The following is a 144,179-nucleotide window of genomic DNA, read 5'->3' as shown; positions in this document are numbered from 1 at the left end:
TTAAATTAATGTGCTACAAGCCAACATTAATAAGAGATTTGAGTTAGAGATATTGGTTTTCCCAAAGCACAAACAACTCTAGATGTAGGAAATAATTTGAGTAATTTGAAATACACAGTCAAATGCTTTAAATACCCCTCCTGTTAGTATTCCGAAGCATTCTAAATATTCCAAAATAAGAACGCGTACGTGAAATGAAAACTGTACTCATGACAATTTAAATCAACAATCTGAGGACGAGACCTTCATCACTGTTGTAGCACACAACACATATTACATGCATATTTTAGGCCTTGGTGGAGCATTAATTATTTCCCCAGGGAGCCACACTCCAGGTTATGCGTTTCATGTTTTGTCCATGGATACAGTAAGTAGTTCCTAAACAGCAGCTCTGTCAATGTCTGTAAAATGTTCTATATTTTGTCTCACCAGGAGCCTCACTAATTATAATTAGAAATTAATTAATGTTTCTGAGCCAGGTGTTTTGAAGAAGCTTGGTAGATGTGCATAATTTTTGTCTTGTTGAAGTGTTGTGTATAATAATACTTAATAATAACATTACTTTGGTTTGTTTATAACATCTGATGTATGCTGGTGGAAATCTTGCTTTCACTTGTAATCCGTTCACGTTTTATTACACATTTAAAAAATATATTTATTTTTACTTTATATCTATATTAATCACAGCAATAAAAACTTTCACTGCTAACATATAGGCTGTTCACCTCTCTGTATTGTTAAAGCTACGTGTACAGCCTATGTTTTAAATTTATCCCTTTGGTTTGCCAGGTAGAGTGTTTGGTTGGTAATTCCCTGAAGTCAGTCTTGACAACTTGTCACATACACATTATGTTCTTGTGATGTAATATAGTGAAATGGTATTTTTACTCATCTCACAGTGCAAAAATGAACAATCAATTAAAAAAATAGAGTATAATAAAATATGGCAAAATACAACATAGTAAAACATGATAGATATATAATAATATAACAAATATATAGTAAAATATAGCAGTCTATGTAGAATTTAATGAGTATGAATATAATGTAACGGAATATAGTTTACACCTAACTATGCAGTGTGCTAAATTTCTCCTATAGTGCAGTTTTGTGATTTTTTTTGTCTGTGTGTGTGGTATGAACATGCAGACTATCTCAGGTGTCTCCTGCATATGGGCTGGACTTAAATGGGGGAAAAAAGTGAATCATCTTAGCAAATTTTACACTTCAGAAGAAGAGTGTGCTTCTACATCCCGGGTGTGCCTCGCACCCAGTGTTCCTGGGATAAGCTCTAGATTCTCTGCAACACTGATCAGGATAAAACAGTGTACATCAAAGAATTTCTGAGGATGAATGAATTAACATATTGATAGTGAATTTGTAGTGTATATTACACAAATTTATGGACTGTTCTTTGTATTTAGGATTGAAATCTTTGACAGCGCAATGCAATAAATCAGCTAGTGCTACATGTTGTGGGACGTTATGCACACACCAGAGAGTAATGAGTCATTTCTCTTCAGTGCTTTATGTGCTCGCTCTGCCCTATGTGAATTGAAGCCCCATTTTCTTCCTACGCCTTCCTTCAATTTGTACTTTCTCACTCTGTTTTTCCACTGCACCACAATTAATTCTCTTGAGATGTTATTCTTTAGGGTGGAACAGTGGTGTAGCGGGTAGTGTTGCCTCCTCACAGCTCCTTAGTCCTGGAATCAATTGTGAGTTTGCATTGCTGTCTGGGTGGAGGTTCTCATGTTCTCCCCTTGTTTGTGTGGGATTCTTCTGGATTCTTCCCACTGTCCAAAACATGCTGGTAGGTGGACTTGTGACTCTAAATTAGTCTGAGTGAGTGTGTATGTGTGGATCTGACTGGTGTTCCTGGTATATGCTCTGGAAACACTGCTATCTTGACCAGTGTAAAGCTGTTAGTGGAGATAAAGTGATAAAGGAATGTTTTCCTTACACAAGCAAGCAGCTTGACATTCACAATTTTATTTAAAGAAAATACTATTATTTAAAAGTATGAAATATGTTTTTATAAGACCAAAGATAAATTGGTTCCTTGTCTTAGTGGAACATTCTTTTGTGTGTAATGTTTTTTTTATTTGCACATTTTTATAAATGTTGCCAAGAATAATTAAGGGCAGCATATGCATACAACCTTTCACAAATAACTTCTTATGTGTTTGACAGTTTTTCTAAAGCTTAATTGTGCAGTGAAATTTAGCCCGAACCACAGTATTTCTTCACATTTTGATTGTCCCCTTGAAACTAAAGCACACATAGGCTTTCATTGGCTGTATTAATGTCAGTACTTTCATTTGACAGTGCCACAAAATTAAACCTGTAGTGAAATGAAAAATAATGTGTATATGAATGTGAGACATTAAAAATATCTGAAATTAATTACTTACAGCGAAGAGAAAAATGTATACAAAAATATGTTTGTACATAAAAAGAATTAAAAAAAAAACAAGAACAACCTAAGGAAAATATATATGACAGGATTTGTGAGGAAATATAAGGGAATTGTAATTAATATGTATTTATTCTGTATGATGTATTTAAATTCATTGTAATTCCCCACTGACCATTTAGCAAATGTAGCTGTATTGAAATTAGGAATCAACAGAGAATGGTTATTGGTTAGTATTTCAGGACTATAGAGACATCATGCACAAGGAATTTATTGATTTCTGTCTGAAAGTAAAATATAAAACAATAAACAAAAAAATAAATGAATGAGTATTTGATAATTTTTTAAACAATAATTTGCAGTATGTTTGAAACATGTAGTGCCATAGTGTTCTGTGTGAATTGCTGATTAATTCAGGATTTGATATATACTTTGTTTCATCCGTGTTTGTTGTTGTGAGGTCAAAGTATGTTAGGTCTGATACTCCAGATGTAGATTATTTGCCCTAACTCGAGGTTTCAGCAGAAGCCATGTTAAGTCATATTTGTTATTTCTGGTCCTAATTTATGTGATTACATACACACATGACATAAGATATCTCATTATGCTCTCTTTTTATCCACTTTCAGTCCCAGGATGAGACACTAAAATGTCTTTTTTTTTTTTAAGTCTATCTTGAAAAATGCATTTATTTTCTCTGAAATGTATCAGGCTCCCATTAAATTGCTATATCAGGTTAGGTTGAAGAGGTCACTGCAAACACCAAATATTGACATTGGGTTCTGTTCTAACTCTAGGAGGCTTAGTTAAGTAAGATCACTGGATTTGCCAAGCCAACTTATTAGCTCTTGTGAGATTTTTATTATTGAGTAAGAAATATTAAGGCCATAGATGTGAGAGGACAAAAAAAAAAACTAAGAAAGATGTCATCAAAATGGCTATCCAAGGTTAGGGAATGGTTTGCATAGTTTTGGTTCTTCCAGGGAAGGTGTCAAAAGAGCTTTTTTCCCAATGGACATGTGGATGTGGGACTGATTTAAATCTTGTACATGAATGAGATATTTTGTAATGGTCATACTTGGGTCTATTTGGCAAATATAAGAAAAAATATAATTAAACCACAGCAATCCTAACCAGGATATAGCAGTTGCTGAAGAAAGATGAATGAATAAACAAGATAAATGCAGTAGGCAGTGTCTTTTCTTTGTCCCACTACCTTCATACCGTACTGCCCACTCCAATCACCTAATCATCTACTTTTTGATCGGTTGTTTGGACTTTATTTTACTGCACATACAGCATTGTATTGCACTCTTATACCCATTTAACTGTATTTGAAGTATATAAGTACCACATATGAATCAGGATTTATCTATGTTTCCTGTCTGACCCATTTATAAACATATTTTTCTTACTGTACACAGAAGTGTTTTATCTGGAAGCTATTCCATAAGAATGAAATAAGGATTTCTAAATTGCTGTATTTGAAACAGTGCGTCTAGTAAGCTACAAGTTATCTTTTTGTAGCTTACTTGCTTTGTGTTTGGATCTGTTATGTAATCTTTTCCACATAATCGCTGTAATGTGAATTTAAAATTTAGTATTTAACTCTAGAAAATAAAGTGGATATTCTCCATTAAGCATTTTACCTAAATTCATCCTGCTGATTTCAACAAGCTAATATCGATCCATTAAATCCCATTAAGGAATTTGGTCCAGTTTGGTGTATGTCTTTTTTAATACAGTGCTATGGTTCTCAGTAAAAATCAATGGTGTATGTTTCTGCCTTACTGAAATTGATGCAACCACTTTGTATCTGAGGCTGTAATTTCGGAAGGTCAGGCTGCCCTGGGCTGATCAATAGCTGAAAAGTCTCACAGTCTCCCCTTTTATCACCTCATATTCTCCATTGCCATTGTCCTCTCATCTCAAATAAATCAAAGATCCTGGGTGAAAGACCCTTTAGAAGACAACACAAGCCAAGGCCTCAATATAACATTGGTCCATATGGATTTTGTAGGCGTGTGTGAATGAGTAAACACTTCATTTGGTTGCCAGCCCGCTAGTTAACAACTGAAAATTGGAATCACCACTCATTAGGGCTGACCTTCACCAAGCTTATCAAATATCTATTGATAACATAGAGTCTATTTATAAAACATAACATTGTACATCAAAATATTCACAGAAATATCCTACAAGCTCATGTCATATAAATGAAGATGAGAGTCCATGAACTGTGCTGAACTACATGTGGGAGCTAAACTGATGTCACAGTTCATTCAGTAACATTTTGTATATCTTGGATTAGGTTCTGGAATTTTTACAAAACAACTGCTTAAAAGACCCTTTTTTTACTTATGTGCTTGGGGTTAAGGTTGAGGTTTGTGTTTGGGGTATTGTGGTCAATAGAACTGCAGTGAAAATAGCTGTAGTTTATCCTGTCATGTATAGCCATTGTGAGCATGCAAGGATCTTAAGAAAAAAACAAAAACAAATAAGCATATCATATTGCTTGTGCAGTGGACCACAGAGATGGAAGTTCAGCTTAACAAAACTTCATCTTTCAATAAAGGATTCATATCCAAATTTTAACCTTTCATTTTTTCAATAAAGGATTTGTGCCAAAGCACATCTTCATCTATAGTTTGTGCATTTTGCAACTTGCACTTTTTGTCTTTGTGTAAAAGGCACACACAATTCCAACAAGTGCTGTACTGTGTACATTTTTGTATTAGATGCTAATGAGATTGCACTGATTTCGTTGAGAATTGGGGAATCTTGAGGAATTTTTCCCCACTGCATGTATGTCTAGACTTGTTTGTGTGTGAAACCTTTGCCTACTTGTCTAGTCTACAACAAAAAGTGAGAAGCTCTTTCTTTTAAACTTTACATACATTATCTATTGTCTTGTGCCACTACTAATCTGGTCCAAACATGACATTCTATAATTCTGAAAACCCTCCATTAAGGAACACATTATGATCAGTTTAATTTATCCTTTTCCATGAGCAATTGTTGCAAAGGTTACACATGAATAATCAGTATACTATAGCTGATGGTTAAATGTAATAAATCAGTGGGAGAAAATAGAAGTGGATCTGGAAGTTGAATTAAGTGACACCTGCCAGGGGGTTGAAGAAAGTATGTGTCTGTGTGTGTTGAAGGAGAAAATAAGTGTGAGTGTGGGTGAATTAGTGTGTGAACATTTTACAGAGACAGCTGCCCTGTCTTAAAAAGAATTTGTGAGAGAGACCAGGCCTGTGGAAGGACACTAAGCCATACAAGTCTTTCTGTAAGACCTTTAATTAATAGGCTCATTACCTTTCAATCTAACCTTGTTCCCTCTCTCCAGGATCTGAAAGAGGCTTGTCTGTGTGAAGAATACAGCCGTTGGGACTGTTAGCAATGGTTCACTGATGCTGTGCAATGGATGTCACTGTAAGCAGGAGCCAAACAATGAGGAGAGAAAGAAAAGTTGCATATTAAATTCCTTTTTCTTTTGTAGCCAATCACAGAAAGCCACAGAAAGGCCATTATCTCTCCATCTTCATCATCCAAGCTGTGTCAGGCCCAATGATGAGATGCAGTTCCATCTACATTCTGGGTGCACAGGAAATTACAACACCCTGATGATTCTTATGGACAGGGAGCTGGTGATGGGCCTGGAGGTGTATTTTGGGAATTCCTCTCACAAATGTTATTGATGGGATTATTTTTTTCAACCCTAATGATCACCTAGGAGAAGTCTCATTACAGCACAGATTGTATTGAGTTATTTATGACATTATTTTCAGCTGTTTATCAGTGACGACCAAGAATGACCTTGGTTTCAAAGAGATAAAGCAGTTTTGCATATATTAGATTGAATCCAGCAATAAAAATGGGCAAGATGATGGCAGAAACAACATCAACAATGTAATCCCTGTCAGGTATTTAATTGTTTTACCTCATCACACATTTATTGCTGTTCAGTATTTGTCTTTGAAAATGAAAGGGGAAATGACTGCTGGTTTTATATCCTCATTGTGGAAAGCATTCATGAAGGTTAAACCATAGTGATTTTCTTATGAACAGATGTTAATGATTAGTGTCCTTTATCTTTTTTGGTGCAATTTTCACAAGTGCCAGTCTTAATTCATGCAATTTCTCTTGAGAAATCTGAGCATCAGCCCTGTTTGGGCCACCCACATATTAACTGGGCTGTGAGAAGATCCAGGATGACCAATGGTCTATAGACAGACGGATTGCTGAGCTTCTTCAGCAGGCAGTTTTACTGGTGCGCCTTTTGACGCAGTGAACCCACCCCTCGGTGCTAAGACTGCTGGGTATTTGTCCTCATTCAGCCTGCATTATGCTTGTTCGTGCGTAAACACATCCAACATGACTCACTTTGAAAAGTCAACAAAAGATGTGATCTTCCACATTAATTATGTCTGACCTCTGTTTGCATACATTCTGTGGTTTTGCAAGGAGCTTCTGACCAGTGACATTAAGATAATCGTTTACAAATGTAAATTCTTAGGGCCTAACAGAGCGACCATATGTCCTTCCGTCAGTAAATGCTTAATATATTTAAAAGTATAGAACACCATAGTTTTCAGCAAGCATTTTCTTCATACTGGTATTACAAGGATATCCTACAAAATAATTGTTCAAACTTCATATTAGACATTGGATATGTATAATAATTCACATTTCACATTTTTTCTTTAATTGAAAGATCATTTCTGGAATCTATGAAATCCATAAAGCAACAAAAGCACTGTAAAAAATGAAAATGAAATTCACAACATATGTTATTTATGCTTCCTGTTACCAAATCCAGAACTGACCCTCAGGCAGTCACGATGCTTGCAGGTTTAAGGTACTTAAGCTGGAAATTGAAAGATATAACAATACCCTACTCAGAAATCCCTTAAAGCATATTGGTTACTGGGACAAAACAGCTTGTGGCCACACATTTAGGTTGATGTTGTAGGTTATGTATGTTAAAATGATCCGTGTTCTATGAATCTACAATATATAAAATGAAGTAGTTAAGTACATTTGCTTTTCTTACATTGTCAAATGGATTTTTTTGTATGCTTGTGATTATCTGTGAGTCTCAGACTGAATGGCCATCAGTATAATCATTTTGAATCTAATTTGAACTAACTGTAAATGAGAGAGGGCTCTCTGAGGGACAGACCCACTGAATAACTGAATGACTGAGTGAATGAGATAATTAGCCTTTGCATAATAGAGGTTAATATTTTTGTATCTGATATTTTGGTTATGCAGACCTAATGAATAGCAAAAATAGCTTGAGAAATACAGGATCTCAATGCATTGTTATCACTTTCAACAGCATCTGTACATGAACATTCTGTTAATCTATTTCTGTGTGAGAATATATTTTAGTTCTCTTTTCTTGTTCTGTGTGGTAAAATGAATCCTTTTTAAAGTTGATTTGCACATATAAAAAAGTTTCTAAGAAGATTGTGTGGAAATAGTCATCAAAATAAAATATTTAATAAAAAAACTGAATGTAGTGTACGTGATATAGTTCATTAATTTCTAAATGTTCATTTTTTACATGATTACATTGAGGTCTTTTGTTTGCATGTTTACTTCAAAGACACATTCACATGACAATCATGTGAAAAACATATAATAATATGAGAAATGTATGTTTTTTTCAAAAGGACAGCACAAATCATCCCTGGCACATAATTTGCTATAAAGGAGATTCAATGTCAGCAACGTCAGGAAATTGTTCATCAAGTAGGATGAGCTGTATATTTTTTATCCATCAGGAAAAACCCCACAGAACTTAACCCCATTCCACCTGGCTATAATACTCAGATGCTATTGAAAGCCTTGATTAACTGGATCAGGTATATTAGATTTGAGCTTCAACTAAACTCGGGTATTTATGTGTGCAGATGTATATCAGGAAAGCCATGGTTTGCATTATCAGTGAGGTTTAGCATTTTCACTTTAGCATTTTCAAAACTAGTACTAGAAAGACCCTCTAATTTTTATTATGCTTCATTTTATTTTTAACAAGTTTTTTTTTTTAAACTGGGGTTTCACTTTCTGCTTGATGAGTACATGCAAATTACTAAAAACAACAAAGTGAAAATAAATCCACAGAAATTTCCCATGATCCTTTTGTTAAATGTGAAATGAGTGGTTTATACATTACATTGCATACATGGTTTGTACATTATGCTACATCTGGTTGTCTTGACTTGACTACTACTCATTAAATAACTACTACTCATTAAATAACGTACTTAGATACCACAAAACCTTCCTGTGCAGATAGTCAGCAGCCCCAGTGTTTTTAAATGCTTCCTTAAAAAAAAAAGTACAAAATAACCTACTGTAAACTGCAGTTAAGTTTACATGCCGTATAATATAGGCATGCTCCAACACATTCCATTCATCATTTCTGACACACAGTGTTCACGTTGACTCACCTGCAGTCAGTCATTTCAACTCTTATCTAACAATGAAGAAAATCCTGCAGTGTAAGAACTTCAGCAAGGCAACCAAAGCTCCAGAGTCTGAATCTGAGCTGTGAGGTGAGACTGTAAATAAAAGAAATTCCTGGTGGAGTGATCGTCTTCCCATAAAGCCTAATAGAAAGGCTGGCGTGCATTTACGCTAGGGTTTAGGGTACGTAGTAAAACACGCAGCAGCAGGCTGTAAATGTGGAGTAATGAGATGGATGAATAATGGCTTCCTCTCTAGCAGTATCTGCAGCTGAGGAGCTGTAGCACACTGTATGGGTGTGCACACAAAACTCACTACCTCTGCTCTTTACACCTGCCTTGACAGTGAGTGGCAAATTCAGCAACTCAATTATGGCCTGGAGCCTTCGTTTGGACAGCCTGGCTTGTGCTTAGCTCGAGGCCAGGGTTTTAAAGGCCATTGTCCTCCTGCACCTGCTCTATGAGGTCTTGCAGGGATCGCTTGCCCCAATTTTTTGTCGTCTTTCATTACTCAAATCCATTATATCCCACTCCTCACCAACAGCGGGGGACTGGCGGGCCTGATTGCTGAGATGATTTGTTTTCACTGGCAGCCCCGAGTGGGGGCTGCAGTAAGTTCTCCTCAGAGCCTGAGATAAAGAATTTAGATGAATATCAGTATTGCATGTATCTGTCAGTGATGTGAAGGAATAGTACACAAATGGCACTCTAGCTGTTTTCTGTCAGTTTGAAGCTTTAATCCTTAATAAATAAGTCTTTGCTTTCCATAATATTAATATTGATGTTCAGTTTTTGCAGTTGACTACATAGAGACTAAGCTAAAGCATTATGTGATTCAATTTTAAAAATAATCTGGATTTTGTACAAATTATTACTGTCTATATAAGAATAAACATTTTAAAAAGAGATGTTAATGTCGTTATTTTTTTATTTTTTAAAAAGGATTGATGTATATTGCACACAAGCCTGCTTCAGGCCACTGAATCCCCTCCAGAGTCATCACACTGATTGTGCCCACAGAGTTTTCCCCAAGCCAGGACGTGTAAATGAATAACATGCCACGGTAGTGAGTCTATGAGAGGGAAGATGTGAGGAGATTTTAGTTCTGTCCCAACAGTTTCACTCGCTCTGGCAGGTTTCTGCAAGCCAAGAGTTCAAGGGGGCTTCCCACTATTGGAAAGTGAGATGAGCTTTTGTGTGTATATATGTGTGTGTGTTTTATACAAGGGTGGTGCTCTGCCTGGGTAGGTACAGCATTAAAGTCCTCCTAAAGAGGCTTCTCAAATCCCTTTAATCCAGGTTAAAGCTCTCTTCCAGCAAATTTAGTGCAGTCCTTAACTTGCAATGCCTGATTCTTTGTGAACAGTGTAGTTATGGAGTGTTGATTAAGGATTGTGGGTGGTGAGTCTCTAACAGTGTCTGCAGACTAGTAGAGAGAGAGTGAGAAAGTGTGTATGTGTGTCTCTAGGAGTGTGCAGTCTAAAGAGAGAAAGACACAGAGAGATAAAAGTGATGAAGATGAAGCAGTTGGCAATGGGCTAGGTGGGGAGTCTGTGGCTCAGGGGCTTCAGGATTCCATAGACAAATACAATGCAAATAGGATTTTACACCATGTTGTCAGGAGGAGCTTGGCACTCCAATCTGGCAGGCCCTCAGTGGGAACTGGAGGCTAACAATAGCAAAGAGGGTTTTTTTGCATAAAGAGCCACATATATTAGCCAAAACGGCAGGGTTGTGGGTTCATTGGAACTCAGCTGAACTACTCTGATGAGTTTCACCTAAAGTACCCCACTTTTCAGTGCATTATACAAATATTTGTACAAAACATTAAACATTTGGGAAAGTGAAGTGCAGCAGACAATAGAGTGATAATAGCTTTAATAGTGTGTGAGCCCCTGAAAAGAGGGAAATACTTGGATCAAATGGCATGTCTGAATTTTCTTATTTACAACAGAACCCCCAAAAGCAATTTAGTGTTTTTTCCGAATGTATTGAAAAAACTGAATGTAAAGAACCTCAATGTTTATGCGCCTTCTCAGGAAATTAATTGAGGGCTGAAACTGTCAATCAAATTCCCGTAGTGGGCTGTGTCGCTGAACAAATATTATGCTTGGATTACATTGTTGGAGAAGAGAAAACACTGTAGGATGGCTTCATTTTAAGATGGGCTTTTTCTAAGATAAGTACATAAATGACCTCAAACCACTGGGAATCACCACTTCAGCATCCAGGAATTTAATCATTTGTTCTTAACTGATATTGGAAAACAGCCATTGTATATGAAATCAGCTATTTTAAATCACTTATAGTTTATGTACTGACTAATTATATGCCATAGACCAGGTATTTCTGAGTACATAAGGTTACCAGGCTGTAGATAGCTCAGTTTGAATAAGTTGCAAAATCTCTTTGTGGAACCGTTTTTGAGGCAAACTGTGATCATAAATTCTCTTGAGACCCACAAGTTATTAAGAGAAATGAACAGCAACTCTGGTTCTCCAGGTCTGTGGGAAACCCTATGAGGGCAATCAGCAGGATTAATTCCCCAAGTTGAGCACCACAGCACCACGATAAACAAACTTACCAAAAAATGAGCATGATATCACAAACCTCCTGAATTCCCTTAATAAAACAATAAATAAATTAGAATCAATATTAGCGGTATAAACTCTATTTTTATTGCATTGTTAATTAACTGTAATATAATTAACCCTTTATAATGAGAATTTTTTGGTCAGAATACCAAGCTGATCTGCAGTGTACAGAAATCATTTAAGTGGTTATGGTTCATACTGGACATGCTGTGGAAAATCTGCTTCATCTCTTTTCTCAACTGCACCTGTGTAATGCCCAGGGGTGAAAAGGTGGGCGTTTAGACTCAGTGCTACGTCTTCACTATGGGATTACAGTATCATATGATGTACTGTATTGCAGGTTTATGTTGAAATCAGTTACTTAGCACCATCACAAACCACATGAATTATTGAAATAAAGTGCAATACGATCAGACCACAGCATATAGTAAAAGAATTACATTTCACAGTAGTCCTCTTAATCAACCATTTTATTACTATACATAAAAACCAAGGCACTTATGCATAAAGCTTAGAGAGCAATTAAATCCATAGATATTGCTTAGTTAATCACAGGTTTAATTGTCTATTTCATTATTACAGTTAATTTGAAACAGAATGAGATGATGTTTACAAGGTAATTAAGAGCATTGTCAATTAGAAATAGATTTATTTTAAGGTTGTTCAGTTATTATACAGCAGTCTGGATACTGAAAAAGCAGCATCTAGAAAGCTATGTTTTGTGTTATACTTCAGCAGGATAGCCTAAATAACATCCAACAGATTCGCCTAAAATATTTTACATAACCTGTAATCTGTACACACGACAGTCAATTTGTCCACAAGACATCTAGGAGAGAGACCCTGAGCACATCTCTATGTGACTAAGCACAATGGCTAGTCCAGCCCAACCCAGCCACTCTCTTGGGATACATCCTGTTTTGAATTTAATGAAAGAGAGGAAAACACCAAGCTGCATAGAGCACAAATGGGGCCCCAGGGAATCTCAAACCAATCAGTGTTTTCAGTGATGGAGAGGAAAGCAGAGGTAAAATAGATGAGAATGATATAAGAGTCATATAAAGGAGGATGCTAAAAAGTGTGACATACTAATTCATTAAGTGGTTTAGGACAGAAAATTCAGAGTGACAGTTCACTAGCCTGTTCAAACACAGTCATTAAGGAGTCATAGCCGCCATGGCTAGCCTATACACAAACAGCAGGAAAACTGTCTTTTTATGCTCCAAGGAAACAAGCTATATGGTTGAATTACATGGATCTAAATGCTATTGTAGAATTTACAAAGCACAGATTAGCATTTGGGACACGTTGTTATGCCATTTAATTGACTAGGTTCATGTTTGTGTCATGAAATATTTAGCTAACGGTTCTTAAGAAAACTGTGATTGCAAAAATGTGTGCATTATCTGTTATTAAAGAATACATTTCGTATTGTTAATTGAATCTTTTAAAATGGTTCCTTCCCTTTTCAAATGAGCTCATTGGAAAGCCTCACTTTGATGTTTTCAGATGCAGAGCAGACTGAGTTAACAGGCTTTGAGAGCTCTTTTATTGAGGTGCATTGGTGGTGACCTGTTTAGACTGCAGAACTGCAGGCCTCTGGCCAGTTCATAGTCTCTGAGGTGAACCATGCAGCTGAATAAAGACATGTCCAACCACAACTACCTTAGCCTATGACTACTGAGCCTATTGAACTACTCACCCCTTTAGAAGACCTCCTCTCCTTTCATTATGGAAATAATAGCCCGCCTTGACACCATTTTGTAGGTCAGCCAGCAGTGTCTTTGTATGCATGCTAAATAACCACGAGGACCACCTCCAATTCAGCGCATTAGTGAATGACAAAATGCCTGCCTTCTTGAAAATAGAACAGTGGCAGCAGCCACTATATTAAGGTGTTCCTGTTTTCCTGGATTCTGTTGACAAGCAAAATTTATTTTCAAATTCCACAGTTTGGCAGATAGAACTATGTTGTGTGGGTTTCAGACTTCTTGTCATCTCTGATATACACTACAATGTCATAAACAAAGTTGCTCATAAGATTCTATAGCCTGATGCTAGCAGAGAAGAAAATAAATGAAGGAGTCAGAACAAAAGCAGCAGTTTAAGCAGTCTGCTGCAATGTGCTAAGACACATAAAGGAACCTATGAGTTCCCTTGAAACAATCTTTACTTAGAGCTTGGATTTGCATCTGTAATAGAGTTCAGCCTCCTGTTTGTGAAGGGCTTTATTTGGGTCTGACCCTGTGGCACAGCCCCACATTGACACTTTGCATCCTGCTTTGGCCCCATCTTACCACAGCCCAAAGTGCTATCATGGGAAACTACACCAGGTTAAAAGGGCTTTTGGGAGCAGGGTACTGGCTATGAAAAGCTCAAGGTGGCAGCACTTGTGTTTAGTAGGGGGAAATTACTTGAAACTACAATGGAACATACTGGTGTTAATTACTGATAACAAGGCTCTTAAAAAACTGGCTGGTGAGAGAAAATAACTGGAAATGAGCTAGCTTCCAGAGCCCTCTCAAGCCCCTGTGTCCCCAACATAACTTGCTGTGTTACCTTCTAAAAACACTCAACAGGACTGGGTGGTATTATGGGTGAAATACTATCCAATTAGTTCTGCAATTTTGTTATGATTGATTGTAAGTTAAGAATAAGTTATGCATTTCCCATATCGTGGGTTTCATAGTATGGAAATTGGTTACATATGCGCATGTTGAATGGTCCTGACCTTCTGTATGGCTCTCACAATTATGTTCCATTTCTCTCTCATGAGGGCATCTTTCAACCCTGTGTTGATTCTGTTGGAAATATTTAAAAAAAAATATTTTAATATGGTGGTTATTATTTATTACGGTCTGGATAATAGAAAGGAAAAAAGGATCATATACATTAATAACTTAACATTAAACTATATATATATATATATATATATATATATATATATATATATATATATACATATATATATATATATATATATATATATATATGTAAGCTGCAGTAATTACAAGTGCACCATAGAACAGCTGACTGCACCAAACATAGGCATTGAAGTCTGGACATTTGCCAGGGAACATTCAATTACTGAGAGTGAACTGAACTGTGCTGTGTGTGCAAGATAAATAACAGAGAGCTCAGGCAGTAAATGAAACAATTAAACTAATCTATAGATTTAATTAAAGAAACACATCTGGGAATGTTGGCCATGTAGACAATGATTGTTAGTAATAGACAAGTGCCTTACAAATCGAAGTATCTAACACAATAACTTTTAAAAGCTTCCTCATAAAAAATTCCCTTAGACAAGTGGGACACTCCCTAAGCCTGATTCAGCCTACTTCCTAGGGAAAGAGCACTCCTATTTAGGGTTGCTAACTTCTGTCATTAAGCATCAGGCTCTAGTTCGTGATTGTGATTTATTAATATGAATGCAAGAGTGCAAAAGTAATCCTTCAGTAAAAGTTTCCTGGGAAGTGACTCAAAGTTGGAGTAATCCATGGGAAAACTTCTCAAGTAGAAGTATCAAAGAACATAAAAATCAAACATAGTATTTTAGAACATAATCCTTTTTTGCACATCAAATAGCTTATGTAATCCTAGATCAGGAGTGCCAGAGTTTAGCATGGCTTGATGATTTCTCTGCTCTAACACACCTACTGAAAGGCTTTTATATGCTTTATCAAGTGCTTCTGTGCTTTTTCATCATTTTTTAAAACAGTAGTGGTGACTATTAAGATATATGGCAAAGTATTAACATGTGAGTTAAATGGCAAAAGTCACACCTTATATAAAATACAAATAATAATAATCAAGAGAAGCTGTCCAAATACACAAAAAAATTTGACAATTCCTGATAGACATAAGAAGCAGTTGTATAAATATAAACTGTATAAATATGTATGTGTACTGTGTATGATTGTGTATGCGACAAATAAAATTTGAATTTATATTAAATTTAACCGTGCTCCTGGAAAAAAAAAAATTTATTGTCTGTACCGCTTATCCGATCTATCCTCGGGTCACAGGGAGCCTGTGCCTATCTCAGGCGTCATCGGGCTTCAAGGCGGGATACACCCTGGACGGAGTGCCAACCCATCGCAGGGCACACACACTCATTCACTCACGCAATCACACACTACGGGCAATTTAGAGACTCCAATCAGCCTAGAAGCATGTCTTTGGACTGTGGGAGGAAACCGGAGCACCCAGAGGAAACCCGCTCCTGGAAAATATAGATTTAAAATTCTACAGCCCAACACCACATCTCAAATAAGCTGTACACTTTTTTCCTTTCTCATGCATTACCACTAGCCAGGTGTGTGTCACAGATGAATGTTTCTGTTTCTGTTGACATGTCTGAACAATCACCCTGATTTGAACAGATTCACTTCAAGTGTATGTGTTGAAAACTGTTTTATTGTTCTATTACACTTCTGTCACTCCACTGCAGTCTTCAGTGGTAGCCTTTATTATTGAGCTAGCTGACAATTTTAATATACAAAATGTGGGCAGAATTATAATTAGAGTACAGTAAAAATAACTTATGAATTGATTTCGGAACAGCATCCAGTGATAATGATGTGCAGTTTCCAGCAGTGCTTCCGACATCATTTTCTCATCTACAGCTGAATGACAGTTATCTCAGAAATGGGGAGAAAGATTGACAGACTAAACTGATTCACACAACATCTCACTAAGCTGTTGGATTTGAATAACATAAATTCATGACAGCCTTCTGAATTAAAATATGAGTGAATCATTGTAATAATCATTTTAACAACTTCATTTAGGTTGTCCACTTGGTGTAAAAAAGGTGCAACTAGAGAAGTGACAAATGCCTTTAAATCCTATTTTGTTATCAGAAATTAGATTATTAGATTGCAATATAGATTGTTAGGGTTAGTACTGCCTAACAATTTGAGTTAATTGTTAGGTATGGGTTAATACTGTACTGAGTTGTTTTTTAATAATACATTCAACTTCGATAAATGTATTTTAATTAAATTTAATTTAAATATCTCAGTTTTAAGACGCAATTAAAACAGAGCAGCTTTCTAATGAACATCTACACCTCAAACACTAAATTCTTAGGCTAAATGCCAGCAGTATCTGGGACTGTGAAGCAGATCAGGAATCTTCAGTTTTTCTTCAAAAATGCAAATTATGTGAGCCAAAAGCTGTTAAGATTTCATCTGTTTAACAGCCAACCTGTGACAACATGTGCATGTAACCCATTCACTAGCTGAGTGAACTAGACTAGCTAGCCAAAACAGTATAAGATACAGTATAATGTGTAAGAGGCAACATTGCTACATAGCTAGAAACATGTATGAATTAACATGAGTTAGCTAGCAAACTAAAGGATATAGCAAGCGTTTGAACCCCAACAGCATTTAGCTAGCCACCCAACATTACATTTCCTTAATCACTTGATTTCACTTGGTTGAATAACATAACTTATTAAGAAGTTAGTTAGGATTAATTGTGTCAGTTTTAGTCATAATAAACATCACAGATGACAGATGACTAAGAACAATTACTATTAATTTTTTTTAACAGTCTAACTTAAGTCATTTTCTTGGTCATTACTTTTACTCAAGGTATTTCTGCAGTACTGGTACTCCAATCAATGTTGTACTCTGGAAAACATGTATTAAGGTAAAGGTAGCCATTTGCAGTTTTAAAACGTAGTAAAGCAAAAGATACGAAAAAACTTTATAGGTACAAAGTAAAAAAATTCTGAGACTCCTTCTAAAGTACCATTTCTATATTGTTACTATACATCACTGTCCTCAGAGTTACATTTCACTTAACCACCACACTAATGGCTCCAGCAGGCATACAAGGAGTGCATTTGTGCGGGATATAGGGGACTACTTTGACACCTGTACTATGTAGCGCTGAGCCCCTCTGGGTCAGGTGAGCCACTTACAGTATAGTGTGTAAATGATTCCACAGCCCCTCTAGTGTGTCTGAGTGAGCACCGGGGCTCGACGTAAGCATGTTCCTTACCATTAAGTGTCTGAGGGCAATTGAGGCCCTCCAACTATTATTCTAAGGCATGACTCTGGCTGCATTTTCTCATGGACCCAATGTCCAACGAATGAAAGAACAATTTGTGCTGTCTGTACTGTTCTGGACATATGTTTCCTATTCACCAGGCCTGTTTAGCCAGTCTGGATTAACATAAAAGTATAGGCTGAACTCTTCTCACATTTAGCTTTGGGCCTGAGGGAAAGGAGTGTGAAGGAAAAAGGTGCTCCTGGATGACCTAATTTATTATTATTTAAATCGTGTTTACTTTTTTAAGTGTGGCTCAGAATGTGGGAGCAGCTTATGTCTCTCTGCTAATCACACTCTGTTTGTTCCTAAACTGCAGGCTGTGCTACAGCACTAGGCCTCTGTAGGTGATCTGCCAGCCTTCAGGCAAGCACACACACCCACATGTGCCAGACTGCAGAGTGTGGACTATAATGGTCCAGTCCACACACAGGTGGCACTGGACTGCTGCCACAGGATGTAATTGAAATGGTTCTAAATCTCAAATGCAGTAGCTGTGTGGCCTTTTCTCCCTTTGGAGCACCTAGTTAGACAAATGCTCTCTTATCCTTCTCCTCCATCAGGTCCTGTCTTAACTCTTTTCCACATGCTTTAGGCACTTCCCTGTTAAGTGGTGTCAGCTGCGAAAAACAACTTTGCTTTAGCCAATGCTTAAATTTTGAATTGATATTGCAGGGTTTATTAGTGATTATGATTTATAGCATTATGTAGAAATCTGTTATTGGAGAACTTAGAACAACAGTGAGACATTTTAAAATGAAAACACGGCAGACTGCTTGGAAAATCTGTTTTTTGAAGTATTTATACACATTCTCAGAGGCATATTATTTTCTCCACTCTTTGTTCCACAATGAATGTTTCAGGTCCACATCATCACAAAGCTTTTGATTTTTACATTTAGAGTTGTGTAGTTTACATGTTAATTGTATGGCAATCTGAGAACATACTGTAAGACAAGTCTCACATATGTTTTTTGAGAATTTTGTTTAAATTTCTGTTATTTTCATTAATAGTAGCGTCATGGTAGGGACTGGTTTGTGAGAAGAGAATAAAAGTCTTGGACTGCCAGTGAGAGCGGCTTCGCACTCAGTCAGTGCCCCCTCCTGGATGGCCCGTGGCTGATGGGCATCAAGCCACTGGGTCCAGACCTTTGCCAAGCCAAACAGAGACCCAGCTGCTTTAGTGTAAACATCACTAACTCGGACTGAAAGCAGCAAATGAAGTCATCCTGTCCTTTTATAAAAGAACCTTTTATTCTTTTGTTATAATCCCACCTCCTTATACATTGGTGCTTTTGTGCTGACACTAAATAAGCCTGAAATCAAATGACAAATTAGGACCTGAGAAGGTAAACAGAAAAAAATATACCAGTCCAAGTTTCCATTTGAATGTACCCAGCATTTTTAGGGGCCAATTATGTGACATTAATCTCTGTCACTGTTACAATGTGCCCTTCATTATCTTCATTAGCTTTTGGAAATGACTGCTAGTGTCTACTGATAGATAGATAGATAGATAGATAGATAGATAGATAGATAGATAGATAGATAGATAGATAGATAGATAGATAGATAGATAGATAGATAGATAGATAGATAGATCTATTGTTTGACTTCAAGTAGTTTATTGTTACCAAACTGCCACATACAGTATTGATTGTTTATTCAACTGTTTTTATTTTTGGTAATTTATTATTATCTTCTGAAATTCAGGGTTACCAGCTATTTCATGTACTTCAAGACTTTTAGGATAATTACTTAATAATGACACAGGTAAGTGTCATTAGTACTCAGGTGACTGAATGGACAAAGCAGGCTGTGGGCTGAGGATCCTGGGAGTTGTAGTCTACAATTTCAGGAGTTACAGAAACCGGTGTGACAGGAATTGGCTTGGGCCAAGAGAAATTATGACATTTAACACCACAGGCACAATCCTTCTCAGTGATGGTTGGGAAATATCTGCTATATTGCCAATTTCTCTCTAAAATGTGCCTGTAGCCAAAAACAATATGTTGAAAGCACTTGGGCTTGCACAGGTATTGCATCTGTATGCCTTGTTTTCCTCTCTAACTTGGCCCCAATTGTGACTTAGACCTGAAAGTGAAAATGTATTATTTAGATTTCAAGAGTGAGAGTAAGCAATAATGTGTTTGTATTTAACTGAAATGACATTTAACTGAAAATCTTTAATGGTTTTCATAATAATTATTATTAGTTTCGATCCATGATTGAACATACACATAGAGTTGAGTCAGCACATTAAACTAGCAGCTGGGTGCCTTGTGTACACCTGTGTGTAAATGTACACTCAAATGTAACCAAACATTTTGCACCGGAAAGTTCTTACACCCAATTTTGGCACATATCCGTGATTGATAAATGAGGGCTCTGGAGTTTCACCTTCCTAGGTGCTCTGTGGATGTTCAGGAGCTGTCACATGGGGAGCACTTACACCACATGCCTGCCAGCCAACAATGAATGAATGAGCCCTTTGTCAGAGAGTAATGAATATAATTTTTGTTCAGTTTGATTAAATCATAATGCGTTTCCTAATGAATCTTACACTCACTTTCATTATTCAATATGTGTTATTAATGCTAAATATAGCTGTGTAATGGATTTTGTCTTTTCCTGCTTCATTCTGCTGAGCTCTTTTGTGTCAGGTATATATTTAACTGCACTGAAATTCATCCATTAGAAACTAAAGCAGTACCTTACATACTGATTCATTCTAGAACTATTTAATAAATGCTAATAGTGTTACGATAAAAAACAGTTATAATAGTTCATCTCTTAATCATAATAATAAAATTAGGCATTGAGTTGGATGGCTGAATCTTTTGTGTCACTAAAATATTGCTTCTGATTTTTAAAAGGATTTCTGTTTGTGTGTAAAAACACTGAATGCTAGAAGAAATGTAGATTTAAGGCCTACACTTCCTGCTCATTTAGACTTATCATTTATTATGTATGTAACTAAATTAGAAACCCTGTCAACATCTGTTTTATTCAAATATTCACAGGGGAGAGAGGATTAACCTTAGATAAGAAACTCATCAGTGAATTTGTCTTGAAAAACAAATTTGATCTTCTGTCTGAGAATGTTGTGTGTGTGTGTGTGTGTGTTTATTTTGAATCTCAGTAAAGGACCAGCTGAGCAATCACAATTTCAGTGCCATTGCCAATATGGATTCAGGACTTGCACTAAAACCTAAGCCATGCTGGTGATATATCTCTAGGATACTCCAACCATCCTTAATAATACTGCTGAAAAGTGAATGCTTTATGTAAATGATGTATCAGTGATGGACTCAATTAATTGGGAAACAAGATTAAACTGGAGAATAAAACATACTTGTAGAAATGAGATACTGGAAATGAGAAAAGGGAAGCCCTTTAAAAAACATCTGACCCATCAGTTAATCAGTGTGCACTCATTAAGTAATTACAGTAAGAAATTATTGTAAAATGTTTAAAACCTGATATTAGGAACAAAATATGTCTAATAAGCCTTACAAAAATTAGATTGAAGATTGTAGACTGTAATAGCTTTTCAAATAAACTCTTCATACCTGTAGCCACAGCTTCACAATTTTGAGAAATTCACTTATAAATATTGCTGCAACTGTGATACAAAAACTCTATTTAAATAATCTGAAAATAATCTGTGTGCATAGTTCGTATGACCATTCAATTCAGATTGGGACATCTCACAGTAAGTACACATTACATGCTTCTCTTCACCAAGAGTTATGTTTGTAACACAAGTCTTTCAAAGTAACATAAGTCTTTATTTCTGCCCATGCTATTTATTTGTTGCTTTACTCATTTTTTCATATATCTTAAGTAAGCACTTTATCCTGGTCAGGGTTGTGGTGGATTCGAAGCTTATTCTGGGAATACTGTGCAATAGATGGAAATACCCCCTGGATGGGATGACAGACCATCACAGGTCACTATGCACACACTCATTCAGAAAAGAATTTGAGTCACTAATCACCCTAGAAGCATGTTGTTGGGGAGGTGGGAGGATCTGGCCAAAATTTTACCCTAGCTAGCATTCACCAGGAGCCGTTTGAATGACCTTTCATGACCTTTTATGGCATGTTTTGTATCAGCAACTCTGCCACTGCCACATCATTAACATATTGCTTTTTGTTTTGAAATGCAGGCTGAGTAATGTCTGTCCTCTGAGTTTGTCGGTCCTAGCCTGATGTCTCCACCACTGATACTGTCAGCATGTTTGTAGTTCACTCACGCGCCACACTTCCACATTTTTCCAGGCTCTCCGGGGACTCTGATCTCTGAACCCCCTTTCCTCCACCCCTTACCTCCCTCCTCTCCCCCTGGTCGCACCTGCTGTTTCCTTGGCAACTAAGCAGGTGCTCCCCCTGGAGTGGCTGGTTTGTCTCCCTTGACATTCTGCCCTGCTGTTCAATGCCAGTCTAAAAAAGCATAAGAGCTGCTGTACAGTCACTAAAGAAGCAGCTTCTGCCCGTTAGTACTACCATACATCATTAAAATACTGGGATAAAACTAAGATCCAAAGTCACCTTTCTTAAATGTGCACACTAATGCAGTAGCAGATGTTTTCTGATATGAAATTCTAAATAATGGTTCAGTTTAATTAGCAGCAGACACAGTACATCACATTTTATGTTACTCGTATTTTCCAGAAGAAAAACTCCTACCAGATTATTGTGTGATTGTTTGGACTGCCTGTTTTGTTGGGTTGCTATGACAGGTCCCAGTGACATGGCCAGTAATCAAGTGTTAATTCAGCAGGGCCTTTGGTGAGAGCCAGAGGGAGAAGAGAGTACAAAAACAACTTCAGTGCTATTTGTGGAAGTTTTACGGATGAGATATTTGATCCAAAGACACTAAAGGAAATTCCATGTTCAAACATACATGGTTGTTAAGGTCTTAAAATACAGATATTTGAAACCCCTTTTTACCAGTATATCTGCATTCCACTCCCAAGGGGGGAATGGAAATTGACTTTTAGGACATTTTCAGTCAAATGAATTATTTTATTGTAGCAAGCCTGATAATTAGTCAGGACACTTTGGCTTTCAGTGTGAGACATTTTTACCTCTGTTTAGATAACCTAGTGGTTGAAGATAACACCTTCAAATTTTAGATTCTTATGTACAAGCAAATGGGGCATCTCAAACAGCAGAAATGGACTTAATATCACCATTAACTTTGAAGATAGTAATATTTGTGTAAAGAAAACTAACAATTTATGTTTTTTGAAAAAAGAAAAAGAATATTCTAGTACTACTCTAGGTAAAAACAGAAATACTTATGAAAAAGTGATTACTTTCATATGAGCCATGGAGCACCAATGTAAACTCTGACCTGAGAAAGAAATTCAATGCAGGGCAAATTCCATTTCTTGGCATCTGGTAAAAGGAATTCAGTTGGTTCACATACACAGTTTATATTTTAATTATGCGTTATTTTGCATTAAAAAATATAATTAGTAGAACAAAAGGTAGATTTCAGTATTGGAATCTTATTCAACTTTATTCACATTTGTTCCTTCCAAGATAATTTAACCCTTATACTTTGCTTACAATGTTTTTGTCCATAAATCTAAGTGGTCTTTGAGCACACATTTTACATTCTCTGGGTCAGTAGGATCAGGAGCTGCAGAGATTGTGTGGGGCAGATGAGTGCCCTAACCCTAAGGTGCAGTGCATTGCAAGGTCATCTCGAGGTGATCGCCCTGGTATCAGGACAGAAACATGCTAGAATCATTCCAAGCACACAGACATGCTAAATGAGATTTAGGGCGTCTGAGGCCACCATCTGCCCCCAGTGTCGTGATAGGCAGCATGTTTGTTTCTTCAGGAATATGTAGGCATTTCCCGGGGGATCTCCTATCTGAACATGACTTGGGCCAGGGTCAGGCACTCTGATAAGGCCAGTGCTTTTCCCCTGCAGGGTCAGAGGTAGCCTGTGAATTCAGATTATTTCATGAACAGGTGCTGAAGAGATGACATGGTCAGTCCAGTCCATCACTTTCTATTTGCCTTTGCCATCAGCAAAAGTAATCTGGTTGAGATAAGTGTGCTGCTGTTTATCTTTTGGCAGCAGACAAATAGACTTAATATAATGAAGCTATAAGATTTACAAATAATCATGGCTATATTGAGCAAGCAGAAAAAAATAAGTTGTCAATGTTTAATTTTTGGTCATCCTTATTCATTTTCACTCTCAAGTGTCATCTTTCTGATTTCATGATAAGTACATTTAAGTAACACATCTGTATATTCCTTACCTCAACCTAAATAATTAAATGGTCCCATTTGGATTTTCATGATGTTGATGTTTGTGTGTCTGTGGGTTTTTCACAATATTGTATGGTGTGGTTGCCTTTTTGTGTAAATGCAGACAAATGGTCTCTCTCTCTCTTTCTTGTGAATTAAAACAATTAAAAGACAAATCAAACAATTCAATGCAAATTAAAAGTGAAAAAGGTTAAGGACTGTGTTAAGAGGTCTGTTATTATAATTTGATTTGTATTAAATCTGAATATGAATACGGTTCATGTGTGTGTGTGTGTGTGTGTGTGTGCCTATATATTACATTTTTTCCTTGAGTGACAGGCACTTCATTATATTTACAGAATATCTGCCATGTAAAAACACCTCTACACAGTCACTACACCAGAATTAACGAATTAATCCTATTAAAATTCTCATGCTATATTTGTACATCTGCAATCTCTTCACACATGGTGAAACGCAGTTGCTTGGTGTTTTGAGAGGTTTGCTCTCCTAAAGCAATCGCTAACTAAACCACATCCCACTTCCTTCTAGAGATGTGACACATGTTACTTTAATTCCTGTATAACTACTCTGACAGAAAAGCAGAATGAGGCTTGGTATAACTACCATAAGTAGGAAATGGCGGACAGGAAAAGCCCACCCTTCTCCTCTGCCCCACCCTAATCACCCCCTCCCCCCAACAGAGACACACACACACACACACCGGGACTTAATTAAGGCTGGGAGGAAGAATGCTGCCAGACAGGAGAGATGGTGAAAAATATTCAGCGTGATGGAGGCGGGAGAGTGTGAAAGTGAGGTGAGAGGTGTGAGAGAGATGAAGAGAAGGTGAGAGGAAGAGTGAAAGGTAGGCAATGATGCTGAGTTGGATGGGGCTGAAGCATACACCTGTGTTTAGCTCCAGAGAGCTCTTCTGCTTTCTAAAACCCAACTGAGAGCACTCTCCATGTTTGGATTACACACATATCTCCCCATTTTATCTCCTCTGTTTTGCTTGCTCTCTGTCTGTGTTTTTTCCTTTCTAAAAGCTTGTGTTACTGTTCCATTTTCCGTCGGTCATTAGTAGATCACTTATGGAAAGGTCACAGTAAAGAGTTAAATAATTCACTCAGTAGAATGAACTCTGAACTTTAAATAAAATGATCAATTTAAATTGGGAACAAGTGTGACGTTAAACAAAGCAGGGATTATAATTCTTTGTGACATGTGCTCTGACCCCAGCTAACATAAATTCAATGGCTGTCTTCTCTCATCCATCCATCCTGTGTTTTCCATGTTCATATCTTTTTCACTATCTTTTCCTCATCATTTGAAATTCTCTTTAATCTTCTTTATGCTTAGTCAGCACTGTTTTTTCTAGTTGAAAACTTTGCTACTTCAATGTCAACTTCACATTTAAAGATTTTTTTTTAAATTGAGACAATAGCGAGCAAAATTCTTACCAGTCTATATTCGTAAAAAATACCAAGCTGACATGCAGGATTCACCACAGTGTAAATGCAGCACAATGCGTTAAAATAGCGTAGATGACCTCCAAAGGATCGCCACAAAATCTTATAAGTTCATGTACAGTTCAGTTCACAAAATGCTGCAACTCAAATCATGACCTCTAAAAACAATAGTCAAGTCTATTCAGTGCTATTATGTGGTTCAGTGGATTATGCATTTTCAAACTGGAATCCTTTAAATGCATGAAAATGGATAGCATAATAGTTTTGTGTGTTTAAAATATAATGAGAAGCAAATGTTCATCTACTCTTTGTAGTAAAGTCTATTCTAGCGCAGGACAACGTGTCCGGGCCACCAGCATGCTGTCTGGGGTGTGAAGTATGTTCTCTTAGGAAATGTTAAAGTTAATAATCTTCAGTCATGCTCCATTTATAATAGAGGCCTGGAGCTAAAACAGAAGAACCTGATACCATTTTTTATTGCTATTTAAGGTTATGAACATATTATGCTGTATATCAAATTAACTAAATCTAATTATAACACAATATATCTGCCCTATATATTTTTCCCCTTTACTTTTTCAACCATCTATTGACAGTATGGTATAAATACCCTGAATTCTTAATATGCATTTTGTGCTAAATGTTTATTGTATGTTTTCTGCATTTGTGTCAGTAGAAATGGGCAGGGTTTTTTTTTTTCCATTCATTTTGCTTTTCATTTCATTTTGCAAGTGCTACAAAAGAAGAAGAAGAACAAGAAGAAGAAGAAGAAGAAGAAGAAGAAGAAGAAGAAAAGGAAGAACTGTGATAGGTTCACAATATCACAACAGTGTCCCAAAGAGAACTAAAGAGAGTTTTAGAGGCAAATAAGGTTACAACAACTACTTATTTTACTTTTTTTTTACTCATTACTTATTTGTGTTTTTTTTTTTTACTATTCACTGTTCTTCAGAAATACATTTTTGTTATTTGACTATGATATTTGCATATGCCTTTTGCACAGTACTGTAGGTCATACAGATCCTGTCAAACATGCTGTTTCTGTTTATCCCAAAGTGGGCTTGATGGTAGAAGTAAGGTAGTTAAGTAGTTTAGAGAAAACCATGTGTAGCTGTTGCCACTTCATGGTATCAGTGTGTCCCACAGTTGCCTTAAAGGCATCGCATTTGGTGCACATATTGGACTAATTGCAATATTAGTAGCTCCAGTCATTTGAGTGTTTCTTAGAACAGTGGTAATTGCTTAAACTAGGAGAATGAACTAATTATCTGCTCACTGTTTTCCCAGCAACAGTGAGTAATTTGGAAGCAATTGACCTCCTGCAGTTCACTGACAAATGAAAATATGTAGGCCAGTTCACTAATGACCCAGACTAACAACCTGGCTAAAGCCCTTACTTCTTCTACACTGACTCTGCCTTTATCTCTAATTTACCACTTATACAGTTCAGTATGAAGTGTTACTCAGCCACATTTCTCTTTGTGGTATTACCAAAGCTGTCGAGTGTTGTTTCTTAGAAAATGTGAAAATATTTAATTGAATTAATAAAAGGAAAATTTAAATCTGTCCATTTTGTATCATTTTTAGAGCAATAGGCATTTTCACAAAGTGGTTTTAGATAAATGACAGAAAGAGAGATTGATTCATATCTCTAATGAACAAGCCAGAGGAGACGATGAAAAGCAAAAAGATAACATGAGAAGGAAACTTTGAGAGGAACCAGATTCTAAAGGCAACTTACCTTCCTCTGTACGATGTCTAACAATGCAATTATAATCATTATACAGTTCTAGAAGAGTAAAGGTGAGTTTGTTGAGGACGTTTAGTGTGAACAATGACCTGGGATTTACACAGACAAATCTTTAAGGTTACAGGAGCAGTATTTAGGTACAAGTCTACCGTATACGTCTGAGATTTACATTTACATTTACATTTATGGGATTTGGCAGACACCCTTAACCAGACCGATGTAAAAAAAAAAGTGCTTTGAATTCTCTGTCTGTGAATACATCAATAGACCATTGAAGCAAGGGTCATAAACTGTTGTTAGAAGTTTAGACTTTAATGTATCCATGCTAATATATAAATGTGTACATGATCAAAAATGTGTAATATTCTGATGATATTTATGGTAGATGATATAGTCCATGCTGCTCTGTTAAATTCACATACTTGTTAACTGTAGTGTTATTTGTAGTATGCAGGTCTATTCTGTCTATTCTTATATATCTGAAATACAATAAAAAGGTTTCTTTTTCCACTTCCAACTTTTCTTTTTTTTTTTCAAGCCAAGTGTGTTTGTACTACAGTATACAGACAGCTGGTGATATTGTGGTGCTTTATCAAGCATGTGCTGCTATCACTGATGACACATGAGTAGAAATTGAAAGAAGATTTGTGGATATCATGCACACACACACACACACACACAACCACTCACACACACACACCCATATGGGTAATTTCCAGAGAGTTCTGTAGTAAATGAGTCATGTTTTAGTGAGTAGACTTATAATGACTAACCAGGCCACAGAAAAGATAATGTTAGAGTCACACGAACGCCTGACCCAAATCCTGCATCTGTCACAGATATGTCTGGTTTGGTCTGGACCCCCATGGCCTGCTTTGAGTTATGTCAAAGATTTGTGCTGAGGGACATCAACGCTGTCAGCTGGGAGGTCTGTGATAAACAGCGCCTGACGCAGCTACTTGTTTCCTGCCTGGGCAGAGCCCTTTGAAAAAGAGGCTTTCCTCTAGCCTCTCCACAGCCTCAGCTCCTTTAAACAAGCAAATAAAGGGCATATTACACAGTGAAATGCATAACTCAGACCTCTCTTCTTGTTTACTGTGATGGCATATGTCAACCTGAAAGAAATATGAGGTGACAGAAGTGTTTGGAAAAAATGTATGAGCGAGCAGCGGTTCTGAACAGACACGCTCAAACATTCACTGTTCGTTCTCTTTGGTGTTGCGATATATAAAAAGACAGAAATATAAAACATACAAGCCAGTCAACCTCATCTCATATGCAATGTTTCACACTGTATTTATGGTGGTGTTTCATAGAATGAGCAGCATTTTTAAACAAGCTGGAAAATCTAGATCCATGTGTGACACAGAACGCGTTTAAACTCCATAACACGTTCCGTATGTGTGTGAGAACAGCCAATTGTGTTGCTGATTAATGTTAGAGGCTGTGTTTGTTTTGCAGGCATTACTCAAATCATACCTGTTCTGCATCTATTTTCATAGCAAGCATGAGGTTTGCCCCTTGCAGGCTGTGCATGCTGTTATGCAGTAAAAAATAAAAACAAAACTGTCGTGTAGACAGGTTAATATTAACTCTGGTGAGATCTCTGTGCTTGTAATAAACATGATAGAGTTTTATTTGCCAAGACTGGAGTATGGAGTGTATGTTATGTGCAGTGAGTGAAGAAAGTAACCTAGCACTGGCTCTGGGTGCTTTTCGGCGAAGGTGCTGAGGAGGCGTGGAGGACTGCTATCACAGATGAAAACTCGTGGAAATTCCATTGTGCTCCTGTTCTGGGATCAGCTTAGTCACAGTCTGCTATTGCAGTTTCAGATTTCAGGTGACAGATTTCATTCAGCTGACATATTTGAATGATGGCAATTTTCTTGGTGTCAAACTGCATGTCTTTTTTTTGATCAAGAGGATTTGATGAGGAGTGGTGTAGGTTTAATCTTGTGCTTGTACCAAATCCATGTCTGAAAGTATTGCATTCTTGGGATGGTACATTAATTAAGTTGGTTAACATTAATTAAGTTGATGATGTTGATCAGTACAGGCGAAGCCTGATATTTCCTTTAATGAATGACAGAAATGTTATACTATAGTAGCATTTCCATGTCAATTTGAATCTCTCTTAGAAATTCTGTTCACTAAAAATATTCCTTAAGAGTTAAAACTCACATTCTAATAGATTACAAAAATTAATTACAATTGTACTCACAGTTTTATCATCATCAGCACAATGTAACAGTTTAAAGCTTGAAGCTAACAGCTAAAAGCAAAAGCATTTCAAAATTATTGCTGACTTTGGTAGGTTTTGGTGATATGTCAGGTAATTGCAGGCTTGAATTGACAGTCTTATTTGTCTGAGCTTATTGACAGGAATGCTAATTCAAGCACTAAAATCAACTGCACTATCATCATATTTATTTGTGGCACCATCTTTTACGCTATGATACAAAGCAACACTAACTGACAACCAATTTGACAATGTTGTCAAATGCCGTCTTTGCTGTGCACTGTTAATATTGAAAGGTTTTTTTTAAAACTTGTTAATGGCTTTCTCATGCCTAAGATTGCATGCTGTATTTGTATCACACAACTCTTGTGTGAATATTCACAGAAAGGTTTTCCATCAAATGGTTGCGACTACCTTTATTTATTTATTTTTTATAGAACACTGCCATGTTTTATTCTTTTTAGTGCTCATTAACACAACAGACTAAATTCGGTTTCTTACTTGCTTCATTGGCAGGTGATGTGAGACTGAAAAATGTCTTCAAAGACATGGCAAACAAGCAGAAGAAGAGATACTGGTGTACATGGTACCACACACACATACTCTGATTTTGTCCATTTTAACTGACTACTATTTCACATGGTGTTGGCCTCATCCATATCATGAGCACAGGAACAAGGGAAGACCAGACACATAATTCCTCTAATAGCATCTTACCTTACATATGCAATTATTTGTTCATGAGCCTTCACATTGGATATTAGGTTCAAGAGAATTCTAGGTTCAAGATTATAAGAGTAAGACATTGGTTTCGCTAAAGGTTAAGATAGAAGAAAGGCTTGGGGTTATTTTATGTTGTTTTTTGTTTGTTTGTCTTAAGACTTAATTCAGAGAATGTTGTAAGTTCATATCCAACATCAAGAAGCTGCCATTCAGTTAGATTCAATTTTATTTGTACAACAAATGGTGGACAATTGTCACAAAGCATCTTTACAGGAATAAAATTTACAAAGTTTAAAATTTTTATTTTTATGAACAAGCCACAGGCAAGGGTAGCAAGGAAAATCTCCCTGAGACAATACGAGGAAGAAACCTTAAGAGGAACCTCAAGGGGGACTCAAAAGGGAACCCATCCTCATCTGGGTGACACCTGAGAGTGAGATTATAAATAATTTCCTCCATATAACTGTATATAGTCAAGTGGAATTGTGAAACCAGGAGTTTTTGTTCAACTTGAAAGCATGAGTATGATCATAAGACCCAATCAACTGTTGAGCCATTGAGCAAGACCTTCACCTTTTAATTTCATTTGGGTAAAAAACAAATTGTAAGTCAATCTGGATAAGGGTGTTTGTTAAATGTGATAAATGTAAACATAAATATCAAAACACTATAAAAACACTTTCACTCATTACAATTCATTTCATTTTTTGATGAAGACAACATCAGACTGAAAGAGCACATAGAGTAATAAACATAATTCTAACTTCCACTAAGAGTGTGCCTACTGCTCTCTGTAGTGCACATTATAGCCCCTTCTGCTGTCCAAGATACTTCCTATACAACTTATTCACTTTTTGCATGAAACTCAAGTAACCACACAGATTTGCTGGATTGCCCTTGCCAAGACTTTTTTTTTGATTATGCATGCACCACATCCCCACTCAAATTTATTTCACTCAATTCCACAGTAAAATTGCACTGCATCTGGTATCTTTGGTGAACTCAAGTTGACCGTAATGTTGACTACATAATAGGATTCATATCTCCAAAATCTCTAAATCCTCTCTACACTCAATTCCAGACGACTCTGTTACTCTGACCTGCCCCTCTAACTTTACTGATATCTGTCCTAGACTCTTTATTGTATTATGTATCGTCAATGCAAATTTAATAATTAAATACTCATTGTGAAAGGCGTTTTTTTTAGTAATCTAAGACAGTATGCCTGTGTACCTCTCATCTGTCTGTATTTTACATATCAGAAAGTATATAAGCCAAGGTGACACTCTATATCTTTGTTTTTTGTGTTGTATTTTGCAGGCTGTAAGGAGAAGGAACCCCCTAAGGGGTGATGACGAGGGAGACATAAGCTAATGTGGTAATGAAGATAAATAATAGTAATCTTCTCCCTGTCGAAAAGCATAGCCGTCGAGTGGTCAGAGACAGCCTCTAATATTTGTCCAACTGCCAAAGATTTCTCTGCAGGGAGTCAAATCTGCAATGCTTTGAAATCCAGATTCCCAAACATATGCACAAACACGATAAACTGTGTAATTATTAGTGATTGTAGTCTGAATTATTTTTGGCTGCTGCACTCTTGTGAGCCAAAAAGTAGAACCTAAGTAAAGTCAGCCAGCGGTACATTACATGCAATCTTTCTATTATCAAGTATTTGAGTATTTGAAGCCTGGCGCCCCAACATGTCTCAAATACACAGGAAATAAAGTATAACGTGTATATCATGATGTCAGTCAGTGCATCCTATTATACATACTGTAGTGTTGTAATAAAATGTAAACTCCCTAACAGTAATTAGAAAAACAAATTGTTTTTTCTGTGTTATACAACAATGAAATTTCCAGTAAACTGTATTTTTCCAGAATTTTTTTCTTGTTAGAGGTTTGACTTGTTAGTGGTGGGGGAGTTGTCCCTGGTCTGAAATGCCCATCATCCTTAAGGAACTCTTGCACGGCCCGGCCCAGCCCAGTCATGGGAATAACAAGACAGCTGTAATTACTTTGTATTCAGTTAATTACCCCTAAAATCCACAGTTTTAGCAAAGGTCCCCTTGAATATGCAGATGCTGCTCTGTTGTAATTAATTCTGCTTTGTAGGTTTTCAAGGGCTCCGCTTCCCTCGGCCTCTGATTGAGCCGAGTATGCCCAGCTATATTTAGAGAAAACTCTGCAGCTTCTCAGGAAGAGACAGGAAAAAAAGCAAACGTGCTGAGCTTTGCTGTCAGCGGTGCAAGTTTTGGGTGTCTCCTGAGCTCAAACAGTGCTTCAGAGCAGTACTGCACTCACCCATGAGTCAAGCGTAATAAATGCAAATGCTGTCAACCAGACAGCCTGTAATCATGGTCCTTGTCTGTCAGCGTCCTATTATTACTTGATAAGATTACTTTCAACTGAGCACAATGATTGCCTACTTGACAAATCGCTTTGGTCGATTAAGTGTGAGGGAAGGCTTTTTTATCAGTAATATCTGACACTATAGAAATAGGTGTGTGTCTGTGTGTGTGTGTGTGTGTGTGTGTGTGTGTTTGAAGGCCTATGTCTGCATGCACATTTCTACTGAATTTATAGTGCATCATTAGATGTAGGTCTCTGCAGTTTAAACTTTAAAGGTCTAGTAACCCCCAGTCAGGAACACCAATTAAGTCTCTTAAAGAGCTGTGTGCCAGGGATGTAAGTCTAATTAAAGGTGCAATTATTACATTCAGTTGTAAATTAAGAGTAGTCCCATCTAATTGCTTCAGAGGTCTCCTGTTTTCTCAAAAACTGACCTGTAAAGTGGCTTAGCACCTGGCTATTTAATGTGAAATATTCATTCATTCATTCATTCATTCATTGTCTATACCCGCTTATTCCTAGGATTCCTAGGGTCACGGGGGTCTGCTGGAGCCTATCCCACTGCACATAGGGCGAAAGGCAGGGGTACACCCTGGACAGGTCTAATGTGAAATAATAATACATATTCCTGAGTCAAAGTAAACAGACATTTTATTTAACTTTTCATCCTCAAAAATGTGCATTATTTGCACAGTGCGGTTAGAATATAGCTAAATAAATTCAATCATCAAAGGAGTAATCATAGTGATGCTGTAATGTGTAATGGAAGACTGGTTAGTATCTGGTTTTCCTCCCTTGGCATTCTTGGCCTGTTTCATTACATCGTATGCTGGTAATTCAGTCAGCTATAATTAAGGACTCTGATTAATGAATTGGTAAGGAATAATTCTCTGACTTTGACCAGAGGCCTTCCTGGCAAGTAACTTGCATGATGCGAGGCAGATTAATCACAGACACCCACAGAATCAGGGTTATATAAGATTGCTTTACGGTCAATACATATGTGAAGACAGAGGCTTAATATGGCACAATTTGGGAGCACAGTTTTGGTAACAGTGTTGTGTGTTGTATATGATGAATATTTGATCGTGACACATCAGACTGTTTTGTGATTCTTTCTGAAGACACTTTTTAATCTTTTAAAAATTCTTAAACAATAATGAACCTCAACGCTGCTATGTTATAAGATGCTAGCTTTATAAATCTTTCCTGGTAGCTAAAATATACTATTCTACTTGTATATATGGACACATTCATCTACTAGATAAATGAAGCCTGTAGACATTAAATATTATTGATAATGTGGTCCAGTCAGGTAAGCTTTTATTTTCAGTGTTTTTATTTAAAGCATTGAGTAATTATCTGCTTTTTACAGACAAAAATCTACTTTTTTTCCACAGTTCACATATTGGTATTTTTTCCACAGTACACATATAGGCAATGTGAACATCTAAATCCAGTCATGTGATGAGTAATGTGTGGCATCTATTTGTAGAAAGCCAGAAAAATACACTCCCCTGGGCAACCACAAGATATAACATTGTACTTATTGTGATTCCTAGCCTGCTGGAGTCATGTGGTCTATTATGTAAAGCTTAAAAAAAGGAAAATACATGAGTAACAATACACCTAAAAACACCACTCTCACACTAACCGTGATTGAATTATTTTAAAAAGAATCTAGATAATAATTAAATTGGTAATACTGTAATATAGTCAAAAGTATGCAATATATTAGAAATTAACAAATGATTTCACAATGCTAAAATAAATACAGGAAATAATGAGTCATTTACATTTAATGAAGATCATTTGCATTGTCTTTTTGTACACAGTGTAGGTTAATCAAGCGTTTAGTCTATTTAGAAAATTTGGGATGAAGTCACAATTTGCAACCTGAGGTTTATCCTGAGGTCACCACTAACAGACTGCATGATTTAAATCAAACCGCTTTGTTTATGTGATGTTATAAATATGGACATGGTTGAGGTTGATCCATTCAAACACATTCAAAGTAAGCAGTGAGGTATATGCAAAATTAATTAATTGTTTAAGCGTAACTTAGAGTGGTGTAAAGATGTGACGTTAGAGCACAGTGCAGTTTAGACTTGGGTGTGTGGGAAAAATTCTAAACTATCACAAACTTCATATTCATGTCATTTGCAATGATGTACAGCAAAATGATAATGATAATAATTAACAGAATGTGTTAACAAGATGGTAACACTTAACTATTACCATTATTAATGGCTGTTCACTTGCTGTTAATGTATACACCTCATTATTTCTAATGCACTAAGGATTAATGTATGTATCAATTCATCATTATGAAAGCATTAGAGAAATATTAATATATAATGATGTATCTTATTACAACTAAGTATATGTATGTATGTATGTATGTATGTATGTATGTATGTATGTATGTATGTATGTATGTATAACCTCTACAAGTATAATGTAAGCATTTCTTTTTAATGTAAGCGTTTCTTTTCATTATATGGAAATAATGATTCACCATATGGAATGATGGCTCAGCTGAATAATGAGAACCACGGTTAATGAAAAGATGGTTGTGGCCCATGTAATACTTTACACCAGAATAAGTGCAGTGCAACTGCTATGTTGGCTGGCGAGACAGAGGTGCCATTCCAAACTCTGATTGGCATACTGCAAGAGCAGATGGTGGAGGGATGGCATCCAAACAAGTCTGGCACTGCGAGCACAACGTAGCACTACAAATATGTGAATCCACAAAAGGACAAGATGGAAAAGAGGTTTTCCTTAAATGTCTACAGAACCATGTCCTAATGTCTCTATTTAAAAAAAAGTTTGGGGCCAAAAAAACTAAAAAAAAAAAAAGCCCTCTGCAACAAGGGAATGGATCATGTAAGAAATGAATTGCAATCATATGTAAACATATCTGAATTTTGCAGCACTTGTTAGAGTATTGAATATAATGTGATCAACATAAGTAATTCCATTTACTGTTCACACAATGTAATAAGAGCCGCACATGACAGTCTGGAGGAATTTATGCCTCCACACAAACCTCAATGCCATCAGAAGTAACCAAATGTTGTTTTCCTTCTTTTAACTGCCATTATTGATGGCTTGCCTCCTTGTTTAACTTTTCTTCACTAAATCATGCGCCAGTCATGTTTACTTGCTGAACAGATTGTTGTATTTGGGCTCATGCTCCATGACTCTAGTACTTTTGGATGAGGAATGTGATGTGAAATAACACTGCCTGATTTTGGGCTCGTTGTGTGGGAATGTCCCCTCTGGCTGCCTGGGCTCAAGCCCAGGTTTGTCGATAATATTCATGCTCCAAAACTCACTGCCCAACTCTTCATTCAGCCACTGGATTCCAACCAGATTTTCTTCCTGGCAGCTCTTAAAATTATTATTACAAATAATCCAGATCATCACTGTCCCATATGTAGTGACCAAAAGTACATTTTGAAAAGTACTTTCCCCCTTAAGACAATAAATTGATATATGTTTGGCAAAGAAAACAGAAAAACTAATTAGGTGAATAGAAAGAAAATGTAGCACTGTGCAGAGCGCACATGAAAACCACTAGATTTCTGGAATTACAACTAAAATATGTGTATTTCATAATCCTTCTCACTTGTAAATTATATATGTAAACTTTAAACTTTTTCCAATAAATCTTTACTCATTTTACAGTCAAAGATTTCATAGAAATTATCTTACAAATGAAACTCTGTATTAGATGAATTTCTGTATTAGATGTGGTACAGGAGATTTTAGTTAAAAATTTTACTAATAAATATTTTTATATTTATTCTAAAAAGAAATCCATTAAACTGATTTATATAGAAATGTAGAATAATTTATTGTTTACTTTTACTTTGGCAGCATATACTATACAATAACCAGAGCAACAGACAGTGTAGTCTCTTATTAAACGCATATCCTCATGTTAATTCACTAGGTCAGAACCTAAGAGTGCCACCAAGCTAAAACGCTGTTAGTATAGCAAGAGAAGAACTGATATAGAAAATAAGTGCTACTTGAAGTACATAGTCTTCTTTTGAAGATAATCAGTATATAAGCTGTTTGGACAGCCAGAGAAGTGTGTGAGAACAGAAACGCTTCTAGATAAATGGTGTTGCATTATTTCTTTTGTGTGAAACTGAATAGGCTTACATTATTATTTATTAGAACAAATACATAGATCCACAACCGTTCTGTAAAATCTCTCTATTAACTTTAAATATGAATGCAATTGAATGATCTAGTCAAAGTTATAACTATTTCAAGATCATTCAAGCAGGTATTAATGTGCATTATTTCTCACATTAAAGTAGAATATACGTTTCACCTAGCACCTTCTTATGATATGTAGAATAGAAATCCTTCAAAAGAGAGAGCTATTGCATATCCTCTCGTGTGCAGTGTGCGAGTTGGGTTTTTTCATATAAAAGCCAAAATATATACATGAACATGAGTGTATGCAGCGAAAACTAAACGCTAAATAGTTTACGTCACTCTTGTGTTTACCTGTGTAAAGGTGGTAGGTGTGAAAACAGCGTGGCGGTTGGTGTAGGACCCAGCGGAAGTGCGGAGGGTGAGGGAGCGCGCGCGCAGACTCCTCCTTGTCTCCGGTGTCAAACTTGACATCAGCGCTCGCGCCGAGAATGGTAACTGGCTCAGCGGCGGAGAGCTCACTCGCGTCGGTGGCAAGCTTCATGGAGTTATGTACCTTTCCTTGCCCGCTCAACTGCCGTCATGGGTTGCACGCGCTTCCTAACCCTCCTGCTCCTTCTCTTCATGCTCGTTTCCTGCGCCGAATTCATCGTTTATCCGTCCAATGAAGGTAAGCAGACGCGGAGAATGAGAGGCGCGAGCTGGAACAGGCGTGCTGACTCTCCGCTCGCGCCTCGCGGACTCTGCAGTGTTGTGTCCGCGACATGTCAAAGTTTTTAGGCTTAAGGTCGTCCAGACGCATTACATGTGACAGCCGCTTGAAACACGCACATATTTACGCACAAGTCATTCGACTCTTCAAATGATATGACTGTCCTTGACTGTGATAATAAGCGCGGTTTATCAGTGCAGCATTATTCTCTGCCAGTTTGTCACTTTTAATGTATTTGTTGAACTAGGGTCATTTCGTTTTCCATGTATTAACTTGAACAGCAACCTCATTCACATCCATGTCTTATTAAGACAATTTGAAAGCGCGTAGTTTGTATAACAGTGGAATAATCTTTCACGCTTTCATAACTGTATGTTATTTTTATTCTGCTTGTAAAACATTCAGTTAATATGAACAGACATTGTAGGCTACATTAGTGTGTAGTTATCATAGAGACCAAGCGACTGTCCCGCGAGCTGTTGTAAACCACCAGCCTGTTACTAGGCCTATATATGCGTACTGTTATATCATTAGGCTATATAGTATTCTTATTGTACTTCAAATGTCTTAAGTAACTTTTTAGACATGTTTATAAATGTTTGTGTTTTTCTTGAGTTTAGCAGGAAAAAACATGCAAGGTCTATGCTTATTTCACTTCACATAAGTTTCCGTTTAAAGAAAATTTGGGGTCAGGGCGTGACATGCCTTTCTTTCTTTCTTTCTTTTACAACTTTGATCCAAATTTTAATTAGTCTTAACGCATCAGCTTAAAAGGCGAGATTTGCTTACTTTTCACGACTAAAAGGAGATTAACGTAAAAACGGACAATCAATAAAGAGAGTGTAAAGTGAGTTGTGGTAACTATACAGAGTTAAAGGTCAAACCATTTTGTGAGATTTTGTGTGTCGGGGCCGCTTGCTGTCAAACTCACAACGGACTGCTTTACTGAAAAATATATATGCTTTAGAGTGTTGCTATTGAAAAGTTCACATAGACTAGAGTTTTTAATGAAATACAGATCTATGTATAATTTTTATCCTTCACCGATCTCAGATGATCATCTTCAAATGAAAAGAAGACTGCAAGCGGACTGAAACTATCATTAAAAACCCCCGACAACAATCAAAAGTAAAAATGCATCTACGTGTATCAAATAATGTTTTATTTACCTGTGGTTATAATATAAGTAAAAGTTGTTGAATAAGTAGTCTTTTATATGGTATAGCTGATATAAGATTTTATCTAACGCTCGTTCGGGTTCACGACTCAGAGTGTCACAGTGTCAGTGAATGTGAATGTACTCAGTTTTAATGTTTAAAAAAATGTTGTCCAAAAATTCCAAAGTTATTCATTTATTTATTTATTTACTAGTTTTCTTTAAGGATGCGAGTTGCCAAAATGTTAATAACCACAAGTAAAATAGAAAAAAAAACAGCAGAGTGAAAAAAACGTGCGGCGAGACAAATAGAAAACAATATAATTGAATATTATCTAGCATTATTTAATGAAGTTGAACTGAAGAAGCTCGGAGTCCAGTCTGACTATAAACGCTACAGATTATACTGAAGCAAAATATTAAAGCATAAAACTTTCTTTCTTTCTTTCTTTCTTTCTTTCTTTCTTTCTTTCTTTCTCTCTCTCTCTCTCTCTCTCTCTCTCTCTCTCTCTCTCTCTCTCTCTCTCTCTCTCTCTCTCTCTCTCTCTCTCTCCTTAATCACATAGCACTCAGGCAAATAATCACGCATTTTCTGCATTTGGTTATGAGATCAGGTTTAAGGTGTGATAGCGGGCTAAAGGCGCTCCAGACGCAGGTTTCTCACCAGTGAGTGTCAGTATAGAGCCACACGCTCCGCGCTACACCTTTATATCGTTTACAGGAAAAGTGGCCGTCTCGGCTTTTCACTCTCTTAATTGGGCATTAAGTTTGCGATCACAATGTAGAATTACTGCAGCGCATATAAAAAAAACAAGCTTTTATGTCAAACTGTAAAATCTCCCATAGACCCTTTGATTTTCCGCCTTTGTTCGTTACTTTTGTAGTTTAAGGCCCAGCTCAGGATGACCCACATTATCAAAATCACCATGTTGAAACGCAGCACAAATTTCTTAATCGTTGATTGTAGTAGCGAATTAGATGCTTAAAAGAATTCAAATTCTATTATTTATTGTATTTGGACGAGACTACTTTATTTCCAATATTTTTGCCATATTTTTCTTCTCATAAGTGAAATCTAGCAATTTAGAAGATAATAGCAATGTAAAACTGCATCAGTTGGGTTCTAACTGTAGTTAGAAGTGCGGTTGAAGCTTTCAACTCCTATCAGTGTGTGATTTATGAAGTGACACTGTTTTTTTAAAGGAACCGGCTATAAGGTGTTGATGGCTTTCTCAGCACGTTTGAGGTTGCTCTGTATGAGTGAGTAGTAGTGGGGATGATTGGTTCACTTTGTCTCTTGCTGTCCGACAAAGCAGCGAGTCGGAGCTGGAAATGATCAGAGAATCCAGAAAAGGCCCAGCAAGACAAAGTGTATCGAAAGCGATAAAGCTGTGTAAACCCCAGTCTACACAGACTCCAGTCTGCACAGACTATTCTAATTACAAGAAGGTTTTTATAATAGGCTAACAGATTCAAAATGGCATCAAGACATTGGCCGGGGTTAGACAGACGGTACAGGCCCAGCTAACAGCGCGTTACTGTGGTTCCTATCAAACAAGACAGCTGGGTTTCCAGGCCTGCTCTGCTCTGTAGACTGCTGAACACAAGCATACTACAGGCTACAACATGCACGGCTAATGCACCAGGTACAAGTTATTTAACTATAGCAGTAATAATAGTAATAATAATAATAATAGCAATAATAATAAAATGGGTACATTGTTGAGGTAATATCTGTTTAAAAGAATTCTCATTAACTTAAGGCATTAATTAACTTAACTGAAAGATTTCATATAAATTCTAATATGCATTACTAAATACAAATCATAATATTTTTAAACTATAGGAAATCTAAAATACTTTATTTTTAAGTACACAATTTAAATAAAAAAAAATCTGGAATCAGTAATCTCATATTAATAAACATATAAATTCTATACCATATATTTTTGCTTATTGAGAAATATAACATTCTTTTTCTAAATGCAACTTTTTCTGATTATTTTTTAGATATTTAACAGTATTTTTTTTACAAACAAATTTTCAAGCGTCTCTGGCTTTGAATGGTAAATAATAACATTTTATGTTTAGTCAAAAAAAATACATTCTTATAGCGTCTCTTGAATTTTTTATTTTTATTTTTGGCATTATTTATTTATTTATTTATGTGTAATTAGTTACAGGATAACAGTTAGATCTCATGGCATATTGCTCTTTTCCTACATAATAAACAGCTCACAAGAGAGCTAAATGTGTGGATATGTTTCTTTTCATTCTAATCTGGGCAGACTGCCTAGCGAAACATACTTTTGTTTAAAGAAGCGAATTAATTTCGCTGCCATTTAGCAGACCGTGTGAAGTTAGGTCTGGGCAACTCTGACAAACCTGCAGGACTTTTATTTCTTATGCTGCATAACTGAAGGTCTGAGAGTTCAGTATATGTTGGATAGCTTGTTTAAAAAAATATTCCCATTTAAAGACTGCGATTTGGAAAGACGCATTGCTTGTTAGTGTTTTCTGAAATTCTTGGAAGCTTTCATACTCTATAGTTTTGTGCTCTATTTGAAGTTTTTTTTATAACACATCACACGGATTACCCCAGTTTTAGTGTTTACAGGACTGACCTTCACCACCATGATGCCTTCTGTATTTTTTAGAGAGAGAGTCATTTTGGCGGGTTCAGGGCATGGAGGTACTTTTTGCTCTCACTGAAAGCAGTGTTTTGTGAGTGATGGTACCTTTCAGAGGTGCCGAAAATCTGCTTACACATGTGCTCATGGTAAAAATAGTGCATTCGGGGCCAGGGGTGTGTTCGGGCTGCTAGTGTTGTGCGGGCAGAGACTGCTCGGTGCTCACAGGGAGCTGACTGAGGGAAAAGCTGCACAGAGGCTGGAGCAGAAGACACATGCAGACAGAGCTGAATTATTCATATTCTGCAGTTTAATACTTCACTACACCACTGTAGGTTGTGCTGATTTATTGTCTTTATATTTTATATTTATTTTAATATCTTGGAAAGTTCTGTTTATAATAAAACTAATTTAATTACAATCTATTTATATTTAGACATCATATACTGCAATGTATTTTTAGTTGCAAGCTTTTTTTTAAATCTCAGATTTCTGAAGTTCTGCCCGAGGACCTGAGTAAAACATTTATATAGGGAACATAACACCGTACAGATATTCCCGGTTTTATAGCCACCGTAAATACGGTGACAACACACTTGTATTTATTCGTTTTTAAGTGGACATTGGTTTTCAAGTTTAAACAATGTTCACTAATCAGTAGAGGTTCTTGGGGACTTAAGCTAACTTAATCTGTCTTAATTCTTCTTTTGAAAAATATTCGAAATCAATCCTCAGTTTCTCCATGTGTTCTCTCACTCTCTCTCACACACACTCTCAGACACAGACATACAATCAGCTTTTAATAAAGCCAAGCCTCAGCATGCCTCATCCCTTTGGACTGCACTTCTGAGATGTTGCACCACCCGATTCCCGTCTTAATTCAATAACAGATTTAATTAGCTCATCAAGAAAGGTGAAGGTCAGCTGAATGATGAAAAAAGCTGTATGGTTGTCTCATCAACCTCCGTCTGATTATAAGCATTTTTTTTTGCTTTTTTACAGAGCAGTAATATGCAGCTGTGCTTACTGTACAGTAAAAGACTTGTCCTTGATACTGTAAATATTTGACAAATAGGATATTGTATGCAATTGTGGGCTGTCATATGATAGATAGAGAATGAAACAAGACATTGTGGTGGTGTTTTTTTTTTTTCAGTGCCGCTGATGTGTTCAATAAACGTGCAATGTGCTGATGAAAACAATAGTTACTGGTGCAGAGATGATTTATCAGGACGGTGGATGCTCACGGAGAGACTGTGGTTGTGATCCTAGATTACTGTCTCTGTCATGTATTGATTACATCTGTTTTGCCTGCTCTTGTTTATTCCTATGGACAAGCAGTAGATAATCTATTAATAAGCTGGCGTTGCAGTATTGAGCTGAGAGAGGATGCCCGATGTACCCCCGGTTCCTGGTGCTAGAAGGGTGGTGTCTTTGGCTGAGATTTCCTGCTCCTGCAGCTGAAGAATTTGCTTCACCAATATAGCCATCTAATTTTCTGGTCTCAAATTCCCCTGGTCGGCTCAATTTGAGACGTTGGCTCGGCTCATTGAGAAAGTTAAATTGGAACCAATGGAGCTGGATGTCAGCTGCCATTACCGGACACAAGCAGATATCTTCATTACAGTTAATAGGAAATTGTCTGCTGTATGAGAACAGCCAGCTGTTTTGGTAGGTGTGGTCCTATATACATAATGCAGTGCTGGATTTGAACAATCTAATGCCATTTTGTCTCCATTTAATACTTGATATACACAATCTGCCACAAAGAATTTGCACCAGTTACTCTCCTATTTTATGTTGACTCAGTATTTGTTGTACCTGAAACTATGCTAACTTTTACGACCCATTCATAATTTCTGTCAGATTTTCATGTCACGAAAATGATCTAATAAAACATATTTACCAGTCGAGCATCCTTAACATTTTCAGATATATGTATCATTTGTTTGGGATAAACATTTAATGGACAGTGCATCAGAGAGTCGCCCTGCTGATCGTCCCACGTGGCCGCTCCTATTATGCATTTATTTCACATTGAAGCAGTCTGTGTTCTTTTTGAACTTTGTTCAGTCAAGCTGAGAAAAGCACAAGAGTGAAATATAGTCAAAAATTGTCAGGAGTGAAGTATGACTTTGCATGTCTTTGTATATACTCACCTCTTGTGTCTAATAACGCACAATAGAACTATGTAGTGTTCATGCTTTATAGACAGCCATTTTGTCTTAGATTCACACTCCTCTTCTTTTCTCTCCTTTCATTTTGTTCGTGAAATAGGTTTCATACTCATTTAAACTGAGTTTCAAAAGTGCATTAAGATATAAGAAGAAACAAGAAAAAAAGAAACACCATTAATATTGGTGTCTAATGCCATGCCCTCTATTTGCTTGTTAAAAATTAATTAATACATTTCTTTTCTTCAGCTTGAATGTGCATGCAGTAGATCGAGGCTCATAATCTTTTTACAGCTTGTATTACATTCATTTTTGGATATTGGATTTCATTCAGACAATGCTTGTCAGCTGTGTTCTACTTAAAGATCAGTGAAAAAAACATCACCATACAAAGAAACAATGCAGTATATTTGGACATCAGCGGGGTAGGCACTGAAATCGAACTGTCTGACTGATGTGGGTATTTCCGTTTCATCCAGTTGCTTCACCCAACACAATCGTTTGGATGATAAGCTTGATCTACTAAGAGAAGAAGCTTGCACTATTTGTTTAATTTCATCATCTCATGAGAATAGTGCAGCTGAATAAATACTCTATTGGTCAGAATGTACATCTGTCCCAGGGGGCTGGTGGGAGGGTAATAGAGGCTAACGAGGAATACTTTTTTACTCTTTTTTCTCTTTCTTTCTCTTTTCCTGCAGTTAACCTGTTGGATTCCAAAGCAAGCCAAGGGGAGCTGGGATGGATATCATATCCACCACATGGGGTATGTATGTCCATGTTAACCATAAATCCTCATGCAGGAGAACAGACACGACACACAGTAGTGCTATTCGATATTTCAACTTTTTTTTTGTCTTGACGTACTTTGGTAAAATAAAAATATAATTTAGTAGAAGCTTGGGGAAATAGGAGATCCAAAGACAGTGTTCAGTGTGTTTAAAATAGATGATTTATTTCTGTTATCAAAACCAAAGTGCCCTGTAACAACCGTGTTTATTTATCTTACTGTGGATTGGCCCCATGGGCTACTTAATCCAACCATTATTAAACTTTATTAAGTGTTAAAATTACTTCTTGGCACTTGCTGAAGGTAATCCAGTAATTTTCTCCATATAGCTGCCAAATCTGGTTTCCACTTGCCTTTTTATAGTTGGCACTGTAAAATATACGCTAGACTGTCCTTTTACTGTAGATGCTTGGCTAAAAGGGGATAAAGTGACTTGAAGATGATTTGTCTTTTATGTAAACCCCTTGTTCGGTGATGAAAATAATACCACTAATTTATTAGTAAATTTACACAGGTGCAAGTTTGGATTTTATTAAAATTAATGGAAACAGACAAGTCAAAAGGAGCAAACAGTAATCCTAAAGCATTAACAAACAGATGCTGGCTTATCTGCAAACATGCAAATGCTATAGTTAAGATTTGATAAGGAATTAACTAAACAGGATAAGGTCAAACCAGAGAAACAGGCATACCGTGAGAAAGGCTCAGTAATGGAACAAAATCTGGAGTGAGACTATCTAAAAGATTTGAGTGTGCATGTTATCTCAAGATTGCAAACAGGTGTCCATCATTAGAAGTCTTGTGATGGGATAAGGGGATAGGTGAATGACTGTCAGCTGACATGGAGTTTGGCAGAGGATCTTGGGTGTTGTAGGTGGTTTTAATTGATAGCAGTTTTGAAAGCAGGTACAGACCCTGTCATGGCACAATTAATCTTTCTTAGAATCATAAAGGTGAAAGTGAACGTCGTAACATTTATTTAGCACATCTAATGTCATAACTGATGAAGGAGAATGGAGCAGATCAAGACCTTGAGATAAATGTTCTATAATTACTCATGACTTTTACCTAGTTTTGAGTGATAAGCATTTTACCCTAAGAGCCATGCCCTCAAAAATGATTGTACGTAATGTGCCAGCACAGCACTGACACTGATGGATGGGCTCCCCGCCTTCTGCCGGTGTAAGCACAAATCGGCCCGGTTAAAGCAAATTGGGAGCTAAACCCATCAGATGCTCCCCACGTGGCCGCCTGCCCCAACGAGGACAGTAAATATAAATCAGCTCAGCGTGGTTGACTTTTTAAACGCACAGCTCTGTTTATTATGACTCGTCCAAATTGCATCAGACCTCTGTCTGGGATTCATTACTCGCAGTAGGAGGATTACTTTGCCTTTGCTCCATGATTACCCAGAGTGCCTGGCTTGTAGCTCAGTGCCGACATGGAGATCATCTGTGCTCTGGATGGGAAGAGATGTATTGGCATGATTATGGACTGTAGATTAGGGATTTGATAATGCCTCAACACTTTACATTAGGCAACCTAATGCTGGATTACCTCTTGGTGGGAAAAAGGAAGAGTGGAGCACTTTTCCTCTAGCACTGCTCGACTCGTTCCACCATCCCTTAGGATACAAGGAAGGTTTGCATAAAAACTGTTCTCAGCTCTGTACACATAGGTGGTAGAATGAACTTCCCCTAGATATCTGAACAGCTGAGTCACTGACGGTCTTCAAACAACTTCTAAAGACCTTTATCTTCCTACTTAAACTAGCACTTAAAAATGTAAAAGTTTTAAAACAAACAAAAAAAAAAATTTTTGCACTTTTTTTTCCCCTCAAACAGAGTTTTACACTGATATTCCTGTTAGTCCATAACTTACTGAACCAGTATCAATGTATTCAAAGCTTCAAAAGCACTTCTGTAACTCGCTCATGATACCAAATGCAATAAACATAAACGAAATGTAAGTAGCTGTTTATTGCATCTGTTACACTTATCTATCGCTGTGTTTAAATCTTAACGTCATTTGGTTAAATAAAAGATGAACGTTTGGTTCACAAAATGGTGGATATTTTGAACTGAAAAACTCCTATAGCCCAAATAAATGTAGATGGATTGAGTATTTTAGGCCTTGTGGAAAATCAAAATGTCTGATTTTCCACAGGGCCAAAATATTAAATCTAGCCACAGTTATTGAAAAAAAACTGCATATTTTGAACTAATAGCCGCACATTAGATATTACTTTACTTCAAAACCAAATGTGTTCTCTCGGAACTTTTTATATATTATGATAACAGTATCCATACAATTTAATAAAAATGTAATCTGCTGGAAGCCAAAGCCAGATCATCCAGTCCAGTACAACCTAATCTACGAACTTGACAGAAAATCTGTAATTCTCTGTCTTATTCAGCCAATATCCCTGTTCATGATTCCAAAAAGACAATACTATCAGGATAAAGGCCAAACAATTTCGGAGCTTGTATGTATGTTTTGGACTCGGAAAAGAATACCAGAAATGCACCCAGCTGTATGAAGTGCGAAGAAAAGCTGCTGTATAAACTGGGATTAGCACATCATATGGCCTTGGTGGGGTAAATGGGCAGTGCACAATGTGTTATGGTTCCACAATCATAAAATAGCGATGAAAAGGCATTGACTGATAGGTTACAGTTGTCCTAGTGTAAGAAATTTTAGCTGGAGAAACATTTGCAGCCGCTTCTGCTGTTTCCAGCCTTGGTGTGGGAATGATGTAGACTAAATGAAATTTTTACATGAAGAGAAAATAGAAGGGCAAACAGTTCACTCTGAAAAAGTTAAGAAAAAAAACAAGTACCAGTTTTTAGGGCACTGCTATGAAATTAGATATGCCTCATACAGTATGTTTTATTTGGAGTAATTATTAGAATGATGGTGAGTATCAGAGTAAATCTGATGTGTCTGTTTTGTTCTGTATATGATAAATAATATCTCTTGGTAGATCTCTCTTTTTTTCCCCATATGTAATAACACTGTGCTATATGGTCTTTAGTGTCTTCAGTCTTCTGTCACCCCAGTACTCAGGTGTGTAACGTAGCTCTTTGAATAAAATCGTGCTCTAATTTGTTCATCAGAAGAATTTCAATGAGCACAGCAGGATTTGCTTGTCTCAATTTTGGCTTTTGCGTGAATAAGCAAATGCATATCTGATACCACCCGGGCTTACATATTAGTATTTTCTAACTAATGCAATTTCACTGTAATACAAGACAGAAGCTGTAATTTTATTATGTATTTCTGAAACTTTAGCTCTTTCAATTTGTCTCTTTCTATACTAGTGCCAGAGCATCTATTATTTAAGAGAATTTACCAATTGATCCGTCTGCACAGTTACAGAATACATAGAGAGGGAGATAGCCAAAATTCTGCCAAATGTACAAACTGCTGATTTTCATGTTTCCTTGTTGCTTTTCTTGCTGGAGGGGGATTATTGATGTAAAGTGATATTTGAAAAACCATTCAGTCAACTTCAGTCTCCCTGTTGAGTGTTAAATTGCAAAACAAAGATATAATGTCTCCTTTTGTAACTTGGAGGGATTCTACATGGCATAAAGTTGTAGCCTGACTCTCAGAAGTAATCATTCTTAAAAACTGTTACCTGTTAAAAGAAATGTCCAGACAGATGTATTTGCGTACAGTGGTCTACTGTTGCTCAGTGCAGCTTAGCGTGGTGGCTTAAAGAAGAGTTCTACAGAGGGTGGTTTGTGCCATGATGATGTCATGCATGACAGGAGACCATTTCTGTAATATGCTATTTTCAGTGTGATCTATGCATCATATATGATATTTCATTTACTTTGGCACCTATGGTCTAGACCCAGACCTTCACTGCAATTTGATAATATAGTGCAGCCCAGGCACCTGGATTCAATTTGTGGCATCTACTACACTAGTGATCTCAAGCTGGCAATTCAAAAAATAACTCATGGAATGAAAGTAACTTTGACAAATCACCACTTGAACTTTCCAGTGATGTATTTGACTTTGCAGCACTCCTACTATGTCTGCTTAGGAAATTCATAAACACATGACATCAAAAACAGTTCTCATTCATCTGGGGTCATAACAATTCTATAGGATCTCCAGTTCGTAGAAAACTGCCCATACCATACAGGCCATTGAGCCAGGATAGCTGTAGCTGCTGATTTAACTGAACACAGGCTGTAATACATTTAGTCCAGATTGATATAGTGTATTCAATAAATCTGTCCAGTGACAATTTTGTAAATAACAGTTATCCTTACTCAAGGTGTGTGTATAATTTGCAGGTGTAAATCATAACAAATACAAGCTTAAAAAATTTGAAACCTTGCCTTGAAGCTGAATAAACCAATAACTGACGTAGGTTTCATTCTTTAAAAAGTGTCTGAAAAGTAACAGATGGAACAGGTGTTCATTAAGAAGTGTGAACTTAGACCTACTATGTAATACAGTGTGAAACAAATTCAAGTTAGGACAGGACTGTAGAAAAAAAAAACATTATCTAGTAATGAAGCAATTCTCTAGAAATGAAGCAGTGCTTTAGAAATGAAGCAATTCTCTAGAAGGAAAAACTTTTGTTTTTAATCCTACTTATGCCATCTTAATAAGGTTTAATGAGCTTACATCATGGTATGAGCTACAGTTTCTTAAAATCCTGTATTTATTTAATTTCTAATACTAATTTTGATCAACATCTACTGTGGTCCAAATAACCAGTCATAATCAAGCAAATGTGAAAATAAAACTGTCTTAATGCACTTTCCTGGGTGTTTCATTAGCTACTGCCACAGGAGAAACATAAATAGGCAATTGAGTCTGAGGGTACACTTGTCCTGCCTGCTAATGAACAGTTCAAGACCATTAAAGATGACCCACTTGATTCTGCCAAAGGCTTTTTTTAAACTGCAGCTTGATGGGAAGCCAGACAGTATTCTGTTTTTGTAACAGAAAGCACATTTTCTCTGTACTTACTAGAGGTGTGCAATGAGGACTAGAGGTGTACATTCTGGGAGTGGGTGCTCTTTACTGTCATGTGGATGGCATTGGGTGGTCAGGTACGAAGCTTGTGGACCAAATAATACCACATTAAATAACATGGGAGGGTACTGGACACGGCAGATTGCTTGTGAGTCATTCATGTTCAGTAAATGCTTTATCCTGGTAGTTCCATTAGAAAAAAACTGGACCAGGACTGAGTGATAAAGAGAGTCTTTCTGAATTCCTCCAGGAGTGGACAGGAGTCCAGAGCAGACTTCTAATATGTACTGTAACTTATTGTGGTATGTGTATGTTACAATTGTAGGCCGTATGATTCTTGATACAGTGTTACCTTGAACACCATAAACTGTATGATAAGACCCTTGATGAAATGAGTCAGATTCACACTCCCATTACAGCAGAGACTGGTAAGGCCAATTCATTATGCTACATGTTAATTATCAACAAAAAGATAATTATTTATTTCAGTCTTTGCCATTCAGGTGATTCAGGTGATATTTGTATTGGAAGTGTGAATATCCATAGCTTAAAATAAGAGTCAACCTCAGTAGTTCTGTTCCACAATTATAACCATACCTGCCTTCTTTTGCTTTTCCCAGTGGGAAGAGATCAGTGGGGTGGATGAACACTACACACCGATTCGGACCTTCCAGGTGTGTAATGTGATGGAGTACAGCCAGAACAACTGGCTGAGAACCAACTGGATCCCTCGGAGCTCTGCCCAGAAGATCTACGTGGAGCTCAAATTCACTCTCAGAGACTGCAACAGTATCCCACTGGTGCTGGGAACCTGCAAAGAAACTTTCAACTTGCACTACCTGGAAACAGACGAGGACCAGGGCAGTAAGTTCCGTGAGCACCAGTTCTCGAAAATAGACACCATTGCAGCCGATGAGAGCTTCACTCAGATGGACCTGGGGGACCGCATTCTAAAACTCAACACAGAAGTGCGAGAAGTAGGTCCAGTGACTAAGAAAGGCTTTTACCTGGCCTTCCAGGATGTGGGGGCTTGCGTGGCCCTGGTGTCAGTGCGGGTGTACTTTAAGAAGTGCCCTTTTACAGTACGGAACCTGGCCATGTTTCCTGACACGGTTCCCATGGACACTCAGTCATTAGTGGAGGTGAAGGGCTCCTGCGTCAACAATTCCAAGGAAGAGGATCCTCCCAAAATGTACTGTAGCACTGAGGGAGAATGGCTGGTACCCATTGGGAAATGTTTGTGTAACATCGGGTTTGAGGACCGGGGAGTCACCTGCCAAGGTATAGTCTCTTCCTCTTTTATTTTCTATTTGCGGTGCCTTTCATTTCACGGCCCATTTTGTTTCTTTCATCAGGATAATGTACTAGCACCAATACTATATACAAACACTCTAAATGAGATGCAGAACCTATTGTTTCTTCAGAAGTTTCATTCATTTGATTGTTTAAACCATTTATTCTCTGTCTGCTGAGAACATAAGTGTTTTTAAATGTGTAAATGTGTGTACAACTTGGAGAGCAAAAATTGTTTCGTTTTTTTTCTCAAAGAAGTACACACATCTCAAAGAGGTACAGACACACCTCTGATCTGTAAGCCGTAGTGGGTGTGTGTTGGGACTAAAGAGTATGAGCACTCAGACCAGCAGGGGAGAGAATAGATCTGTGGTGTAGGCGTCCACAAAGAGCAGCTTGAAGCAGTTAAGATTGTGAAATACTCTTCGGTATCACCTCATCAGGAGACAGAATAGATGTGTGTTTGGCATCTGAGACTTTGTGGTGGAAGGTGTGTGTGTGTTTGTGTATCAAAGTGTTATAGGATCTTGTGAGCTACCCTCCCATGATGGTTTTATAAATGTAATATAGAGAATGTAAAAGAAAACGATTTATGTTCCTTCACTCCTTTTGGTTGAAAGCTTTATTATAGATGTATGGACATTTTTTTTCGGCACTTTTGTCAGATTCAGAATGGTAAAAGGGTAAGACCGTTAATGTTAGGATAGAAGTTCATTACAGGGAGAGCTGTCTTAGGGTAAAGATACTGAACCGTGTATTTCGGCTGGCGTGTATAATTGTGAGAGGAACTGTGGTTGAGAGGGTTGATAATAAATTGGCTGGCAGCTGGCTTGTAGAGAGAGATTCAGTCCTGTCTGTGGTATTATTTGAGTTAAGCCAGCTCCCAAGAGAAATCACTACAGCTCATAAAGTGCTCTGTATCCCTCTCCTCCTTTCCAACTGGGCCTCAAGATGTTTTTCAGTTCTGGAATTCTGTGTGATATGTTTCGATGTTCATGGATGCGTGAGAATTGATCGAGTGCCATTGAGGTTGAAGATGTGTGGGCCTGCCTTAGAAATAGATAGATGGAGATGCTGTGTGCTCAACGTGTATGCTGAGAAACTGCTGAATGTGCTGTGAGCATTTAGTGAAACTAAGGTATAGCTGATATTAAGTTCTTTATGTGAAAACATAAAAGGATTTTGCACATTGCCAATTTTTGAAAGGTAGTTAGATGGTTGCATTTGTGTTTCTGATTAGTGCACTATTTAAGTTTTACTGTTATTAGTCATTTAATTAGTGAAGAGCATTGGTCATAAAATGGCCATAAACTGAGATTTAGTGCCGTACTTACATTCAAGGGCAAAACATTGCATCCTTTAGAATAAAATGAAAAAAAAAACAATGAAACTTAATTTGTATCAGTTTTTTATGTTTCACAATGAACAAAATGTTGCATTTGCAGTTAAGAAAAAAATATATATATATAATTCTGATAAAATAAAATTTTTCATGGGCTTTTATACGTAATTCCAACCTGAGGACTTTTTGGATCCTCTCAGTTGTAATATTTAGCCCTTATTCCCCCATACACTGCCTTTTACAAAGCAGGATTAAAAACGTATGTTATGTTGTTGAATGTTTTGGTCTGTTGTTTTGTTGCAGAGTACAGCCAGATTGTAGTCTTAGTTTGCTTTATTTAAAGTATTTTTTTGTGTGTGTGTGTGTGTGTGTGTGGTTTGGTCAGTCAGTGTTTTTGAACTAGCACTCTTTTATTTAGGGCTGGGTTTAAAGAAATAGATATTTAATTGTGCTCCTTAGAAATCATAGCACTAAGTTTTTATAAAGCATAAATGTAGCGAATAACATAAATGATAATAATAATAGTAAAAATAACAATAATAATAATAATAATAATAATAATAATAATAATAATAATAATAATAATAATAATAATTTGTCCAAGACAAAAAACATTTTGAGAAGTGCCTTTGACATGTTAGGGGTTGTTTTCTTCCAATCTATTATTCATCAAATGCAAATCATAAAAAACATATGTGACCCCCCCCTTCTCATTTTACCCCATGAAAGGAATGAGCTGTAGAAACAGCCAAAAGGACTCTTTCACTGAAACTAAATACAAATTCTGATGTCTGAGGCCTAACCATACATTTGAAATAGTTGTGCATGGTCATGCATTTTTGCTCTCCGTTTTTCTAGACTGTGGTTTGGCATGAACTAGATGCATCTAAAGGTGACTGCTCCAAACAATTTATCAATCCCAACACCGATTTGTGGCGTGTAAAACCAGGCGCCTGACAAGTGGTTCTTTGTGTTACTTTCATCTAAGTGATGATGACAATACAACGAGAGCGACTGAGTGATGGAGTGAGTGAATTAATGAGTGAGTAAGCAAGTGAGTGAACGAGTGAGTGTGCTTGCTCCATTTGCTTTAAGATAAATTATCTTTTTTCTGTACTATTGTCTTAACTGGAGATTTGTGCATTATCCCCCTGATTACTCTGTAGCAAAACAATGATAATGCAGCAGCAATTCCCCTCAGGCCACCATCTATTTTTTCAATGTTCCACTATTTGTGTGGCACTTGTGTGAAAGTTTAGATGTATTTGACAATCTCTTATTAGTTTCGGGGCAGACTAATGGACACTAATAAGGGCTTGTATTACAGGAGTGTGACAGCTGCACCTTCATACTCATAAGCACATTTGTAGGGGAAGGGTGTTACTCAGAGCTCACTCTGCAGGCCTGCTGTGTTAATGGATTGATTACTGTGCGGAGTCCAAGTGTCGCTCTTACACAGATATTTTGAGGTATGCAGATGCAGATTTTCATCATCTTGAGGGGGATCTGACACATAGACAGGACATGGCATTGAAGGAGATCCTTTGTTGAATACTCTTGTGTTCAGGGAGCGAGTTGTATTTGAGAGTCAATGTATTTGTACTGACAGACAAGTTGAGGATTAAAATTTACGATGCTGCAAAATAACTACATTAATAAATATGTTATTGACATGCCACTGGATATATTTGAGACATTTGACACCAAAATAGAACTTAAAAATACAAACTAATAAAATTGTTAAATGCTTTATTGAGGGTCAAAGGCATAATACAGAACTGTCAAATTCTTATCACACCATGGTCTCCAAGTATTAAGCACACAATACTTAAAGTGGTCTAAGTATTCAAACTACTAAATAATCCATTTTAGTTAAATCTAAGTTGAATCAATTACCCTTTGTTAGAGTGAAAGTAAATTAACATGAGCGTGTTGAAGGTTGAAGCTTCCTTTGATTGTTCATGTCACTAGAGAATTAACCTGAACAAGATAACAAGTACATTTTTCTTGTTCAGTATCTGCCATAACAGCATTAGCAATACAAGAGTGTGAAATCTTTAAATTCACCTTATTGTAAACGTAAATGTCTTGGTATTTTGCTTTCAATCCAGCTTCATTGGCAGTGCACCAGAACATTCAGAGCTGACGTGAATGTACGGCCTGTTACGATAATGAAACAGAGCACTAAAATCTGTATTAAAGTCTTAACAATAATTTGATCTTAAAAAAGCAAATAAAAAGACTACGCGATCCGGATGTCTGTCTGCTTTCTGAGCTTCCCATGTTCGCAGCTGCCACAGGGCTCCTTTGAGAGCCACAGTGTTTTACATTCCTCCTGGCTTTACCAGGATATACAATTCCCGTGCTCACTATCCCTGATTAGTTATCAGATCTTATTAATGCTGCTCTAGAAAGTGCAATGGGTATTTTAACAAGCCCTAAAGCCTTGCTGAATGAAAGACACTGGGCCAGAGAACTGTGTTTAGTGCAAACTGAGCCTGTTCTTACATTTCAACAGCAGGGCAGTCCATGCACTTTAGGTCTGGGCCTTCAGTGAGGTCTGTGTCACTAAGAAAACAATTTTGGATAGAATAGATCACAGTGTGGACATCATATATTACAGAGCCTTAACCCCTTTCAGCCTTAAAATAGACAGAGAAAACTGGTCTTTATAAACCCCACCACATGTAGCCATTAACAAAAATGATTTGCAGACAATTAGGAGATCTGAATCCTATTTAAAACCAAAAACATCAGACAGATATCCACACAGTATTGTCATATTAAATTAAGAATTAATAACTAAGAAAACCCATAACACATAGTATATTTGCTTTAAACCAACAAATTTTGCATTTAGTAAGAAGGTACAATGTACTCAAAATCTAAAAATGTTGAGTAGACTTACCCTAATTTACATAAATAGATACATGGCGTTAAAAAGTAGATGCAATATAAATACGTATATTTATTTATTTATTTGTTTGTTTGTTTAAATGATTTCACATCAATATGAAAAAGGTTTAAAACTAATTAGTGACCTATTGATGGGTCAGTGCTAATGGCAGTGCTGATCTCTATTCCAAACAGTAATCGTGTTCCTCATTAAAATCTGTCCTCAAAATGACATCATCAGGGGATTTGTGATGAAATCCAGCTGTCCTCCTTCTGCCATTACAACAGGTTGATATACTTCATTTCGGCTTTAACGGACACACACTAATATGTGAAAGTTGTTGGCCTACTTTCTAAGTTCCACAGCTCACAATTACATTATATTTATATACATACATGCATACATACATTTATGTGTGCATAAATAGTGTGATTGGTAAAAAGAATAACACATCCGAGTGAAGCACCTACTGTATACAAATATGAATGGCTGGGAGAATATGACCACTTTCTGAAAGTTTTAAACAGAACGCAGACGGGAAAAATAATAAAGAAAAATTTCCAATTGGCTTAAAACTCCTGACAATATCTTCACACAGGAACAGAATGGAAAGACTGACAGATATACGGTACATATAAACACAAAAATATTATTATATTATATATTGTGTTTATTTTATTTTACTGTGGAAGGTTCAGGTCAGCAGAGAAGCCTCTACTAATGTATTTCAGGGACATGTGAGTGCTCATCATCTTGTTTGTGTGATGCTCTGTCTCAGGCTCCCATTTCTGCCCTAATTTATTCCCTCTGTTTCCCTGCATGTCTAAAATGAGTATTTCTTCTTCTCCCACTGATGGGACTAAAAATTTTTTGCACGTCATTATGTGTCCATTCAAGAGAAGCAGTTCTCCTTTAAATGGCCCTTTGTGTATATATAAAACAGATGCTTCATTTGAACATCTTAATGGATTTCCTCCTGAAGGTTTAGGATTGGTACAGTGTTATGTGGAGCCAAGAGGAATTTAGCCTCTTTGTAAAAGAGCTTCACTGATATTAATATATACCTAAATCAAATACAGCACCAAATCATACTCCTACTGTATTACAATAATGTCCATATCTCTTGAATCATGTTTTATTGCTGGCCACTGTTTGAAAGGGCAGAGGTGTTGTTATTGTAAGGTGTATTGTTTTATTGCAATGTAAAATAAAGGTGCTAAATATGTCCTGCGTTTTCTGTCCTGTATTTTATACACTGGATATTCCAAATAATCTGCTGCAGCCAGGCCAGTATAACCCTTTGTAGCCGTTTGACATTCTCATATAACATGTAACAGTAGCAATAGCCACAGTAAATAAGGCCAGGGGTCCTCTGAGGAGAGTCACTAGACAGAATGTTTGCTTGATTAATCCGTGCATTGCTGCTGATGCTCTGCGAGGTGGTCAGGGTGGTAATGTTTGGCCTTGGCTGCTGACGGTCCTAGCTGGAGGATCAAAGGACTCTTTTGCATGCCTAGGCGTCGGTCGCATGCCACATGTTTTCTATCACTCTCCACCCTTTCTCTAAATGCTTTCCCCTGTGTTTCCCCCTTCATACAAACTTGCAGGGCTCATGTACAATGTCAAGACTTTGCTTCATGTCACCCCACTGCTGATGGTCCAAATCATTGCTCCCAAACAATGGCAGAGCCACGGAATGGCTGAAGTGCTCCCACATGGAATGAAAAACTGAGTGTGAACTGTTCTGCTTTTTGGAGTTGTAGTGATTTCAAGTTTCATTCATATTAAAGACTCTGCTGGGGCCATTTACTATAATGAGAAGACCAAATGAGGTTTCTGACTAGGTCTGCTTTTGCTCAGACCTGAGAGAGACTTGAGAAACAAATATTCACCTAGCGTATTAGGAAATGCACTGCGTACTGTCACTTCCTTGTCAAGGGAAATAGCATACATATAAAATGGCTCGAAATAAGCTGCAATTTAAACTTCCTTTTGTGTTTTGGATTTACACATGTTTTGAATGATTGCACATAAAGCTGTGTTTGAGTGTGCATTTAACTGGAAACTGTAAGAACACATGCTTAACTGTCAAACACTGGAGTTTGATTTTAGCATTACGGGCTGGTTTGTTTTCTATTCATACTTCGTGGGTTTTTATGACACATACTTGCACACTTGCAGTAAATTATCTTAGGAAGTTAAGCCATGACTGAGCCATGACTCAGAAAATTGTGTGTGTGTGTGTGTGTGTGTGGATGTTTTATGTGGCATACCAGAATTGGAATAAATATAGATTGTTGGCCAAGTAATAAAGATGCCGTTTGTTTATGGTGTACATAATTTTGAACAACAGCTCTCAGTATTGAATCATTGATCTTCTGCCCTGTTGGAACAAGTGGTGAGCATTTTATAGAGTAGCTACAAACATTTACATTGACCTGCTGAATAGCATCGAAAAAAGGTTGTTTTAGAAATAAGTTTTCTTGTTTTGGGTTTGTTTGCTGAGCTAGCTTATTAGGAATTCTCTGACGGTTTATTAGCTGCCTCTGCCTGATGAACACAGAGTTGATCCAGTCTCTCATGGCCCTTGAGTTTGCTGGCAATTAGCCAGAGTTCGGGAGAAGAAGGTTTTGTGTGCTTTAGGGAGCGATGGAGTAGTTCTACTCGCCTCACAGTAAGTGCGTCTTTGCAGGCTCTTTCTGCCTCAGTAAACAGACACTGAATAATCAGACTTTGACTCATGGCCTTGGATGTAAGACAGTTTTTTCTGCCTTTCCTTCATATGGTAATAGTTTGACACCTTTGCAGGACAAACTACCTACTTGTACATCAGGCCAGATGCTTTGTTCTTCACAGTGCAGTCATTGCCAGGTTTGCTTTAGGCCTATTATGCTGGAATTATTCTTCATAAACCCAGGTCAGGTCCCAGATGGAAGCTATTATTGTACCTCTGACTCACTGCATTTGGTTTTTCTATCAATTTGAAGTTAGGGGACACTCACTCCCTGACTATTTTTCTAGCTGCTTTTCCACTGACCCTAAAGCATTTTCCACCATAAAGACTAATGTTTGACATTTTCCATGGGCAAATTGAAGTGAGATTGTTTCAGGATGGGCTTACACATGTAACAACTATGAGGGTTAGAAATCGAAAATGGTCAGCAAGAATAATTCTTTAATTCCTTTCGAAAAACCAATTTCCGCAACCCAGTGAAAAGAATATGAGAGAAATTATTTATTTAAGTCAAATCTGTTGACTGGTTATAACACCAAGTGTTGTGGTGCAAAATGTTAGTGTTATTATTTGATCTAGCACTGAGCTATATATAGGCTATGTGGGCTAACGTATTACACATTCTAGAAACTTCCCCCTAAACGCCCAATGAGATGTAGTTTGCTTTTGAAAATCTCATCATTGCACTGTATATAAGAAAAACTAATTAAATCGGAGAAACCCATAAGCAGTAATGCTGTTTATACGCTGAGATTAACTGTGGTGGAATCTAGTGGGGAAAGGAGCAGTCTAAATAACAGCATGAGTTCACAAACTACGCATTTTTTATTGAAGGCACCATTGACAAATCTTAACCAAAAGAATTAATTATAGAGAAGAGAATCCAGCAGTGGGTGAGACGAGCATAGTGTGTGTCTCTGCATGGGTCTTACTGTCCCAAGACTCCATAAGGCATAATCATTCTTCTATTCCCAGGAAAAATGCTGTTGTTGTTGTTGTTGTTCTTGTTTTAACAGTTCACCTTCTGCAGCTCCATAGTGGGTGGGTCACAATTAGTTGAGAAAAGGCTCTGTCTAAAGTGGTTAATTTTCACTTCAAAGATTGTAACCAAAGGCACTGGAATGTAAATCCCATGCTGCAGATGCAGGCGCTGGGTCAGGCTGTTTATTTGGGATGGGCCCTGTTGGTGGATGGGACATGGGTTAGAGGGGGGTGTGACTGTGATCGATGAGCGTGCTGCTAGTCTGACAGCAGGACAAGGCCATTCTGACAGCCAGTGTTTCAAGCATACTTCAGGCCGAGCCCCCCCCCTCCACCCCCACCTTCCTTCCCCAGCTCACTCTGCACGGGGGAAGTGGCCCATTCACCAAGATAAACACAATGGCGGTCTCTTTTGGCACAGTGCTTTTTTTTTAAAAAAAAAAATCACATTTCAGTTTTGACAGGAGTGTCATTAATCAACTATTCACTTAAGCTGCTATGGTGTTCCATTGCTCTTTGAGGAATGGCAAATGAACATCTGTAAATTACCCAGTGAAGCTGTTTCTGTGACCTTTCATTCAGTAAGGTTGTGAAATACACAACTGCAGATGAATTGCAAATCCAAACACCCCCATTCTCTGAATTCTTACACTATCGCCGACCCTGGGTTGACATCTCTCCTAGCGAGTGTAGCAATGCTAAAACAATACGAGTCCAAGCTGGTATTTGAATGTCAGATCATCTACTCATAGACCATCCACTGAGTTATTTGGACTGCTTGCATTCCCAAGGCCCTGTTTTAGGACACATGCTGCTTAAACTAGAGTCCTTGACCACTGTACTTTGAAGTCAGTGCCGAGCATTTCCTAGGGTTTTGTCTTAGTGCAGTAGGCAGCAGGATAGTAAGATTTCTGCTTTGAATTGGTTTCTGGAGCTTTTTATCTATTTTTATGTTTTGTTTTTTTCACACTGGATTATAAAACATAGTGGAGAGAATAATGTTAATGATGCTGTATTGTTTTACGATTTCTAATTCCTAATGAAAGCATTTGAAGGACTGCATCTACAATCACAAAATTTAATATGTGTATATGTGTATATATATATATATATATATATATATATATATATATATATAGCTGTATATGTTCCCTATAATGACACTATGACTTTATGATTTCTAATATTTTCTGTGTGTTATCAGTACTGTTTTTAAATTGAATATACACTATATTGCCAAAAGTATTCGCTCACCCATCCAAATAATCAGAATCAGGTGTATAAAATCAAGCACCTAGGCATGCAGACTGTTTTTACAAACATTTGTGAAAGAATGGGTCGCTCTCAGGAGCTCAGTGAATTCCAGCGTGGAACTGTGATAGGATGCCACCTGTGCAACAAATCCAGTCGTGAAATTTCCTCGCTCCTGAATATTCCACAGTCAACTGTCAGCTGTATTATAAGAACGTGGAAGTGTTTGGGAACGACAGCAACTCAGCCACGAAGTGGTAGGCCACGTAAACTGACGGAGCGGGGTCAGCGGATGCTGAGGCGCATAGTGCGAAGAGGTCGCCAACTTTCTGCAGAGTCAATCGCTACAGACCTCCAAACTTCATGTGGCCTTCAGATTAGCTCAAGAACAGTGCGCAGAGAGCTTCATGGAATGGGTTTCCATGGCCGAGCAGCTGCATCCAAGCCATACATCACCAAGTGCAATGCAAAGCGTCGGCTGCAGTGGTGTAAAGCACGCCGCCACTGGACTCTAGAGCAGTGGAGACGCGTTCTCTGGAGTGACGAATCACGCTTCTCCATCTGGCAATCTGATGGACGAGTCTGGGTTTGGCGGTTGCCAGGAGAACGGTACTTGTCTGACTGCATTGTGCCAAGTGTAAAGTTTGGTGGAGGGGGGGATTATGATGTGGGGTTGTTTTTCAGGAGCTGGGCTTGGCCCCTTAGTTCCAGTGAAAGGAACTCTGAATGCTTCAGCACACCAAGACATTTTGGACAATTCCATGCTCCCAACTTTGTGGGAACAGTTTGGAGCTGGCCCCTTCCTCTTCCAACATGACTGTGCACCAGTGCACAAAGCAAGGTCCATAAAGACTTGGATGACAGAGTCTGGTGTGGATGAACTCGACTGGCCTGCACAGAGTCATGACCTCAACCCGATAGAACACCTTTGGGATGAATTAGAGCGGAGACTGAGAGCCAGGCCTTCTCGTCCAACATCAGTGTGTGACCTCACATATGCGCTTCTGGAAGAATGGTCAAAAATTCTCATAAACACACTCCTAAACCTTGTGGACAGCCTTCCCAGAAGAGTTGAAGCTGTTATAGCTGCAAAGGGTGGACCGACGTCATATTGAACCCTATGGATTAGGAATGGGATGTCACTTAAGTTCATATGCGAGACAAGGCAGGTGAGCGAATACTTTTGGCAATATAGTGTATGTATTTTCTTATTTTATAAAAAGAATTTTGTTTAGTTTGGTTTTATTAGCCATTTTTCATTGTTACTATGCGACAGAGGGACCGATGTAAGGTTGTGTAAAGCACCGTAAATTGGATTTAATTTTTCAATTTAATATTTAAGGATGAGTGACAAAGTCAGAATCAACATAAGTCGAAACGATGTAAAACGGGGCACTACTGTATGTATATATATATATATATATATATATATATATATATATATATATATATATATATATATATATATAAGTATGAATACATCATACATATATACAACAACCATAAATGCTGGAATATAATCATAATTTCAGATTCAGAATTAGATTTAGAGATTTTCAAACAAACAATCTGTTCATAACATTGCATATGAACCCATACTCACACACCCCACACACAACTCATTTACACCTGGGGTAGCCAGTCTACCTGCTGGTATGTTTTTGGAAGTAACAGACTGTAACCTGAGAATCTAACCAGGGACTCTGGAGCTGTGAGGCAGCAATGCTACCTATACCGCCTTGCAGCAAGTAATTGAGTATATTTCCTTAAAAAAATCTGTGGTGTCCTCAAGCATCTCAGCTCTATCTAGTGTTGGTAGAACAAAAGATTGGAGAGTTATATTATTTAGATTTACAGTGTAATTGTATTATCTAAGGCTACTAAAATATCTCAGATTATTTAATTTAGGTCTCAGTCTAGCTTATTCAGAAGTTGTTTAGAGAAACATTTCTTATGGTCATTTTATACATCAATTAAAGATATAAGGGGATTTTTGGTGTGCTCTAAGCACCGGGGGCTGAATTTTGGCCATAGTTTCTCAGGATGTGTCCAGCTTCATTAGAATGTGGTATTGTTCCACTGAGCATGTTCAGGTAGTAGTTACTAAATATGAATAACTACATAAATAGTGTTTAAAGTGTTCAGAACAGAATCACAGAATGCTTTATCATGATGTATAACACCCCTGTGAACTAGGGAATATTACTGCCACAGGTAAATAAAAATGCAACTTGTGGGCCATGAGTTTGTGCTCTGTAAGGCGGACACTGTCATTTGTGTCTGTATTCTTTCAGAGGATATATTTTGAGCCTAAAGTATTTCTGCATTTGATTTCATTATTACCTTTTTATTATTAATGTGTATCATGTGGTAACAAAAGTGTGTTTTTAATCATATACTGTCTAAAACAATTAAAACCGATTTGGTGGGATTGATTAAATGCAATATAAAGTATGCAGCCATCATTTTTAAATTGTTCCCTGTTTATTCCAGTTCACAACATTTTTATGTTTTTTAGAGTCTCTTTTTATATAAAAGATTCATGAATGAATATTTGGGACACTGGTGTCCAAGCTGAGTTGAACAGATTAATAGCTTGGCTGCACTGACCTGCCAGTGTTTGTTTATTTATTTATTTGTATTTTCTTTTTTTGTAAATGAGTACACAGTGTCTCTTGTGTGGCTGTGTCCCATGGGTTCCCTCTGTGTACTTTTTCTGTATCTGCACCTTGCCAAGTCTCCTGGGATGGCTCCTAGTGTCCACATGATTAAGTGGTCTTAGCAGCAACTGTGAGAAGGGCCAGTCCAAGTAATAGAGAATTTCAAATTTCATACCTGCACACCCTCAATAAGGTTGTGTTTTTTCAATAGATTTTTTGAAGGAAGAATCACACAAATACCATCAGCAAAACGGACTCCTAATGTTCTACATTTAACAACGATGTTATCTAATATCACATCTAGATAGGATAATTAACTAGCTGACACATTCAGGGCTATTTTCCTGATCATAGCATACATATAAAAAAGACATGCATAAGAATAGATGGAAGGATGGAGTTTCATACATCTTTGGCTCCACTTTGCCCAAGTGTCAAATGTGTTCATATTTGTACAAGGTTTTATACAAAGTGTTGTAAATGTAAAAACTAGTTAAAATAGAAGTTTGTGTGTGATTAAAAGATGCTTCATAAAAGCTTTAGGTGTGAAATGGGCTTCAGTAACCACACCTGATGTTTATTCTTTTACATATAAGATAATAAAGTCTGTTGTATTTAGTTATTTTTGGGTGAAGCAGCCTATTCATGCTGAAATGAGGTGACTCCATAAAACTTGGTTTTAATAAATGGGAGAATTTTAAGGATGCACTTAAAGTTTGGACTTACAGTTTAATCCCTCCATCTGTGCTTAAAGGGTAATCTTTTTAAACAAAAATGCATTAATAAATTCTTCAGCATTTGTGACTTTGGAGAAGTACACTCCCTTTACTCAGTTCCATCCAAATCAGGGAGTTGTGCTAATTTATGACCATGGAAATAACAATGAAATAACACTGTGCATACCCAAATGGGTGTTAACCAGTAAGCAGTTGCACTGTCACGAAAATAAAGCCTTCAGTGTTTACCAGAACATATATTATCTCTCTATATCATTATTTCTTCAAAACAATGAACAACCCAAACAGTATTTAATATTTAGTGTCATTTCAGGAACTTACCTTTTGTTACCTAATGTCTAAATAAGCCTCAAAAATGTTGACAGGCTTTTTAATCTTTCAAACTAGCCAACTCACATTTTCATTTTACAAAGTTGTCAGATGTCCCTGATACAGAAACAAAATAATATAGTAACACAGTGAACACAGCATCTCACAGAAAAAGATCTCCACTGTCAAAAATGCAGTGCATGCATTAGGAGGCCAAGGCTGGGTGTTTAAGGATATGTTTCTAATGTTCTGCTTTCAGCTAGAGAGAGAGAGAGAGAGAGAGAGAGAGAGAGAGAGAGAGAGAGAAATCAGTCAAGAGAAATATCCACATCATGCCCTTACACTGTAGTGCAGTTCAGCCTGGTTGAGACCTTGCATCGCTCCAGAGAGGCCGCAATTTCCACACCCACAGCTTATTAAAGCGTTTCAGACTCCAGTGCACCTGCACAGCTCCCCAACCTTTTAGCATGCGCTCTACCTTGAATGCCAAGCATAGTAGTGAATCTTCCAGAGCAGCAATGCGTAGCGGCTTCAATGGCTACCCGGAAAACACAGCATTCTGCGGCTTAAGGTGATGAAAGACAGGAGCTTTGAATCCAAGTCGAGACACAAGCAGCAAGATTTTTTCATGAAAGCTGTTCTAAGGTGATGCTATCAGGCAGAATATAAAGCCCAGACCCTGAGGCATCGTTGTGCTTTAATACAGCCAGCAGATCAGAACTTGTAATCTAGCTGTGGCGAGAATCTCGAAACAGGAGCACTTTGATATGTCTGCCACTTAAAGAGGGGACAAAAAAGGAGACCTTTAAAGGTTGTGAGATGCCTTTGAGATGAGCAGTGACCTTTCAGGAAGCCTGTTTGAGAGATAAGTCTTTAAACACATCCGGCCAGGGCAAGAGACCATGGAGATTTGAAATGCCACTGTGGACAGTCCACTAAGATTAATATACCCATCATGTGAAATTGAGTGGAGGGCATATTTTCCAATACAAATCTAGCATAAAGGTATTTGTGAAAGGAAACAGAACTGAATTCATACAGTAGATGATACATTGACTGCTGTTAAGCAAATACTGAATATCTTTTTGTAGTTTTTGTGTATTATGTATTAGGCCTATATACTGTATTGTGTGCATCTGCTATACATGGGCTAAGCTTTTATTGTAAAAGATAATTGATCCTTATTGTGGAGCATTTTGGATAATGATGTGCTGTTTTCTTTTTTTGTCTCAATTGACACAATAGAACTATGTTAAGTCCCCCAAAAATCTGGTGATTGCAAATGACAATCCCAAACCTGTAATTATTTGTCTATCATCACTGTCCTCTTTTTCTTAGAGCTCGCCAAAGGAATGTCAGCTCTCTGCCAAGGGCTACTCGGTGAAGCTTTGCTGCACACAATTAAAGCTTAAAGACCATGCACATTTATTGTTATTCTCAGGCATTAGAATGCAAAAGAAAAGACTTGCTCCCAGTGCAGCAATAAAACAAAGGCACCAGAAGCTCTTAATTCCCCCTTAAAGGAGTAACACCATTTACAAAGCTGCAAACAGCCAATATTAAAGATAAAATGCATGGGATAATGTCGCAGACATCTTTAATTACTTTATGTAGGCGTGTTTATTCATTCTGTGAATCCTGGTCAGAGCCACAGTGGATTTAGGCAACACTGGGTACGACTTGGGAACACACTCTGAATGGGAACGCCAGTCCATCACAGGACACCAGGCACACAGTCATTCCCACATACTAGGGACAATTTAACATAGCCAATCCACCTACTGACATGTTTCTGGGAGGTGATAGGAAACCAGAGAACCCAGAGGAAACCCACATGGGCACAGAGAGAATATGCAAAAATCAACACAGGCACTAAGCCAAGCTCGGGATCAGACTGGGGACCGCAGAGCTGTGAGACCAGAACTATAGCAGCTGTGCTACAATGCTGCCCTTTGTATGTATGTTTATTGCAAAGCAATGTTGCAGAACATTATGGTATTGAAAGCTAAAAAGTGAGGGAATTTAATGTATAGTCCATGTATTTCAACAGAATCACTCCAATTATTTGCCATGACAGAAGGCAATCGATGAAGATTACTGTGAAGAATAAAGGTTGGAAATGACAACTTGCCATGCTCAATAAGGACAAACCAATTAATATATCAATTTACATTTAAATAGATAGGCAAATGTATCTGCTCCCTGTCATTTGCATCTCGTTACCATACAAATTCCTGTTAGAGACAGGATGCATATGATTATAGTAAAAGTTAATCACCACATAAATTAAACATGTACTTTTAGGCACAATAAAGAGCTGCCTTATTTGAATATTTTTTTACTTAATTAATCAAAATATCTTCTGTCTTCTGATTATTCCAATGAAGACATGACAGCCTCTAAAAAAGCCTGTGTGTGTGTGTGTGTGTGTGTGAGAGAGAGAGAGAGAGAGAGAGAGAGGGAGAGAGAGGTATAACACAATGCCACTATCTGTATCTGTATTTTTATATCTTCTGTGTTCCAGATATCTGTCTCTAAACACAGTCTGATTTAAACCCAAGTGGGCATGGTTAAAACTGGAATTTTTATTTGTAATTAAATTTGAACCCTATCACTGTTCACCGGGAAATGCTGGAAAAACAATGGGGGAATAAACTAACATGAAAATGCTAGTCCTGTCAGCATTCCCTCAGAATTATGGCTTTAATTTTTCAATTTCAGCTATCACTTGAGTTCATCATTTATCTCAACTAAGGGTGTGCATGGGACTGTTTTAATTAATCCCACTTGTGCAGTAATTATTTTTTGTTTGTACCTGTCTGCAATATTTTCAAAAGAATGTGTTTGTTCTATTTATCATTGTCAATCAACGTTGTAAATGCTAATGACTGAACATAATACACAGTGTATGTGTGTGTGTGTGTGTGTATGTGTCTATATCTGTGTGGTTCTGTGTCTTTCTAGAGGAATAGAAAGTCTATTTAATCGTTTGTACAGAGTAAATTACTATGCAGTTTAAAGAACAATGTGCAAATGGAAATTACATCCTGCAGATCAAAGCTAATTATTGCACTGTAGTGTATGAAGCATCTGAAAATTGTCTCCAGGTGTATGAAGAATTGGCACTTTTATTATTTATCATTTTAATTGAGCTAATTATGATTATGCTGTTTAGCCAGTATTTAGGATAAATGAATGCCAGAAGAAGTCCAGAAATACATCAGTGGAGCAGAGGGGAGTTCGTCCAAAGCCAATATTATTGCTAAGTGAGATCCATGGTAATAAATAGTCAGCATTTATCATCATCGCCTGCTCTCATGTCATCTGATGCACTGGGTCACGGGGTCACTGAATCTACAGCAGGCTCTATTTATGGTTCTGGTTCTATAAAACCTAAATATTTACATTATGTTCATTATTCACATATATCATTAGTAAAAAGGTCTGATGTAAACCTATGTATATACACATATATATATATATATATATATATATATATATATATATATATATATATATATATATATATCATTAGTTATAAGGTTTGATGTAAACCTACTTGTTTTTCTCATTGAGGTGAACATATGGAAGCCACATAGCTGCATGGGTTTCTGGTTCAGCAGGCGAAGTTACAAGGCCCAGTGCTCTCTGACACGGCTTTGTGATCCTGCACTAATAAGAGCAGTCATGGGCTTTGCTGGATTCATTGTCCAGGCTGCAGCTTCAGAGGCTGCGGAGGAGCAGAGCGAAATACCATGTGTGCACCCAGTAGGGGGACATTCCTGTAGGCCTGTGATTTCCTCAGCACATTCAGCACATTAATCCACCGGAAACCCTGCTGTAATCGCATTGTCCTCGGCCTTAACTCCCTACCAGTCCCTACTATCAGTAGGTCACCTCATGTCAGGTTTGGAAAAGAGCAGCAACGTTACAGGTTCCACCTAGAAACATGCAGCAGGTTATACTGCTATGCTCAAAATACAGTGCTGAGGTTGCACAAATCTGATCTGGTTTTCTCCTATGGAAGGCAAATCTGTTTTTTTTTTGCCAAAACTGTGTGATAATGCAACTGAAGTGAGAAGGGTCAGATCAAAGATTTACCTCAAACTTTATTAACTCATAACAATCTCAAAGTAAGTTTTTTTTTTTGCAGTGTCACTGTCATCATCAGTAAGTGTTACCAGTGTGTCAGTGGTGTTAAACTAACAGTTATAACTGCCATTAATAACACCCAGGCTTTTCACCTTGTCACCCAAATCATGAACAGTGAATAAGCTACAAGCTGACCTCCAGAGAGAATCTTCTTTGTGATGAATGCTTGTCCTGTTGCAATGAAAATTTCATTTCAAATATGATGTTATTGTTCTGGATATTTGTTGTTGTTATGTTTGGATTATGCATAGACGTGGTTGTTTATTGAAAATATGAACCCTCAATGTAGCAAGATCAAGTCTGAATAAAAATAATAAAATAATAAGCTCAAATATTTATTAATTCAAGGGATGTGGCTAATTTTAATGTTAGAATATCCATAACAGGTTATGACCAGATTGGTTGAAAAACTCTTTAATGTGGCACAGTCAATTATCATTTTTCACAGCTATCATCAATGGCACATGTAGTTTCAGATGTAATGCTAGGAAATAATGGACAGAAATGCACAGAATCTCCAGCAAATGCTTTACTTATTTATTGAGGACATACTCAAAGAGCGAATTAAGTCTTGAATTCCGTAATTGAGTATCAAAAATGGTTAACCATGCATTTAAATACCTCAGCACTAACTAAAACTATTTTGTTTATTTCTTTGGCAGTTAAATGGATATATGCAATCTTAGTAAATGAATTTAAAATACTAAAAATGTGGTCATCTCAGTTCGGGTATGTGACAGTTATAGATATACTCATCACATCTTCAGTTTGTCAGCTGAAGATAAACAGTCCTGAGCTGACTAAGTTCTGTCAGCTTCTCAAATGATTTGGTTTTAGTTCAGCATAAACAAACCTGGTTTTAATGAAGTTGAACCTCGATTAGCAAGGGTCCCTGATTGCTCATTCCTGAGTGCGTGCCCAGTCTTTGTCATGATGGAGAGGCTGGGTGTCTGTGATTAATGAGATATTGTGGACTACAACATAAGTGCAGCAATCTGTTACACAAAGATCTCTTTGAGTGATCCTGTTTCAAAGCCTTCCATGCAAATGAAGTCATTTCACTTCTTTTGAGTCGTGTTTTTCCTGTGAAGAGAGAAGCCTCTGAACGATGTATCCGACAATTCATTTTATTTTTAATCAGCTGCAAATTTCTCAGATATGCATGTGAGCGTGCAAATGTGTTATCCTTATGGATATGATTTTTACCATATGATGGTAAGTGAGAATGTGTGCTGGAGTGTAAGCAAGCATGTGTTGACATGTATGTGTCATGCTGTGGTGACATTCTGCATGCTTGCTGTAGCAGCCACACAAACGGGTGGGACAGTCAGTGTTTCTGCATGTGTATGTGTGTGACGCTGAAGCCATGAGACGATCGATGGGAGGGAGCAGGGAAATAGGCCGCTGTCAGCTCACATACCATCGGCTTCTCAGTGCAGTCCAATCAGTACAGCCCAGTCCTGACAATCCAGGTTTGAGTGTGCATCGATCAGGCTTGGGAAGAGAGGCCCACTGCAGGGATTACTTTTCACAGTCAAGTGTACTCTAATCTCCCCTCTGATGTCTTAAGAAATCCATCAGTGTAACTAATCGTGAGACTCAGTTGACCAGAGACAAAAGATGATCCACTAATAGATCACCATTAACGATCGACCTCGTCTGCTTTTCTTTCAAGAAATTTTGTACTTCCCTTTACAAGCCTTACACTTTCTTATCAAATTGTAAAATGATGTAAGGAGAACAGAAAGTGATATTTATTGATTACTGTTTTATTGGTGTAGAATGTGCTAGGCGAAGCTGAAAATCTGTGTTTGTCCTTAATCCACAAATAGGAGATGTTATTGAAAAGAGATTCAATTCTGTGTTGTAGTGATGAGAATATGAAATCGGACATTATTTTGCAGAGATTTGACAGGCTTTGTTTCAAGAGCTGGCCTTGTGGTGTGTATGAAGTTTGGGATTGCTGCATGAGCACATTTGAAGCAGGCTAGAACCGCAAGGATAGAAAAGGTGAGAAAAAGGTGAGAAGTGGTGAAAAAAGTTTCAGTACAAGCAGCTCACTGACTGAATCTGGGAGAGAAGTGAGTGTGTAACAGTAATTCCAGGTGGGATAGATGTATAAAAGTGTGTAGGAAAAAGATTTAGTATAGGCTAAAGGGGAGTATAGCAGAAAAATTAGAAGTTATATGATATGATCTCTATCCATATCTATCTATCTGTCCATAATAAAAAGTTACCTCAAGCATTTTATTAATTATGTATCTTTTTATGTTGAGTAATTTTTACTTACTACATTTTAATATTCAGTCTTATAGCAGTACTATTGAATTCATGTTCAGACACCACGCTGAGAGCTGACCCAAACTGCTCATATTAACCTCAGAGATGAGGAAGTTTAGATAAGTAGAATTTGATGAATTCAGATATTCACAGAGTTTAACTGGAACTGTACCTATATTTGCACAGCTATAAGTGAAATGAATGAATCTATGGTTGATTAAAGATGTATGGTGTTTGTTCTAAGTGACTTCCTGGTGTTTCCTGGTCTCACTCAAAATGGTGTTTAAGTGGTACTCCAAAAAAATATTGAAAACTGCATATAAACCTGTCTACTACTTTGTGGGCCGGGACATATTGTCATGTTTATTACCATGCCTGTGGTCTATAAGGTTCACTTAGAGGTTTGGTACTGTAGGAGCCATGCATCAGGGGTCTCAGGGTGTCAGGAGAGGACAGCTTCAGGTGAGACCATGCATGTCAGGGGACTAGGTGAGCAATCGATCCCATGGCAAACTGCTGGAGTGGAACACTTTCTCTGACCTTCCTCTAAGGTAATTGCCCCCCTGTCTGCTGCAAACACACTGATAATTGCCAGAGTGTTCTATAAGAGAACAGAAGCATTGAAGGTCTTTTGTGTAAAACGTCTAAAATGTCAGCCCTCCTCAAGCACTGGATATCTAAGGAGGACCCAGAGGAACTCTTTCTGTTCAAGAGGCTCCCGTGGTGCATTGCTGATTCTAAGATCTGAAAGGGAAAGCAGCAGAAAGGCAGCTCCATTCACATTCACCTTGGCCATACCCTGAGGATGTTGCATCTTTGCCCTTGTGTTTTTCATCTAACCATTGCTTTAGACTCGTAAATTCAGCCTCTCAACCGTGCCATCAGAAAACCTCTGAGGCTCCACAGGAGGGCATTTTATGTAGCACAATGTTAACAGACAGGGGTTCACAGTTTGTGTGCGTGAGTGTATGTATGAGTATATAATTGATGTGCATCAATATTTGTGTGTGTGGGAGAGAGAGAAAGGAGGGGCAATCTTAGCAGCTGCTAGTGGCTAGGTAAGAAGAGATGGTTGATGTACCCTGGTGTCTGGGGATCAGCTGCGGTGGCGTGTCTCCTCTGCCCCTGACAGCCCTGCTATGCTGCACTGCATTCAGTTCCTCTGATTTATGGAGGTGTGCTTCTCCTTACCCTCAGCCTTCTCCCTTGAGTGGCCCCTTCTCCCCCAGCCGTAGACGAATGGGGACAGGCCAGCTTTAACAAATGTGTGGACACCCTGCCGTGTGGCCTGACATAAGAGATTGATTTGCAGGCCCCTGTGCCTGCACTAGGACAGTGACACCTGCCAGGGGAATCTAAGTTGCTGCTCTTGTTTGCCCCTGGAACGGTAAGGATGCCACATGACCCTGCTCAGAGACACTGATCTTTTCCTGGATATTTTATATGCAGGGATCTTTCTCATGAGACCTACATGTTTACAACTTCATTAGGGCAAAGTCATAAAGTGTCATTGCCAACCATAAAGTGTCATTACCGCATTCTTCCATGTGGATGTATTTCTCGGGTCCTTTTTGTAAATACAGAGAGCTGGCTGAGTGTTGATAATCATCTCACATCTGTGGTAGGGATTTAAATACCCTCTGGTCTGAAGGAGAACTGCTTCAGGTGAGAAAACAGTGTTAAGGTAACTGCTGGAACAGGCCATATGGTTGCAATGAAAAATGAAGTTTGATTCTGGAACTGCTGCAGGTTTCTCAACACTGATTTGCATTCCCGTATGGGGCATGACTTTAATTTATTTGATCAAGTTGACAAATAGGGTTGAACTGTGTAAATAAATATGTGTCAATCTGGGAATCTTTGGTTCTCCCACAAATTAGGTTTTTCTGTTTATATCCTACTGCATCTCTTTGGTAAGAAAACATAGATATATTTCACCTAAGCAACAAGGATTTTTTTTTTATCTCGGGTAGATCTTCCTATAAAGATAATGTTGGGCAGGTAGCTTAGGTTAGCTTAGGTATTCAAGAGCTAAAATAGCATCAGTGTGTCTAAAAATGTCTAAAACATTTATGTCTAAAAGTAGTGTTATTTCCTCAGATAGTCAACGTCAAACTACAATCAGTTTTGGGCCAATTTGTGCCATAGCCAAATGGACATGAGATTAATCAGTTCAGTGTGTAATCAGACACTGTCGTGTGCTGTTCCTTATTTCAATTTGAACAAGTTGCTTCCTGTTATCAATTGTTCTTGCTCAGCAAGTTAGTTCCTGTTACTACTTATGTTAGAAACAGTCATTCCCTCACCTGACACAGCTTGTCATTTCTCTGAGAAACTGGAAAAGTGTACCTTTCTATGTCCTGAAGACTGTCTTGTACTGGGAATCTGTTCATAGACTGTTGCAAAGTGCTTAGAATGGAAACTCCTTCCATAAATGTTAAATAAATGTCTCCTATCACAAAAACTTCACTACATCAATGATTATATGATTTTTCTTTCTGTTTATTATTAGTCTTAGATTGTGTGGAACATCCACCATATAAATTCCTGAACTCTTTCTGTACAGTAGAAATGATAATGTTTTAGAAGGAAAACATTAATTGCAAGCTAAACATTTCAGATTAAAGAATTCATTCGTGCTGGAAAACAAAATGTTGCTTGATTCTGGGTTAGATACATGCAGGAGAGACACATTTCAGCAAAATCTGTCATGGTGAGAACTATAGTATATTGTGGATAATGTCAAAATCTGACCTTATGAAGTGTTTTCCCAGACCGTCAGAAAAATACTGGAAAATGTATTTCATGTCTTCTGCTAGAGAAGTATGTATTCCTCAATGTCAAAATGTATGTATATATATATAGTTGTAAAATGCATGATGGTATTTATATGTACTTATATTATTTGATCATTTGTGCAATGCATTGTCTATTATGTGTGAGTATTCATATGTTCTTCATTTTGATGTATTTGGGTTTATGCAAGTGTGCCAGTGATGATATTATTATGAAGTGTGAATAGATGACGGTAGAGGTGTTGATGATAGGGGAAGTGGGCCATCCTCAGAGAGGGCTCAGTATTGTTGCTGTGGAGTATTCCAGCTGACCTATTTCAGCACTCCTAAAAGGAGGACACTTCCAACTCACTAGCCCTGTTCATTCAAGCAGGCCTTTGTTCATGGTGCTCTTTCCTCTGCCTACCACACACACACACACACTTATGTGAAATGCATATTCTGTTATAAAATGTCTGGAGCTGAGTGAGGTATGAGAAATTTGAATAATTACTTATGCCCTGTTGCATTTCCAGCCATTCTTCATCATCCATTTTCTTTTTTCTTTTCACGTCAGGGATCTGGAAGATCGAGACAGGGCAGATAAAAAAAATTGCCTGCCTGAATTATGTTCATCATCGTTGTGGTAATGGGCATATGGAGCACCTCCCATTGCTGTTGGCAGTCATTGTTGGCACATAGGGACACAATAGATTGACAGACAGTAATTCAGAGGCTTATAGATCCCTCCCCAACACACGGCTTGGTTATCTTGCTTTTCATTTGGCATAGAAGCGCCACAATAGCCTGAAGCAGGTTATTTGGATTCGAATAGGAAGTTTTATGGCTGGTGTTTGCGTACTGCTTCTGTGTGAAAATAATTCCTCTGTTATCAGTCACGGCCATGTCTGACAGTCGGCGTACATTAAAAGTGACCAGCACAATCCCTGAACCCTTGGCTGACCCTGCTCTGCTTTTGTCTGTGGGGGAGATTTATCAGTAGCAGTGGATTCCGTGTGGTCCAGCGTCTCCGGAGGAACGGTGGGCAGTGAGTGGCACAGAAAGGGGCGGCCATAAACCTGCCACAATGGGGGATTAGGTGGTGGCCAAAGCAGGGCTCCTATTGTGCTGCCTTCTGTCTGAGAGCTGTACATTCTGTACAATAGAGCCAAGAAGGAGGACCGAAACTCAGGCAGGGAGAAACACATTCCAAAAGGCTTTGAAAACTATGCTAATAGGCTTAGTTGTTACAAAGCTATTTCCCTCTTTCTTTGGCTCCCACTCCTCATCTGCTCAATTTGCTGCAGGCATCATGGTGGCTTATTGAGACATGTCAGGGGATTTCAGTGAAATGGTGTCCTAAAATTACTGACTGACCCAGTCACATCCAGCAGCTTGGGGAAAAATTATGCGGAAAAGGTTGCAGAACTCTTTTTAGCTCTCTGCTGTCATGCAACTTTGTGTGTGTGTATGTGTGTGTATCTCTGTGGATTCAGGGACATGCCCTCAAGTTTAAACAAAATGACAATCATCCTTCGTGTAAATCTACCCTTCCCCCTTTTCCATCCTCTTTGGATTAGTGTCATTATAAGGGGTGTAAAAATTAGGATCGATGCATCAATTATAAAATAATTGAAATTAATTAGGCAACAATCACAGATCGACTATAAATAGATTATAAAATGGATTATTATTGATTATAATAAATTATCATAAGAAAAGGACAGACAACTGACATAAATACTACGTAGGGTTTCTGAACAAAGTTTGTCACATATATCTTAGAGGCTGTTAAATTGAATTTGAATTTTAGTTTATATATCCGATTTTTATATTTGAGATTTTCATGCCTATCAAGTTATGAAGAAGCTTGTAAACACAGACTGAGGAGGTGCGTTTGTAGTAATGCTTGCTATTTTCATGGCAGTGCTTTGAGAAATGCACAAAAAATGTACATTTATAAATCAACAAACTGAACACTTCTAAAATCACTTTCAGAAAAAAGACAGCTATGCAGGCCAGTAGTATATCATTCTTTAGTATCTACTTTATGGTCAGGGCCTATGTCAGGAACCCTGTGTGTGTGATTATCAGACTGTGTCTAGGTGCTGTTTGAATGCGAGCCGACCCCCTGCTGCTTCTCCCACGTGTTTATGGTCTGTACACACACAGGCAGCTGGAGGACACAGAGCTAAGCTGTGGATAAAGCACCTACTCTTGACCTTAAGTGCAGGCTGTTGCACCAAGGCAGAAAAAAAAGTCTTGGTAACCATGTGCCTTGTTGTCCTATCACCTAAGAACTTTGAGCAGTTACAGTCCACTGGGGCATTTGTGTCACGAATATGTTGCACTGTAAACCTGAACAGGCATTCCACCTGCACTTTTTCACCCTCTCGAAAAGGATAAACAAGATTCAAGAGTTTTATTTGTCATGTACACAGTTATATATAGTATACAACTTGCAGTAAAATAAAATGCAGCTACTCCTCCTAGACAGTACATATAAATCAACAAAATGTAAAAGCTAAGTTACAAAAAAAAATAATAGAAAAAATAACAAAGAAAAGGGGGTAATAGATTATAATCTTTTTAGATGTTACCTCTATTAACCTTTTTTATTTACCTCATGGTGTGCATATAGTAAGTACAGAATGTGCAAATATTATAGAATGTAAAGGGATACATTAACATGCCATGCCAGAGAGATACATGTGGTAACAGTAATGTGTGATGTGCAGAGTTTGAAAGTAAATGAGTATTATGGAATCCTAAGAGATAGGATTTTGAGCCTGTATTTATGCATGAACTCACAGCATATTTACTAATTAGAACATGATGCTAGATTCTGAGTGATTAAAATAACAGTTTTTTATGCACATTGACTATCTGTATGTTGCCAGTGTGTTCATCTGTCTGCGTAGGTGTGTGTGTGTCTTTCCTGTGGCAAGGCCACTGGCTGCTGTAACAGTGTGTGAATGGGAAAAGCTGCCTAACAGAGATGTCATGAGGAAAGATATGAGAATATGAGAGAGAGAGAGAGAGAGAGAGAGAGAGAATTTGTGAATATGGCTTGACATTAGTTTTCAGGTATTAGAAGAGAAATATTGCTCTTAATAAGGTGGTATGATGCCAGCGTGCTCTTCAGACATTTTCAGTCTGTCTTGAAATCTGTTTGTTTGACCTGTAATTTGAAAATATTTATTCTTTGTCCAGAGCACTTTCCCGTACTAGCTTCCTCTAATGTCTCTACGCCATTACTGAAAATTGCACATGCACAATATTATGACTCACTTTGTCAGATTCATAATATGGCTGCAGTTAATTTGCAAGTCCTTTTAAAAGCAAATGCGTCAAGAAATGTAGTCATTACAGTGCGTTAATTGTGTTACAGTTGTGTTTCTGCAGCTTCTTCTACCGCAGTTGTATTGTTCGATCTTAGTGACAGAGAGCATTTGTAAGATAACACAGAGCAGAGTTTTAAGCTCATCAGTACCACTGCCACGCATCCCACTGATGCTTTAATAGAAGATCAAAATGTTTATTGTTGCCCTTGATGCAGTGTATTCACCACAGCCGAGGCTAATCAAAATGAAACACTCTGAAACATATTGCGAATACAGTGCCAAGTGCTGAATGAGGGAGCTGTTGAACAGACGCTTTCTGTGGTGCCTCTTCAGTCCCAGATTGGTGTTTGTGCTGGTAACTATAAGGTAATGGTACTAGAGTAGAGGCTTATTCATTTCAAAATGGCCTTAAAGAGTCTCTTCACATTTGGAGCTTCTCTTTCGAAAATTGGCACTGTGTTCTGGACTGCCTAATTAAGCAATCTGATACTGGTCTGATTTGAATGAGAAAGGCGTCTGATGAGCAGCTTGGAGAAGGTGTGGGCATGGGAGCGGCATTGTAGCTCACAAGAGAACGAAGGAAGGAAACACATGTTTGAAGGTGTAAACAGTCCCTGAAGCATGGTGCAAATTACTATGCTAATATCCATCACAAATGCAGTGGGTTTGAATGTCTCACTCTGGATCTGCTGCTTCTAGGTCCGAGTGCCGTTCTTTTAGTGAGGAGTACGGTTTGCACCAAACGTCTGATCAAATCTTAGTAAGAGTTAGAGAGGAAAGGAAAGGCGTCCAGGTGGCGTGAAAGTCTGCCTGACCTTGTGGAAAAGCTGAGAAGGAGAACCACTTGGTGGAACCAGGAAATCATTTGTTTAGTGAACGCGCTAGATGTGGCACTCTTTTGGCAGGACCGCAGTGGAGCAGAACCGCACCGACCTCTCATTTCATCATGACAGAAAGCTCCACTCTCCCCCTCCAAAACACTTTCCAATCTGGAAGTGGTCCCTTTTTTTGCAATGCTCTTGCTGTCAGGTTCTATTTTACTGTGTCAGGGTTTTTTTTCCTTAGGCAAGAATGTAGCCAATCAGGAACACAGAGTACACTATAATTTAGTAAATTGAAAGATACTGTTTACGCTGAAGGTGAAAACCTTTCCTATCCAAACCGAGCTTTGCTTTCGGGGTGTCCAACTGATGTGGGATGTCATTGGAGTTGTTTACAAGGCAGTGGGTATTGATTCAGGGTGAGGTAGCCTCATTCTCCTCTGAGAGTGCTATTGTACAGGCTCCAGGACAAACAGAGACTCGCTGACGAGCTCTGATCACATTTCAGGCCACTCTCTGTGCTATAGCTGGGCTCTCCTGTGTACAAGCAGTTACAAATGGCCCACTCAGTGGGAGATAGCTCATGTGAGTGCAAGGCTAAGCATTTGGGTCTGTGATTTATGTCTGCATGTCTCTGTGTGAATGTATGTGTTTTGTAAGTAGGGGTATTTGGCTGTGATTTTTTTTAATGAACTAAATTTTATTTTGTCTATGAAGTAAATAGTTTAATACAATTATATGTATGAATGGGAGACAGAAAAAGAGAGAGTTTGGGACAGTGATTACCGTATTTGCCACTTAGAATAACTCATTGGCATGTTTACTAGATATCAAGATACCTGCTTATCGTCTAAAAAGCATTGGGCTTTTTGGCTTGGTCTCAATATCCCTCAAATACTGAATGAACTCAAAGCAAATGTGATCTGCACTTCAAATGTGCACAAATAGTATTTTTCTGCTTGACAGAGCAGCATGTGATGGTGCTGTAACAAATCCAAACCCAGGATTAAAATAATACAAAAAAAAATAAAAATCTGTGGCTGAATATCAAAAGGAATTAGGGAATGTGCACCGTGCAACTTTGTTATAACCCATGTACTGAGCAGACATGGTGAATAAGATTTTCTTTTCCATTTTTGTCCTTTTCTGTCAATAAACAAATAAAACAAATCTGAAGCGTTAAACTCTGTAGAGAGCCAATCCACTGCAGAGTTTAGCTCCAACCCTGATTAAACTCCTCTACCTGTGATTTTCTAACGATCCTGAAGACACTGATTAGCATGCTCAAGTGTGTTTGATTAAGGTTAGAGCTAAACTCTGCAGGAAAGTGGATCTCATGGGCCAGATTTGAGGATCCATGCACTACACTAAACAGAGGCATTATCACAATTTACAATTGCCTTTGACTAATCAATGATTTACACTATTTCTAGCAACTTATAAATCCTAAATAAGCTTAACCGGACAAATATGGGGGAAATCAGATGGGTAGATAGGTACATCTTATGTAATGGTTAAATACAATATAACAGTCAATTTACCAGCCACTGTCACACTGTCTGATAGAAAAAATGCTAAAAGACAATGAGTTCTCAAAGTTCTCTGTAGAAGCACCTAGCAAACATTGATCATAGTTAGAGGTCAATTGCACAGAGGCTTCAGGAGAGCTCTGGAGGTGTCCAGGCTGGTTATGATGCGATTAAGAGCAAAGATGAAACCCATGTGTGTGCTTTAATTAGATTTAATATTTTGTCTAATGAACTAGAATGCAGTCAGGCACAGTGTGGTGTCTGCAATTGACCTTTACTTTGAGCTACTTTTTATAAATAGTCTTTAAACTTTTTCTCATTGCCATATATGACTATTTGTTCTTGGTATACGTTTTTGTACTTTGTACTTTTGGTATATGGTTTTATGTTTCCTTAACTCTGTAGATTGCAGAAACAAAAGAATGGTCCTTCACCTCCAGTACAGTGAAGGAGACAATCATTCAACACTTTAATTATAGATGAAGGTATTTTGTGACAGGAATGAATTGATTGATCAAGCAAATGTCACGATTTTTCAACTTGTGGCCTGTGAAGCTGAAACAGGCTTCCAGGCTTCCAGGAAATGTCTCTTTTTGAATAACCACAGCAGACACTTGCAATTTGTGAGTGGCATGTGGAGTGAGGATTCTGACCTGGCCTTTGTTCATCAGTCCCCAGGGAAAGAGCATCTACAGCCCTCTACTGAGACAGATTCAGTTTCACAGGCAATTAGTCTGAACAGGAGCTGCTGAATGAATGCATTTGTTCTCCATAGCCTCCCAGGCGTTGTGAGCTACTGTACGGGTGTAACAGTAAACGAATCCAGCCAGCACTTTCTGTCATGCTGTATTGATTGATGTGGAGCTGTTGACTAGCTCAAGTTCTCTCTGTCACATCCATAGCTTGTGTGATTTTATTGCAAGGTTTTATTTATCATGCTCATTCTGTACATGGAAATGTACAGTGTGCAGAAAATATTTTCGACCCCCAGTTGAAAATAATCCATGCAGACACCATTCAGTAACCACATATAATAATCATACAGACTGTATGAAATATGTGTATGACTGGATGGACAGAGTATATACAAACAATATACTAACAGTAGATACACTAGAATGCACTCTAACAATGTCTTACAGATATGCTGTGCATTTACAGAGCCTTCACCATTAAACCCTACAGAACAAAGATGGGCGAAATAATGTCATCTGTCATATACTAATTAAGCGCCACTCCTCAGAGAGTGTCTGTGTGTCCAGATGAAGACTGAGTGTGTATGTAAAGTGTGCTGAAAAAGCCCTGGATGAGAAATCACCTCTGTGGCTCTCCAAAGTCACCCCCCCCCCTTCTCAGCCTGTTAGAGTGGAAGCCAGCTCCAGTGCCTCCTCACAGCACATGTGCAATCAATAACAGCACCTCTTTCTCACACACACACACACACACACATTCGTGCACACATTTCTAAGTGAGGTGCGTTGCTCACTTTCAACCAACAAGTAAGCAAGACAGTCTCACTTCTATTTCATCACACACACTTACAGGGATCACCGGAAGAGCTGAGGACACTGTGTGATGTAGAGGAAGTGAAAGCCAGCCTTTGGTTAATGTCATTCATACCCTATCACTTCACTACATTCAATACGGGTGTGAGAGATGAGAGGGAGATGTCACCAGGAATGATTTCCTCTCAAGCTTCCATTAAAGTGCTGTCCAGGTTGCAGAACTACCATGATTGAAGCAAAGAATCTAATTTTTCCCATGACTTATAGGTCCAATGGCCTGATAAGTGTAATTTCTATTTTTATTTATTTGATCAGTTTGATCTCACTCAACACACTCAAGGCTAAGCAGTAAATAAATTGAGTTTGCTGTTTGCAGAAGTGCACAATCTTGCAACAGAGTGTCTCCGAGCTATGCAGACTGTGCACTTATCTCATTTGGGACTCTGTGATTCCCGATTTGCTAAGAAAGCACTGTGTCACATTTGATTTCCCATAACTCAGGTTAATAGGCACCACTGATTTTTTTTTGTCATCCAGGGTTTTTACAGTGGCTGTTGTATTCTCCAAGGAGCAGTAGGTTAATGTAAACCTGATTTCTCATATATCACATGGCCTCGTGCCTCCCTGGTCTGCTCACACTGCTGGGCCACTACAGAGAAAAATCACTTTGTTCAGTAGTGCTATAGAACTGTGAGTGCCGGACAATGTGTAATAAGTGTCACAGATCTGCTAGTGACAATCATACCCAAGAGAGCCTTGTATTATGTGTTCAGATGATCTTGTACTGCATTCCCTGAGAAGTATAATTCAACCACACTGCTGTAAATTCCACAGAGGAGCTATGAAGTGCAATTGAGAAAAACCTTCTTGCAGACTTAAAAGTGTTGGCTCGCCAACGATATCAAGTGACAAGTATTGAACCTGCAAAAAGAAAGGAGTGGAATGCAGATGTGTGAGCCCTTGTAATTAGCAGGCTTGTCGTAATTTTTACCCCTTCATTATGTATAATGGAATGGGATTCTTGTGAATAGGAGCAGATGAGCTGCTGAGCACAATTTAATACCAGAGATATTTAAAGAGAGCTTTCTTTTTCCATTTTAAGAGGTATATTTGCATAATTCATGCAACATCTCCTGGACGTGTCACTAAAGGGAGAGAGTAGCAGCACATTTTTTAATATGTTTTATCACCAGCCTTCAGTTTGGCACATGATTCTCCTCTTCTAAAAAGAGCGAAGCCATTCTCATCCTCATTCTCCTCACACACATACAGTGTTCACTCTCCCTGCTCTGAGTGTTTTGGGTTGGTTTAAGTCAGTCTTTTCAGTGCATCTACTGATGGATATTGTCATGTGAAATCATCCGGTCCATTAAAGGTGGCAGCAGGATAATGAGGTAATGGATGGCTCTGTTGGTTAAAGTCTTTACGCATTCTAATTTGTCATCCGCTCGTGTTTGTCTCTGCAGCATGCCGGCCTGGCTTCTACAAGGCTTCGTCTGGGAATATGAAGTGTTCAAAGTGTCCTCCACACAGTTACACCCACAAGGATGGGGCTGTGCACTGCAGCTGTGAGAAGAACTACTTCCGTGCGGATGGAGACCCTGTGTCAATGGCCTGCACCCGTACGTATCCATAACTACACCATTACCAGGCACATGCACAGCTAAATCATCATCATCATCATCATCATCATCATCATCATTCTAATATAGATTAATTTCTCTTGAAGGTAACAGTTAATTCAATTACAAATGGAGAATATTTGAAATGATAGTCCATCTCCAGGAAAAACATATCTTTATCACTTATACTTTCTTTGAAAAATTCTAAATACATATTGCAAGTGCATATTAATCAACATTCAAATGAAATTATTGAAATATTGAGATCTTATTTTCTCAAAAAGATCACTGTGTATTTTAATTATTTTTATGGACTATATTCAAAATAGTGCCATCAATTCCATGCTTATCTGTATGCATACCATAATAAGAAAATGTAGAGTATGAACACTAACTCCACCCTTAACCTTAATGTCCGCATATGAAACTTTTTGTAAGAGCTAAATCATATAAATAGTTATGAATTTCTAAGTGTAAGGCCATGTTTAAAACATGAACTCTTGTACACTCTTTGTAACACTATAATACTTATTTTTCCTGAGTAATTTCGTAATTTAATTTATTGCAGTTTTAACACAGTGCCCACACTTAAGGAATATTTTTTGTGCACTGGGTCCACACCACATCCCATGGTTTTTTGGAGTTTGTTCACAAATTTATGGATTTTTGTTGGCTTAGTGTGATTAGGTTTCTGATTTTCCTGATATTAGTCCAATTAGACATTGTGTCTCCCAGGCAATGGGTCTCCCGGAGCCTGCAGCACTAGAGCGAGCCAGTCCATTCTCTTTTATAGTCAAGGCTTTAGATGGCACACAGCCACTGATATACATTCCTACATGTGTCATATCATTGCACATTATTCATAAATCATGGCCTTGCACCATTCAGAGCTGATTCAGATGTAAAAACTGTTTCTTCAGTCTTTAGTCAAGTGTGAAAATCTTATGTATCTCTAATGTGACATCTAAAGCAGTCATGTAATGCTGACAAATGTTGTATTCTTGTGGCTCTGTGCACCGTTCTGACATTTTTTAACCTAAGCACTTACTGTTAATTTGCATTTTAGCTATTAGATGCACTCATCATTTTAACAAGTCTGTCTTTTAAACTGCATTAGAGAAATTAAGTTATATGGTGAAAGTACTGAAGCAGCATATGTGAGTTCAATTTCAGTAGTCCCCAAGCAGAGACATTTATCTAGATAGAATCTCCCAAGATGCAAGGAAGGTACTCAGAGTAGAACAGATTAGCTTTTAGCATGGTTTCGAGAACAGCACAGCAATTAAAGCAAGCCTTTCTCTGATATGATCTGTTTTAAACGCAAAGCTCATTTGGTGTTCTTTAGAGATGTTCAACTTACATAATTTGCCTCTAGTCCATACTGTAGGCCTTCTGTAACAGATTCTAGCAGTTACACATCCCTACTAAATATTTATGTGTAATGTTTTAGACCCCTGCCAGCAAGATTCTTTGTTTATTCATTGTCAAGCATTGCAAAGGTGCACATATTTATGCCTGCTTTTAGTATATAAAAATAGATCTGTTTATTTCTACCCATCTCCTTTTTATGACCCCATAAAACTTGTATTTTCAATAGCATAAATCCTCAATGTGAGGAAAAGGCCTGCAGTAGAGAGGAACGGATGTTACATATCTGGTACATTAATCAATACCATGCAAACCATTTACCTCTTAGCGCCACACAAACAGCCCTCATGTGTCACGCTCTCAAAGTCATGGGCCCAGAATATGTGGTGGCTCAGCGTTGTGGTAGCACTGCTAATTTAAGTCTATAGTGGCACTGAATGCCACATTCACACCTCAGTGAGCACGGAGCTGAGCTTCTTGTCAGAAGGGGTATGTGTGTGTGTGTGCGCGCGTGTGTGTGTGTAATGGATGGCTTACTTCAGCACACCTCACATGCTCCTGCTGGCAGGCCAGCCAGTCTGTTAACGTTAAATGGCACACTGTGATTTCTATTATAAGTCCAGATCAAAGGATGCTATGCTCTGGCAATGATGTTAACCTGCAACAGAATTCCACATTTCCCCTGACCTGCAAGCAGACAAGATTGTTTATAGCTGTGGGCTGTATCGACTTTGTCTTTCTTATCCTCACAATATTGAAAAGGATTTTCTTTGATTGCTTTTCATTAGAAAGGAAGGTTTAAGTATATTTGCAGTGCTGTGGTAAAAAAAAAAAAAAAAAAGAAATTCTCTTCTTTTCAAGTATTTTAAGGAAAAGGTCCTGGGTAAATTGCAAAGAATGCCATTTTAATGATGCATGTAATTATGTCATCTTTGCAGTGCATCTCATAATTGATCTTAAACGCTGACTTATGGCAATTTTAAAACGGATAGGACTTACATAATCCTGAAGCATATTTGTCTGTGGGGGGCCCCTTTGTGCAATGAGTCTTTCCTTAATGCAACATTGACTCCTTCCCTCATCCTTTATCTTTTAGGAGATTTTAGGAGATCTTAGTCAAAGTAAAGTAGACAGCACTTGGTGTAACAATGCTCTGTGTAAATTCTTCATGTCAAATCAAACGACCAAACACTAGTTTTTATCTTGAAACATAATCCCCTCTTAACCCTCCGCACACTTACTCACATTTTCAGAGCAGAGCCAGGAGCAATTTCGGTTTGTTTGAGGTCTGGACAGATTCAGTGTCTTGCTCCATGCCTTATCCTCAGATTTCATTTCAAATTGCTCTTGTGATCATATGGAAAGAGCAGTGAGTCCCAGTCAAATGTCTAGCCCTTTTGTTGAAAGTCTGCTTTTGCAATCAGATGAAATCGGACTGCCTGCATGTTATCCCCACTTCCTTTTTATAACAATAGTCTTTAATATGAACATTTCAATCCTTTCAGTACATACCCCGAAAATGTGAAGTAATGCTATAAATTGAAAAGATCTGACAAAAAATAGAGGCAGTTCTATATTCCTTACTTTATTTCCTTAAGGACATGAACATCTCTACCTTAAAATTGCATAAGATGAAAAAACTCATAAGATATCAGGACAGGCTTAAATTCCTTGCTGAATAGTATTTTGCCCACATGCGTACTTTTTTTTTTTTAGGTCCCCCCTCTGCTCCGCGGAACGTGATCTCAGTAATCAACGAGACGTCAGTCATCCTTGACTGGAGCTGGCCAGAAGACACAGGTGGCAGGAAGGACTTAATGTTTAAAGTAGTGTGTAAGCGGTGTTTGGATGGGACTAAACAATGCGAGCCTTGCAGAGGGGCTGTGCGTTTCCTGCCCCGTTCATCAGGCCTCACGAACACCACAGTGACTGTGGCTGACTTGCTGGCACACACCAACTATACATTTGAGATTGAGGCAGAGAATGGAGTTTCCTCTCTGGCCCCTGCGATGCGCCAGTACGCCAGCGTCACTATAACTACCAACCAAGCAGGTAAGTCTCTCTTTACATCACGTCTTACTGTGCTCAAAACAGCCAGAGACTTTATGTAATGTTACTTACATAATGTTCACACAGTGATAATTATATGAAGGAGTGCTATTAATAAAGCATTTATCAAAGCAACCATGCCGCAAACACTGAGGCAAAAATCAGTCTAAACAACAATGCTAAAGCAGACACATGATCCTCTGTGCCACCAGGTTGCAATTAGCAATGCAAAAAATAACATTAACAAGGAAGTAAAGACTAAAGCAACATTTAAAACACATTAACCCAGAATAGCTTTTTCTATAGATTTTTTTCGAATAACAAAGTTATTTTAAACTTTGTAAAAAGGTAAAAATGCAGACAGCCTTTCATACATATACAATTCAGTGTTGTTTCATTCAATTTTAATGGTATCTCACAGTTGATAGACAGGCTGGCATGAAGCTATATTAGGCACATTTACACCAAGTGCATCCTAGCTTGGAGTAATAAAAACACTTTAATATGTTAAAATAACCTTGGAAGAATGTTTTGCCCCAGAACGTATTTATAAAAGAGATTGATAAAGACAATTCAATTTCCTGGCAGCGATGTGCAACAAAGCTCAAAATTCCATTTGGGGAGAGAAAAAACATGCATTTAATATCACAGCAAGCTTGTTTTTGATCCTCCTATTCTTGAAACTTCCTGTGCTATCAGAGCAGTTTGTGCACATATCTGTCTGCAGGTGCTGGAGTCCAGTCAGGCAGCATGAAGGTCATGATTCCTCAGGTTACTATAAAGCTGGAACGCAGGGCCATCTGCCTTCCATTCCACTAGGGTTTCCTCTGTAAAGATGAGCAGTTGTGCTCTCAAGCCGTATGAGGTCTTGGCTTCTGTCTCTTCTGTCAGTTCTGTTCCAGCTTTAAAGTGATAGGTGCAGAAACTGGTAGATGATTTAGCGCAAGCCTTAGAACTGAGGTTACAGACACTAGAGTTTGGAGCCATAAAACAGTAGGTAGTGGGCTACTGTAGATCAAAGGCTAGGGATTGATAGTTTTGCACCCTTTTACCATGGGGACCAGTTTAAACCTCTAAAGCTAGTAAAAGCACTATAATGGTGGAGAGGAGACTGTAGATATACTTGATATAATATAGTATTCAGTCAATGCATCAGCTTCTGCTCCATAGATAGTAATATGTTTTTAAAAATAATAAGGAAATGCTTGTGGCAATTATACAATGTCATAAGGCCTGAGTACTATTATTATTTGCACAAGCTTGATTCACTATATAAATCTAAGTTTGAATAAACATTATATGATTAAGTACTCATTTGGCCTGATTCTAAGGATTTTTTGTCAAAGTAGAGTGCATTCTGGTAAGATGTCATTGTGGTTTCAGCTTTCCTCATGTTGTCACAGCTGTGATCTATTAACAGAGTGATTGCCAGACATGATGCTTTGAGAAAAGCTTTAGGCCTTCAACAAGTCAGGCAGTAAATAAACCTCTGGCCCTTAAATTATTTGATGGAAAATATAGAGGACACTGAGTGTGACCTAAATTGCCTCAGATTCCAAAATAGTTTTAAGAGACACAGTCAATTTATTTATAAAATGCTGATATGAAGAAATTACAAATTCCAGATAGTTCCATGAAGCATCATTTATTCTATTATAGCTACCATTAATGCTGTGTTTGTGTTCCTACAAGTCTAGTCTCACTATGTCTTTCAGAGCTGTGCTCTCTTCTATTCTAGTGCCTTTGCTCTCAAGCACAGATAAACTGCTTAACTAAAGTGTTCTCTCAGTTTTGGGTTCACTCATCTCAGTGTAAACAGTGGATATAAATGCGTTTTTCATTTGATCTTTGGGCCCTTCTGTAGAGTTTGAAACATGCGAGATCACAAACCCTTTCACCGCAGCTCTACTCCCTCGACCTTGGACAAACACTGCAGCTACATTTATTGTCTTATAAAATGCAAATGAAAGCAAGAGAGAGAGACGTGCGAATGGCCAGTCCAATGCTCCCACTCTGCAGCTGCACTCCCTGTTGGAGAGCACATTTACGAGGTCTTACAGGGATGTCAACGCAGACCTTTCCATGTAAACACAGCTAGCATGTGTAGCACAGCCCCAGGGAGACAGCACATGCCCTCTGTGTTAGGACAGTGATCTCCCCTTGGCCTACAAAAACTTTAAAATGTTTGTGTTCTGCCATTTTGACAGGGTGTCGTCAGACAAACCACGGCCTCCTGCTCTTTCCTGCCAGTACAGGATGTAGAATTTCAACAAAGCTGATGACAATAGGAGAGCTGGAGCTAAATGTGACGTCCTTTTACCATTATTTAATATTGTTGGACTACGCTTTGTGGGAAGATGACTGTAGGTGGAGCTGCATTAGGAAGGCAGGGGATTGAAGAGTTCTGTCCGTAGAGTGTTGCGAGATTCTTTGCTTAAATCTGCAGAGCCTATTAAGGAACTGGGGGAGAAGACCAGTAGAGAGAAAGAAAGAGTTCCATATTTAGAGTGTTTACCATAGAATAATTCAAAAGCCATGTGGAGGACATTAGGTGATGTAGTACTCTGCTGATTGTCAATGCCATGTCTGCATTGCATAAAGATTATTTACAAATGTTAATTATTGAAGCATTATGTAAGACACTGGGGGAGGAAGGCTCTGGGCACCCCTATAAATGGCCTATGCTTTGGGTTATTGGTTGTTGGCGAGGCGAGGTGATTCATCTCTGTGTTTTTGTCACAGAATATTCTTTATACTGCCTAGATGGCTACACTGTAGGCGAGTATTTCCCCCTTTTAATTGATCTGAAAATATATGATGTTTTGAACTCTGAAGTGCCAAACAGAAAGCTCAGAAAAATGTGCGATAGCCCATACAGCATAAATCTTGCCGACCATAAACTCCACAAACTGCTATCACAATAAAACTTTCCTAATACCTTATCAGAATTGTGTGTAGGAGTACAGGGAACAGACAGAGTCCATCTGGATTCGTTAACAGTAAAAAAAGGTTCCAAATGGGGTTGAAATCAAAACTGTGTAATCACAGTCAAGAAAAACCTTGAACATTTCAAAGAACAACATGTTTTTTCCTGTGGTCTAATAAAATTAAAACATGGGCCAGTCAGATGCCTTCATGGCTTCATTGCTGCCTTGCAATTAGAGAGCTGTAAAACTGAAAAAGAACGCAAGTGAGCCAGGCAGTAGAAGGGAGGGACAGAAGTCTGACTTGAATTATGATCACATATTGAGACCATGTGAATTACTGAATCACAGAAACATTTAAGAGATTGGTATTAGCCTTTTAAAGAATGAGAGAGCTGAAAATCCTTGCAAGAACCGAACAGACAGGAGCATTATTTATTGTGACAAATCCAGACTAACTATGCAGCAAATCATAAACAAATGCATCATTGTTTCAAGCGTAAAACTGGCCCTACTAAAGAAAACTCAATTGGGTCACCCGGAATCAATTCACAAGAGGCTTGGATAGTTGAAGCAAAATTGCTGAACTTTCTGTGAACTGTGCATGTAATGAAGTCAGAAGCAGTTTGAAAGTTAATCCTCTTCCTCATCCTCACTTTCTAGCTCCCTTTTTTTCTCTCTGCCTGCAGCTCCATCCCAGGTCACAATCATCAGGAAAGACAGAACATCCCGAAACAGCATCTCACTGTCCTGGCTGGAGCCAGAAAGACCCAATGGTATTATCTTGGACTACGAGGTCAAGTACTATGAGAAGGTGGGGGCAGTTTAATCGCTATTCACTTTGGACATTCAACACTAATAACATTTAACCTGGGTCTAAATCTTTCTCTATGGTCTTTTTTATGGAAATTAAAGTGGGTATTTTGTTCACCCAACTTCTGAAAGACATATGAACAGAGGCTTAATTTATTACATACATTCCTGACTGGTGAGTGTGGTATTTGATTCAAATTGTGCATTCAATCTTTCATTCATTAATTCATTCATCTTCATTAACCTCTTAATCCTGGGTCACAGTTAAAGAAAAACAATACTGGACCAGTGTCAAATATTTTTCAGTTTGAGTCTTACACATTCTTTGCATCAGGAGAAGCAGTGATATAACACTACTCGTATGTAAAGCCAATGTGTGCTCATCTTTAAAAAAAATTATCACAAGCTGTGCTCTCCTGTCATAAGTCAGTTTAGCCGGCCTCTATCCAGGTTTGCCGCAGCTGCTGTGTGATTAATGAAGCGTACAGGGATTGGCCCTGATTGATTTAATATGCGGAATAGCAGGGTGAGCTTTGTTGCCCCACATCATTGTTGCCGCTGAGAGCTTTCTAAGGGTCAGTGTTCAGTGGAGCTCTTTCATGCTGTCAGACACTGTGATATCTTCGACTCCTGCATGAAGTGGGTAATGTGTCCCTCAGGCCGGGCAGACTGCAGGAAGCGGGGCTCCGGCTTTGGCACTTAATTGGACCCTGATATTGTGTGTCTCTCCCAAACTGGCAGGGAATCTGAGGGTGTGAAAAAAGGCAGAGTTTCCAATGGCAATTAGCCAGAATTTTCCCACAGAAACATTTCATAGTCTACTGAGTAAATGACTTGGTTCTATGACCATATAGAAAGACTTACATGCATGTGAAATATGCAGTAAATTGCACACAGGCTTCCGTTGTCTCTAAAAATAGATAAAAGGACAAAAAACACTTTGCTTGTGCTATCACGCTCTTGAATGATGTTAAACACATCTTAAACGCTGTAAATTATCTTCAGTAGTTAACTTAAATAGTTATACTCTAATTTAATATGAAATCGTGTTTTATGGTGGGTAAATGATATCTCTATTTCATAAAGACAAGATTAGCCTAGTAATAATGCATCATTAACGTTATTAAAGTTATAAATGAACAGTAATGAAGCTGATTTTTTGCTGTTGAGTTTGTACAATAATACCAGGCCTTTTCGTATCTATTCTGTTGAGCTGCGAGGCTACAAAAATGTTTCAGATATACTAATAACACAGTTCAATCCACTGGTAAAAAGGAGAGCCAGCGAGGTGTGACTGACTCCTCTGCTTTCTACAGAGGACAATTGTAAAATGCCTTTCAGTGTGATCAGCCAAAGTCCAAATCTCAGCTTGTGAAATGCTATGGGTTGGCCATAATCTTCTTATTTGTAACCAAAGCCATCTCATCTGGGGTTAGTTTCACTGGCACATGTACACTCTGAGGCCCCTGAAATCCATGTCTTGTTTGACCCTGGGTGGCATGGTATCTTCCTTTTACAATCAAATCTATTGTATCTCCTCACTGATTCTGTTAATTACACATGCTGCTGAGGCATCGTTTCCAAAAGCTGGGGGTTAGGTAGCCCAAATCCTACACAACTGGGTCTGCCATGTGGAAAAGCAAAGGAAGAACCCTGGTAGGACTTATAGTGCCCTTGATCCAGGCTGGCAGAGGATAACAGAGTGCCCCTCACCCTTTTAAGAAATACACAAACACACCCACTGAGAGAGAAAAAGGGCCTCCAAATCTGTTCACAGGGCTCACTGACTCACAGTAACCACAGTAACACCAAGAGTCCACGGCATTAAGCCCACAAAAGAGCTCTGAATTCATTAAGTGAGTTTACAGAAAAGAAATGGTATCTATGGGTCTGGTTCAGAACAACAGAATGTTTACACTGTATAATGGTGCATACCTTAAACCATAAATAAACAGTGGTTAATGTCTCCCTAAACAGCATTAAGGATGCATGCTTATTGAAATAATGCAGCTCCTGTGGAAAACAGTCACGCAATGCTTCTCTTAAAAAATAGAAAAAACACGCCCCAATGCATCATCTAAGTTAAAACCCTATATGGTAAAGCGGAAGGAAGTGAAGCTACAAACAATTCTGTTGCCCTGATTTACATTTTTGCATATGTAAAAACTGTATGTTTGTATGTAAAAACTGTTTGCATATGTAAAAACAGCTGGAAATGTGCAAGATCATTTACTAACATGGTCAACAGATATTTGTGTCTTGTCTGTTTTACATGTTTGCCTTAATAAATATGCATATCGGGGTGTTTCCTTCTAAGAGTACAAAATATAGGGTGATGTCTATGCAAAAACATTATCACCCCTGTGCAATTTACTAAGCAAGTTACTATAGGGATATTTTATCTGTGTTAGTAAAATTAGGGAGTAAGTGTACATAACATTAAATGTCACATCTTTAGTACCAAATATCTCACCACTCAGACCTTTAATACTTTATCAAAAAAATTTGCCAAAATAGGACACAAGATATAGGGATTTTAAATCCTCTTAATTAAAGGAAAGAAACACACATTGGGGTTCATGTTTATCATTTTATTCAAGGAAAGTTAGAAAAAAAAAGAAAGGACTTTTTTTAGTTGGTTTGTTTTTAAAGCTTGTGGAGAAGGAATGCATTTTGAAATAAATTAAATTTTCACACAGTTTCTCTTTCAATTAAAGCTGAGACAGTTTCCCAGATTGGAGAATGTAGATTGACAAGCATATTAAATTCCCACCAAAAGCCTACACACTGGGAAGTAACAAAGTAAGTAAGCCTGTGTGTGTGGAAGTAGCTGATGCACAACTGAGACATATGGTAAAAATACTTCCAGCATAAAACGTTTGGGCACACCTGTATATAATTTTCAGGGAATCACATGGTGTCATGAGCAGTGAACAGTGACAACCTGCGAAAAGATTTACGACTTGAACGAACGCACATACAATAAGATGCAGGGTATTGGTTTCATCTTCGCAGTGAATTTAAAGCGTTTGCTAAATCATAAAACCCGATGCACTCCATATGATGTTTCAGAGTGCTTTCGTACCGTGATTTCCTTGATATAAAGCCTGCTGATGGCTGTGCTCTTTGTTGGTGCTGAAATCAAATCCGAGGTCAGATATTTGATTTTTAATCTGAAGATATTGTCAAGTCATATGCACATGTTCCTTTGTATAGGAAATCAAAGTCCAGGTGAATTTGCACAAGGGTTTGTACAGATGGACTTAAAACAACAACAGAACACTGTACAAAGTGAATGTCTTTTAAAGGATCTAAGATGATCAGGTAACAACCTGTTATGGCATTTACAGAATGATGGGTGCAGAGGAAAACCATGCGAATTCTGATTGAGCTTGTTGCTAACAGTGAATCCTTTTTTCTGCTAAAACCTGCAGTAAGTGGATTAAAGTGTCACACCCTGTTCCTTCCGCTGATCTCACTTTACCCTACCAGAGGCACATCTGGAAACAGTGGGTTCAAAGGAAAGATGTCCCATAAATCCATTGTAGGTTTTTGTTGGAGCTCTAGAGAGGATCATTGCATCTTAGAGGTCTTTAGAAAAGCCATAAAGATAACTATGGCCGTTTATCATGTCGAGCTGGTACCGTATACAGTAGTCTGGAATGTACCTAATTATGAATACACCTTTTTTTTGGACCTTGGAAATGACCGAGTATGACACTGTCTAACCTCCACCAAATACAAAAATAGCCTTCAGGCAGCACAGTCTGCTCTGATTAGAGCTGAACTACTTCATATTTGCTCAGATCTGTCTGTATCAGTATCTATGTTACTTTAACATGTCTCACATTCTTATTATTTTTCTTCTGTTTCCTGAAGCAAGAACAAGAGACCAGCTATACCATCCTGAGATGCAAGGGCACTAATGTGACTCTGAATGGACTGAAACCTGATACCAGATACCTGCTGCAGATTAGAGCACGTACCGCTGCGGGTTATGGCAGCAGCAGCCGCAAGTTTGAGTTCGAGACCAGCCCAGACTGTAAGCTAAAACTGGTTCCCTTCCTCACTGTTACAGTAAATAAGAATTTCCTTTTTCATTTACTTACTCCTGGAGGATTACATAGGATTATACTATGTCCCATCAGTCAAACGAAATGAAGGTATAATATTAGGGTATTGTATATAATTTTGTATAATTTTAGGATTAGACACACTTTACCCATGGAATCTTTTGTCTTTTTTTTTTTTTTGCACTTACATTGTTCTTCCGTGCTTCCATGCTTATACTTGTATCTACTTATAGTTTTTAATTGTACTGTAACTGTAAGATAATTTACTAAATGTGTAATTTGTAAGCTATTTAGACACAAGACACCAGTTCTACAGATGGCAGAAATGTTCTGTCATCGTTCTACCAGTAAATCATCTGCATTTAGCACAGCATGTGTATTTGATACACTGTATATCCTGTTATCAGAGCAGAAACTCTCCTTTCTCTGTACTCGTCTAGCTAATGAAACATTTATAGGAAATCAATGGATGGTCATGGAATGGAATGATATAGTACAGGCAGGAGGCACTTTCCTATCTCCAGGTTACTGAACTGGTCATGGCTCTATCGAACTCCACATGCATAGCAAATGTAAAATGATGGCATAGCTCCCCTGAGATGATAGCTCCCATTATTCATTTGTTAATCTGAGCAAAAAGCGTTCTGCATTTGGGATTTGAAGAATCAGTCACCAGAGCTTTCCTGTGCTTTAGTTCACAGTCTAGAGGTTTGTCAGGATCCATGGCGCATTTAAAGAAATTATTGCATCTGCAGAGTAGATTTGATGTGATAATTTGTAAAATGAGTCAATTTTAAGAAGCAGATGATGATGCATGATGGTGAAAAATCTGTTTTAAGTCATATAATATTCTTTGCTATAGAGTAAGGAAAGTTCTTGTTCTTGTCAAGTTTTCTTATAAATTTTATTTTGACCTGTGCAGGATCATATAAATTGCTTCTTCTGTTGTTTAGCATACCCTGATCCATTCTAATGTTCTTGCTGTGTTTTCTTTATCTTTCCGTTTGTCTCTCCCAGCTTTCTCAATCTCCAGTGAGAATAGTCAGGTTGTGCTAATTGCCATTGCATCAGCTGTGGCAATCATCCTCCTCACCGTGGTGCTTTACGTTGTGATTAGCAGGTTGGTCTGTCACTCATACTCAACAACTTTACAGGGGCTTAAGAGTGGCCATCTTGAACCTGTCATTTTCTCACTTATACATGTCTCTTACTCAAATCTCCCCTCTTCAGCACCTCCCACCCCCCATATCTGCTAGATGAAGACGTAGATGTAAGAAGACCATGCCCCTGCATGTCAAGCAGCTATATATAGTTCTGGATGATTTACTTGGCAAAAGCAGTATTATTTTTCCTGCCTCTGCTTTACTTAATGTAACAGGCACCATGAGAGCTTAAGTGTCAAGGCAGACAGAGGGGCTGATCTTGGCAGACACCACTGTTGAAAGACTGCATAAATATCTGATTTATTATAAGATTCTAAAATACTGCACTGCCTCATAGCAGAGTAGACAGGTTCATCCTGGCCATGAATTTTGCCTGTTGAGTCATTAGATGTTCACCAGCATAGAGCAGCAGAGGAATAGAGTAGCAGCAGGCTCACCTAGGATCATCACTGATGTTAACTGTTACCTTTTAACACTCTGATTGACAGGTGCTGTGGCTACAGCAAATCCAAACATCCAGACAAAAAGAGACTTCACTTTGGTAATGGTCACTGTAAGTATATGTCACTGTGGTGTATGCTGTGTACAGGTTGTTAATGCTAAGCATGTAAATCACTTTCTAAATCAGTCAGTACAGCAGAAGCCAATTTCTATACAGTTTATGAAGGAAAAGTAACTCAATTATGATTTCCTTAACTCTTCTTTTATTTTCAGTGCGACTGCCTGGTATTAGGACCTACGTGGATCCCCACACTTATGAGGACCCAAGTCAGGCAGTGCACGAATTCGCCAAGGAGTTAGATGCTTCTTGCATCGCCATTGACAAAGTAGTGGGTGCAGGTATGCCATGTCCCACCTGAAACTCTATAAAGCTACCTGCAACAGGGCAAAATGCATTTATAACAGATGTGACAGGTAATGTAAATGAGAATCATTTAGCACCTCAGCTGGAAGTATATGCTTTTGATTGTGAGCGGGGAGATGGGGAGAGCGCTCCTCCCAGTGCTCATCCTCATCGCCTCACTGCCTTTAATAGAGAGCGTGCTGATGAAGCTGAGGAGTGTGGGTAAGCAGAGCATGCCTCCAGCTGGGATATTATATTTTACCCCCTGTAGCTCATTCTCTCCCAGGCACTCAGCATTCCCAATGTCTTAAACAGTAGAGCACACATCAGAATAATGCCGCATAATTTATTGCTGCATAAGCCAATATAAAAGAACCCAGCAAATAATGAGACCATATTTACATTGACATTTATGTTTTCTTACCTTATCCCAGATTAGTGTTTTTTATAGCTATACCTTATTATGAAAAAATAGAAGACAGGATTGTTTATTGTTTTATTATGTATTTAGTAAGACAATTACATGTTTGCTGGTGAAGATGGAGAATAATACTGCTTTATTTATCTGCAAAGCATATCAGTCTGAATGCTGTAGATAATTGGGTAAGTTTGAGAAGTTTGAGCTTTTATGTTCTGCTTTTATGTTAAGTCTATCTTGGGCACAATATGAGCCATAAACCATGGACAGTAGTTACAAAGATATACATTATACTTCACCACAATCTCTTCACCACACAGCAATGAGAACTGACAAAACTATTTCTTTGTTATGCATATGTGTTACCTTTTAATTATTTCTATTTAATGCAAAAATAGTTTTTATGAAGGTAGTCAGCTTGGCACAGTTTGAATTGTTTAACGTAATTGTTTCATAATTTAACGTAAGAACTGCAGCATACTTAGCCTTTCACATATGTGACATAACACTTTAGGAAAAATCTATTCTGCATTGATGGTAAACAATATGACACCAATGTCTGATTACAAAAATATCCAGTACTCTGTGGTCTCCAAGCTGCAGTGAGCCACAGAATGCTGTACATTAATTATGCTTTGTTAATTATGTGACCAGAAGATTAAAGAAGATTTCAGACAACGAATCTATATTTAAATGATGTTTGTGCAGGGGAATTTGGGGAGGTGTGTAGTGGACGTCTGAAACTGCCTTCTAAGAAAGAGATCTGTGTGGCCATCAAGACCCTGAAAGCAGGATATACGGAGACACAGAGGAGAGATTTCTTGAGTGAGGCTAGCATCATGGGACAATTTGATCACCCCAACATTATCAGACTGGAAGGAGTGGTCACTCGAAGTGAGTTACATCTCAACACATTTCACCATTTTTATTTATGAACTAGACAACAAAGTGTATGAACTTTATCTATTAGTTTTTAATTCTTCGCTTTAATAGAATGACATGTTTAAAGGTAGTTTATGCTGGGAAATGCTGTACATTTAGGCATTGTGTTCTCCACATGTCTGTGTGGGTTTTCTCTATTTTCTCCAGTTTCCTTCTACCTCCCAAAACATCATAATAGGTTTATTAGCTATAAATAAATTAGCCCTCAGTGTAAATGAGTGAAACATGTGTTCATGATGCCCTGCAATCTACTGGCATCCTATCCTCATGTGCCACCAGGATAGACTCAGCCTCCTCAGTGATCAAAGTGGCACACAAGATTATTATTTAATTATTTGACTATAATAATAATAACAATAATAACTATTATTATTATTATTATTATTATTATTATTATTATTATTATTTAATATTGAGTCATTTTAAAAGACAACCACACAAAAGTGTTATATATTTTAATTTTGGTTTTGAACTCTAGGTTACTTGCAGGACCCTACTGATTTTATTATGATTTTATTTGGTATGAAGCATTAGCTATTTCTCATTATAGAATGCATTGATGCTGGCAAGATCCTGATGTCATAAAGTTACTGTTTTATTGAAGTTTCTGGCAAAAAAAAATTCAAAGTCAAAGTTCAGTTGGTGTCATAAATCTTTCTGTCTTTATTATATTCCATTATCAAAGCCTGTGTCTCAAATCATGAGAAACGTCTTAATACAAATATTTTCATGTATTCCATCTAAATTTGAGCAGAATATATAAACTGCTTTGAAAATCTGGATTTTCAAAAAATAAAGTTCACGCTAACTTGCGTCTGACACTACACTTGGTAATTTTAATTGAGCTAATAGCTGAATTCTGAGTTTTGTGTTGATTTAGACTTTATTAAACAGTATTGTTGTACTGCAGGACAGAGAGAGAGAGAGAGAGAGAGACTGCTGTGTGAAAGCAGCTCTGGGTATGTAGTTGAGGCAGTGGGGGCGGACAAGGCTGGCATGTGTCTTCCATAACCTCTGAGGTGACATGATTTATTAACTCAGCCTTGTTAATTCTGAGACTTTCACACTCCATTTAACCTTGTACTTTTGGCCAGCTATTTGAAAAATATTTGTGGAACTTCAGTTGGTGTTTCTCAGGGACAGAAAGACTGCAATACTTATCACAAGCTGGCATTATGATCCCGGGTTTATTGCCAGGAACATTTTATTACTATTATTATTATTGTTTTTGTTTTTGTTGTTGTTATAAGAAACTATAAAGACTGGTGAGTGAAGTGAAAAAAGAGCACTTCATCACCGGTCAGTGAAATCTAAGAGTGTGTTTAATAGTATCCCAGACTGTTTGGATAAAGTATGGCCCATGTGTTTGGAGAAAGAGGCAAGCCATCGTGATATGTAACAGGCTGGACTGTTCATCTACACTACAGAGTAAGCTGGAATATAAACAGCTCCTACCAAGATAGAAAGTGTCATATGACTAAAACAGCTTTCATTAGACTGGCCTGTGTTTGTCCACTTTTCCTCGCACAGCAAGTTTAGTGCTCTGCTGTTACCTTGAGCTCAGGTCTTCTGTAGCCAGATGTCAAAATGTTTGGGGGAAAAAGGAGCAAAGCATATAGTGGCACCAGATCTGTTCTTTCAGCTATTCCTGATTTATCCTCTTTTTTGTACATGAACCTTTTATATAGCATGCAATAAGATGAAATTGATAAAAGCAGTAATTTATGACCAGCTTGGAAAACGAATAAAGCTGTCAGACAGTGACAGCTGACCTTGTGGGCCCTTTACACAGAGGCTTCAGACAGAGGCGCTTTTTATCCTTCAGGAAGTGTTCTTGAACTCAAGGCCACAGACTGACCTCACTGAGTCGAGAGTGTCATGTGAAGAAGTGCATCTAAGTACTGCGAGCCTTGCTATTGTCTTGGGAGCTTAGGCGATATCTCAGACGTGATGAATGCCCCAGAGCTGCCATTCCTTCTCCTAGCTCTTCAAATCTAAAAAAAAATACTACAAAAAAATAATACACATGTGGTGCTGGTCTAAAACTCTGGTCAGTAAATCTCATCTTAACTGATACTGTGTCATTCTAGAAATAATTTAGCAATGTTACTGCATACATTCAGCATAGTATAAAAGTTGTTCAGCTAATTCAAATGTGTGGAAATGTTTTGTTCAAGTGTCATAAAATGAATCATTAGTTTTCAAAGTAGCAAATCAAGCTTACATGTAGCTCCAGTCAACACAGTGTAAAACTTCAATTGCCTGAGATCATCACTGTTTACCTTACCTCTCTGTCTCTCTCTCTCTCTCTTTCTCTGTCTTCAGGTAAGCCAGTAATGATTGTGACGGAGTACATGGAGAATGGTTCCTTAGACAGCTTCCTTCGAGTAAGTATGACACACAGAGTGCGGATAATGAGCCTCCATTATGTATGATCAGACAAATGGCACAAAAGTTTCATCTTAAACTGATTTAAGTACCATATTCTCTCTCTCTCTCTCTCTCTCTCTCTCTCGCTCTCGCTCTCTCTCTCGCTCTCGCTCTCTCTGATCCACTGTTCCTGTTTTTCTCACATCACCCTGCAAACTGTCTGCTTATCACAGCAAGCACTAAATTCTCTCCATTACTAAGAACAAATTGCACTTTGGTGCAAAACCACAGCTTCTATATGCTGGGTAGAGAACTGATATTGGGACAGAGAGGGTGATTACTATGCAGAAGGATCAGCCATTGTATTTTATTTTGTAGCTAAAGGGGAATTGTCTTAAATAGACCCTGATGTTCCGAAAGCTTTTAAGTGTCAGTGGTTTACTTGAACTCATCTGCACAATGCCCTAATTCTTTCAGAAAAAAAAAACAAACTAGGCGTATACTTGGAGGAAAAAACCCAGATAGTGGGCATGGATTTGCAAATGTAGAGACTTTAACAATGTCCTGATGCCTGCATGCTCAGCCTGGCCAATTAAAAAGACTGGGCATGATCTGTCCTTCAAACAACTTCCCCTTACGGCTATATAAGCACAGCAAACGTAAACAGGCAAACAGTCTGAGGATGTGCACCATGCAGACAGATAGCTATTCTAAAAAAAAAAGTGCTGATAAAAGCACTAATGAGCTCATTAAATGGGACAGATTAACCTTTGTCCCCCACAATCTGGCCTTGGCAGTGCTACATCTGACAATACTTTTCCAGCAGTTTTGTAGATATTTTAAGCAGTTGCCATTACAGGGGCTGTGTTGATATTAGTAAAAAAAAAAAGACAGACATGGTATTAATATAAATGACAGACATATTGTTATTGGTACCACAGACAGGCATGTTGATACTAGTTTAACAAGGTGATCAAATGTAAATGTAAATGTTCATTGTGCATTTATCCATCTTGGTCATATTATGCTATATTGTACATTGTAGAGGTAAAAGTGATGCCTATTTGCACCTTATTTCACTGAGCACAGCAAAATATGGAAGAAAAAAAAGCCCACATATGCATCTGGATAAGGCAGCTGAAAGTACTTTGCAATTCTGGTTAAATACAGGCCCGATGACTGAAATTAGCATAGCATTAAAATAGTGCGAGCAGAGACAGCCTGGTTTTAGCAGGAGCAATCTGAACTGTATTCCATATGTGCCTGCACAGCATCCCAGAAAAGGCAGAACAGTTGCAGCAATTTCCTGTGCATTTCAGCATGGCCTGTACACTATCACAGAATCTTGACATCTTCCCCAAGAGCCTTTCCTCACCAATGCTTATATGACTATTATTAAGCCATCCTTTGGACCGCTCTGAACTCCAGTCAGTTCCAGGTGGTCCAGGGTTTGTTTTCATCCGAACTTAGTTTGTATGCAGCATATAAACATAGTGTGTTGCTTTCTCTTAGAAGGAGGTGGATAAATATAGAAAGTGAAAGACGGTGAAGAAAGAAAGAAATGCATAAGACCTAAGAGAAAAGCATTCATGAAAGGACACATGGAAAAAGACCAGCTCCCACACCGGCCATCTGTTGAGAGTGCTTGTTTTTAGTAAAGAAGCCTCTTTCTCTAGAGCTTGCTGACAAATCAATGCTATCTTGCTTATCCGGTGTGTCTCTCCTCTCATCCTGAAGAGCTTCCTCCCTGGTGTTTATCTCTGAGCGTTGAGCATACCTCTCAGCATAAACCCTTTTCACACATGCCAGTGTAAACAGTGGCAGGCTGCCAGTGAGCTTCTGAAAAACAGATACGAAGCCTCTGATGTAATTTTGTGCATCTTTCTTGTCTGCGTTTTCAAATGATAATGACTTGTTATGTTCTGAATGAAACCAGTTTTCTGCTCACCTGTTCAGACCAAAAAGGGATATCAGGTGCATGTTCAGAAATGTCTTCATACTTGACCAGATCCACTTCCAGTATTTTTCGCAGATTATTTTTATTATTATTATTATTATTATTATATGGTCCAATGATATGAAACACCTACGTCTAATCCTCTGTTTCACTCTGTCTTTCTCTCTGTATCAGAAACATGATGCTCAGTTCACAGTGATTCAGCTGGTAGGAATGCTGCGTGGTATTGTGTCAGGTATGAAATACCTCTCAGACATGGGCTATGTGCACAGAGATCTCGCTGCTCGCAACATCTTGGTCAACAGCAACCTGGTGTGCAAGGTATCCGACTTCGGCTTGTCCAGAGTGCTCGAGGATGATCCAGAGGCAGCCTACACAACAAGAGTGAGTGCTAAGTTACATAAACATAGCTAAACATGCCCAAATCAGTCCCTCTGGGATTTCTAATCAAGAGTCAAGAAGCTTCTTATTGTCCATTTTAAACATATGTAGCTACATATGTAAGCTAGATTTTGCAGATGCAGAAATGAATGCAAAATCAAACTCCACAACTCCAAAACTTGCAATTTTTCAAAATTACCAAAGGTATTTCACAGATTTGGGCCAAGACACATTGTGTGACGCCATCACAATGCGCAATTAGCCAAAGCGTTCTTTGATTCACGTGTGTCAAACATGAGTGCAGCTATCATAGATAGTAATTACATGTGATGTTACTGGTAGGAGTTTAAAAGAAGAATCCTGTGATTACAATTTCACCGATTTTTGGCCACAACAGTCACCAAAAAAAAAAAAAAAACTCCTGGAGGAACTGCTAAATTCATTACAGATCCTGAGACTAAAATGCCTCATCCTCACACTCACTATGTTCTCTTAGCCAGCCTTTCAGTAAGCTGTGAATTAATGGCTATATATGTCCATCTGACATACACATAAGAAGCCAGACGGCAGCAGAGCAGTCACCGTATAAATAAATTATTTATTATTTCTGATAAGACTAATGAGACTCCATAATATCACTGCCTAATTTAGAGTGTAGGTTTACTTCACACCTCAAGCATGTGTTTAGTTTAGTGAGTGAGTATATTGCATATTCGCCTGGAGAAAAAATAAAAGGTTTTTCATTATTATCAGTGTACCAGCACTTAAAAGTGTATTGCTTGGATCTCAAGTGGTATGAAAAAATAGCATTTGTCCTAATGTGCATTCACGAGACCAGCCGATTCTACAGCAACAGCAAATAATGATAAATTCAGACCGTGTCAATGAGATAATCCTGTATAGTTGGCCTATCTAAGATTGAGACGTCTCTAGCTTTGCCTAATCTTCTTCGTCATATTTAATGTGGCCATTTTCACCTTCAGCCTCTACTAAAGCCAGGGGACAGGAGAGGGTAGACATATGAGATTTTGCACTCATTAGTGGTAATCCCCCATGCTGAAAGAGCTGGGGTTGTGTGAGTGTGCTCAGTGGGGAGACCTGCATGCAAGTGAATTTATTTGTTGAGGACCAGGTGTTTGGATAAAGCTGGGCAGGAGTTGTGTTACTTGGCTGTGTAGATGGTTGGCTTTGGCTCCGCCACCATTCTCTTTCTTTCCGCTCCTGCTGCAGCAATGAGGGCTGATCTCAGTGTAACTCCAGCCTGGGAGCTCGGGCAGAGCTGGGTAAATACAGTTCAGCTCCTCAGGGAGGCGACTTTGCAGATGAAAGCAGCTCAGCCAGCACTAAAGCGCAGACCAAGATCAGTGCAGATCAGAGTCCTGTGGTTCAACCTCTCTTACACTGATGCTTTGCAGCCAGGTCCTGTTCAACAGCAAACAAATGCTAATGCTCACACAGCAGATATTACATCAGCACTGTAATTTTATTCATTACATGCATAACAGTTTGATATTTCCTCCTCCCTTGTGTAAGCCGTCTTACATGTGGCCTGCTTAAAATGCGTGGCTACATTTTAGATAACACAGAACATACTGTTCAGATATTATGTTAACCTTAAAATGAATGCAATGATGATAACATGCTCCTTATACAGGTTCCTGATTTGTAACAAGTCGGCATTTAAAACAATTACAGAGCTAATGAGACCTTGTCATTCTTCAGGGTGGCAAAATCCCAATCAGGTGGACAGCACCAGAAGCTATCACTTATCGCAAGTTCACTTCAGCCAGTGATGTGTGGAGCTACGGCATTGTGCTGTGGGAAGTCCTGTCCTATGGAGAGAGGCCTTACTGGGAGATGTCCAATCAGGATGTGAGTAGAGCAACATCACTATGGCAATAAAAAAATAAAAATAAAATAAAAATAAATAAAAAATAAAATCACATATAATGTTGAAGGTAATTGTTGTCTGTTTCATTGTCAATAGTTCTGCATAGGTTCACAGGTCATGAGTTCATTGTTGTTGAGTCACTTCACCTCACATTAAAACATAACATTTTATTTTATCTATTGAAAAAATTTATGAACATTCTTAGACAGTTCTGAACCCAAGAACCAAATGTGGTTGCTAGCAGAGTTTAGCTTAATAGTATTCTTAGACCCTGACCTACCTGCACTAGCATGACAATATGTTTTGCTGAGACTATGAGTTGTTTTGGATAACAGTGTCTACCAGATGCAGTAAATATAAATGTAAGATGGCAGAATGGGTTTGTTGACTATGTTGATTCCAATCAATTATAATAAAAAAAAGTCTGGACATCTAGTTGAACATCAGAAAATAACAACATAATATTGACTTTGTTTGTCTTTTCCATGCTTTAGGTGATCAAAGCAGTGGACGAAGGCTACCGTCTTCCCCCACCAATGGACTGCCCCGCCCCCTTATACCAGCTAATGCTGGACTGCTGGCAGAAAGACAGAAACAACCGGCCCAAGTTTGAGCAGATTGTCAGCATCCTGGACAAGCTTATACGTAACCCAGGCAGTCTGAAGATCACAGCCAGCACCGCCTCCAGGTAATTGATGGTTCATCCACCCACAATATCCAGAAGCTCAGCACAGAACATGTGCTTATTGCAAACTGCCACCCACTCATGTTCTGCTCCATGTCACATTCTGTTCATCAACACGTAGCTTTCTCATGAAACTTAATGAAAGGAAACAGCTTCTTCCTCCTTTATACTCTCACGTCACTCAGGTTTCCACCACCGCCAGCTGGTCACTGGTCATTGTGCTCAGTTGTCTGAATGAAGAATCAATATTTCTGGAAATTTTTTGTTATTAATGGAGCTATTTTGTTCAGTCACTGTCTGCAGACAGACACAGTGTGCAATAAATAGATTCTTGCTTCCTGCTTGACCTGGTCACTAGGATATGCAGGATGGTTGTTGGTTCATATGTTTCTGTCAAATGTATTCCTATACAAAGATGATCACACAGACAACTGTTCACCTTTACACTTCCTATCATTGTAGAATTAGCCATGCCTAGCCTTTTCTTTCTGTGTTAAAATAGATCCGAACTTAGCTTACCTGAGTAATATCCTCTTACATTTGCTCATTCAGTGCCAATCTATTAAATGTAACAGGGAGCTATTTAATTATTAAGATGCCCAAGCACATAACTGTGACTAATGATGTCTTAAGGAAGTGCAAATATGTGCCAGGGAGTTCACTTGTAATTTTCCTAATTGGTTTTTAACATGGAGAGCCAGGGAGCAATAGACCCAGGTGATTTATTGCTCAGAGGTGCTGAAAAAGTCATTCTACAGCCTCAGCTGCACCCTCTCTCATGCACCTCGTTTATCTACAAGCCCTATGTGCTAATGGATCAGCAATTCAGCCAGCTTTAACACCCGGCCTCAGGCTCCAAGACCTGACCCTCAGTCAGAGGGATGAGTAAAATCCACAGAGCGTGTTACACAGGAAGTGAAACAGAGGCACTCTTCCAGCTCAGAGATGGCTCAGGCACCCTGCTCCTCTTCACAGCAAGAGGTGCATTCCTGTCCGTGATGAAGCTGCCCAGATGTCTCTCCTGCAATGGAGAAGGGCAAGTTCCTCCTCCCCCCTTTTCTCCCTTGAGAGCATTAAAAACTAGATACTACGCAGCCGCAGTTATTTAGAGGTCACTACACCAGTAGGGAAAGAGAGAAAAAAGAAAAAAGATAGGAACGGACAGAGAGGCAATTGTTTACCCCTAGTTTTGTCCCACGTGTCTGATGCACTCACACCGCGAGAGGGCTGAGTTGAAGAGCCAGCAGGTTTTGGACACAGGGGTTTTAGGCTATCACTTCCATTTTCAACAACAAAGCTGTTTCTTTTCATGTTTGGCCTTCCCTCTGTGCTGTATGTGTTTTGTTGAGAATTCAGTGTGGTGTCTGAAAATAAACCATCAGATCAAAACACAAAAGAAAAAAAATGTTGAGGTCATTCATAGTTTACTGGTATAGTCAGTGGGTTAAGAGTTTGAGTGATGCATTAACATCAATAGTCTCTCTGTATCCTTGGGGAAACTTGTTCTTTGCCAGTTTTGACCTGAGCTCAGAGAACATCTGCTTACCACTACAATCCACTGATGGTCGATGTACAGGTCGAACATGTTGTTTTGTTCAGATAACCTGAGATCTAAGATCATGCTTTTAATATTTTATTCTAAAATGTATGTAACAATGGAGAGACATTCACACATTTATCTTAGCATTTTAAAATGAACTTTTTTCCACAATTATTTACTTTATATTTGGTAAATGGGTTCAGGGAAGTATTAAGAAGAAGCATACATAGTTTAATGGATTCATAAAATGTGAATCTTCTTTGTCTGTTTCTTGTGTATTAACATCTGTGGAAGATTTTTAATTTCACCTATGATGTTGATAATCTAGGTGGCTTTCACCTCCTTGTCTAGTTGCCACAGCTGTTACTGCAGGCCTTTCCGCTGTCCATCATTAAACACATGTGGCTGAAGGATAAACTTCCTGATATTATAATTTGCTTATACACATTACTATTAATAGCCATCTCCAGGGGAATCATAATCTCATTTCCTACATTTGATTCTCCTGGTTATGATCAGGTTTTCTCTTCTGTTCTATTCTTTAGCCTTTTTTTTAGGTATAATGTTCACTGAATTGGTCAGAAACCCATCACGAACCTTTTTCAATTTGAACTCAAATGAATATCAGAGGTCTTTTGGCATGAAAAGAAAATTTAGTTTCAATTTATTTTCAAATCACATTTTTCAGTGACACATTTTGCTCAGCATGATCTGTCACATATACTCCAAACATGTGTTGAAGAAACGGCAAAAATGATTTTGTATAATTGAATATAAAAATAGTGGTCTAATCATGGTAAAATACAGTGAGATTGCTTAGCTAAATCTGTTTTGAGTTAACATTAAGTTTGACTAAGTTAGAATGTTTTACAGAATGTTTAAATGTAATTAAGTTAAAAAGGCTCAGCATGCCAACGTAATGATAAACTATCTCATATTTACATGTTTGTAAATGTATCTGGATCATTTTTATAGTGATGTAGCTGATTGTGTCTTAACAGTTCCATTGAATTATTCACATATTGGACAGTTTTTACCCGGTAAATGTGCTTCTGATACACAACCACTGGAAACAAGCACACCGCGAAATAGTCAGAGGTGGTTATACATTAAAATAAATTTCCCTCCATGGATTGGATTTCGTCAGGGAATGTTTGCTATAACATGGATGGAGGAGAAGGGTTTTGCATCTCCACAGGTATTTCCTTACAGAGACTGTTCAGGCACGCATGAGCTCTCTGTGCTTGCTCTCTTCAACATGCACTTTTATGAGCTTCTCATTTGGACTTTTTTCAAATAAATGCTCAATGATTATAAATGATTATATACACTACTGGAAAACTAGAGAAATGTATCGTGTAGCAGTGGGGGAAATCATCTCTGCTACAGTGGATAGGACTAGGTAAGGAACCACTAAAAGTTGAATATTTTACAGTAACAGCACGTCTTATTATTGTTAGACCAGAATAAATTAACAATGCTCCTAATTCTTTACTAATTATACATGGCATAATTTTTATCCATTTATAGTTATGTTTTATGTTCTGGAAGTTTCTGAAACATAGTTCTTCTCATCACTCACATTATAACAGCTATAGTACTATAACCACTCATTCCAGCACCAGTCTCTCTCTTCTCTTTTTTGACAATAATAGGACAAATAAAAATGGAGCTTGTCATATTACCCAGAAACCATAAAGCCCTCCGTCCACAAAGTGTTTACTCAAGGAAAACTTCACCAAATTACGCACATTTACATACATCTGTTTTTCTGGACCTTCCACCACATAAGTGCCATGTATAAGTTACTATAGACATGATAACGAGCACATGAATATACCTTACTGCTGGCACTGCTGTTATAGAAATTATTAAGAATTTTCACATTCATTGTCTTTGTCTTCCAGGCCGGTCAATCAGCTCCGTACCAGCACAGACATCACCTCATTCAGCACTGTGGGTCACTGGCTGGAAAGTGCAAGGACTCTACCCTGTAAAGAGGCCTTCAGTGGAGTCAGCTACAGCTCTTGTGATACACTACCCAAGACCTCTGCAGAGTAAGATTTCCTTCCTCTTACTATATTCTCTCACATACACATGTTCTAGCACATAACTACATATATAATGGTGTGTCTGGTATACATGTATAACACATAAAGTTATTTGTGATGACTTGAGTGCAGTATACACATCAGACCTTAGAATTGTTTGATTACTTAAGCATCTCCTTCCTCTCAACTGTAACAGCTATGTTTTTTCAAAGTGACAAACCAGCAGACTGTCACATAGAGGCAAACTAGTCAGACAGGCAACACGAGTGTGGTCCCTCTTTATGTGTGGACTGGATGCTGTGACCACCCAAACCACTCAACACAATAAAGGCTTTATTTACAAAGCTCTTCCAATTAAAATATCAATCCCAGCTTTGGTTCACATGTTTGCTTCTACTTCTGGGGAAAAAAAAGTTGTAGTAGCTGGCAAGAAACTTTCTCGTAGCCCAAATAACATCTGTACAGACACTTTCCCCCTTCAAGTGATAAGGTATTTGACAGAGTAAATAACGTGACATTCATAATCAACATGATCAAAGCCTTGGTCCTGGAGCAGTGGTTTTCTTGTTCTCTGGAGGAAACAGCTAACCAGCGAGAGATCAGCCCCTGGGAATGCTTTATGTGTGTATTTGGCTTAGAGGGCTGGGTAAATAATTATATGCAAATAGATCTTCTCTCCCATATCCATGACCCAGAATAGGGCAGCTTAAGATGCAGATGTTTTCTCATGACTTGGCCTTGTATACAGAGTCGAGTGAGGAGACAATAGAAGTTGATCTTTAAATGACTGTTATGATGAAATACTCTTCAAATGGCTTTGATAATATTTTGTACAATACAATGCAACAAAAACTCTGAACCAGTAACCTGTTTGTTAGCTACCCTGGTAAATCTCTGCTTACAATTTTGGGTTGTACACACTGTTTATCCTGAAATTGGGGTGTGATTGCGATATTTGAGTTTTCTGGAGTAATAGCATGCTGTCAGCTGAACAAAAAGCCAAAAATCTATTTTCCATGTCAGCTACACATCTCTGGAAAAGTGGCTATAATTGTTACCATGACTTGTGAATATTGTTAGATTCAATGATTTCTGCAGCTTGAGAGACAATACGTGATTATCTGATTGCATTGTATCAGTTAAGAGCTGGTTATATCATATGTCAGTATAAGTACTCATAAGAGAATCTGTTAGTTATAGTTTATGTGTACAAAATATACAGTATATTTTGTATTTATGCAGGTCATCTATAAAAGTGTGTTTTATAAAGAAAACTTAACAGCAAAACGTAAAACTTCAAATACACAAAAACTGAGGTACAGTGTGTGCATCTTTGTACATTGTCAGCTACAAGTTTCTCATAGAGAACCATTTTTAAAAAAAAATATTTTAAAAATATTTTTATATGCAGTGATTGCTATAAAAATCAGACATTTATTCCTTGAGCATTTATACACTAATATATATATATATATATATATATACACACATATATATTGCACAGTCTGCTCCCGTTTACATACAAAGAGGACTTTTGCATATCTGCACTTTAAAGATGGACAATAGCATTGCTCTCATCACCTCATTCCACTTCGTGACCACCCCGTACTGCTGCTGTCTGCACCTTGGACACTATTGCACTCTGTAGCACTGTATTTCTCTGTAGCACTAGGTAATGTTCTGGATTATAAATCACCCATGGAATTGTTGATAGCTGATGCATATTAATGCTTGGTCAGTAATCAGATATATCACAGCTAGTAAATATACTGTAGCAGTTACTTTAAAGGTTTGCTTTGTCCATAGAATCTGCCTGGCTGAGGTCAGGCCTGCAGCCACTTGTCCTGAGTGGGAGCCATCCATGGGAATTACGACTCTTTAGGCCTTACAGTGTGGACGGTGGGTTTGGATTGTGGTTTTCTGTGTGCTGGCTATCTTCTAAAACCTCTGCTTACAAGACTATACAAGATGCTGACTGCACATGCTAAACGACACAGCTAATTAACAGTGCGATTCTAACCCAGATGAGCTTGTACTAATATGCTTTGATAAAGTTCAACATAACAAAGCAGTGAGATGGAGTTTTTGCAGAAAAGAGAACACCGTTTCTCCTAACACTGCACTAATTTGTTAGTCACAATGTTTTAAACAAATGTTTCAAGATGTTAAAAATAACATTAACAAAGAAAATGCAGTCTAACTTTAACTGTTGTGCATGGGATGAGTAATTTATGACATGCCTGGTGGATCTGCAGCCTCTGTTCTCTTACATATTGCATGCAGCTATAAAGGTGCTATTCCTCATCCCAAAGTTCAGAGCAAAGGAAGCTTGTTTCTGTTGTTCAGCAAATTAAACCTTTTTATCACAAAATCCTGGAATCAGATTTTTACTGTCTAAAGTCTTTCACAGGAACGTCCTCAGCCAGCTATGGCAGTTCGGTGGCCCGCTAAAATTTTCCTCTCTCTGTTATTGACAGATTTGAATTTGACATTCAGTGAATATTGTACCACTCATACTCTTTTTTTCCTCTCCTTCATCTCCCAGGGACTTCAAGAAGGTTGGCGTAACGTTTGTTGGACCTCAGAAGAAGATTGTGAGCAGTATCAAAGCACTTGAAACACACTCAAAAAATGGCCCAGTTCCTGTCTAAAAAGTGAATGAAAAAAAATACTACATAAAAGGATGGACAAAACAAAGAGAAATTCAGGAGACCGATGCTGCTTTTGGTTTTAAAAGACAGAAATTATGAATATGAAAAAAAAGCATAAACAACAATGTTAGCATATCAGGGCACAGGAAAGCAACACTCCTGGAGAATGGCTGTTGTTCCAGCATCCAATCACGTTGCTCAGGCAGAAAGTGTGCCTCATGGCCTGTTAATGGTTTGCTTTATGCAATAAAGAAGAATAAAAAGCAGGTGGGCTTCTCTGCAAAAACTAAGCTCTGGGGCAGGACTCTAGGCTCCCATAAGTGCTCCACAGATCAGCAGAGCACTGTATGAAGAGCAAGATGGAGCTATCAGGAACTTGGAAGTGTCTCCTCTGTGCAGATACAACTAACAGCTCTTAACACATGACAAGAGGGTAATAAAATGCAAAAACTTTGTAATGCAGCCACCCTTTTGGAGAAAGAACTCAAGCTTAAGGCCTGTTCCATCCACACACCTCACTGGTTTTCTGTCCTGTTGGATGGGGAATGTCTTAGCTAGTTGAAGAGAAACACCCCTGCCAATACATAAGAGATGCCTTTAATTTCAAGATTTCACTAGAGAACCAGAGAGCTGGGGAATGGATTCTAGTAAACTACAGTGCAATTGGCCATGAAACCAGGAATGTCCAGTAAAGGCGAATTGTTATTTCAGTCATTTTTTCTGTGGATGTGACACACTGACCAGAATATATGATTAACTATTACAGAATTAAAATATGGATCAACAATAAGATACTATGTATGTACTCTTTTATTGCGCTCTTTATGCCACTTAAAGCAGACACTTTATTTTTGGTGTTGAAAAACCTGTAACAGGACAATTGCATTAACCAAAAGAGAATATGTGAATTTGTGAACTACTTGAAAAAATTTGATTCCTAGATGTATATCTATAATCTGGCTTCCTTCTGAGCAGCATTCAGAGATCAATCAGAGAAGTGTTTTGGAATGTGGTCAAAAGTGTTAGTAACATCTGTATCCGTCCGGTAAGATCTTAGAGAGAGAAGGTCAGAGAACATAAGTGTAGAAGGTCATTGGAAGTGTTAGATATGACAGGAATGAAGGACCTCATTGAGGAACAAAGTGTATAATTTCCTGCTGTGAAATTTCATAAACCTTCAAACGGCACTAATATATTTGAGGGAAAGTACTTTAGGGACATTGTCAAGTAATACGTCCCTACTGCAAAAGCTCAGGATGCACAGCCCTCATTCAATTTTAGGATGCAAAAGAGAGAACAGAAGTAAACACCATGCAACCGACTACTTCAGACTAATGTTCTGTACCATTTGATCATCAGTTTTTGGCTGCATACAGAAGTAGAAATGATCTGATAGGGAAGAGAATGCATAATGCTTAAAAAGGGTTCATTAATGTGTCTTGACATGGTTTATTCAGATCATGAATTATCTAGATAAAATACAGTGACTTTCTCAAAAATGATGGAAACATTTAGCTCTTCCTTTTCAACCCTTCAATCTGCCTGTAAATGTTGCTGCTCCCTCAGCTCTCAGCATGTACATATGTAAACACACCCTGTAATAACAGCAATGGTAAACGCACCCGGCCATCCTTTTGTACAAATGTTTGTATGTATAAAAGAATGAAAGAAAATCTGTTCAAACTTTAAAAAAAAAAAAAAAAAAAAGCAAAATTTCCTTTGTATTATATTTTATGCTTTTTGTATCATATTTGTTTTTTGTTTTTTTACTTTACAAAAAAAAATCTACAGTAATGACCTATTTATTTGATAACAAACAGTATACCATGCTAATTTGAGTGTTTTTTTGTTTTGTAGCATACAGTAAGTTATGACATGGTTATGACATGGTTATGTGATGACATTATCAGTGTTGTGCGTTTTACTTCATGAAACATGACCTCTAGAGAGCAATACTGTTTTTTTCCCCCACCTCCTCCTGTCCTCCTCTACTCTTTCTTTAGAGTGGTTAGTATGTGTGTGTGTGTGTGTGTGTGTGTGTGTGTGTGTGTGTGTGTGTGTGCGTGTGTGTGTGTGTGAGGATGAGGATGTAAGTGGGTGTGCAAATGTAGATGGCCTTGTCTACTAATGTAAAATGATTTGTAGTGGAAACATTTATATTTTTATAATAAACTGTGTAAAAATATTTTCTAAAGAATGAATGCAGAGAGGATTGTGTCATGGTGATTTTACTTGACCGATCTCCTATTCCACTGATCGCAGTGACGATGCTTTGGGGCAAACATCCTAATAATCCCTTTAGTCACCATCTTCTGCTTCTCAGTCAGGCAACAGGGCAGCCAACAGGAGTTACACTGTAATGTAATGTTTACAACCCAAGCGGAAAGTTCCTGCAGATTCTATCATCTGTTATATCTACAGAATCAGTAATGCTACTGCAGGAAGCCAGTTACTCTATGGAAAAAGCCATATGTTTACCCCCAAACTCACATGACTGAATAAGTTTGATATTTGTTTTCCGCATTGCTGAATTGCTTATTCAGTGACCTGAAGATGCATTTAGTCTGTTATAAAACGGAACTGCTCATTCGTAAGTGATTTGTGTTTTGAGATTGGTCAGAAAATTCTCGCCCACAGCCGGAAATTATAACGAGATACTCCCTTCTACTTGTGAATGGTACTCAAATCTATAAACAAGCATCCTATTGTGTTGTTGTATCATATAATTATGCATCATCCATGTGGTTCCCATTTACCAGATCTCTTGTGTTCTAAAAAACATAACAAATAGTCAATATAGGTCATATGTTACAACCCATTTTCAATAAACAAATCCTTATTCTTCCATACATACTTAGACCCTGGGTTTATTGTGTGATTTTGTTTTGTTTTTTTTAATGCAACTGATTTTTTTTTTAAGTTTTCCAGATCCATCAAACCCAACAGCTTGAGATATGAGTGATGGGAAATCTGCTCTGCCCAGAAAGCATGAGACAGAACAGATGTGAAGGGCCAGATGTGCTGGAAGTTCACAGTCCCAGGAAAAGGAGAGATCAGGGTGAGATCAGGGTGAGAAGCAATGCACAGAGTGTGTGGGATGCTGCTCTGTTAGTTCTGCAGGTGATGTAATGCCCACCATTGCTCCTCCAAGGCTCCTGTGTGCTAAGAGACATGACATGAGATGTAAAACATTAAGACAGGCACAAGTGCGCATAACAAAACCGCAGGAGTGTAGTGCAGGATCATGTTTACTCTCTGTGAGCTATAGCTTCTTTGTAGCAGCTTTTGTGGAATAGTGTGAATGATGGAGAATGCGACTTCTTTTTATAGTGTAGACAATGTTGGGGACATGACTCTACTATGAATCACTCAAGATGGTTTGACATTGATAGCATACAAAATCATACAAAGCAACTGCTAAACTGCTTAAGATCAGATAAATATGATTGCTGCATTTTTTTAAAGACATCCAGAGACACATCAGTCTTCTTCTTCCAGCCTTTAAAAAATCTCCAGCTGTTTGCAGCTGCAGCACGAAGCAGGACAACACCTTGCAAAATCATAAACAGTCTTGACACTAGCAGCTTAAACTAAGGGCATGATATCCGCCAAATTCACTTCCTGAAAAGGGGTCATGGGTCAGCAGTAAAGCTGGAGATGGCATGTGCTAATAATTCCAGCTCTGCGTTTGTCCCTAAAGATGAAAGAGTCTTCATTTAAAATCTCATTGCTACAACCTTTGTGCCTTTTTTAATCAAGTGCTTTCTCAAGGTTAATGAACTAGATATAAATGGGGCATTTAATCTGTCCACTAATGAATTTGACTGAATACCACAAGGCTGAAGCAACTTTGTCACTGTGTGTGTGTGTGTATGTGGTGTTGATGATGACTGAACCGTATGGAAAGGCTGAAGTCTCTGTAGTACATTTTACAGGGACTGGCTCGTCAATCTTTCTGTAACCAAGGGAAAAGTCAATAGCATTTCAAGTAGGAAGCAGGTCATGGGATTAAACACGTTCCTCTGTTCCTGTTTGTATAACAAATGACCTGTCAGATGCAAGAGGGAACTTCATCACCATAAATGCCCGACTATGATGTTCTTCCCTCCATGGATCAAGGAAGATAATGTCCTTTGTCCTGATTTCTCATTTATACCATTTTTAAAGTCTTAACATTACAGCTTTATTATAATAATTAAACCAAACAATTGTATTTTTGTAAAAAAAAAAAAAAAAATGTGTTAGCATTTAGAACGTTTTTTTTAATTAAGCACTTTCAAATGAGAAGCATTGCAAGCTCTCTCGCTTTTGCACACTTGGGAGATTGTTGCCAGCTAATGCAGTTATGCTTTATCATCTGAAGTGGGACAAGTGAAAACCACTCAAGTACACTGACTAGTTTCCAAACATTTGCTATGGATGAAGAATAGTCACTTCCATTTCCAGAGCTGAAATCAGACAACATGCTGCGGCTCTGAGAATATACGCTTCATTACATCATGGCCATCAGCTTTGCTCTCGTTATGATCAAGGCGAAGCTGAGTCACTATAATACATCATTGCATGTGTACTTAAATGTGGCAAGTACTCAGTTAACATCTTGTTGTGTTTGTCTTAATTGTGGGTCTGTTTAAATCATAAAGCTAAGCAGCACAGGCCAGAACAGATGGAGCTAAGGCGCCTGTGTTTCGTGCCTTTTCTCTCTGATAAAAGCTGCGTATAATGTGCTGTCATAGTTTCTGCACTCACAGCTTGAGTATGTCTCTTCGTACATCCATTTGATTATATTATTTTATTAGTGACGGACCTTGGCGCTATAGAACCCGCAAAGCCTGAGTGTCGAACATGGTCCCCCTTGCTGTGTGTGCACACTCTGATCCCATATTGGATATATATTTCATATAGTACTGTCACAGATCAAAAGCAGTTAAATGGACCATTTTGATGATTTACAGACTAACTGCTGTCGTCTTTGTCTGTGCCTTTTATAGCATGGGCCCCTGCTGTGTACTCGTTACTGACTACTGTCGCTATTATCATCTTCCACTGCTATAAATGAGATGCCTTGAAGTGCACTTATTCTTGTCATTGCTTTTTATATCAAACATTCAGTTCATATACATGTTGGCACCTATTTTTCCTCAAGCTTTTAACCTATTTATGTTCAGTCTTTCCTTTATAGTTTCAAGTAGACACCTGCACACTTGATTTTTTTCCCCTTTTTTGTTTACTAAATGGAGGAAATTCATTTAAAGGTCATATTACAGTGAAGTGTAAACATTGTCAGAGCGGATCAGGCTGCTTGGTACAGAGGGGGTAACATCTGGACACTCGGGGGTTGGGGAGGATGGGGCTCCCTATGGGCTGCACTGTGCACTAGACAAAGAAGCCACAGAGCTGCTAGGAAGCAGCATGCTGGGAGGGGAACCCACAAGAGCACAGGTTTTACCCAGGCTGAGAGGAAGCTGGAAGAATCTGCCATAACTCACTTATAAAACAACATGAGTCTATGGCTGCTTTGACCTCAGGCCCACAGGCAGTGCAGAACTAGCAGCCTTTGCTCAATTCCTGCATTTAGAGAGGGGCTGCTTTTATGTTTACTTTGAGAGCTTGATGGCTTCCAAATCCACAAATCTTAAAATTGTAGGAATGCAGTTGTTTTTTGTTCTAATTTAGTTCCTCTCATTAGCTGGGCTTGCCCCTCCCTCAGTGTGCAGAATGTTTCCATACAGTTCAGACATGACTAATCCTTTCCGCCCTTCCATCATGAAATTTAGCACAACCTCAAAAATACTAATTCCATGGGTATTATGCTTCTCTCTTCCCCCTTCTGGACTGATTTCAAATGGCGCATTTTATATTTCTCTACAAATGCATTATATCTTATATTCAAGAACTTATTTAAAGATAATGCGGAGTACACTGATAATTATATACAAAGCATATAAAAGTTCAATTCATCCATCCCCGTTTGCCTTATCTGGATAATTTGTTATTAGTTTTTAAGAAAGCAGAAAAAATTGGATGGTAAAAACTAAATTATTTAATTTAGTCTAACAATAGGCCTAATCTGTGACCCCAGAACAAATCCCTCCTGTTTCAGCTTTAGAGAAAAGAAGGGAATACTCAAAACAATAAGTAAATGCTCTGGAATAATAAAAAGCTCTGCATAAAATTTAATGGGAAAGATGGGTTACTTATTCATGTGTGCACCCAGGGATGCAACAAATTTTAGTGATAACGCACCAATTCACAAATCATAAATCACTTATCATGCTATTGTTCATTAAATGGAACATGTTTCCCCAATTAGGAGTTGTCACAACAGGGCCTCCTCATTCAGAGTGCAGCGCTACACAAAGGCTTCCCGTCGGGAAGAGTGGGTGTTTTTTCCCTGTTCTTGCTTTGTTGTTCTGCTGCACCAAGGTAAAACTATTTATTCCCCTCTTAATTCTGCATGACATTTACAATCACCGGCTCTTTCCATTCTGGCTGTGACTCGTTTACAAGTGCTGTTGATTGTCAAACAGCGTTAGAAGTGTACAGATCACAGGGCTCTCTGTAAGGACAGTGCGTGTGGCCTTTTACAAGCATGTAGTGGCATTCAAGCAGGATGCGGATCATTTTTAAACAAGAAATGATAAAGACTCGTAGTTTTCTATTAATATTAAGGGCAGAGACACAACATGCAAAATTATTTTATTTCTCCTCTTTCAGGAGCTGCTAAAATAATTAACCTCATTAACGCTCAAGCACCAGAACTGGAACTGTTTTCAATTGGTGTCAAGATGCTGCATTATTTCCTTTATGTTAATCTGTTCAAATTTAAATTTTAAAATAATGACGCTTATAATAATAATTATGATAATGTACAAATATACATCCTAGAACAGGAAATGAGACAACATAATTTACATATTTATATTTAGGCACAAGAGCACAGTCAGATTTTTCTTCCATGACTCAGCTAAGCCTTATGTGAATTGAAGTGTTTCTCATGGATAATCCTGGGAGAGAGCTTTGCTGCTTAATTTACTTTGAAAGGAGGTACGGCTATTACAGTGCTCATTATGTGATGGTCCACTAACACTTCAGCCTATGGAAAATGTTAAGACATAAGAGTTAGCTTGGTCCACGCAGCTAAAACATCCCAATTCCACTTTTTTACTTATGTTTGGTCTGATGCCATATCTCTTCTCTGCCCTTTCCTTCCCAGTGTTCAGGTGGGATCTAGTGTGTGCCATGTACATTTCACAGAATGAGCCCCACTCTATAAAAATTGGCTCTGTAGGCCTGTTTTTAATATTGACTAACACACAATAGAAGTAAACCGTTTTAGTAGTAGGAACATGATCTTAATTCAGGTTGATTCAGAGCGTTTTATCAGACATGAGACATCTGATGAATGAGGGCATTTATAACTTGTGAGTGGTTTTGGCTGTTTTACAACTTATCATTACATAGACTCGGGTTTTTTATTGACAGAGTGTTTATGATATGGGTTAAACACACCTGACCAGCCAAATAAAAAAAATCACTGCTTCCATAAGTTTCAAGGTCTGTTATAAATATATCCGATGTAAATAGTTTTGCTCTGTTCATATTTAAAGTTCATGATTGCTTAAACATGCAGTCAAATTTTCTGTCAAACAAGCTTTTCATCTACATGAAGAGTCTCGAACTGGATTATTCAAACAGAATCAGTTTGTTGACTCAAAATAGTATTTTTTTAGTTTATAAATTCCTCATTCCTCTTAATATTTCTATACTTTTGTAAGCTTGCTCTTACCTATGCTTTCTTATCAATCAGAGATTGAAAGCAAAGTTGACATTATATTTACCTGAACGCGATCCAAAATAATTCCTATTTAATTTAAGACGTAACCAATCTGATCTGGCAATGACTTTAATTTATATTGTATTATTGCTTTAGAGTATGGGTTTCAGCTCAAAAGCACATCTGAGCCTCTTTACACAGCTATAGCCCAAAACACAGGTCTGGAACATGTGAGTCGTTTTTAATGCTTTATTCATGCAAAAATGTAAACAAGTCAAATGATCTGTACAGCAGGTATTGATTGTGTAATCACATTCTCTGTTTGTCAAGTTAGTGTAACTAATCATAACTGGATCCAGGGGTTTTCACTCTCTTTATTGAATCCATTTGCATGTAAACGCACACCTCTTATCAGGACCTGTGTGTCTTTCTTAATAAAATTCTCAGAACACTGCCTCGTTTTTGTTTCTTTTCAGTACACCATTTAGAGTTTATCTACCTGATCTTATTAAGGGCCAGTTTGAATCTTTTCCACTGCACAGCTATTCAGCTTGGAAGATGGAGGAAAGCCGAAGCTAATTCATCCTTGGTGTGAATTTACATTTGGAACTTGAGCCTGAGCTTAGTACGACTTTGACAGAGAGAGAGAGCTCTGGTTACTTTGCCACAAATCCTGCAGTATGCATTAACTTTCCAGCTTTAAGCTATTACAAGCAAAATAGAACTCTAGCGTCCTCTCATCTCTGGACCACCCTGGTTTTCAGCAAGTCATTCCGAAGGTCAGGTGATGGAGGGCTTTGTTAGAGGTGTTGTCGGACTGATTATATTCCAGCATGAGGATGTGCGAGTACCCGCATGTCTGCTCTCTCTCACACATGGTAAGATGAGAGGGAGAGGTGGAAACCAGTGCCATGAATCACAGCTGAGACACAGGACAGCATGTCCCAGAACACAGTCCATAAACCCAGGGTTTCTACTTGTGCATGCTGCACTTTAGTATGTATTCCAGTAAGACATGACAACATTGTTTTTTTTTCTGTAATTAATAACTGATTAATTGATGACTGATCACTACTGAACAATTCACTGATTCAAGTGAAATACATCATTATCAATTTAGATTTCAAAAAATATCTCATTCATTTTTCATCATGTAATTGTGCCAAATTATATTTAAACATGGTTGCAATCTATTCACAGTTCTGCTGCTAAACACAAGAATATTTTCTTATAGTATATTGTATATTGTTATTCTTCCATATTTTTCCCATGGAGTTACAGATAGTTGTCAAAGTTGGTTCTGAAATGGACAAAAATGTTACCTACAGAACTTTACATTTGCTTTTTCCTGAATAGTTTTCAAGATTCCAGAGTGGGTATGTCAGAGTGAGAAAAGTCGGACGAGCAAGCGAATAAAAGATTAGGTGCTGCATTGTATTTCTTCTTTTTGGATGCATTTGCAGTGGTGCAGGATGTAACATGTTATCAAGGTTATTTTATTGTTATCTATGTTATTTAATTGACTTTTATAATACCACCACACCAATATGTTGAGGTTTTTGTTCTTGTGGATTGTAATATGTCTCAGTGCTTTTAATGAGCTTTTAAAGTTTAAATAAATAGAAATACATATTTTTAGGTTAGTCACAAAAAGTACATGTAAAACGTTACATTACAGTTAATGTAATTTATAATATTAATCTTGAGCAACTTCTCTTATAAGAAATTTGTCGTTACATCTACAGTGCATGAAATCTTCCATTAAAAAATATGATTATTGAGTCAGGGAACAAAAAATATTATAATATTATGTTCCCTGGGCTGCTGTGAATTGACCCTGACTGTACTATAATAATAATAATTCACAGTCAAAGTTGTGTCAGGGGTGTGACACAGCAGCTCAGATATGTCAAATATCATCATGCCTAAACTTCAGGCATGAAAGATGTTTGACTGCAATGACAAGCAATCAGAAGAGAGAAAGCATAGAGCAGAGAGTGAGTGTGTAAACAAAGCAACTGGAAATGAGACAGTGAAAGAATCTGCTATTTATTTATTTTAAAAAGAGAGAGAGATTCAGACATTTATTTGTTCTCTAACTGGTTGGAAGCTAAAGACAGTTTATCCTCATTATAACCAGTTGTGAGGTTGTTTAACTAGAGCCTAAAGTTTAACTAGAGCCTAAAGTTTAGCTAGAGACTTTAGCTGGCTAGTGACTAATGGGAGGTGTTTTTTTTTTTTTTTGAGGTCTAGCTAGTATGTCTTTCAGAAATGTTTTCAATTATACCATTTTTGTAATGCATGGATCTGAATGTAAGTTTGTTCCAAAATAAAAAAAGTTCTAATTCAACTTTAATGATTCATTCATTCAGTAGATATTACTTTCATATGACTGAAATAATCCAGTGGATTATTCATGCTGCCTTCTCCTTTGATTGTTATTGCTCAAAGCAACCTAATTCAAACAAGTCACTACTATGAAGATAGCAATATGCCATGAGCATTTCTGAATGCAGGGATCTTCCCTGTTACATATTCATGCCTTCTTCAGTAAGGAAGTAAACCTTCAGCCAGCAGTTGTTGTTTATGCTGTACCTGAGACTGAGTGAGCAGAGAGCTTGAACAGAGCTTTTATTCAACAACCTCAAACACAACAGGTGTTTCTGATAAGCTCTGCAGCTGGTCATGGTTCGACACGGAGAGCAGAACACTTTCATAAACAAAACCAACCAGAGCCCAAACAGAAGGAAGTTGTCTAGAATGATGCAGAGAGATGACTTGGCTTTCTGCTATTGGAAACATCTTCATAGCCAGTTTTGCAATCTGTTTCTTGTAAGACATCTAGTATTAATCATCTTTTTTTTTTTTTATAACATCAGTAGATTTCGTTCAGCATAATTATAAATAAATGTGACCAAACTGTCAAATTGCACTGTCAGTTTTCTTTAAAAAATACTGTAAGATTTTCTGGTGTTTTGTGCTTAGGTTCAAGCTTAAATAATCTGTCCATAAAAAAGTCTTCATTCTCTTTAACTCCCGTGAACTGAGCCGGCTGCATGTGTTCAATTTCCTCTTGTGGATTTGGCATGTAGGCATGTGGTTATAGCCTAAATCCATAAGTGATTTAATTTGTATGAGACAGATGGAATTTGGGACATCTTCATATCTGAGAATCAGTTGGTCCCATCCAGTCGAAAACATGACTTATTAAAAAACACAATAGTGTCATTTTCAACGAAATAGCTCGAAAATTAGTATACATGCAGAATGGTGCAATACTTTAATGTAATTACTAAAGCTGTTGTAAAGACCAGTCCAAGACCATGACTAGCTAAGATATTTCAATATAAAAAAACAACTTTGGCTTCATTTGTCCACTGTTACTGATTATGCTATGTTGTCTAGAAGAAGCAATTACTTCCTGTCAAACTCTATGTAAGAAAATACAATACAAACATTCATTTTTACAAACTCATAGGTCGAGGCCAAGACCAAGACAAATCAATTCAGAACCATTCTCAAGATCAGACTCTAGTCCAAAACCTATAGCACTAGTATTTACTAGTATTTGCCATTATATAACATTGTTTTGAAAAGTTACAGTGACCTTCATATGCACTCAAATATGATTATAAGAAAAATACACAGCTCTACTGACTCCTTTATCGCTTCAACTCTATATTTGTGTATGTAGATGAAAATATTAGATTACATTAAGCTAAACTACTACTATTTAGTCGTTAATATACATTTCTTGTCCATCACTGCTGTAGCCTTACTGCTGGATTGAGTCTAAAAGAAAATCGATACCACAGAATTTTCCAGGTGTTTAATGTTAGAGAGTTAACTAACATTGCTTGCTAATGTCTTGTGTAGCAAACTACCTAGCACTTCTCTGATATCTGTCACCAGTAGGCAAACCGACATGGCTTCCACTGGCCCCTCATAAATCTTTAGAAACAGAAACATCTACTCTGCAAAATATTAAAAGCAAGAACTAACCTAAGGTCAAATTCCAAACCATTCCAAGCACAAATGTATACGACAACTTACACCTGCTACATTGATGTACTAATGTAATTGTACCGTTTCACTTTATAGAAATAATGGAAATTGAACAGTGATCACTATAAAGGAAATGGTGCTTACTTTGAAAGCATTCCAGTTCAAAAAATACAAACACTGTTATTGCAATGCTAAAGCTCTGTTAACATCCTCAAAACAACCACTATATAAACTTACTTAGAAACATTCCATGATTTAAGTATGTGCTCATGTCTTTATTTTAAATGTAAAGCGCTAGACAGTTTTCTCGTTATATTAGGATGAACAAGTCTAAGTTGGATAAGCCAACCATGTTTAAGTAATGGCCATGAATGAGTGTGTATGCGTCAATGTTTGTGCCTTTGAGCTAAAGAGGTCATGACTCAAAATCAGCTAGCATTGTCCTACATGTCTGAAAATGATTGAGGTTCAATCACTTCATCTTATTATGTCTATTCATCCATACACAAACACTGCACTCACCTCTAGTCAGAAAATTACTCTGCTGAATGACTGAAGACACACTTCTGCATGCACTTGCAGTAAAAGTGACTGTTTTTAGAAACTGCCTGCATAAGACAAATAAAGCATCTCAAAATCTCCTGTGAACACATCTGCATTATGTCTATGTTCTAAACAAGCCTTTTTTTATTTTGCTTTTAAATGTTCACACAAATTAAAATATAAAAACAACCATAAAATATTCAAATGTATTATTTTATTCAAGAGAAAAAAAATGGGAACTGTTTATCAAACAGCATGTTCTCTGCTCTGCACAGTAAGATGCCTCACAAGCTTGAATACCTACAGTATGTAAGGATAATATTCACCCAAACCAATTCATTTTGTTTCTGTAATCTACTCTGTTTTTAATTCTGAGCCATGGCTTGCTGTGAAAAATGACTTATTTGCATTCTCTTTATCACCTGGCAGTATGATAGATGTCCCACTATGCAACCCCCACATCCACTCCTTCTGCTGCAAAACACATCCACACCTTCAGCGTTCCATTCGCTCCTCTCTGCCATTCAGATGACTAAGTATTGCCACCATTATCAGGCCAGCATCAGTCCAAGCCTTTAAATATGGTTGTGTGTTTTTTCATCACTCAGCAGAGACCAGTGAACAACCCAGTATTTACGTAGGACCTTACTACTTCATCATCATGACAAAGTGCTCCTGTAGCCCTGTAAACGATTGTTTCCCTTAAGATACAAACAACTGGGATTATGCACCACTCTTTATTGATGCTTTCCACTGCAGAGCTGGTTAGGAATAAAAGGACCTGGGCTGATGTTTGTCCTGGCGCCTGCCAACAGTAGGAAATAATAGAGGTCATAGACAACAGAGCTCTGTGAGAGTCAGAGGCTGGAGACTCTAACTAAGTGAGAAGAATTTTCCTTAAAGAATTCCAAACCAGAGAAAATTGCTGGAATCATGACGGAGTATAAATCATCTGACTCTGTGTTTTATGCTTCCTCTTCCTTCCCAGTACATCTTGGTTATCTGTAATAGAATGAAAGCCAACTAGGAATAACTAGAAAAAAATTACCCCCAGCTTGATAACTAACTGAAAATCCATGCTTGATTGAATTATACACCAGTTTGTCATTATTTCAGACACAACAAGGCTTTCCCTTAATGAAATGCCTCCCAAATATGTCACATAAATTTGACAGCATGTTTTGACAGCAGTGTGTGTATGTGTGTGTGCACCATCTGGATTTTTGCTCTGCGGACACTGTATCCACTTTATTGAGTCTGAAGATCTGAATATACATCAGCAGGATGCCTGCCTGTTCCCAGGGCTTTCACACGCTCTAGGGCACACCCATTCAAGCTAATGCTCTCTAGCTATGCTTTGATTTTGGATGTTCCCTGAAACAAATTGATTTAATTGGGTAAAAGTAATGCTTAGCCCAGTACTTTTAACTAATGAAGGCCAATACTGGAGATAAAACAGGAGAAAATACATGCAGACTCTACACATATCCACCCAGTTGAAGTACCCACAGAGTGCTCGCTCTATTTGTTCTGATGGATTTCTTAACCTATTCAGTATGACACATAGATGCAGATCATTTCCATGTTGGCATTTATTCACTATCCACTCTTCCCACACCCAGGTCTGAGGCTAAGCCCTGGCATGGCCAGAGCAGGCCTGGGTAAACAAAACACTAAATGAGCTCGCACACACTGCAATTAGACATACACAAGATGAGATGCAGGCTCTGTTGTAAATGGCTCTCATTAGCAACTATCCTTGATTGTGCATTCCTCTCTGCATTGGTGAAGTGCTCTCATAGCGCTCTCAGTTAAGAATAACAGAAGCTCTCCTGCATGGAGGAAAACATGCTGTGGGTGGTATTTCATGCAGGACTACATTTCAATAAGTCACGCCAAGCCACAGTGAATTTCGGTCCCGATGGCATTTAGTGGAGTTGTTAATGTATTCTACAGAGTGTGGTTAGTTTCTTTCACTGGTTGAATTAAGGTGCAAATTTAGCCATTGACAAATTGTGACAGGTGGGAAAGGGCACATGAATTTGCCCTTAATTCTGTTCTGGGGAAAACAAAGTGGTGTGACAAAAGTGATATGGAATTTTAAAAAATAAGCATAGCCAATATGGTGGTCTGATACATTATTTTTAAAGGTAAAAAACATGAGTGCATTTATTCTGTACTCAGACAAGAGGATAAATTGTGCCATTTTGGTATTTAATTATAGGACACTTATAACTGCATTAAGTGTCCCCAGGAGCAAATTTGTAAACGAGGCTAAGACTGGAAGAGCAGGCGCTGAGGTGATTGCTTGGGCCGAGTGTTAAACAATGAAATTAGGGTGCAGCGTTAAATATAAAAGCCACCTTGGGATTTTGATGAGTTGCTTTGATAGCACAATAGTCGAGACTGAAATGTGTCATTAATTCTTTTCATATTTTGTCCAATCAAAATGATTACTGAATTGTCGGAATAAGGCTTAGAATGATTGGATAGCCTTATTTTAAATAATAGAAATCATAGTGAGAGACTATTACTTAATTTCATAAACTCTATAGGAAATTTTTTTTAAAAAAGCTGCTCATTTAATGTGTCATGTCAGATCGAACAATACTCTGAGAAAATCTCAAACTCGAGGAAAATCCAATTTTATTTGAACTTCAGGACAGGTTAGGTGCAGCTGTGTAGATGGTCAGCGCAGGTTCCAAGGTCAAACAGTCAGTCATGACTAGTGTCAGTACAGCTGAGTACACAATGTTGATTAGGAAGTAAGAGCAGATAAAAGAACAGGGTAAGTCAAAATCTACCTACACACATAATTAGTGACAGAGAGCTGCCTAAGAAAAGGATGTTTGCTTACACAGATGTTTAAAACTGATTAGAATACAATGCTACAGAGGAAACAAAGGAAGACCCAAAGAATGATAATCTAATCAATGCAATCAAGGTTCACTTATACAATGGAACAAAACAAACAGCAAGCAAATGTAGATTATAGTTTAAATATTAGATTAAACCTCTCTCATTAGTTCAAACGTGCATTTAAACTTATACGATTAAAATTAATTACCTACCCTTCACACGTGTAGACGTTCTGTTTAATAAAACAAACATTTAGCATATGGAAGCAATTTGACTATGCTATTTTCATCTTGTCGCATTTCTACACTGAAAGTAAATTATGATGGCAAAGAAAACGGCTAAATTATTCTTCCTTACTTACCACTGGCAGAACTCCTACTGAGCCTATCCTCTCTAGAAATGAATGTGCGGAAGCCAGGCTTTTATGTGAGAATATTGATGATATAACAAAAGGTAGACATTATCTAAGCATATATCTGCTTTCATTATCATCGGTAGGTAAACCATTGCTGCTGTTAGTCAAAGTGATTCAGTTTACACTTGTGACTCTCTAGTGCTCTAACATAACAATGTGGCACGTGTGGTGTTTGGATGGTGGTCATTGGATTGATAATGACTTGAGGGAAGTCTGAGACTCTGCTTGTCACAGAGGAGATTCAATTTCTGACAGGCTCTCTGTTGAGAGGCAGATAGAGACCAGACCAAAATCATAGCCTTATCTTAATAGGATTAAACATTAATTTCCAATTGTTCCTTCATAGACTGGACTGGGAAATCCAGTTTCTATGAATTTTAATTGGAGTTGTCATTTTCTAAAGTCTATGCCTCAGTACAATGGCGTTTATTTATGGCTTAGCTGAAGAGGTATTAAAACAAGATGAAGGTTTTACAGTATTCTTCACTGGAATAATTATGTAGTCTGATTCCACATTATTCGAACAGAATCGAAAACGTGTCAGTGGTGAACGAGCAAAATATCACCACACCACTTTCACATCACATCTCCACCCCATAATTTGAGTAGTTGTATTTAAGTTTATAAGTGTATTATATATTCACAGTCTCAGAGCTAAATACGGATTGTATGATGTTGGCATCATACCTCCAGTAGGTCCCGATTCATTTTCTTTGCACATCAATTGATTAATCAGAATATCAGTTTAATGATTTTATGGTTATTAATCATTCCATTTCTGCAAATGAAGTTAGATAATTGATGCATTTGTATTTTTTTATGACTTCATTTACATGAAATTAGAACGAATAAACACGGTACATTTTTTATTTGAACTGTTTCCATAAATTATCACTCAAGGCGTGAAATAAGTTAAAAAGGCACACAACAATGTCAACAGGACAAAATGCAAATTAATTTGGATTGATGGTCATATTACTATTCGGCTAGCTGACCAGTAATGCTCAGTAATGTGGATATATCTTGTCTCTTTTGAGCCAGACAAGAGGTAATAAAAGGAAGCCAGGTCATTTGGTGGTTTGACATCAGCATAGAGCTATTTTAGTTCCAGAGCTGATCAAGTTTTATCCATTATCTTTGATGATATCTTTTTCCGTTTTTGATTTCTTACATTTTTTATTCCTTAGGAAGTATCATTTTTTGGCATGACAAATTTAGTTTCAATCTGATTATTATCTATTCGAGTCAGTATCTTTATACTTGTTACACTATAGACAGAAAATGTTCAAACTTTGAATTTTTTATGTAGATTACTAACAATATATAGTATATTAGTAACAATAATTTATGTTTCATTAAAAAACATAGCACAAAGAATTTTTTACAATGAATGGTATTTTACTCCTGATTATTTGTTTATTTGTTTGTTAAGAAAGCAGTAATTCCATATCATCAAACAGAATCACAGGAGTGCATTTGCAGAAATAATTTAATCCAAGACAGCTGTCTGATTCATATCTCTTTGAACAATAATATGTCCTGTACTGTGCTCACAGAGGTGCCCTTACAGTAAATTACTCAGGAGCCAAATAAGAAGAGAACATTCTGGGAATGTAACTTTATGGGACTGTACCCTCTGCTGAGTTTAGCTAATGCTCACACCAGTAAATCTGTCAGCTGATGGTTTTGCAAGACGCCAGCATCACAGCAGTAGACAGAGGGAGGCTGAGGTTGTGCAGTTCAGAGGTCAGGCCTGTAGAGAGTAGGCTTCTGAGACTTGACACAAATGATGTGATAGTTCAAGGAGTAGGGTTGTAAATGTGATGCGTAGTATGCTGAAGTACTTGGATGTGAGAAACCCAGTGAACATCAATCGATTTGCACTATAACCCATCTGTTCCTTTTAGGGAATGCAGCACTGACAGCTCTTTTCTGTAACACACTCAAGTCACTGATCTTCAGCAAAGATCAGATTAGCTGCCTGTTCTAAGCAGAAAGTGAAGAGAGCCAGCATTTTTATGCTTCACTTTTACTAGCTACAGGGGTTGGGAAAATAATCTGAACACCAGTGAAATATGTAATATCTCTTTATTAATAAGGTGTTCGACCACCATTTGCATTTAATACAGCTTCCAACCTTCTTGGAATAGATTCATACAAGTTCTGAATATCTTTTAGTGGAATTTTGTACCAATCGTCTAGCAGAATATCTTCTAGTTGCTTCAGAGAGGTTGGAGCAGGGAACATTGGTTCAATTATATTCAAGTCAGGTGTCTGAGTTCATACTGGTGAACTAAGAATGAACTCTTTTGGCTGTGTGTATGGATGCATTTAGTATTGAAAAATAGCATCACTGTTTGAAAACAACATTTGGAGCATAGGATGCAACTGATCACAACCATGTAGGCTAATGATGGGGCCAGCAGAATACCAAAATATGGCCACCCAAATCTTCACAGATCCACCCCTATGTTTAACAGTTGGAACCAGTCAGCTTCCCTGGGGTTCTCCATACATAAACTCAACCTGCTGTTGGGAAAAATGTAAATGATGATTCATCGAACCATATCACTTGTTTCCAGTTCCAATTCCAGGTTTTTGTCCACTATTCTTCTTTGCTGATGAAGTCCTGCTATGATTTGTATACACAGTCATAATTGTGAAGACCGTTGCTCTTGAAGCACCAAAGAGTTGGGCTGTAAAGATTACAGATGCTCCTGCTAAACGGGCTCCAAACATCGGTCCCCTTTGGAAGTCTGACAAGTCACCCATTTCAACAGTGTCTTAAACTAACCACTGCTCAGCACAACTTGTTTGATACTATCATTAACCTAGACAATACATAGCAATGAAAAATAAATAAACGATAATCATAACATTTATTCATTCTCTCAGTAGCCTACACAAATAATATTAACTTCTATAACAATGAGTGTTCACATTATTTTGTTCATAGTTGAGTGAGAAAGGACAAAATATTCGTTTATTTAGCACTGAGAGTTGACTTTGGTGTGTGAATTTCTGTTGTTTTTTTTGTTACTGTTGTTTTTTGTATATATTAGAAAAATAAATAAATTATATATATATAATATATATATATTCATGAGGAATTACAAGCTCTGAAATATGAGTGGAATAATAGTGGAAATAACCTATATTAATAAATGTTATGAATATCATAAGTATAGAAAATAATAATTAGCCAGTATTTTGTATTTTATTATGAGAACTCGTCATGTACGGTATTTGAAAACAGACAGGTTAAAACAGCCTAGAAGAGAAGAGATAATAACATACGCGCTATCCTTGGTAAGGTGAGGTGAGTGAAAATAGCTTCTCTTCTCATCTGAGATTTCATTCAAGGTTAGTCAAGCAAGAAGGCACTGAGAGGGGCTGGTGTTCATTTTACTTGGATTTTTTCATTTCAAGGAGAAATGTTATATTTTTGTCTTACTGTAGCACAAAACAGAGTATAGTTTGAAAAATGTAAATGTAAAACATTGTATGTAAAATGTAAAAAAAAAATTTCAATAAGGAAAAATTGGAAAAATCCTTATATTCTATGTATGTGTTTTTTCATGATTAATAGAATTCTACCTTATCAGTGTAGAATAGTATGGCTATTCAAAGTAGACAAAAGAAATAGTCTAAAGATAGCTGCTTTAAATCCTTTCCTTCTGTGTTATTTTCCACTCGTCAATTAAATTTGATAATGAATTATTGATTTAGCTATATTAGATAAAGTGGCATTAATCAAATCATGTCAGATGACTGAACATGACAGCCTCTGTTTGTTTAATAGACGTTTGCTTTGACCTCTTGTTTCAACATCAACCAACCTGTGGAAAAAAATGAACCAAAAATCATCAGCAAAGGAGCAATTCCAGTAGTAAAAGTAGCAAAGTCTACCTATTCTTTTAGTTTTTAACAGACAGTACTTGTCTCTGATACGTGGCTGAGTCACCCTGACAGTCACAGAACTAGGATAGGATTAGGTGTGAACTAGGATTTGGCAAGTCATTTTGTAAACATTCATAAATCGCCAGTTCAGATAAAATTGTTTTAAATGCTTTCCAACTGCAACAAACGAAATGGAAAATGTGCAAGCACTTTCAAGTCAGAAAGTGGGAGTCCTTTAGGAGGTAAAGGTTCATTTCTCCTGTAGATTAATGGATGATACCTCAAGAATGCAAGAGTGAGAGAGTCAAAATAGTAATGCAATAAAATGGAAAAAAGGACTTAGGAATGATGGAGCTGAGCCTATTTGCTAGAAAAACTAGTAAACCGTTTATTTGTTCTGTAATTTTATGGGAAGTGAATGAATGTTACACATCTAATTTACTCTCCTTGTGGAATTTATCTTCGTGGTTACACAGTTGTCATCTTGTTTTTAATATTTGAAGAGACAATGATTAGCCAGCTTTCCTTGTATTTTTCTATTTCACACGTCACTAGTGCAAGTCTAGACCAGAACAAGTCTGTCTGTGCACTTGTTCAGCTAGTGCATCTATTTGTGTTTTATATCCTGGGTCGTGGCTAATGGAGGAGTGTGACACAAATCAGATTAGATAAACACATGGAGAACAAGACCACTCACTCACTTTCAGTAACCAATTTATCCTTGTCAGGGTTGCGGTGTATCCAGAGAGGGAATTCACTCTGGATGGGATGCCAGTCTATCGCAAGACGCCACAAACACACACACACACACATACACACACTCTCTCTGCTGCATTCAGGCAGAATTTAATGGCTCATTCCCTCTGGAATAAAGACATCACCATAGCGAATGGAAGTTGCAGCTAGCTGCAGATATGTCTCTACTTAGTAGTGGAGTATGCAGGATTAAAAAACATGTCCAGGGCTACAGAGTGTTAAGTGACTTGGACAGTACAACTAGCAAACAACAGAGTATGAAATAAAAAGCTGTGTGTTTCACACACACTCTCATGAAAACCACACCAGTCAAAACTTGTCCAGAGAGCTAATGTTTAATTAACAATGCTTAAATTTGTCACATACTAATGTCTCATTATCGGCTGCCAAGAGTCTACACGAGCAGTACACAAACTCTGTCAATTCAATTATTGCTCTTTTATAATGTTGCTTAATTGAAAATCCTAGTCAAAGACACATTGTCAATGCTTGCTTTTCCTGTATGGAAAATGTATTGTATTTGAAACGCCATCATATCTTACTGAATTTGAATTTTGTTTTCTCACTACCCTAGTTAAAACTTGCCTTTTTGGAAGCTCTCAGCATATGTAAGTCCTTGGTAGTTAAGTGAAGCTCATAGAAGCACAATTATATACATACAGTGTAGAGCATATTGCTCTTCCACCTAATATGTGACAGTCTTGTTAAATTTACCAACTAGGCATAGTACCATCAAGTGATATTGAACACCTTATACACCGTATAATGATTAGCACTGGAGTCACGAGACGTAGGAGAATGCAGACCATGTTATGTACTGTTCTTCAGAGAGTAAATAACAGTAAAGTTGTTCTATCTGAGAGAGGACAGAATTCCAAAATCTTGCCAGCTGAAGCTTTAATATTTTGTGGGTACAAAAAACATAATCGTACAAAAATCCTGCCTGAAAACGAACTTAATATAACAAAGAAATTTTAACATACTTCCAAAAGATATTGATCAGTCTTCTCCAACACACCACATTACTGTAAATGAATTGAGGTGTGCTGAGACTGCACCCGTCCATGACTAGCTCTCTGAACAGGTAGAGTGAATGTGAGCTGTGGCAGGATGCCTACTGAATATTAATTGACTGTGCAGCAGATGGTTCTCAATGGGGAGCGAGATCTACCCTGTGTCTGTCAGACCTCCAGGACCCATAAATGCATGTAAAACAAACAACCTAATTGCATATGTAACACTACTGAGCTAGTGAGTCTATACAACACAGGAGGGCACCAAGTGCAGGGCGTATGGATTACTACTGTGACCTCTATTAACACTGATGTCCAGTCGCAGTTTGTTCAGGATTACACTGCTGTCTAACGATACCCCCTAAATTGATGGCAAAATGCAGGCTGAGGCCAGATTAGGAGTGGAAATTGATGACTGCTCTTATATTCTGAAGTCCCTGGAGAATGGAAATATTGAAGAAGTTCTAACTGCAGACATGTTCTTCTCATTGGGAAAACTGTCAGACATTTCACACATCCGTGTCTATGTGGTGGTTCTCCATTGAGAAATACTCTATTCTGGGACACTGCAGTGTAAACTCAGTGGAGATTTGGAATCTGTACTATGTTTTTTGGAGATAGTTTCCTTCCTAGACAAAGCTCTCTTCTATGCTTCTTAAGAGACAGGGCTGCATGGGAAGTAAAATGTGCTAAGAACAGTAGTATACACAAGCAAAATTTTAATAAAATGTTAATGTATATGGATTATGCGCCTGTCTTTAATATATGTCAAGGCTCACTGAATGTTCGTGTGGCAGGTTTTTTTTTTTTCTTACAGTGTGTTTGAGCATGTGTGTTCACAATATTCATGTACACAAGTAGCAAAATTACGGAAGCATAAAGGATGGAGCTGAAATATAAGAGCAAACTCAGCCCCAAGACACAAAACCTATTTTCCCCGAGCCACCTGCGAAGCAATACCCTCAGCCTATTAACACTTCTGAAGCATGGCTGTCTCAAGCTGTGTGTGTTATGTGTGTAGCCAGTATTCTGAGAACTAACATCTGTCGGCATATTGCAGTATCATACCTATACCTAAAGATAACTGGCTGATCATATTCCTATATTGTTATGAATTCAAGTCTCATTTGTCCTTTGCATAAATGTCAAATTACACAGACTTGTATTAGTGTCTCCCCACGCTGTTTTATCCATAGATTTATCTGGACTACACACACAATAGCTTTTTGAAACAAATATGGTGCTATTAGAGGCAGCACTCTTGGTGGTACGGGTGTTCAGACAGAACGGACTGTAGTTTACTTTCACCTTGAGTGAACAGACATTACGACGGCCCAGATGGCCACAGACAGGGTGTGAAGGAGACAAGGAGAGAGCAGACGCAACACAGAAGGGACAAAGAAGAGAAAGAGAGACCGGTAGTGGAGGGGAGGCCACAGACAAGAATAACACATCCCACTGTCCTATTAACCATCCGTGTACGCCTCATCACTCAGAAGCACACTGTTGATGTTATGCTGAATGTATTATTTGAATAAACAGATGGAACATCAACACACATGATCCTTCAAATAAATGGAATGGTGATAGGCCTGTATTTACTGAAGAGTTTCTCTCCTTCTACAAACATCCTGGATTGAGGACACAGCTTTAAAGGCAGTTGGCATTAGCGCCGTAACTTGTTTGATTAAGATAAGAGGAAGAGCCATACATAGCTTTGTCCAACTGTATGCCATAGTCATCTCAGGATCTGCTTTTTAAAATGAATTTAAACAAACCATGCTTTACATAGGAAAGTTAAACATGTCATTTTTTTCGGGGATGTAAAGGAATAGATTGAGCTTCACCATTGCCTGCTCACGTTTTACCTAGAGAAGTTTCTACAGAACATTTCATTTTCTTTTAAGATATAAAAGACTAAAGGGGTTCACCATTGTTTGATCATCTTTTTCAACTGTCTGCTTTTCAATATGCTGCTTCAAAAGTCTTGGATATTGGAGAGTTTCACAGGATAGTCTCCTGTCTATTGGTCATGCTCCTCATACAGCTAAACACAACAGCCACCAGCACTGTTGAGGATGTCATTAACATGATGCAGAGCACTGTGTTGGTTTGAGAAATGGATGAGATTATCCTCACCTTGGATTTCTGCTGTTGTGTGATGGTTTTATTGGGAATGGATGGGATCAGGTTCATGAATAAATTATTCATGTCATAGTAATGATCACATAACATGAAATGACATCTGGACCATTAATAATAGCAAAACAGACTGCAAACTGTGCTCTCTAAAAATATCAAGAGGACATATTAAAGCATCTGCCATGCCTTACAAGTAACCTGTGGAACAATCATTTGGTGTTTATACAGCATCTGTAATAGAGTGTTAGGGCATGTTGTTAAAGTATGGTTATTAAAAATATGTGCAAGATGCTGTGAAATGTACAAAGGTGTGAAGCAAATGTGTGGTGAAACTGTTCTGACAGCATCTCAGTGCTGAGACACATGTTTACTTCCCACCTCAAGCACCATCTTAAACAAAAAATTCAGCATGAGTAGTTTACTGCTAGTCAGCACATCAGCAACCAGAATCAACAGACCTAAATAAAATGCTCTGTAATGCCCATGAATGTTTAATCATAAGAAGCCTATTGATTTTTGTATTGGTATATTATCGATGCATCCCTACAGAGGATCCTGTTTGGCCAGGACATGTTTGCCTCAGATGAAAATTATCCATAGAATAATTATTGCACACAGAATATGCTTTTCTTTAAGATTCTGCATTTTCCTTTGTCATACAGCCATGTATGAATGGAGATGAAAGTGATTCAGTGTAGTATTTGATTTGCTGTATTATTTCTTTTCACCCTAACCTTGTCAGAGGCAGGCAATGCTTAAAAATGTGAGTGGGAAGTCCTGAAGAGGAGCGTATTAATGCATTCTGAGAAAGGCAAGACTGTAAGCGATGAATCTCCTATTATGTGTGAAAGTGTGGTATCCTTGAACTCCAGGGTTTGTCATATATTCTGAATGGTAAATGTGGAGAGAGGTGAGAACCTTAATCAGTTCCCATTCTTTGAGGTGAAAAAAGGTCAGTGAAGCCTTGGTGGGGGTTATACTCTTGTCTTTAGGTCCTATTTTCTCACCTTACCAGTTTCTGATTTTACCAGCCTCTGATTCACAATTGATATAATTTAGGGTCAGGATAATTATAATTTCAAGGTAAAATTGTAGCTTTTTTATGGCTAAATTGGTACTGTGAGGAGAATGACATATTGGTAACTTGAAGCTTACTTATAGTTATGGTTTACTGAAAACATGTTGTAGATAGATAGATAGATAGATAGATAGATAGATAGATAGATAGATAGATAGATAGATAGATAGATAGACAGATAGATAGATAGATAGATAGATAGATAGATAGATAGATAGATAGATAGATAGATAGATAGACAGATAGACAGATAGATAGATAGATAGATAGATAGATAGATAGATAGATAGATAGATAGATAGATAGATAGATAGACTTTATTGATCCCATGAGGGAAATTCTTGTGTTACAGAAGCTTAGTCAGTAGCAATATACACTACCAGTCAAAAGTTTGGACACACCTTCTAATCCCATGGTCTTTCCTGATGTTTATTTCTTTCTACGTTGTAAAACAATGCTGAAGGCGGCCGAAATACACAATAATCTGGTTTGAACAGTTGATATTGAGATATGTCTGCTACTGATGCTCTGTAAAGCCTTCATAACGGCTCTAATCTGAGGTGCTGTTAATTGGTGATTTCTGAGGCTGGTAAATAAATGAACTTCACCTCTGCAGCAGAGGTAAATTTTGGTCTTGCTTTACTGGGATGGTCTTCATGTGAGCCAGTTTCATCATGGTGCTTGATGGGTTTTGCAAATGTACTTGACAATACTGTTCTTGCAAGAACTATTCTTGACCTTTGTGTCTTAAAATAACAACTGACTGTTGTTTTTTGTCATTACATATGGATTACTTAAGTCCATGTGTGTTATTTCATAGTTTTGAAATCTCCAGTATTGTTTTAGAATGTAGAAAATAAATCCCTAAACAAAAAACATTGAATTAAAAGGTGTGTCCAAACTCCAAACTTTTGACTGGTAGTGTATATATATATATATATATATATATATATATATATATATATATATATATATATATATATATATATATATATATATATATATATAATTGTATAGGGTAAACTGGGCATTCACTGCAATGATCTAATCATATAATAGGAGACATGACTGGTCCTATAATGCCAAAATATTTTTATTGCTCACATCTGGGAATCTGGGATCAGGGAATGTTTTTATAGTCTTCAACTGTCCTGTTTTGGTAATCCTTGCCCACTGGAGCTTCAGCTTCCTGTTCTTGGCTGACAGCAGTGGAACCCGATTTGGTCTTATGCCGTTGTAGCGCATCCGCCCCAAAAGTTTGCCGTCTTGCATTCTGAAATGCTTTTGTGATCATGGTTATAAAAAGTGGTTATATTAGTAACTGTAGCCTTTCTGTGAACTTAAACCAGTCTAGCCATTCTCCTCTTACCTCTCTCATCAAAAAGGTGTTTCCTCCCAGAAAACTGCCACTCTCTTTTTTTGTTTATTTGTTTGTTTGCTCCATTCTGTGTAAACTCTAGAGACTGAAAATCCCAGGACATCAGCAGTTTCTGAAATAATCAAACCAGCCTGTTTGGCACCACCAACCCTGCCATGGTCAAGGTCACCCAGATTTTCCCCTTTCTGGTGTATAATAGGAATAATAACTCAAGCTCTTTATTCTGCACCTGCATAATTTATGCATTGTGCTGCTACCGTATGATTGGCTGATTCCACTACATATTGACGACTACAGCCTAGTTCAACCATCGCGATTCAGAAGTCAAGATAAAATCTGGGAATTAAAAAAAAAACAAAAGCATAAATGTTAATTCATTAATACAGCATTTTTTAGACCAGTGGTATTCTTAGTCCATGACCTAGTGAACCAGTACCAATGTATTAATTGTTAGAGACTTCAAAGCTTTTTTGTAAGTCACTCTGGAGAAGGGCATCTACCAAATGTGTTAAATGTAAATGTAAATGTGGCATATTTGCATTTTGAATAAAATCTAGAGGCCTATCTTAGCACTCCGCAGTTAAATTTAGACATTGCAGAATCTGTTTAAAGAAGGCATAATACTGTCCTACCATCAAGACCTAATGAAATTTAATTAAAGCTAGGTCTCTTGTGTTGATATATTTATACTTTAAAACTTGTTTAGAGTTATTTCACTCCTTTAAATAATAATGAGGTAAAATGTGACACATGCTGTGGCAAAATCACAAAATTAATCATATTTAAAATAAAATTAAGGAGTCTCTGGAAGCATCTCTGAAAGCATTTCTTCGTTATATATGCTTTAAATAGAGGGGGCTGCAATTTGAATGTTAATGTGTGACGTCTTTGTTTTATTTTTATCTTTATTTTTTGTGCAGCAGGACTTTTGGATAATAGTCCCCAGCTGCAGCCCTGGCAGTTGCTTCTTCCCACACTTATAATTATAACTGAGTATATGAGTTGACTTTTAGTTTTCAGTTGACTTTCAGAACCCTTTTAACTTTTTTTTAAATGAGAAGTTATCCACACAAGCCACTCAGGTGCTTGTTCATTCCCTTGTCATTTTGAGACTATAACTCGCTTCTGGCATTTCTGCCTCAGAGCACCATTGGACCTCTGTGACTGATCCAGAATGCAGCTGCATGACTTGTTTTCAACCTTCCTGAGTTCTCCCACACCACCCCGTTTCTATGCTCCCTTTACTGGCTTCCTGTAGCTGCCCGCAACACTGATGCTTGCCTATAAAGCCAAAATGGAGCAACACCCACCTACCTTAAAGCACTAATCACACCCTGCACTGCACCATGCTCCCTTCAGTCCTCTAGCACTGCTCGACTGGTCCCACCATCTCTCGGGATACTAGGAAAACATCCATCAAGACTCTCCTCTGTTCTGGCACCTAGGTGGTGGAAGGAACATCCCCTAGATGTCCAAACAGCTGTCTTCAAACAACGTGTAAAGACCTACCTCTTCCTGAAGTACTTACATTAGCTTGTTTGTGGGCTTTTCTTGCTGTATTACCTCCCAACAGAGTTTTTGGACAAACAATATTCTTAGACTGTGACCTAGTGAACCAGTATCAATATATTCATTAATGGAGACTTCAAAGCACATCTGTAAGTCTGGATAAGGACATCTGGCAAATGCCATAATAGAAAATGTAAGTTGAACTATAAATTGAAATGGAAGGGTTTTTTTTATGTTATTCCTGTAATTAAATAAACCCAAAGACAGTTTTAGATCAAATGGCCTTCTCTCGTGTGTGTGTGTGTGTGTGGGTACAGGTTACATCATTACTGAGAAAAAGACATTCAATTCAGTTCAATTTATTTTGTATAGCGCCTTTTACAATGAACATTGTCTCAAAGCAGCTTTACAAAAGAAGGGTGAGACATGCTCATATGTTCATACGAACAACCAAAATGCCATCATTAGCTATTTAGGCTAAAAAAGAAATGGGTTTGGCTAAGATTAGGGAAAAGAGTTTGGAGTGCGAGTGTTAGTGAGGAAGATTAGGGTACTGAGAAGTAACAGTATATTTCTAGTTCAGATTAAAAAACAGTTGACCCTTTAAATGAATCACTTTTGTAATAGTAGTTTTACTGGGTATTTTAATCTCACTTCAATATTTAATAGACAGAGATGTACTTTTAGCATGTATACAGTTCACTTTTCTACCACAGTTTTCTGTGAGTCAATATGTAAATGTTAAACTGTATATAATGCATGACATAAAGTTCATATGCATATTGTGTTATATATCCAAAGCTCAAGCACAACAAACCTCAGTCCTCATGTTGTTTCTCAGATGAAAAAATTCTATATTCTATAAATGTAATGTAGTTATCTGATTACTGGTATCCAATCTGAATGCATTATTATTTGTGTAAGTGCTCAGGCATTTGCTCCACAAGAATTTGCCCTTCTGTCAAAACTAATTGATTACCTAAGTGATCTAGGCTCTTAGCCGGGACTTTATATGATTACGGAAATCTTCACGTTCAATGCTCCATTGTATATCAAGCATAATCAAGTATAAATCAACTACCTTAGTAATGAATAATGAATAATGAATAATAGCAGCTTCAACAAGCTAATAGACAAGGGCCAGTAAACACTGTTTTTAAGAAATTCACATGCTGCTCCTGCTTTGAAGGATGATAGATTGTCTGACTTAAGTAAAAGGATTTTCTTTTTTTCTTTTTCCATGACCCTTGAGTGCAATTTCAACTCAAAGAGAGGAAATTACACTCAGGCTTCCACAAGTTGCCAAGTCAAGTCCTAAATGCTTTGCAAATGTACAATGTACACACAATACAACGGTTGAAGTTGTTTTTGAGACCCAGAGCCAAAACCTAGGAGACTGGTGCTGTTTGCATTAATGAGGGACACGGGTCGCATGTTGGGTTAGATTACTTTGTCCCCCTGACCATACACAGTCGTATAGCACTGCTGCTGGTATGCACTGGGTGTGTGTGATAATTGCATTCAAACGTCTTTGGAACATGTTTGCATGTATTGTTTGGCATGGACCTCTTTTTAAAATAAACCACTGTCCAACATAAAAGCACTTTTAATATGAAATACTATGAACCAGAGTAATTTGCTAATTTCTAGTTGTTCACTGTTTGCAGGGCTCTTAAACACAGTGTGTTTGAAAATGTGATTTATTATCTGAGTCAACTGATCCACCAAGCACAAGTCCTAGAGTTCACATTTGATGATGCCATTCAGTCCTCAGTAATGGCTCTTTTTTAATATTTAGACATTGTTATTTCTGAAAGGTATAATTTTTCAGCCAAAATTCCCAAGGCCATCTCCTGTTTCATTTTTTTAATAAAAGGAAATTGTAAAGGAAACTTTGGCAGACTGATGACTGATAACAATAATAGCTAAGCTAATATAATAAAATGATAATTAAATAGAGCTATAAAATCCACTGACACCTGACTTACAAACACCCAGTCTGCAAGACCCTGTTCCCAAAGCCACAGAGGAACCAAACATAAAACTGACAAGCTAACTAATTATCTCCAAAATTAAAACATTTTAATGTCTAGCCTCAAAATATGGCTATGCTCATTAGCCATGGAAGGAGGCCAATATATTGTATTTGTTCTGAACACAGACAGCTGCATGGGGCTCTAATCAAGCTTGGCATGTACAGCCATGTCTCAGCTGCCTCTAACAATAGGAAAGGTGAAGCAGCTTGTTGGAAAAAAAGAGAGACTTGTTTGGGATCATTTACAAGAATGTGTGTATAGATGTGTGTTTTTTTTAGCATGGTAATTAACTATGAGGATGTATTTTTGGAAGGTTTCTTATTGTTCTGTCCATGAGAGATATGATCTTTTACTGCTACTTGCTCACATTATTTTGAGAAAAAAAAAATTGTAGACTTTTTTTTCCAGAAAGATCTTTGATAAATCCCTTTCTTTATCTCCTTCTATCTCTCTGGCTCTCAGCAGTGGCAGGTCTGTTGATCCCTGTTATCTGATCCGGCTTGCTGTTTGGGCCCAGACAGACAGCATGGAGCTCTGTGCTGCGTCTTCACTCTTCTGTGGTCTGAACTCAGTCAGAAACAGAAGCTCAAAAACAGAACTACTATAGGCTTCTAATTTCTTGCTCTTTCTTTTCCCAGCCTCAATCCAGACTTAATCCGGCCTTTTACTCTGCTCTTTTTTGACATCACATGAACCCAGCTCCAGAGCTAATCTTCCATCTGATAAGAGCATTGCTTTAATCGGCCTAGCCGGTAATGAAAGTCATACAAGCTTACCTTTTTTGTACGATAGTACACGATGGTAAAATCCATACCCTATCACAGCATTACGACTTCAAATCCCTTTACACCTCAAACATAAGATATCTGAGCTTTAAACCCACAATGGATGTTGCAATAAATATATAGAAAGATTTCAAAAAACACAACCCACATAGGTATGAAATGTATCTGAATGGTGCCTGCAAATGATTAAATGCATGATGTGATCTTTTGCTGTTGAAAATCAGAGTATAGTTCAGCTATGTGCTGTTCTGCAATGTAATAATATCAGCTGCATTCCAGACATAATCCACCCACTGTGATATGGTCCAGTTTCTATATGTAGATGCTTTAAAGGTGCTGTTGTCAGGTGAGGTCAACTCATGCGCTCCCTCCTGCTGTTAGAACAAGGCTGGGGATATCTCTGGCAAGGTGTCCCCTTCCTCTGTTTCTTCCCAGAAAGGCAATGAGCAGGAGGGCTATATTCTCTACACCCAGCCACCGCTGACCTAGTTAACTGACTGCACAGCTCTCACTGAAATGTAGCAAACATTGTCCCAGGTGCTGTATGTACTACGCAAGCTAAATGTGCAGCCTGAGCTACTCTATCACACGCAAAACATGATATTGCTTTAATATAAAATATGTTTACAAAAAATCAGAAAGGACTTCAGGAATTCCCGTTTTACACAGCGATTACAGTAGCATTTAACGATTATCATTTATCACACTGTATGAGCTAGGCCCTTAAAATAAAGTTATAAAAAAATGATAAATAAAAAAATAATGTAGTAACAGATGACGTGATAACGTGTTCTCCATGTTAGATTATACGATGAAGATCCACTAACAGTAGACCTGCACCCCTCATAAACAAAAGATTCTTCGAAAGCAGTAATTTAATTTAGGTAATAATGTCTTTTATCTCCAACAGCATGGTTAACTTACATTCCTCATATCCTCTCAGGAATCTTTTCCTTGCCATAAACATTAGGATAAATATAAATGTTAAACTTTCTCATTTTTTTCTGAATTTCTGTAAAGCTGCTTTGCGACAATGTCCATTGTTAAAAGTGCCATTCAAATAAAATTGAATTGAATTGAACATTACCATATTTATAGCTGTCATCATTTGCCACCCTCCTATTGGTGGCTTTTAGACTAGTGTCATAACTGCAGTCACAGTTGAATTTTTAACCAAAAATCTCTGACAATACCATAACATTGTTTTCTGCTGTATTTACTTGCATTGGCACTAAATCAGCTGAAGGTGAGCAAATCTTTTTATAGTTGCGAAGACTACTGAGCCCAACTACAACCAAAGAATTCTTTTCTGATGTGCGCTTTTGTTTGTTTTAGCAAAATCAGGACAAAATTAATATACTGTACCATAAACCTGACTTAAGTGAAATATTTTGTAACCAGAAATGAACAAGGTGTGTTAGGTATGCAAAACAAACAGAGCTTCACACCATGTTGCTGGCAAAACAATTTCAAAATTCACTATTTCGAAATCTTCATTCTCAAGCCTTGAAAACTAATTATTTGAACGTTTACCATTTATTTTCTTTTGTCATATTTATTTGAAATAGAACAGCGGTGTCCAAAGTCTGGCCCCAGGGCTAAATGCAGCTCGTAGACAGATGTTAACTGGTCTGTGGCTTCTCTGTGAGAATGTGTGATAGGTGGCCCACCAGCCAAGATGCTGGTCGCAATTTTTTTTTTTCACCTGACTGTGGTGGCAGACTGTGTTAACAGTTAGCTAAAATGCAATAGCCTTTGTTCTCTGACTACATCTGCAAATGAATTTAATGAATGATATTTAATCATGGCTAAAATGAAACATGCAAAATTTAACAGTGAGAAGAAGCCATTTAAAAAAAAAATCTGGATACAGGAATACTTTGAGAGCCATAACAAATGTGTGTGTCTTGTATTTTAATGTTGCATAAATAAGGAATTTCATATCATGAGACCTCAAAAAAGAAATCATGGACATTGCAAAAAAAAATAGTTCCGGGATCAGTGGTTTGAGAAATTCAAGCAGCTGGAAGCTTTTCTGGTGGAAGTAACTTTTTATCGAGCAAACGGGGCATAGAACATCAGATAATGAATGGCAATGCTTCCAACCACTAAGCATGGAAAACCTTTCATTAATTCTTGAAAGAGTCCTTAACTAAAGAGGTCAATGTTATTTTTCCCATAAAGCGGCACAAATCTATGAATAACATTGTGTGAAACAGCCATCAAGCAGTTAAATTCACTATATAACTGGAGGTTTAAGATAATGTTTGGCAGACTAGCACCCAGGTATTTTGATGTGGTCTAATCTGGCACCCTTTTAAAAAAAATGTTTAGCCACTCCTAAACTAGACTAAACCTCTTCAGAAAAATGTGCAAAATTTTTGCACTTGTTAGTCAGTTTTGTAAATACAGCGAAGCTTAGACCAACAAAAACTTAAAAAAACAACAACATTTAATTCCACAAAACATGACACTAAATATATTACAGAAATAAAATAAATATTAAATCTGAGTTTCAGCTACAAATACATTTTCTTTTTGTTAGTGATATAATATTTTCACTATCCTGCTCATCCACTTAATAACTGTTTTTGCTGGAAACTTAAAACGACCCTATTATACAAGCTTAAATCTAGGCCTTTGGTGAAGAGGAAAAAGTTAAGACTTAAAGATGAGAGAAGAAATTATTCAATTCTTCATTTCAAAAGGGCAAGCCAGATAGCTATTTACCTATGCCAGTGGAGGGAGAGAGGAGAGGGTCTTTGATGCAGTAATGAATAGATGTGGTGTGAGCTCAAGGCCATTTCGGTGCAAATAAGGTCTGCATATCATTCCTATTCTTCTTCTCGATCCTTAATCTCATCTGCAAACCCCTCAGCAGAAAACCTGGGCCTGTTAGTGTGTGCAGAATAGAGGAACGAGACAGAGTGGGAGGGGAGTGGGGGAACACAATGTCGAGCTAATTATCACCATTGAATTTCAGCAGAGAATGTTCTCTCACAGGGGAAATCTAAATCATCTACACCACGGCAGGGACTTCTTTATATGACACTTTGCTTAGATATCTCTGCAATTATAGCACCCTTGCTTATTTGTAGTCACTTGCATCTCTGTGAAAGAGCAGCTACAATCCAAATTTAGTTTGTGTGCCCCATGCCATGTCTGTAAATTGTAGCAGCTTTTTTTTTTTTTATTGAATTTCCACCCTCTTGAGGGTGAATGTGAGTTTGATGAGGCTCATTTCTGTTTGCTTATTTTGTCGATTTTATATTGCTCCAGAGAGGGAAATATTTTAGCGAAGAAGCTATTTTAAGCACACAGAGATTCCCAGCCAGTGGCACCCTGAGGCATGCCACTAGATCGCCCTCTTCTGACCAGCAGTTGTAATTAATTTGACTTGAGATTATCCTCTGGGGAAAGGTCTAAAAATAAAAAGGGAAATTGAGCAGAAATAAAGTTAATATTCATCAACTGCTGTGAAGCTGCAAAACAACTTCTCTCTGTGGGGGCTTTACAGACTCCCTTTCATTACTATTTAATTAGTTGAGGCCAATCACCTCGTTCATAATAATGTATATTGCTTGTTTTGGAGAATTTTAAACAGTCTATAACAATATTCTGTACTTACAGGAAAACATTTAGGTTAGAGGAAAATGGGAATTTTGCTAGATTTCTCATGGAATATGTGACAAAATAGACACATAATATAAACAATCAAGTATCCAAAAGTTATAAGCTTCAATCAATCCTGTTTCAGTTTACATTCATTTGTTTGTTCCTTCATTTTCAATAACTGATATTTTGTTTATCCCAAACAAAAGTTAACTCATTTTTGATGTAGCCTGGACCTAGGGAAGCATTCGGTTCTCCAAATTGTGTATTGGTGGTGACATCAGCATAGAAGGGCAGACCCACAGCCTCACCCTGGAGTTTATCATGTTTAGCCATGAGTAACCTCAGATAAGCCATCCTCGCCTGCCTCTTGAGACCCCATTGCTGACCCGCATGAAGAAATTGATGGCTGTGCATATGTGATAGAAGGAGACATTGACCTCCCATTGCCACTGGCCTGAAGCCTCCACATTGTTCAGCCATTGTGACAAGTACTCCCACTCTCCCCCAACTCACCAAGGTTATTGCACTTCAGCTTGGAGGACATACTAAAGATATTACAAAAAGTGTTTGTAACAGTGAAAGATAATCATTGGCCACAACAAATACCTTATTGTGAAGGAGCACAACATAAGCAAACCATCTTCCCAACCAAATGGCAGGTCAACAACTGAGGATCATTGAGTCAGATGATGGAACGAAATATTGATAGAACTGCACAAGGCAAAGCTTTCTAAATTTATGTAGCTAAAATAAGATCGCAATACTACAAAATCTCTTTTAAATCTCAGACAGGCCTCTCAGACCTCAGAGATGTACAAATATGTTTAGTTAGTTGATCACAGAAAATGTTAAAAAAAAAAAAAAAAATCCAAGGGATTTTGTTATTTTTACTTATCCTTTAACCCAAAAGTCTGCCTTCCTGAGCCTTCACCCAAGGAGAAAATGATAGTTTTTCCCTCTTTTTCGTTTTTCAGCATGTCTGCATTTTGACATCCAGTTTAAGGGCAGATGTGCC

General features: G+C 37.8%; 1 protein-coding gene across 2 annotated transcripts; it reads left to right on the top strand.

Annotated features, from left to right (window-relative positions):
• Positions 1-37,000: 37,000 nt before the first annotated feature.
• On the top strand, positions 37,001-111,066 carry epha3 (eph receptor A3). 2 transcript variants are annotated; one of them, XM_058392168.1, is made up of 18 exons: positions 37,002-37,210; positions 43,914-43,978; positions 49,624-50,284; positions 81,078-81,233; positions 84,318-84,653; positions 88,264-88,388; positions 92,267-92,429; positions 93,478-93,580; positions 94,112-94,176; positions 94,338-94,463; positions 95,594-95,779; positions 98,153-98,214; positions 100,329-100,538; positions 102,258-102,407; positions 102,921-103,114; positions 106,559-106,708; positions 108,509-108,601; positions 109,248-111,066. In XM_058392168.1, the coding sequence occupies exons 1-17, from the start codon at positions 37,123-37,125 to the stop codon at positions 108,582-108,584; spliced, it is 2,916 nt and encodes a 971-aa protein (XP_058248151.1). In that variant the 5' UTR covers positions 37,002-37,122; the 3' UTR covers positions 108,585-108,601; positions 109,248-111,066. The 2 variants fall into 2 exon arrangements, with proteins under 2 accessions (XP_058248150.1, XP_058248151.1); XM_058392167.1 differs by lacking the exon at positions 108,509-108,601 and having other exon boundaries at positions 37,001-37,210.
• Positions 111,067-144,179: the final 33,113 nt, after the last annotated feature.

The sequence above is a fragment of the Hemibagrus wyckioides genome, linkage group LG06 (genome assembly GCF_019097595.1).
Source record: "Hemibagrus wyckioides isolate EC202008001 linkage group LG06, SWU_Hwy_1.0, whole genome shotgun sequence".
NCBI lineage: Eukaryota > Metazoa > Chordata > Actinopteri > Siluriformes > Bagridae > Hemibagrus > Hemibagrus wyckioides.
Note: the sequence above shows the minus strand (reverse complement) of the source record. Positions and strands in the feature narration are given on the sequence as shown.

Coding starts and splice junctions, on each gene's coding strand:
- epha3 (XM_058392167.1), top strand. CDS start 37,123: ATGGGTTGCACGCGCTTCCTAACCCTCCTGCTCCTTCTCTTCATGCTC. Junction 88,389..92,266: donor AGGTCAAGTACTATGAGAAG/GTGGGGGCAGTT, acceptor TGTTTCCTGAAG/CAAGAACAAGAGACCAGCTA. Junction 94,464..95,593: donor TGACAAAGTAGTGGGTGCAG/GTATGCCATGTC, acceptor ATGTTTGTGCAG/GGGAATTTGGGGAGGTGTGT.